The sequence below is a fragment of the Pungitius pungitius genome, chromosome 10, assembly GCF_949316345.1.
Source record: "Pungitius pungitius chromosome 10, fPunPun2.1, whole genome shotgun sequence".
Lineage (NCBI taxonomy): Eukaryota > Metazoa > Chordata > Actinopteri > Perciformes > Gasterosteidae > Pungitius > Pungitius pungitius.
The window spans coordinates 5,407,912-5,535,456 of record NC_084909.1 but is presented as its reverse complement, the minus strand read 5'-3'; the positions used below and the strand labels follow the sequence as shown (position 1 = coordinate 5,535,456).

Sequence of the window (127,545 nt, the reverse complement as noted above, 5' to 3'; positions counted from 1 at the left end):
GTCTGCTGTCAATGGAACATCGACATCTACCTGACATTATTGGGACTGAACTTTAAGGTAAGAATACAGCTAACGGAAGCAATATAAAATGCGTTCGCCAGTTAGCCGGTTTACGTTGATGTATTAACTTAAAAGAACTTTAAATATCCGCTAATAATGTGTGGTCATGCTAGCATAGCTCGTGGCACAAGCTAAACGATAGCTGCAAGCTAACGTAACATGCGCAGCCTCAAAAAAAGTAGAGAGGGTTGGGGAGGGTTTCCCCAACCATTATAACAGCGGGCCTGTTATTATATATATATATATATATTTTTTTTTTCTCCAAGCAATTCCACTACAACACGCATATGTCCGTACGCAATCCGTCCCGCCTCCGGGTGACAGTCGTTAGCCGGTCCGCTAGGTTACTTGATTGTCCCAGGGTCATGTGACTGATTGTCTTAAGTGCCGTGTTTAACGCTTTCACTCACTTTTGATGATTTTTGATGATCTAACGGGGCTCTCAAAATAATTTCCCACAGATCTGACACAATCATGCAAAATAAAAATATATATGAGTGTGATATTGTGTTACACAATTCTGATTTCTAAATTGCTAACACATTTCCTTTATCTGACCAAATTTGGTTCCAAACATCTTAAGGAATATTATTTGAAAATGTTTTAGCTGTGCTGTTGGGGTTAACATGTTTTTTGCATAAGTGAAACATTTGCAAAATATTTCAAAAGCGTTTAAGTGTATAATGTGTTAAAATGTTATGTAAGTCGGTTTGGATAAAAGCGTTAGCTAAATGACATGTAATGTAATGTCCATTCCTGTCACACTGTTTAAACATGGTAATCATGCGTGTGAGCCTGTTGTCTTTATCCATATCCATATGTGTTATATTATGAGTATATTACCCAGTTCTCATATAGCTAAAGTCTCGGGATGAAAGTGTTCTGAATCTTTGTTTCGCAGCAGCATTTATTGGATTTTTGTGATTTCTTTGTAAGCGCATGATGTGCAGAGAATAAATTGTAACAATTTCATAACTTCATATCTTTTTAATAGCACCACAATGAAGCACAATTTAGTCATACAGTACCTAAAAATTAATAAATGCAAATATTGGGCAATGATGATTGTGATTATTTAATAACTATTAGCATTTTTCTACCTAAAAGTATAATAAAATGTGATAACTTGATTGCCATGATGTTTTACTTAAAAGTATCTTGCTTGATTTACTTAAAGAAAACGAGGCAACATTTTGCATAAAATGATTACGTAGAACAAGCAATGCTGTTTTTGTATGACTTACTCAATTCATTGTATATAATACCCTTATTTCTAAGTAAATCTAACCTACATTTTTAAGTTAAGTCAATTTATTTTTAAAGTGTACAAACGTTTTTACGACTTTTCAAGAAAAGTCTACGTAATTTTACAAGTTAATTCAACTTATATTCACTTGTAAATGTAAGTTGAATTAACTTTCAAAATTAAGTTGATTTTAATAAGTTAAGGTGACCTAACTGCATAAACGAAGAAGTAATTCCTACAAAAACCGGCATTGCTTGTTTTATGTAATAAATTTATGCAAAAAGTTGCCTCGATTTTTTGAAGTAGATCAGACAGATTATTTTTATCAGTGCATAACAAGTTTTAGGTATGGTATTTAAACTGGTAACATTATTTTGATAGTGACATAGTACAGTGTGGCAGATTCACAGCATCCACTCTTTGAGTGGGGCCGCTTTCTGAAACCAGAACCCATCACAACAAACTCCACAATAAACTAATTTGCCTCTCTCTTGTGTCCAGTTGAATGAGGCCCTGCTCACAAACGGAGCCATTGAACAAGCCTCCCCCAGCAGTCCACTCCTGACCACGCCGTACGTTTCCCTCGGCGTGAGGCGGCTGCCATATATGTGGCATGTAGTGCCCTGGGAACAGACCCTTCCTGTGGGAGCCCTTGGGAAGGGACCTGGTGATAAGATGACATGTAAACCAGCCCTGTGTGGACACGATAAGGATTCATCTGTAGCGGGGTCCAGAAAACAGACAGGGGAAGTGGTGATAAGAGGGCGGCTTTAGCGTTTGATCCGCATATTTGGTGGCGGCGAGGTTTGGAGTGGACTCCAAAGAGATTCTCATCACACTTCCCGTTATGTCATTTCTCGGGGGGGCATAGGTTGAGCTTCGGGAGCTCACATCAACTTCAGAATTGAAGGATGTCAGAGAAAAACACATTAATGTACTCTTCGTACTTTTTTGCTCATCTATTAGATGTGCTATAGTTCAAATTCCTCCAGGCAAGTGATGCTTGCTCTCTTAATCAGCTCAGCTTTTCAAGAAGCACTCTGCAGCCTGCTGACACGGGAGGCTGCTGTTGCATTGGACCCATATATAGGTTTCAGCGGATATATGTGGGCGGTCACTTTTGCTCTTGATTTATTTGGTCAATACTCTGGTGAGATTAGATTCTGAGGGGGAATGGATGAAAACAAAGGAGCTTCTTTTGGGGGTATTTAGATTATAGTGCTGATTCCTCTATGTGAGGTTAAGATGACCACAGTGTTGGTCTGCACTATAGTCTCATCAGGTGATCAAGTAGAGACTCTTGAGGAAATGTTTACATAATTAGAATCGAACACACTGCCTGCTGGCTACAACAGGTATGTGATATGAGACGTTTTATGATTTGTGATGTGCATTAAAAGGGAAGCACTGACTGTGTCGTTGAGAGGCTGTTAATGTTTGTTTGAGTCAATGAGAGACAGCTTCCCCCTCTGGTGATGAACCCACCGCTGGACAACGTGCCATTAGGTGGCGGTAGCACCGCTTTTATGTATCAGCTGAGTCTGATTTTACACTTCATATGACAGCTCTGAAAAATGTACTTGGGTTGTTGCCAGGAGCACATTTAGCTGCTCGGGTTGTATTGCTGAACACACATTAAATCTCCTCTTCCTGTAACAGTATTTCTAGAAAAGCATTACACACTACAGCCCCTGGTTTGCTGTGACATAATTTGATTTGACGAAATCTGAATTCATAATTTGCATCGTAGTAGATGAACGATAAACAGTAAGACTTTGACAAAGTCTCACAATTAGGTCAGAGAGCAGGACCCACCTTAAGGTAATTCTCAGGCAACTTAGTATTGTTGTTGAGCGGTATGCATGATATTCTGCAAAACTAAAATATTACAGTATTGCTACATGCTTTTTTGGGTGCCCTTGGCAATACGTGAGCAACACAATGTTATCCTAAACTAAAGCAACAAATTCCCCTTCTGAGAGCCTGATATTATCTTAACTTAATTTACTGGGGCATACTTATTCAATGATGCAAAACATAGAAATAAATCAGCCTGTGTCCCTATCTTGTTTATAGACACTCCATTTGATTAGATTTTACAGTAGAGAACCCTGTGAGAAGAGTGTTCAAAATGCACAAATGCAATCTAAAAATCCCTTCTGGTCATTGAACTGCTTTCATAAGGACATCTCTGCATAATGCTGAAGCTCTGCAAAAGGTAGTATGGTGGAGCATTGCGTTATTAGACTAACTTAGTTCATCCTTGATCAAATGCAGTGCCTCCTTTCTTTCCCTAGTCTGTGCTGGTGTGCTGTCACACAGAGATGTAGTGGTAGCAGCCTGCTGAACCTTTAATGATGCACATTTAACAGCAAATCCTAAGTCCTAGTGTAAAACCTAAAGAGAGCTAAACCGCACCTTTGGAAATGTAGCGTTTTCCATTGTGTTGATGACACCTTTTTCTCTTCCATTAGGACAAATCGGCTGGGATCTGACTTAAATTACAGCTGTGAGTTTGCAGATGGCCAGCATCGAGTCGGCTTGTCAATTGCATCTTTGTGCTGCGTGTCTTCCTTTCTTGATTTAAGGTCTCAGCACTCAGTTAAACACAGCGGAGATACAACATGTTTACTCGGTGAGTCATCGCAGACACCCAATCATCTTTAGGCGACTGTACAGTCGGAGGATGACTCCGAGAAAGGCTCACGTGTCTGCCTCCCCGCTGGAGATGCATGCCATGCATGCCATGCAGAAGTGAAAAACCACGCATTTGTCTTTGCAAATCTGAGACGTTAAGGCCAAACCAGATTTACAATCCCTTTAGTAGAGTGCAGCTACATCAAATGGCCGATTGCTATTATTCATTTGATTACCATCTTACATTTGATAGCACATCTTCTCCATACTGAAGGGGGGAAATGGGAGTAATGATGAGAGTAAAATGCAATCTGGATGTCAGACAAGCACAAGCAAACTGATCCTTCAAACATTACCGGCCACATGGTATTGATTTTTCATTCCTCTCAATATCTCCTTGCCGTTAATAGGATTTACACCAGACTATCAATATGTCAAGGAGGCCTCCCCTCCCCTTACAGGAATGCTGGGATCATCCAACCCACAAAGAGGGCACAATAATGCTTGCCCTCCATTTGCTCCACTTGGGACAATCTACCTGAGAGAGAGAAGACATGGAAATTGACAATTTAGGCAAACATAAAATTGCCTTGATCAGCAGTGTGGACCGAAAAACCGAGCAGGAGAGGTGAGTCAAGAGCTATTTCACTTCTTTATTGTCCTGCCAACTGGAAAATTGGCGAGGATTTGGGGATATTTAGTTGAAACGTGTTTGTCTCCCCAATGAAAATATCTGTATTATATTGATATATATATTATATGGCAGAACAACTCCAATGTCTAACTGCACCAGCTGGGGTTCTCAGACTGGGGCAATGGACACAATTAACTAATGTTCTGTGGAATAATTCGTGAATAGTTATCTGTCATCTGTATTAATAAATGACGGAAATATGAAATAATTTTCCATTCTACCGTGATCATATGAAAAAAAATCAATTATCATGGATACCGTCATGAGACTAGTAATTATTGTAATCCGTGGCATTAGAAATGATGCGTGTTCTCACAGATGTTGCCTGATGTGCCTGCAGCTTCTGATTCAGATGGCAACGTCGGCTCGATGACCTTAGCAGCTTTCCATGGGCACATTGATTTTTCTCCCACGTTACAGATAATTGCTGGATGCTGCGAAATCTATCCTCCCAGGCCAGCAGGGAGGAGCCTCTGCAGTGTGTTGAGAGCAGCTATCTGATTTGAGGAATTTGATATCCTGCAGTCTCATTGACTGGGATTGACTTCTGTGTACTTCCTGTCTACTGCGGGAGTGTTTTAGAGTTGTCTGCGTGCCTTTTGGGGTTTTCAGTGTTCTATTTTCCTGACGGTGGATTGTGATTAAGAATCTAAATGTACATGTTGTATACACCCACATATTTGATGAATGCTATTCTAAAAAATATATATATATTTTTTGCAGTTTCATGTTAATGTTTGATTTAAACACCAAGAACACATTTGCCACATTAATGACAATAATTGCTTTGTTTAACTCTGTTAACGGCATTCCAACTTGCTTGATTGATTATGATGAATCAACTATTAGGAATCTTTGTGATGGCAAAGTGGACATTTTTGGTTTGGATTCAAAGTTGTACCTAAATTATTTGAATCACATTATTGGAAAGAATGCAGTCGGTGGCTTTTAAAAATACATCTGTACCCTTTAGTGAGGGCCAAGAAGTAGCTCTTATTGCATTAATATGAACTTTCCTGTTCCGCATGGAGAAAATCTCATCATTTTATGCAAATGGATGCATCTTCTGTTTGTTATGCTCCATAAAGTAATGAAAATGTCTCTTCAAGCCTGTTATTATGTGAGGCACATATTTGCTTAGACGGACTGAAAATTAACTTGTATCTATGTGGTAGTATCAGCACCTTTAGCATTTGAATATTTCTTTCAGCTGTTGTTTAGTGGTTTTGGAACTTTTGGAACGTTTTCGAGACATATTTGACTAATTCATCAGAACTTGCAAAGCTGTGTTGCCGCCTTACAAGCCGCCGGGAGCAATTTGCAAAGAAATACGCAGAGTTGCATTGTTTCCAGGAAACAAAGGAGCCACCACCCACGCACAGCATGAGCAGCACATTGAATCAGATGAGCATACACGCTGCCTATCACCACCATCTTAAGTCATCACTGTGACCCCCCCCCGGTACAACATGCTAAATGTGTCTCCCAGGCCGAGGGACACCAGGCCGGGTTAATCCACTGCGAACACCCCCCTCTCCTCCCCCCCCCCCCCCCCTCCGTCTCTAAGTGGTGCGACCTGTGTGTCACGGAAAAAAAAGGCCTGTGATGCAGCGCGCTGTGTCCCAGGGGCGAGTGTTAGACCACATGATTAGATGGATTCACGTGCAGTGTGTTTCTTTTACAATGGGCTGCTTGTTGTCCGACCTCACACGGCGCCCCATCGGGGGCCATATTGGTCCTTGCGCGGCTGCTCTGCCTGCACGCGTTACTTTGAATAGCAAGCAATGTTGCGGTGGAATGTTGTGGCGTCTTTGCTGTTGAGCGAAGCGGAGCTTTCAGTTGTCGGGGGCATGGGATGGTGTTACGCAAGCGGTTGTATTTGCTTGCAGAGGCAAGAGACACGTGCCTTCGCTTCATAACTAATGGAAGACTGTGTATGCCATTCATGCATCAGAGAGTGCATGGTATAATCCACCGTGAACTATCATAATGTTAGACTGCCGTGGCTTTATGGGAGAATGCCTTCGAAAAACTAGAAAAGATTATAAAGATAGGAAATCTGTATACATTATAATACAATAACATGGCTAGTATTGACTAATAGTTTATAGTATGAATGATGAATATAATACCTGATGCTACTGTAACATTCAGGTTAAGTTTAATTTGGTGGTTTGTATAGGATTTAGGTCTGGCACTGTTAAGGGTGACAGTTGGCATATAGTAATACAGTTTGGATTACGGTTGAAGCTTAATTTTTCCAGCTCTTGGTGGATGATAAAAACACATGGCACTTCCAAGGGATCAGATTAATATTTCAGATACTGCAATTAGGTTGTGTTCTGAAATTCTGTAAATACCATCAAGATAAAACTCTGCTGTTTAGTTTCAACTGATGGAAACACTCAACATCAAACATATCTTTAACTCCTCTGACATAACCAGGAAATATGAAAACATCACAAGTGGATTTCTCCCAAACTAGACATTGTTTTTTTTTTTTTAGCGTCTTCCGTGAGAGCTTTGCTCACTGCGGCAGCCTCTACCAGCACAGCATCCCATTCGGGTCCAGCTGTTCGACATTGATCCTTCTGTGTTTTCTGATGCACTGGCCCGGAATGTGATGCAGTTTCATTACTGAGGCAGAGGCGACAACCTCGGTCTCCTCCCCCCGGGGCATCGGGCCACTCACTTGGACAGGGCCACTGTGTGTGATCATGACCGAATGACTCAGTCAGACAGGCTCAGTTGCCTATGGGAAGTCCGAATCCAGCGGGGAGAAACCTCCGAGTCAAGCGGAAGCACGGGACAGAGAGAACACAAACGAGTGCACTGCGTTTGAGACCTGTCACCGGCCATGGACCCAGACGACAATGAACTCGGCATCTTCACCGTCATTCAGTGAGTACTGTGCTTACTTCACAACTCAGTCAGAGCTCGTGACGTCTCCCAAGTTATTGCACGTGTTGTAAAGTGACAAAGCTTTTCGACTCATTTGCCATTTTAAAGAGATGATAATTGACTCAATTAAGACTTGTTTTTGACTGACAGTTGACTGACTATTCTTTACGGATCCTCCCATTGTCTACGCTCACAAACTAGCTTGGCTCTCTTAAATGGAGCAGGGCCGTTGATAGCCGTACGGGCACCTGTTACCATGCTGCTGTAGCAAGTACGGTTTGAATGTCTGCATTCCCATAGTGCACCAAATCCACGCTCCCATTACCATAAAATAATTAAATGATTAGCAAGTTGGAAGTGGGAAGAAGGAGAGTGTTCTTGAGCTCCAATAATTTTGTTAAGTTAATCAATCAGAAAAAGGGTTTTTGCTTTTTGCATGTTTAAGCGGAAAAATAATCATTCATCATTCTATCATGATTCTATCATTAGCTGATGCTAAATATTTGAGAGCGTCAGCCGTTTTAATGACATTGCAAATCAAATATTGGACCGTTTAGGAAAACTGGATGAAATCTTTCCTAATGGTTGACATTTTTGTGTGAAGGATTTATTGATCAATCGGCCCGGTAAATATATAATGAAAATAATATTTAGTCCACGGTGTACCTGGCCTCCTGCCCAGTGCATTCTGGTAGAAGCTTGAGCACGATGCAACCCAGAACAGCATAAGCGGATGTATAAAACGAATACAGGATGAATGTATCAATCGTGACCTGCCGATGACACACATTACATTGTTTGATACCAGGCAGCAACCATAGGGGTCGGATATCATGGCAGTATCCCCATAATATTTCTTTTATTCACTTACATTTATTTGCCATCCATTACTCTTTAAAAAACGTCATCAGTAGGTGCATTGATACAAATCAAATCCTTAATCTCTCCAATAGCACAGCGTTACTCAGCCAGGTATCACTCCACTTCGTTCAGATCTCCCCTCTAAAGGCTGTTTCATTCGCAGAATGAATCAACCGTGGCAGAGGCGTAATTAGTGTCGCACTAACATATCGGTGACGTTCAGCTGCTGAGGCGTCTCATCGTGGTTGACAAACGCGCACAATCAGATGAAATGAGGACGGCACAGTAGTGAGCGTGGATTCAGACGGCTGCTGCAGCCGCTCACACAACTCTTATGACGGAGGTCCAGGGGCCACTAATGCTAAGTTGGGATCAGAGAGCAGTAAAAGCCACAAAGACACATAATCTCTGACTGCGCCGATGTGCAGTGCCACTTTACATAGGAGGTGACCTCGGCCATTTTCCATCAACTGTCTTCGCGCTGTTGTTTTTGAGCAAAGACTGCATTTATGCCCTCGCTGTCCGGCAAAGTTGGCAATTTAAGTGGTTCTGCTCTGCTCGTATCTGCTTTTCAAGGCAAATTTGAGCACTGCTGGGCTTTAAATGGCAGAATATGCCAGAATGACTGAAATCTGCTGGGGATAGAGAGAGAGAGAGAGAGAGAGAGAGTGATAGAAAGAGGGAGATTGAGAGCAGGGCAGCTGGGTTTTATCGGTCAAAGCTTGAGCCATAGTCTCCTTAGATGGCGCTTCTCTCTGACCCTGAAATCCCCTGCCAGTCATGTCGGCCTGTGGGTGTGGGCCACAAGCCCAAATGGACAAATACAACTGTCCAGAACACGCTGAGTCTGCGGACGCTCCGTCACGGGACGCCACGGCTGCTTTGGAAGCAAGTTGTCGGACACGTTCCTTCCTCTTAGCCTGTTCCCCTCAAAGCAACGTATCATCAGCCAAATCGCTTCAGAATGGGATTAACGTAATGATTCTCTCTGTCTTCTAACAATTCAATGACCCTCCCTTGGCAAGTCAAAACTTAAAACCCGTGGCAGACAATCGTGAGCTCCACATTTTTTTCCCCCCCATCCTGTGGCATCTTTTCTGTTGCAGAAAACAAATCTGAGCCTGAGAGGAAGTGACAACATTCTTTATTGCATGCATCACTCTCAGCAAAGGCACGTTGACTCACCCTGCAGAGCCTCACAAGTTGTGGCATTTTAATATGGGATTGTTGCAATTTGACTGTGGAAACAGTAACAAATCGTAGCTTAAAATTCCTCAACTAGTATTTGTATTCCACGTGTGCTTGTGTTTATTTATCCCTTACCGCCTGACATTTCTATTGATTAGAGTGTTTATTATCCTGTCAAGGCACCAGCACACGGAATATAAATGGGTGGGGGGGGGTGGGGGATATCACCTTTTACCTGGTTTAAGTTGTATTACTTTGACTGAACAAGTAATACTGTTTGCACGTTTTATTGATGTTTTTAGCTCTATTTGTGGATGACAGTACACGGCTTTATTCAACTAGCTGTGTGTTTCATGTTGCCACATCACACAGCAGGATTACAGAATGGCTGCTCTGTATGAAGTTGTTGTTATCAAAGCCGTCTAATCCACCTGAAGAAGTATCCAGCCTCCTTGGATCAGAGACGGGGCTAATCGTCTCATGGAGGTGCTTCGCATGTGGCGTTTGATTTATGACGGGGGATTCTTCCTCCGTTGAGATAAGATACACAAGGTGATTCTTCATCCGGAGATGGCTTTGGAATTGGAAGTTACGCTTTGCGCAATTATGTCCTCACGGTCATTTATCAGCATGCCATCATCCCACACGTGAAACAGGAACTCTGAAACACATTGAAATTGTCCCACCATCTTGAACTAATTGGAGAAACCCAAGAACATTCATGGGGATGCATTTCGATCTTTAAAAAAATAAGGATATCCCAGATGAGATCAGATACTTGATGCATCCATTAACTTGCAGCGGACTACTCGAAGCCCCCCCCCCACCGTCTCCCCTCAGTACCTTGACTAATCACACCGACCCTGTTTTGCGGTATGGAACTGCAATCGACACATAGCCATCTAACGATCCTGATCTGCTCCTGGCGCTGTGGCGTCAGCTCTGTGTTTGTTTGTGTCGGGCGAACCGCTGAAATGTTTCGGGGGGGGCCTCTAATGGACGCCCTCATCGAGGGAAAGCATTTAGCAGCTGAACTGGTTTTGAAAAAGGTCAAAACCCAATGCACTGTACAGTACGGGCATCCTAATGTGCAGCTGTGAGGCAGAGACCTCAGCTGGGGAGGTGGGACGGGGGGGGGGGGGGGACACATTAAGGTCCTCACGACTCTCCAGCTGCTCTCGCTGCCCCTCACGTGCATCACGTCTCTCCCCTGCTTTCTGCAAACACACAGCGGTGTCGGGAAATGATGAGTCTCGCCTCTGGGGAATTCTTGGATGCTGGCGGCGTCCTTTGGTAGTAATTCTTGTGGCCCCTTGCTACCACACACACACACACACACACTCTCAAAACCCCTCTCGCATTCCTCTCTATTCCCCTCTCATCTCTTGCTACCACCCCCCCCCGCCCCCCTCCTCACTCCCTCTGCTCCTGGCTCTTTCTGCATCTCTCCAAAGCTGTTGTTACTGCGCGGCTCCCGCACATCATTCCACCGCGATGGAAATTAAATGAAGGTGGCTTAACGCAGCTAACAGAGGCATGCTTTGAAGGATGCAACCGGGGGGAAGCTGCTCTGCCAGATCCTTTTCCATGGGCTGTGGATTTGCGCTGCTGAGGCGAGGACACAGCAATCACTCAGCCACGCAGAAGCCCAGACAACAGGACTAATCTCTCCACCTGACTTGTGGAAGCTCCACTTTTTTTTTTTTCTTGCTGAATTATTTATTCCTTGCCGCTAAAGACGGTGTGGTACGATGGAGCCGGAGTGAAGAAGCGGGTACATGTTGTAGCTTTGATTGCAGTCTGCAGCACGCATGGATGTGTTCAGCTTTGTGAAGATGCCAAAGCTGTCAGGGTGAGTCTGATGGATGCACCAATGTATTTGCCCATCTGTGTATATATGTGCCTGTTGGTTCCCTGGTTGGTGGCCATTTGCGTCTTGATAGGAATCACGTGTGGGGTGATTAAAAATGATGAGAAATTGATTGCTTAAGAGTACAAGTTGTGCAGTTATGCATGATGTGTAATGAATGAGCAAGTGAGGTGGGTGGGAGTGGAGGTGGATGCAGAAGCAGATGCGGTTTATGCATCCAAACTGTCTGTTTATAACTTCATGAATGAATCCTACCGCAGACAGTAGTCATGGTTATCTTGGATCATGTGGTGTCATGAAACCTCACATGTCGTAAAAACAAAACCAAGATGAACTGCAGTTGTTTTCAGATTTTAAAGCACCTCAGGCAAAGGGCCTTTGGTGATGATTACAAATTCATATTAATCATTTTGATCATATGTTGTTGGTGTAATGACAACACATCTTTATAATCAAGCCTGATCTTTCTTTGGTCATTAAAATGGTTCAATATTCATGTTCATTTAGTATGGACGGTCAAGTTCACATTTCTATGGCAAAAACAGGAGGATGAAGATTTTGGAGTAGAGGTTTTGAGAAATTATAATTTGATAATGGAAAAGAATTAAAAAACATTGAGATACAACCACTTTGAGTGTAAGAAAGAACTGTAATTGTGGTTTGTGTTTCTTTTTTTCTCTTTACAAGAAGCATATGCAAGTTTTTGGTATGCACTGTGTATGTTAAATTGACATTAAGGAATGAATTCATTGCCAGGGCAGACACCTCACCGTATGCACCCATGGGTCTGCTGGATTGAGTTGATCTGCCCCAGTGGACAGTAATCCTCCGAGGGGGATTTGGCTCCATCAGAAACGGTACAGACGACTGGTGGTGGGAACAGCTGATCATAAACAGAAATAATTAAAGCAGATACTGTGTGTCACAAGAACACACTTGAGTGCATTTCATTCCAATTATGAGTCATCAACAGACGGCATTGGCATTTATTTCATTAGCTTTCTTGATTCAATAGAAAGACCGAAAAACAATTTTTGCCATTTATAGGAGAATCAAAGCATAATATTCCATGTCAGTGTAATTGTAGGTTGTATGAAATGAATATGTTTATTTATTGCATTCTTTTTTAACATCCCTGCAATAAGCGAGGCGTGGACAAATTGTTTTCATGGGATAATAGGACTGTTGTTTCCCTATTATTATCCCTCCACGGCAGCGTTTATGACGCGGCTCCCAGTGGACCACCGTCACTGACTCCTGTCACTGTTAATAATGCCCCAAATGCTGTCCCTGATTATGAGCTACCACCGCTACACTGGTGGGGCTTTTTTTTTTTTCTCATGTTGCTTCCTCCCTCTGAGCTGCCAACAAGAATTCAAGTCAGCCGAATGCTGTTTGGCTAAAGCTACAGAGAGAGCCGCTATGTACGGCGAGATGCACACGAGAGGGAACGTTTTACGCTCGCTGTTTCCTCCTCTTGCCTCGCAACGCCCCCCCCCCCCCCCCAGACGTGTCTGCTGTCAGAAACAAGAGCACACTCTCGCTTTCATTTCCTTCATTGTTTGTGGTTTTTTAAATCTAGCAACAAAAAAATGTCACGTTTGACTTTTCTTTGTGTTGAAAGATAACGATGCCCCCCCCCCCCCTCCCATCTCTCTGTCTTTGTGTATAAAAGAGAGTTTGAGTTATTGGACCAAAGTTAAAGCAGCTCCCTTTTGATCTTTCTGTGTAAAACATAGCTGGAAGTGCTGTTACACTTTAAATACTTCCTGCTGTTGGAGATTATGAGCAAGAAGATTACTCAATATGGTAAAAAGTGTCAATGACGACCCGAGCACAGTGATTGCCTGACTCAATCGGGCTGCTAAACTGTGTGTATGTGTATCTTATAACTTAAAAGCTTTTGTTGTCGTGCAAGAAGCATTATGGAAATGCTGTGTTTATTAAATGTGTTTGTGGAAACATTTTTTTCTGGATGTCTTTGGCGAGATTTTGTCAGATTTTGCCGTTAAAGGCAATTTAGTTGAACTGCGTGACTTCCTTCCCGGCTGTGTTTTTCTTAAAAAATCTATTATGCCCGCCTTTGTTCGACATGTTTTCACTGCAAACTTTTTGCACAGGAAACCACTGGTCTGGACACAGATTGATTAGCCTAAATGTTCATCAGAGTACACAAAGACCGAAACATCTGACATTCTTAGCTGCTCAAATCAACTCTCAGTGAAGAATAGTTCAGAAATGGCTCAGGGTCTGAAATGGAAGCCAGCGGGCCGGCGCACGAGGTCTATTTTGTCCTGTCCTTTAGAGCTTTTAGCATAAAAGCAGCGAGTAACACAATGAAGTGAAGGGAGAATCCGAGTCTAGTTCAGTGCCCACAGGGTAAATTCCTCACTGTATTCTGTTGATGTTTTACACGGAGTACGGAGGAGCAGAGGAGGCCTGGGGAACGTGCAGAGAGATGAAATAATAACGAAAACACAGATGTCTTCCGAGTTGATACGTGTGGTCTAATAAGAAATGTATTGCGTGTAGGTACATGCGATCTCACACACAGTCACTCCTGCCATAGCTGCTGCTGCAGCAGGCTTCACGGCGCGTCGCTGCTCTACAGGTAAACCAGGTTAAAAGGGAGGTTGACTCACACGTAGTAAAGTAGCAGGAGGATCATAGCGGGTCGCCTGCTTCCTATTTACAGTTTCATTCCCACCCTGTGGAGATTAACTAAACAAAACCCTTTCTGTATCAAAGCACCAGAGTTACAGTGCAGTTGCCCATGGCAACAATATCAGGGCTTCCAAAGACCAACACGGGTATTTAATTTTCATTCAAAATAACGGGGATAATAGACACTATTGTTCTCAAGTGAGTGTTACTACTAGTTCTAATGACTCACGCTGGTTTGGTAGGGAAACGGCTTTATTGCATATCAGAAATAACAATAAAACACAGTGTTTCATTCTCTGAATCGACAAAAGATAATGTGAACAACCACCTGTGACATAAGTCACACAATGGGCAAGAACAGTAGTATGAAACAGTAATTTAGTGTCACAACATGGTCAGCGATATTTTTCACTAACAGCTAAGCTTAATATACAAAGCAGCAGAGCCATTGGTAATAAAGTAGGAACAACGTAACGTATTACTGACTTCACATAATGACATGCAGTGGAATCAAGACATTCACAAATATCACAAAATGATTCTTTCTTTAAATTGTGTGTTTATCTGTGTTTGCAGCTTTGCTGAATGTGAACACAAAATCCTTATTGCATCCAACCAGAGGAGACAGGATCCTTATATTCAATCTCACTCATGCCAAACCTGACAACAACATTTGAAGTTTGATTAAAGATGAATTAATATGGCTCTCTGAACCCGTCCGAGGTGTTTCTCCGCCCCTCGCCCAGTGCATTGTGGGAAGGACGTGCCGAGCACTTTGGTACTTTGGGTAAAAATGTATTGCTACCACCTACAAGAGTTAATGAAGAGATCTCTTCACAAAGAATAACTTGCTCTGGTTTAATTCTCAATATGCTCTAAAGGAGATCCGCCCTGTGGCCCCAGAGCGCAGTTATGCAGCCAGCCCTCACGGAGGTTGTCAATTTAAATAATTTAGCCTTGTGTCTGCGCTGCAATGGGCTCTTCTTAGCTGCGGCTTGTCCATAATGCATGGTTACTCCCTACTTTGACAAGATTTCAGCCTTCATAACACACAAGAAGGCTTTCGCTATAAGTACCGTGAATTCAAAGAAATGAAAGTGAACTACTGTGATTGACCAAGGATCACATTGTTCATGCAATCTTTATGAAGGACTGAAAAGGGATATTTTCCCCATATCACTAGACAACAACTTAAATCTTTCTCATTACTGATTGAGTTTGATGACAGAAACTACCACTGTGACGCGGGACATGTCTTTGAATAGAATTGTGTGTAGTCTCCCAGCAACCTTGATGTTAGTTGCTGTGGTAAATGTGGCTTCTTCTTTCCTATGGCTCCACAGGACCTGTTTGTCGTTTTTTACTTTTAACGACTGTTTGATTCAGATTTAAGAAATGTGTCGTTTTAGTGCAATCACTGCCGACAGAAATTCATTTTGATTCTAACGTCCGGGTGTTATCGTGCTCCCTCTGACTCTTGGGTAACTGTTCATGAATTGTGTAGCACGGCTTGCCCACTTGGCGCTCGATTACCTAGTGCGATACGTCTGTGCAGGCATCATTTATTAATACAAGCCGAGGATCAGTTTCACCGTCCACCAGTGCGAACCTTTTCAGCTCCTCTGTTAGTTGGAGCACTGCGACTCAATAGCACAATGCACCTCCCGCCTGCAGACAAAAGAAATCAAAGATCAACGAATCTATGGCTGTGCCGTTAATACAGGCGCGCTGTTGCTGAGTGACGGAAAATGGATTTTGTGGAAATCTTCGGCTCAGAAAAGATATTTTGAAGACACTGCATCTGCAACTGTGAGTACAACATGCATAATTACCCTGCAGACCTGTGGAGGAATGCCATGCCCAGAGGAGTAACTCTCCACAAATAATCTCATTATAGAATAATATTCCTCTGCTAGAGTTCTTTGACCTTTCATGCATGAAGCTCCGAACGGTAATGTGTAAATCTGCAAAAGCTAACACTGTATATCTCAGTAGGGTGAAATGGAGGATCCAATCGGACTCATCAATGAGGTGAACAAAAATGTCAGCCAGCATCCAGCTGTGTCCACACACATCTTTAGAGCTGCAGGAAATGTGTTCTAAATATACACCAGCGGGGCCCTGCTCCCAACTAATGTACTGTAGGTCAAATAAATCCATATCCATGTGGAAACACTAATATCCACCAAACACACGCCCTGCGTTGGGGGAGAAGTAAAGAGGGCGTCCTGTGTTCAGAGCCCAGTTCACAGACGAAAGACACCGCTCTCAGGAGCAACACACGCTCTTTTATGAATTCATTATGATTGAATGCACCCAGTAGCACATAGGTGGGCTTTGTTGAACCCACAGAGCATAATTCAGCATCATTCTGTAACCAAATCCCTCCCTCTCGCACTGAGGAGCTTTAGAATAGTTTGTAACCTTTCTCTCAGCTCACACATTGTGTTGATGAGTTGGCAATATTTTATTAATACCTCGCAGGGTGGGACCGTGGGCCCGTGCGGAGAGCTTGGTTTGTGTGCCCCCGTCCACGCCAACACGCGGCGTCACGCAGAGACCGGCACCCTGCACGGAATTTATTATCATCCGTACAGTAACTGGGGAAATGTTTGGAGGGAGAGAAAGACGAGCCGTGAATAATGAATGCGAAGAGCCCTGTTACACGGCAGGCGAGCCTTTGAAGTGACATAACTTACCGCTTCCATCGGCAGTGTGCAGACAGAAAGACGGACACGAAGGGGAGGGGGGGGGCAAGGGGGGGGACAAAAAGACACAGAAAACATTTAATCCATCACATCTTCCAAATGCCTTCCACCTGCTGGTAGCACAAGGACGAATTGTGTCAAGAAGCTTGGCCTTTGCATGTAGCGCAGTGCATATTTATTGTTTTGTTAAGGATTGATAAAGCTTTGATTAACTTCACCAAGTTGTCTTGGCATTGAGACGTTTTAAATGACTACTTCATGAGAAAATTCCTCGGGGGGCGTCTTTTTATAAATAACACATCTAGAAATAAAACCATTTTCATGCCCCTCGAAGCACAAGATTGAGGCATGACAACTCCGCCTGTGTGTCGAGCTTACGTAATTAATTGGACTTGTATTCACTGAGTGAACCGGAGTTATGGAACATTGTTTATCGCGCTGGAATCAGACGCTCTCTTGTCATTTGGGTTGGTTCGCTTCATTTCTGCCCACGGCTCAATTATCTCTATTAGGATTTAAATAACTCTAGGACAAAATATTAAGTGAGAGTGAAATTAACTGATTCATTATATAAGGTCTCAGCCTGATACTCCAGGTGTTACGCATGCTTTTTTTTAAATGAAACCGCACACGGCCATTTTGAGCTGATTAATGATTCATTTCTCACCCCTTTCTTGCCTCTGCAGCCACAGGACCAAATCCTCTGGCTGGCCGCCCCCTTCAGGGACCTGGAGTGCATCGCAGGGACCCCCCAATGGATGGGACATGGGCACCAACAGAGAGGGGCGTGACTGCTACATCAAGTAAGTGCCCTGTGTTTAAAGACACAGAGGGGGAGCTTTCTCCTGTCCCAGATGTTTCAGACGCTTTGCCAACCTGTGATTATTCCAGCCACGTCACTGCCTCCACACGGTCTCCATCTGTGCGCTCAGAATACCGAGCCTCGGTTCCCTGCACTGCTGCGCGCACACACTCTGCTCCTGCCTGCTCTCGCTCGCTCTCACACACCCACAACACTCCTCGTGCAGTCTACACAAACGCAGGAGAGGGCTTTTGAGAGTGTGTGCACGCCGCCGACCGAGGAGCAGGTTCACCTGTGCAGGAGCCTGTTTTGAAGTGAGAGTCGGCACGTTCCCCCCAGAGGATGCCGGGTTATAGTTGATCCTTTTGTAATTGGCGCTTCTGGATTTCTGTACAGGCAGGTAAAAAGACACTCTGTGCATGTCGTATGTATTGTTGTGTGTATTCTAATGTGAGTGTTGTTTCTGCTAATTGTATCTGTTGATTCATGGGTTTTCCTGTTGTTTTTGTATCTGTACTATGCATTTATACCAGAAGAACAAATATTGCTGCATTCATGAACCCCTGTGCATACTAGTTTCTGACCAATATGTCCGATACGTTCTTTTTTATTATTCTTTCATTCATTATAACAAAACAAGATGGAAGGTACTTTGCAAGATGCATCTTGCTAATATAAAAAAAAAATCAATGTACCAGCAGGGAATACGGAATTAGAGGTGAGGTACTTGTCACACATGGGTTAGAGCACGAGAAGCGTGATGTCAGAGCAGTTATATAAGAAGCAAGAAGCGGTGAAAGGGCTGCATGCACAGAGTGTGTCTGGATGAGACAGATCATGGAGGCAGCTTGGGCTTCATAGCTTTCTAAATTTAAGGAAGACTCATGAATAATCAAGTGTTTCTGTGGCAATCTGACTTTGTCGAGGCTCCAGGGTGCTGATACTAAATTGTTGTGCTTCTCAGAACACATGTCTACTCGGCGTGACAGGAGCACATGAATAAAGCAGTTGCTATTTAATATTTACACAGGGACACAAGGCTTTTAACAAAGATGTGTTTTAGTTTGGAGACGTTGAGATATTGTTCAGCAGTGGAGATAAATATTGTAAAGTTGACATATTTAAAAGGGCATTCTTTGACACGAGAGACAGTGAGATGGCCGCTTGGCAATTTCTTTTTGTACACAAAGATGTCAAAAGGAAATGAACAGTGGTTCCATTGGTTCTTGAATTGATTTCACTAAGCCACATTTACTAGGAAAGAACATCTATATTTAATAGGTTTAGAAAATTCACAGCAGCAGCCGGTCCCCTAGAAGTAGGAGTGACACAGCAAAAAAAAAAAGAAAAAGCCAATACAAACTAGCTGTGATTACATTATTAAAAAAATGAAAAGAAAAAAGTTTTGAGATGTGTCTTTCAGAAGTAGGGAAACGGAATATTTCTTTAAGTAATGAGCGCCCTCCACTTTTTCCAAAACGCGCTTTCAGGGAACGTTTTGTTAATCGTGCGGCTCACAGTGCGGCTCGTGATTGCCGAATAGATTGTTGTGCAGACACGCTAGCAGCTAATGAGCATGATTAGGGAACATTTAATGCATGGCTGTCGGCGCGATGGGAATTGTGCCATGTTTAGCAGGTGGCCGTGTACGGGAGGGGGCAGAACTCTTCCTGAATGCACAGGTCCATACGGCATGTGCACAATCTGCTGCGTTTCCCCTTTCGAGAGATGAATCCGACGCTTAAATCCAAACAGCGTCTTAGAAGGACCTCCAGAGAGGTGAAGTGACAGTGTGAGTACTTTTAATACTGAAATCAATGTCTGTTGTTTTAATGTTAGGGTGACAAAGATCAGGACAAAATGTAGTTCTGGAATTAACTATAATTTTGACACATATATATATAATTCTATTCTATTTAATTATATAGTTGACTGATACCTTTTTAAAAACTGTTTTCTGAAGATTTGGCCACAGCATTAATGCCTCTGGATATAATAATAATATGCAGACGATATTACAAAAAAACAACACACACATATATCCTGTATACAGGAATTTGTTAAACTTGTGCTCAGCTTTTATATATTTATTGAGTCTGTGCAGCATTTCCCTCCCACATTTTTTTAAAGTCCTATACAAGACTATCAGTATACACTTTTATCTAAATATGGACATGCCTAATACATGACACGCCAGTTTAGTAAGGTTTAGCTACCAACGCTCTTTGGTTCTGGTTCTGCATTAAAATAAGATCTTTGATGGCAGTCATGTTGTTTGAAGGGGCGGTCTTGTCGTGACCCCAAAAGACCCCAAAAAACATGAACGTATTAAGTGTCTTTTCCTGTCCTTCAAGCACCAGGCCATTAACAAAGGAGAATTCAGCCAGACAGCCAATCACAAATACACTCGTAGAAATACATGGATGATTGGTGTCAAACAGGGTAACATTTCATGGCGCAGTACTACAACAGTACTACGTCCCAATTGTGTGTATAGTGCATGCATCGGTGCATACTTTGCAAGGGCAGCTACAGTGAGTAACGTGAAAAGAAGAATATGCGATGTGGAAGGCAGCCTGTGTTTTCTCCGAGATGACCTCAGGGACAACCGACTCAGCTCATTATTTTCAATTAGCTCCACCTTTTTAGTCTCTTTACTGCAGGCTCTGCACATGCTGCTTTCAGTCCCTGTGCCTGCCCACACTACTGTGAAATTACAGGCTTTTGTGTGATTTTGACCAATTGTTAGATACGTTTTTAAATGGATGACCCACGTTGTTGCTAAATGACTCCATTTCATGCCTTTTTTCAGAGCCTGGTTTTTACCACACTTTTACTACAATTTCATTGGAATATATCAAAATGCATATGCATATGGTGTGAGAATGAGTCAAAGGTTTAATGACATTGAAGATTTAATGACAAAAGCGCCTCACAATCTTGCTATAAATTGTATAAATTTTGCCTTTGGCGTTTTGTTTGCTATTTTTAAAGCTTTCCTTGAAGAGCTTCATGATGGAAGTAATCACAATGACTATGTGCAGAATTACTGAATTATAAATATACATAAATATGTCACACAATAAACATATACTTATATTACAGAATATTTTTGAAGTTTTTTATTTGTATTTATTCTAATCAAAGACGCTGAAGTAAATTCTGTCAAAACAGCATGATGTCTAATATTGTTATGTAGACAACATTTTTTCTTTTAATTATGCCCTAATCCAGATATTTTTTCAAACTAAACATGAAAGACTTTTTGATGTTTGCTTTTTAATTTAAAGAATAGAATGGTATCTTAATTATTACTACACTAATACCCCCTGCCAAATACTCAATAGATATTATAATAACTTGTGTTTATTGTAATTTAAACTGAATCAGAATCACATTCCAGGAAAGATTACCATCATCCGTGTGTCCGTGTTACTGCTAAACAAGCTTTTGTATGAGGATTCTTTTGTTACTTTTTAATTAATACACAACTTTAGTCTTGTTAAGTTATAATTTTCTCCCACTTATTCTTCCATCTTTTGACAAAAACCCTTCATAGCAAAACAAAGGAGTGGTAAGAGAGAAACATTGTGCTTGTTAAGGGAAGCGGTCAGATGAATGTAAAATGTCTACTTTATAAAAACGGTGGAACAGTAGCAGTTCCTTAAATGAGAGAGAATGCCAACATATCAATATGTATCTTCAAAGACGTTGTATTACCTTCAATCGATCATTGCAGCCTTTCTTGTTCAGTTTGAATAGAAACTAGACGTTTTTACTGGAACAAATTATTTCTTCCATTTAAAGTGTCCTTGTGCCGTTTGAAATAAATTGCATTGTAAGATTTAGATGATTCACTTCACGGCTGCTCCCTGCTGTACGTGCTGTCGACCTCCTCATCACCCGCCAAACAATAAAGGATTAGACTATTAGAGTCTATTCTTACAGACTCGTGGTAATATTTCTATATACATATATAAGTAAAAGTGAATGTGAGAGCATCACACAGATTGGTTTTCACTCAGTTCTGGATTGATATGACCACAAAAAAAAGTTGCCACTGTTCATTATTAATTTAGAAGCTGTATTTGTTTTTTTTGAGAGAATTGATGAGTCATCTTCCAAAATATCACTTGACTATCACTTAGCTTTGACCATCTTGTGGAACACGTTTTTTTTTTTTGTAGTATTACCGAGATTGCGATTGACAGATCTCTCCGTGTCTTTGTGCAGTAGAAGATTAATTGTTGGTATTTAGGGGTGAATAGTACATGTGTCAAGAATAACTGTGAATTACACACTGTCTGCCCACAGCTTTAATTAACCAACATTGTTGGCACCAAACGCAGCGGCTGCTGCCTTTGCAGCCAGAGAAAGTGGAGAAACGCTGTAAAAACTGTGAGAGCACAATAGTGCCGGCTTTGACTTTTTAGGTCAAGAGCAGAACTGCATCGGCGTTGGAAGGAGAGAGAAAAAAGGAATTGGTCTTAGTAATCGAGGGAGCGGATCTCAAAACTGCACATTGTACCTGTCCTGCATCATCAGCGTGGCAAAGCAGAAGCCGATTCTATGACACACGACTATGAATATACCCGAGAAAATGGCAATTGCTCTTTTGTAAAGCACACAGGGGATATCTGCTATGTGAGAATACATTGGGTCCTGATTACCATCGCCCACATGTTCTATTTTTGCAGCATTGCACTAGTTTCTTATTTCAAAACAACATCTTGTCTTTGGACATCTTGGGGATCGAGGTAAACAAACCTCATGTACAGCCAGTGGTTACATCGTTTTAACAGAAATTGACACGCAGAGCTGCTTTCTATTGGTTTCTAACTTACTTCATGAATCATTTGCGCCATACAATGTCAAACAATTGTCTTGAATACCCATCGCAACCAGCAGGGACGAATGAAAAACACGCATTTCATTTGTCTCACAGCAGCGTCTCGCAGAGCAGCTCCCTGGATGAGGTCCGTCTGGACGGGGACAGGTTTGTGCCGCCAGCGCCCAGGAAGGTGGAGATGAGACGAGACCCAGTGCTTGGCTTTGGATTTGTGGCCGGCAGTGAGAAACCTGTGGTGGTCCGCTCAGTCACACCAGGTAAAGTGCCCCCCCCATGGAAACTTTAAACATTCACTCATCCCCTTCCATGGCCCGGATGCAGATGAAATCCTCCTCAGACAACAACCATTTCGGGCCCCTAATTTACGCGCTCCACTGACTTTTAACGAGGATCGATGAGTAAGCATTCATTAGAGACTTGAGCCGGGAAACCAAGTAGACCAAGAAAGATGGCATGACTGTGCACAGCTTGCTCCACTTAACCCCCCCGTTTGATTTGTGTGGACAGGGGGTCCTTCAGAAGGCAGGCTGATCCCAGGAGACGAGATCATGATGATTAACGATGAGCCAGTCAGTTCAGCGCCCAGGGAGAGGGTCATTGACCTTGTCAGGTATGACAACACACTCAGGTGAGATGTCAATCGCCAGCTGTTAAACCTGTTGTTGATAATTGTCCACTGCCTTTTAAATTGTATTCATCAACCAAACGAAGTATTCCAACAGGACAGATAAAGTGCGTTGTCGTAGCGACTTGTTGTATGCTGGTGTTGATGTCTTTTTTTTGTAGGAGTGCAATAAAATGAGTAACACTAATACAGCGGAGGATTTGGTGTGGCCACTGCTCCACAGCTCCTTTGGTCTTGAACCTCTGCAGTGAAACTGCACTTTGGAGGCAATGCAAAGGAGGAGATCACTCGGACACAATGCTCCTCCTGCTGCCGTCCACCATGATGTCCTAAGCGTAACAATTACAAGAAGAAAACTGAGAGATTTACCGATTTCCCTTAACCCCCATGTTTGTGTTGTTTCTGGGTTGTTTTTTTTTGGCAGGAGCTGCAAGGAGTCCATATTGTTGAGCGTTGTTCAGCCATACCCAGTGAGTTCTCAATTATCTTTGAGTGACACCGAGTACATTCCGACTGGCCATTTGTGTCTTTGTAACTGACTATTTTGTTGACTCCGTGAAAGCCAGTCGTTAATCATGCCATATGCTTTGGTTGGCGCCGTCTCAGTAGTGCCTCACTAAAGCCCGTGCTCACTCAAAGGGTCCCGTGGCCGCAGTCATTTCAAGTCTTCCCGTGTCGTAGCGTCAGATCCCCGCAAGACCTCGGATGAGCCGAACGCATCAACATTTACCAGAGTCACGCGGCACCAGATGCTTTTGAACATGCAACGCCGGCAGCATTTATTCAGCCCTTTTTTTTTTTCACAGTTCACAAAATAAGTCAGTAGAAATGTGAATTAATGCTTGTATTTCCTTCAAAAATAGGTTTTGATCATTCTCTGCCCACCATGAGAATAATTTTTGTGTTTTTAAATACATCCGTTCATTGTGCATTTCAATGAATCACTTTTTTTTTTTTTGTGCTTTCATAGTGTTCAGAGGCGCATCATAATGAGCCATATGGTTCAGTTTTAGAAAGGATTTAATTTGCAGAAAAAGATGGGGTGTAGAATTCCCAAGCGCCTCTTATAATCCAGCCTGTAATTGCTTCCGTTGACGAGGCGTTTCTTTGGAGCCTCAATGACACAGCGGCAGAGAGGGCATCCCCCTCTTTCGCCCTTACTCACAGCTCATGCATCAGCACTGAGTGGAGGAAGGGGAAGATGGGATATTTCAACAAGGGAACATGTCCTTGAATTGTGTGGAGTTGAGAAAATACATGACTCATCTATAAAAGACATTGTTGTCGATTAAAGATGTTTTTCTTCTGTTTCTGTTTTCCCCCCCCCCCTCCAAAAGTCCCCCAAATCGGCATTCATCAGCGCAGCCAAAAAGGCCAAGTTAAAGACTAATCCTGTTAAAGTACGCTTCGCTGAGGAGGTTATCATCAACGGCCAGGTCCCCGTAAGTCACATTGTGCATTTGTTCGTCCAAAACACAGCAAAGTTTGATCGGCAGCAGACTTGAACTCTGAAATTGTGTCTAGAGCAGAGTGACAATATCAGATATCACTGATGGTCACGTGGAGATATGCGTAAGCGAGAAATTATTTCTTTTCATCGCTGGAATGAGCAAGTGGGTCTGATTGACAGAGAAAAGGGGGGGGCACACTCCCAGCTTCCCTGATTGGTCCGATTTGACACAATGGGAAGAGCAACCACTTAGTAGGAAGACTATCAGGCAGTCAAATCCTCTGGGCAGAGAGCACAGCCTCGTACGTAATACCAGAAAGTGGATGTTTTAAAAAAAAATATTCTGGATTGTGAAAATCAGCTTTCTTTCTGAAAGCTGGATTAGGAAATCAACACCACTCTCCTGTTGCCACACTAGCAGTCTCCCCATCTCCTGGTTTTAGCTTCATTATAACAATAGAGATATGAGTTTGTATCAACCCTATTATTTAAGCAAGAATCCAAAATGTGGACTCCTTTCATTTGACTTCATATGTAGCTCTTGAATATGCTGTTGTTTTGTCTCTCATGCATTTGAAAGTGAGGATAGGCCGTTTCATTTTGTTGAAATAGGGCGAAAGTGCCTAGTAACCTTTCTACATCTGACAATGTAAGTGGTCTGAGAGAACTTCTGCACCGTGCCTGTGTTTTCAGGCTGAAGAAATTCTACCATGCGCCTGGGTGCTTATAAAAGGTCTTTTAAGAAAATGATTAAACAGCAAGAAATCCTGCAGAAAAGTTACTATTCCTGCATTGGCAACACTTTTCTACACTGCAAAGCAATTCAAAAATGGAAGATGGATCAATATCGGCAAGGCGTTTCAGAGATGGAGGGAAGATTTTTCCAATACTTCAGCCTTCTGCTAACCGTAGCCGGATGCGGCTCATGCAGCTCACGACTATGTTTAGCAGAAAGCAAACTATTAACAATTTCTCTCCATCTCTCAACTGGCAACGTGTTCTCTGCTTTTTAGTGACGCTTTGCAGCTGATCTTCACACCATGATTTTTTTAAAAGGTTTGAGAACAGGATGGTTATTCTCACAGAATCGTCGTCTTTGATATGGACGACTAGTACTCGCTCAGACTACTGAGAGGGATGAGGGCTGTGCTTTTAGCCCTTCTTTACTCTCTGCTAATCACAATATGCCTGAAAGGTTGTATTTTTGTTCTAACCCCAGCTTTAACCACAGTATATAAATATCAAATGATTCTTATCCTCAGGAAACGATGAAGGACAACTCCCTTCTCTTCATGCCAAATGTTCTGAAGGTGTACCTGGAGAACGGGCAGACTAAATCATTTAAATTTGACAGCAGCACATCCATTAAGGTAAGTGTTGAGGTGAACCTCCCGTAACTATGAAATGAAGTTGCGTAATCTAAAGTGATATTCGGTTTAAATGTTGAATGTTATTCACAGTTTGACGTTATAAAGTGCAAACCTTGACCACTGCCTTCAGAACCTCTTACTTGCACAGAAACACGATTTGACTAAAACACATTTTAACTTGAACTGACAGCTGAGTGCAAAAAGAGAACCTGGTCAACGATTCACATTTACATTCCCGGTATTTTTTTTTTACACTGCGGTGGAAATTCTGTGGGTATATTTTCTTGATGTTTCTGCGCGTGTTCAGCCGAGAAAATGATTCACGGTTTTGACTTCAAGCTGAGCACAAGCAGGCTGCTTCCTTTGCATGGTTCTCATATTATATTAACTACGATTTTGTCTTGGCCAAAGGATGTCATCTTGACCCTGCAAGAGAAGCTATCCATTAAGAGTATCGAGCACTTCTCTCTGATGCTGGAACAAAGAGCTGAGGGGTCTGCCAGCAAACCTATGCTCCTGCATGAGCAGGAGATGCTTACTCAGGTGAGTCAGCTCTCCTCTGCTACTAAACAAGAGGGATGCAGTTCAATTATAGACTCGACAAAACAGGGGGAGGATACCAACCTTGTCCTCGGTATAAACACTGTAGAACAAAAGGGGTCTGCAGGGACTTTTACACGAAAATGTTAAATAGTTCAACATTGTGGGAAATTTGCTTATTCAGTTTATTGCGTTAACACATCACTTACGATTGTTTTTACATGAAAACACTTTTTATTAAAGAGATAAAACACGTTGACTGAGATGTGCTGTTAGGGGGGATTTCTTCGCCTTTTGCACAGAGCAAGGCTGGCCGTTCCCTGCTCTCCGGCTACATATTTATTGGACAGATTTGGGAGCGGCGTAGATCTTCTCATATAATTCTCTGCAAGAAAGCGATGAGCTCATTTCCCAAAATGACCATCTTTTTGTTGAATCACTTTAATGTATTAATCCTGACCACATGGTGTTAGAGAGGCCTAATACCATGTATTGTTCCCCGTTTGCAGATACAAAAGCGTTTTGCTAACGGGTCCCTTTGTATCTTGTGACTTGTGCTCTAGGTGACGCAGAGGCCAGGGTCGCAAAAGATGAAGTGCTTTTTTCGCCTCACTTTCGTCCCGAAGGAGCCCTTGGACCTCCTGAGGAGAGACGCAGTAGCATTTGAGTACCTCTACGTTCAGGTGAACATCACCAGCCGACAACAGTCAAACAAACACACAGTGCGCCTTATGTTATGAGTTTTAAGAGAATCACAGTATGCAAATCTGAAACCACCTCAGCACTCCAACCTTTGTTTTAGCCTGTAATCTTGGAAAGCACACGTTGCTGTTTGAGTGCTGTTGTCTTAATTGTAACCTGCCTCTGTGCTCTCCGGCTCCTCCAGAGCTGTAATGATGTGGTATTGGAGAGATTTGGGTCAGAGCTGAAATACGACACGGCCCTTCATCTCGCTGCCCTGCAAATGTATATTCTAACCATCAACACCAAGCAGTCCCAGAAGGTTTCCTTAAAGTATATTGAGTGAGTAGATTGCATTTCACACTGCATCCATGCATGTATAACTACACAGTCATTTCTCTTGTTTTGTTACTCAGTCCATAATGTTCTCATACATCAAAGCAATAAGGATCTCTCCAGTGTTATGCAACAGCCAGAAGACGCACCCCTGCTCAGTTAATCAATGTACCACCTCGGAGTGAAGTCAATCCATCAGTGGTCAAGAGTAATGACTTGACTGTTTATTGTAGTGACTGAGTGACCTCCTCTGATCCTAATGCATCGTGGGTTCTGCAGGAAGGAGTGGGGTCTGGCGCTGTTCCTGCCTCCAGCGGTGCTGTCCAGCATGAAAGAGAAGAACATTAAAAAAGCCCTCACTCACATCCTCAAAACCAACCAGAACCTGGTGCCGCCTGGTAAAAAGGTGCAGTGTATTACCTTATTATCTCTTCCTCTCTATGTATCGTAATTCTCTTCATCTTTCTCTTCCACAATCTGAAAATACTGTTTACTGCCATCTAGTGGAGTGGTCAAAGTAACGGTGCCGGTTGGTGGCTTAATGTTAACACATAATGTTGCACCTTTTTTTTCAATGTTGCATTCTGCTGTCAACTCATTTAAATAAGTTCATCTGGTATTTCATCCTATGTGTCATGTTTCCTCCCCCATCCCAGCTGACAGCCTTGCAGGCCAAGGTCCATTATCTGAAGTATCTCAGCGATTTGAGGCTGTATGGAGGACGGGTTTTCAAATCCACGCTAATTGTGAGTGAAACCATCTTCTCACATCATGCGCTGACAGCGCGTGACACACAACAAGAAAGTGATACATACGTCGCTTTACTTCACAGCAAGGCGAGAAGCACACAGAAGTGACGCTGCTGGTGGGACCCAAGTATGGCATCAGTCATGTGATCAACACCAAAACAAACCTGGTGGCTCTCCTGGCTGACTTCAGTCACGTCAACCGCATTGAGATGTATACAGAAGATGACAACAGGGTTAGAGTGGAGCTTCATGTTCTGGACGTAAAGGTTAGCGAACCCTCTTCTTTCACACTCTTTAGCGGCCAATACAACTTCATTCTTCCCCAATATCCTGTTTATTTTGCCCTCATTGACTTCTGCTCGTCTGCCTCGTTCACAGCCCATCACTCTCTTAATGGAGTCTGTGGATGCAATGAATCTTGCCTGTTTGACTGCCGGCTACTACAAACTCCTGGTGGACTCTCGGCGCTCCATCTTCAATGTGGCCAAAAACACAGACCCAAGTACGGCCGAAATGATCACGGGATGACTCATCAGGTTTTGTGTGTTTAAATAGACCTGCTAAATGTTTTCGGTTCCTCTTTGCAGGCCATGCAGCCAGAGTAAAGCAGCCCTACCAGGCCATCGAGTGTACATACAGCACACCCCATAAAGGACTGCAGGACAGAAACAACCAGAGGTGCAGCCAAGATTATTCGGACCAGGAGTACCTTGAGCACGGGAAATTTGAAGGCCAGCCAGTTTACATCACAGAGATCCACCAGGCCCAGCACTCAATTCACATGGCAGAGAGAGCGGAGTGCTGCAGGATCCCTTGCACCCAAACTTACCTCAATGTCCCGAGGCCCAAACCCCAAGACTCTTCCAGGGGTGCAAAGGTCTCCTTCATATTTGGAGATCCACCCTTTGACAGCGTGAACCCCCAAAATCTGGGCTATCAGAGACTGATGGATGAGAGCCCGGAGATTTTAGACAGTCACAGTCACATGTACAGGCGTCTCGAGGAGGACTACAAGATGATGGATGCCATAGAAGACGGGGACGGTTATCAGTACGCCACCAAAATCTTTGGTCCTACTGAATGCATCGAGGAGCCGCTGCTGCACGACATCTGCTACGCGGAGACAACGGACGAAGCCGAGGACGAGGATGACATCAGCTGCGAGGAGGACATGATGATGAGTGACATTGACAAGCCCACGTTGCTCTCGCTCTCGGGGTCCAGCGATGACATCATCGACTTGACTTCCCTCCCTCCCCCACCGGAGGGGAACGACGAGGAGGACAACGACGTGCTGCTGCACTCGCTTAACTTGGCCATCGCTGCTCCTCCTCCCGGCTTCAGGGACAGCTCTGACGAGGAGGAGCAGCAGCAGCAGCAGGGGGCCGGGAATCGGGCACAGGGGGCCTGCAGTGACATCCCAGTGTCTCTCATAGATTCGGTACCCAACCTCGGGGCGGAGGACCACGAGGAGCCTCTGAACGAGGCAGTGGTGTCGACCTTGCAGGCGCTCGAGGCCCTCGCTGCATCCGAGGAACAGAGTCCGGCACAGTCAGAGAGGAGCACAGGTTCTCCTTACTCTATTGTAACGTTCATCCATTAACACCAAACCTGTTGCAGCCATTCGCTTTTAATTTGTTGTTGGTTTTTTTTTTCAATAAAGCCCATTTTGTTCTATGTTTTCATTTGTGTGAGTATTTCTTCATTCATTTCATCATACAGATGGTTGTGTTCACTACAGTGTCATTCATTTGGTAAGATTTGTTGTTGTTGTTTTATTGATCATTTCATGTTTTCGCGATTTGATTGTTAATCATATGATTATGATTCATGTTAATTACATTATTCTTATTTATATTTATTTAAGTCATCATTCACCTATTTCCCCCTTCATGCTGAATCACATCTCACTACAGCTCCAGTTCACTCATTCCTCAATCTGTGCTGTGGGCCTTGTGTCGTTTGAATTCTTTAATGAAGTATTTTGTCTTTCTGTGCTACACAGGCGTAGAAATATCTCGTGCATTTAGTCCCGATTCCTCCGATTCTGGCAATGAGACAAACTCCTCCGAGATGACAGAGAGCTCCGAGCTGGCCACTGCTCAAAGACACTCCGAAAACCACCTGAGGATGCACGTGGCTATGGCAGAAGGATACCACGCCGCCAGCGAGACACGGGCCGCAGCAGCACCCGGCGAAGCTGTGCAGCGCAACCCCCAGGAGCAGCAAGGCGGCGAGGCAAAATCTTCCTCCGTCGCCTCCTCCCACATTTTGCACTCGGATGGCGGCGAAATGGAGCCAGAGACGATGGAAATAAAGTCAGTCAGCGAATTCTTTACCAAGATGCACCTCGGCTCAGTAATGAGCAGGCAGAGAGGGAAACCGAGGGAGGCAGGTGTCCGGATCCAAGGGGACACCTGTGAGTCCTCCAACAGGTCGGAGGCGGCTTCTCGCGACGAGTCCCCTCATCTTGTCGGGAAGTACAACGCTTTCACCGTGAGAGATTCCTACTACATGAATCAACTCGACCTCGGGCGGACTCACTTCAAAGACGGACATCAAAAATGGCAGCAGGGAGCGCCCGGGAACAAGATGGCGGAGAGTCTCTCTCCGGAACGCGCCGGCGACTCGCCGGCGGCGAAGGCCGAGGGACGCGACTCGAGCGAAAGAAGCCTGCAGTCCAACGGCCGCCTGCGCTCGCCGTGCAGAGGGCCCGCGCTCGCCGAAGGAGAGGCCGCCCCGCAGGCCTGCGGCGAGCAGCAGCAGCAGCAGCAGCAGCCCGCCGAGGCCCCGGCGCCGGAGCACGACGCCGCACAGCCGCGAGAGCACAAAGTGAGCAAGCGCATGTCGTCGATACAGAGCGACGGCGCTCACCCTCTCCACGGCTCGCAATGCTCCTCCATAGACGCCGGTTGCAGCACGGGCGGCAGCAGCTGCGTGACTCCCACGGATTCTCCTCTTTGTGCCACGGACAATGTGCACGCGCTTTCCGAGGCTTCGCTCAAGGGGCTGAGTTTTGCGACGGGCAAGGACAAAGCCTTCGGGCCCCCCGGTGAGGCGAGGGCCGCCCACTCCGTGGACCCCAGCGTGCTGAGGAAGATCCACGCAGCGACCGGTGCCGAGCCGGGGTTCGGGGGCACGCGGGACGGCAGCCATCGGATGCCCAAGATTAAAGAAACCACAGGTAAAACCAAACAGGAGGTTGCGACCTCTTGTCCGTCTTATTATGTGTATTTCTGAAAATATCAATTTGGTTCAATCCTTTGGTTACCATTGCTTAAAAAAATGATTTGTGGAGCTTTCTTTAGGAAACTCAATGTGCAAACAAAACTTATATTCAATTCAATATAATATAATACAAATGCATATTACCTTGAATTCAATATTCAAGGTAATATGCAAATCATCATGTTTGTATACATAGTGCATGCAAAGTATATTTGTTACTATTGATGTTACATGTGAAATGCTTAACAGTTCTCTCTGTTTTCCTACTACCCCTAGTGTAGCTTGCACACAGCTGAAGAAGGTTGGGAAAGAGTCATCTTTAGCTCTCTGTACGGAGACCAGTATCACCACCACAACCACTTCACTGTCATCATTAAGAAGTAGCACGGAGCCCAGTGGGCTAACACTGGCCAGCCCAGAGCCCGTCCCACACGCCCAGGCTTTCCCCTCAAGCGGATCGTCACGTGACCCTAAAACAAGCAGCCTCGGGAAGTCACGCAGGGATTTGATGCCCGGGACCAGTTGGAGCGCCATAATGCCGGGCTCAAGGAGCTTAGAAGCGCTGCTAGAAAAGACCACAGCCACACTTACAGGAAGAAGTGGTGGTCAGAATTTCCAGTCTCAAGATCCCCCAAACGCACTGGGGAACTTCTCGGCCGAAACCTTGCCTAAGAGTTTCTCCCAAGGTTCAGTCGCCTCCAATTTGTCCAGTAAAAGGCCGCTCCCGCCCTCCCTGCTGCCAGAGTCAACAGCCGCCAGGCTGGATGCACACAGGCCAACGTGGAGGCGCCGCGTGCCCTTCAGTCACTGCTTCGTGCGCAGAAAGAAAAACACTGATTGTGACGATGCCGACGGAAAGACGCCCTCACGTGCTCTGTTCCCCGTCGGCTCGGCTCCCGTCAACCGCAAGCGGGGCGCAGTCGCCAGGTCGGGGCAGAGCAGCGCGCTTTCGGCGGCGCGCGACACGAGCCTCGCCGCGAGGCTGGCGCGCGTGGATTCCATGAAGGGGAAGACCTACAGCCTGCAGGCGGGGTTCGCACTCGCACGAAAGGACGCCTCGGAGATGGTCGGCGTGCTGCGCTCCGGCCTCGGCCGCCCCGCCGACCGGGCCGAGGCCGACGCGGGGGCCTTCTCCCGGCTGCTGGCGGCGCAGGCGGCGGCGCTGAGCCGCGCGTGCGCCCAGATGGCCGGCGAGTACGGCAGCCCGGAGGAGCTCCTGCTCACGCTGACGCACAGCTTCCACACGCTGTGCTGCCTGGCGCAGGCCTGCATGTCCCTGGCGGAGGGCCTGCGCCCCGAGGGCAAGCGGCGCCGCGTGGTGGCCAGAGTGGAGGAGGTCGCCGTGAAGTACGTGCGCCTGCTGAGAGCCGCCGAGGCGGCTTCGGGAGGTTCCCCCCGTGACCAAAGTGTGAAGGAACTGACACGTGACTCGTCCGCCATGTCCGCCGTTCTAGACGCACTGACTCACTCACTGACAACACTGCTCGACAAATGAACTGTTTACTCCTGATTATTGATTTTAAAGCCATACATAAGGGACATGGGTTTAACAACCAATGTGAACTGCTGTGAAAAAATTACTTTGTGAATATAATATTTTGTTATGGAAAGTAAAAAATGAAAGAGTCAATAGTTTTAAATATATAATAATAAGGCCTCCAGGAAGAAGCATACGACCCGGCTCTCTATATGTTATCTTATATGATATAAAAGGGATGATGTTTTATGATTTGTATGTTAAATTAGGGGTTTAACGTTAACAGATTAATACAACCTTATTGCTACTTGGTTTATACATTCTAAGAATATATATGTTGGAGAAATACATACTCTATCCAGCTATTGACAAATCATTGCACAGGACAAGACGTGTTCAATCTAAGACCCTTTTTTTTGTTGCAAGATTCACCTCAATTTAATCATTACTTTTCACACGAGCACTGAGTCCTTCCTGGGTTTTTGTCAACATCATTAAAAAAATCAAAACTCTTTAAAAGTCTTCTCAAATTATTTGTGTCTGTTTGTGTGTACAAACATGATAATGGTTGTGTTTACCTCTCATACAGTGCCGTATCTTTACATTTCTAGCTTATACCATTTTGCTTCTAAAATTTCTATTATTCATACAGAGTGTTTTTTAACTACGTTTCATAATGAATGATTTTACCATATACTCGAGCCTGAGTGGTGGTAATGCTTTTTGCATTAATGATGATGATCACATGTGTCTCATCCATTTAGTTCACACCATGCTAGCAGCTGTGTGAGGCTGTACTTATAGCTAAATGCTAGCAAAGCATGGTATGTTCAGCGTGTTCTCCATCTTTCTCCAGCGAGTTAGCACGCTAGCGTTTGCTAGTGACCATAAAACATTATCAGCACAGATGGCGATGTTATTAGCAGTTATTTAAAAATGAACCAACGCATTGTTCCAATACAAATGTAAGCAGATGCTACAAAATGAAAAGCTTGATCATCATCAAATCATTATGATTCATCCCCAAATGTCTCCTATTTGCTATCTGCTTAGCATGGCCACAAAGTCCTTGGTAAAGGAAAAAGCTGCTGAGCCTAAACCAGAACTTGGGTTTCACTTTCTCCTTCAGGCAAACCTGAAATGAAACAGCTCTTCCACCGCTGAATAACCCACAATCCACCTTACAGAACAAAGAGCAAGAGACCATCATCCTCTATAAAGGGAAGCTTTTCACAGGAACCTCTCCATGGAGCTTGTCTACACCATTATGTAATAAACAAGATCAGTCAACCGTTATCGAACACACATTATGAAAGATGGAAGATTTGGATGCGTGTGATTAGTGAAAAAAGGGGAAGTGATGCTGCCTAATTATACACACGATGGGCTAACCCGGCCACCTGTTACTTTCATCTCATCACCAGAGCTGATCATCACTGTTGAGCTTCTTTCACTACGCCATCATACCCTCGCAGGAGGACCTCTCTTGAAGCTCCCAGGAACGATGTTCTTCCAGCTTGTGAGTATCATCCATCCTTGTTTATATATATATATATATAGAATTTACAGTTATAAGTCGGGGAGGTGGCTGGTTGTCTTTGACATCGGAAGGTCGGTAAATTTAATAGAACGGTGGAAAATAAGAAGCAAGCGTGTACCTGTTACTATTTGTGTTACCAAGTGGCGTATTTATAATCAGCTCACTCTGTTGTTTCTAGCGTGCGTCGTATGTGCACTGTGTGTGTGTGTGTGTGTGTGTGTGTGTGTGTGTGTGTGTGTGTGTGTGTGTGTGTGTGCGTGTGTGTGTGTGTGTTTTTTCTTAGTCACGGTATCATCAGTGAACCACCTGTGTTTCTATACAGATGTGTGTGCCACTGCTGGGCTTGTGGTGTTGCCTCTCGACAACAACGGCGATTGTGTCTTACCCCAAAACGCTGCCGTGTGATGTCGTCGAGGACCACAACGGCAGCATGGTGACGGTGGACTGCACCGAGCGGAGCCTCAAGGAAATCCCCCGAGGCATCCCCAGGGACACGACCAATCTGACGCTCACCATCAATCACATTCCCAAATTAAACTCCTCCTCCTTCGTTGGTCTGGAGAACCTGGAGGAAATCGACATGAGGTGCAACTGCGTGCCGGTCAAAATCGGGCCCAAAGACCGCATGTGCACCGCCAGCGTGATTATAGAGGAAAACACCTTTACCAGCCTGAAGAAGCTGCGAGCGCTTTATCTCGACGGCAATCAGCTCTACGCCGTACCTAAGGGCCTCCCTCAAAACCTCATCCTGCTCAGTTTGGAAGTGAATCACATTTACAACATTTCTAAGGCAAACCTCTCCGAGATCAGAAATATTCAGATGCTGTACCTGAGTCAAAACTGTTATTTCCGTAACCCATGCAATGCATCATATGCTATAGAGGATGGTGCGTTTTTGCAGCTAAACAATTTAACATTGCTGTGTCTTAAGTCAAATAACTTATCCTTCATCCCGCATCAACTGCCAAAAAGTCTGAAGGAGTTGTACCTCTACAACAACAACATCCAGGTCGTCGCCGACGACGACTTCAAGAACCTCACTAACCTCCAGATCCTGGATATCAGCGGAAACTGTCCGCGATGCTACAACGCTCCCTTCCCGTGCATCCCGTGCCCCAATAACTCCCCTCTGAATATCAGCAGGACGGCGTTTAAAGCGCTGACCAAGCTAACGACGCTGCGCCTGCACAGCAACTCGCTGACGTGCGTGCAGTCCGAGTGGTTCGCCAGCACGCCGGAGCTGAGGGAGCTGGATCTCTCCTCCAACTTTCTAGCCAGAGCGATAGCGTTCACGGACTTCCCTCGGTACCTTGTGAAACTGGAGGAGCTGGACCTCTCGTTTAACTATGAGCTTCAGCGGTACCCCGAAACGCTGAGGCTGAGCTGCAGCTTCTCCTCCCTGGAATCCCTGCGAATTCTCCGACTGAAGGGCTTCGTGTTTCAGCAGCTGCAGCCGGAGAGCATCGCGCCTTTGAAACACCTCCCCAGCTTGGAGGTGGTCGACCTCGGCACAAACTTCATCAAGATGACAAATCTGAGTATTCTGATGGAACTGAAGAGCTTTAAAATAATTAGTCTGTCTGACAACAAGATTTCCTCCCCCTCCGACGGCCTGGATGGTGTGGGTTTTTCGGGTGGAGAGCCCCTGCACTGGTCGCCCATGTCGGCCGCGGCTCAGTACAAAAGTAAGGAAGTGAGAGAGATGCACTACTTCAGGTACGACGAATATGCCCGCAGCTGCAAATACAAAGATAAAGAACTTGGAAAAATCACATCCTTTGTCAACAAGAATTGCAGTCAGTTCGGCAAAACCCTGGATGTGAGCAGAAACAACATATTCTTCCTGCACTCCAGGTTTTTAAATTTCGGAGAGCTGCGATGCCTCAATCTGTCGGGCAATGCAATGAGCCAAAGTCTGAATGGCTCGGAGTTTACATACCTGACTAATTTACAATACCTAGACTTCTCCTATAATCGCTTGGATCTGCTCTACCCCACTGCCTTTCAAGAGCTGAAAAATCTGGTCATCTTGGATATAAGTTTCAACAACCATTACTTTGAGTCGGAGGGCCTGACTCATATGCTCAATTTTAGTAGGAATTTGAAAAAACTCAAGGTGTTGCTCATGAACAACAACAAGATCTCCACTTCCACCAACACAGAGCTGGAGAGTCAATCTCTGGAGATTTTGGAGTTCAGAGGAAACCGGCTGGATATGTTGTGGAGGGACGGGGACACCAGATACGTCAACTATTTCAAGAACTTACTTAACCTCACTGTCCTCGACATCTCTCAAAACAACCTCAATTTCATTCCACCCGAGGTGTTCAGCGGTCTGCCAGACAAACTATCCGAGCTCTACCTCAAAAACAACAAACTGAAAGACGAATCTTTTAATTGGGAGAAACTGCAGCTCCTGCAGTCTTTGGAGGTCTTAGATCTCAGTGGAAACAGTTTGACTAGTGTCCCCCCCATGCTGTCAATCTGTTCCAAATCTCTAAAGAAGCTGCTTTTGCATAAAAACCAAATCCTAAAACTCACGCCGGATTTCCTCAAGGATGCCCACAAGTTAAAATACCTGGATCTCAGTTACAACCACATACAGCACATTGAGAAGTCCAGCTTTCCAGATGACGTCGTGGAAAAGATGCAAAAGCTGCTTCTGCACAACAACAGGTTCCTGTGCACTTGCAACGCCACGTGGTTCATCACGTGGCTCAACAGGACCACGGTGACCATCCCCAGACTGGCCACGGACGTTACATGCGCCAGCCCGGGGGCGCAGAGGGGTCAACCCGTGATCTCAGTGGACCTGCTGGCCTGCCAGCACAGCTACCTGTCAATCATCCTCTACACCCTGACGACCTCCCTGGTCCTCAGCTTCCTCACGCTGTCAATCTCCAGCCACCTCTTCCTGTGGGACGTCTGGTACATCTACCACTTCTGCAGGGCAAAGTTCAAAGGCTACCGGCGCCTGTGCTCCCAGGGCTCCGCCTACGACGCCTTTGTGATGTACGACAAGGAGGACCCGGCGGTGACGGAGTGGGTGATGAAGGAGATGTGCGCTCATCTGGAGGAGAGCGGGGACCGCTGCCTGACGCTGTGTCTGGAGGAGCGGGACTGGACGCCGGGCTGCCCGCTGATCGACAACCTCTCCCAGAGCATCCACAGCAGCAAGAGGACCGTGTTCATCCTCACCGGCAGCTACCTCAAAAGCGGCAACTTCAAGACGGCCTTCTACATGGCCAACCAGAGGCTGATGGACGAAAAGAACGACGTCATCGTGCTGATCTTCTTGGAGAAGGTGGCTTGCGATTCAAAGTACCTGAGATTGAGGAAGAGACTGTTCAAGCGGTCGGTGCTGGAGTGGCCGACGAACCCTCAGGCCCAGCTGTACTTCTGGTTCAGCCTGAGGAGTGTTTTGGCAACCGAAAGTCACAAGCAATACAACAATCTATTTAAAGAGACGCTGTAAAGAGAAAAAGCAATTCACCGAAATACTTGGTTCCTCCTTTAATTCGGGATCGTTGTGATAAATCGTGCGTACTGGAAATGAACAAGCCAACCTCTGTCCCCCATCGCACCACTTTGAGTCATTTATATACAGGCGCTTTATTCTCGGTCCAATTTTGTCAACTGATTTGTTTTCTAATGATTCCACACCATTTCTTTTTTATTATTATACCTTGTATTTTGGAAATGATAACTTAAAAGACAGGTGTACCGTAACATATGTCCAATCATAGAGACTCTAGGCCATCTGCACAGAGAATAATAACTTTCAATTTGAGATGACAACCAAAGTGCAAACATATGAAAAGGGGAACGGGAAGAGATTCACTTCTTCAATTCAGTTTTCTTCTTCGTCCCCAGAAGCACCGGCCAGTTTGTTGCCCTTGACTTCAGCAACAAGGTTTATTTGTATTTTAAATGCTTCACATTTCCTAGAACCCAGTCTGGGGAGGATCTCTTTACCGGTAACTTCATGATACACAGGGCGGACATTTTTTTAACAGCTCATTTGCAATTTTACATGAAAGATTGCACAAGTGCCAAGGTCGCTTTTTTTTTTAGGAACATCTGAACAGCACATGAACAATGGTGAGTTTTATTGACACGTTTCTCTGATTTGTAATTCATTTGTAATGTTTGCTCATTTAATAGCATATATCTACTGAAAGCATACTAAATGTTCTACTCAGACTTCCTTCTTTATCAGGGTGTGTTAGAAGATTTTCTGGTTACCCTAATGTGCGTTTTAATGGGATGTGTAATTTAATTCGTAGAGATTTTGTGTTTTTGTCTTTACTTTATGGCACTAGATAATACTGTGTATGCTTTGTCACTTTGAAAACTGTTCAATGGCATTTTTTCTAATGGTGTGTTACATTAAAGTTTACTCACTACTTTGTGGAAAACAAACTATCCGATTATCTCTATCTCTAATCTATATCCCTATTGCTATGACAGTAACAGTGAAGGAGTGGACTTGTGACTATAAACTCAATTTCCATTTTATTTATATATCCTTGACTGCAAAGATCACAGCCTCAGTAAACAGGCACACGATGTATATCTGGTATCGTCTCCCACTGTGAAACACTCTCAGCGATCTGCAGCAGCTGGTGGGGAGTAAAATGAAAACCAAGTTAGGGAAGTGAGAATTCGTAGCTTTTGGAAGAGGGAACGAGTTACTTAGTTACATTGTCTGGTTTGAAGCGGGTTGACGGACTTTAAATTGCCAAGATGAGTTATTTCAGTTGAGACATATTTAAGATGGAAGGATGGACGGGTATTTGACCGACACAGAGCTGCCACCTGCTGGTTACTCACTGCTTTCAGGGCGGGTTGACAGTTTGTTAAGTCCGTCCTAAAACATTAGTCAGGTGTCCCTACGAACATTGAAGCAGGTTTTGCTTGCTGTAATGATACCTTCTAACTATTACCATAACACAAAACGCATGATGTAGTGTATGATATACATGTTTACGAGATACTGGATTTCACTGTTTTTGTTGTTCACCTACAGGCCGTCACACGATGGACGCACTTGCTGCTGTTGTGTCTGTGTACCCACCGTGAGATCCGACCGGCTGCCTGTAAACCCGTGTGGATGAGAGCACAGTTCCCTTGTGATGTCAGAGCCTACAATAACTCAAAGGTCCTATTTGACTGTGAGGAGCGCCGCCTGCATATGGTACCTTATGGGATAACCGCTAACGCAACCGAGCTTAACTTGTCAGAGAACCACATAGGGACTATTTGGGCTGATTCGTTTTCCCGCCTGTCGAATCTGACTCGACTCAATCTCAGCTGGGCGAATAAGAAGGAAAACAAAACAGTGGTGATTGCTGCGAATGCTTTCAAAAATCTGACAAAACTCCAATGCCTGATACTGACGGGCATCGGTCAGACAGAGATTCCTGAAAATCTCCCTCTCAGCCTGAAAATCCTAAACCTGAACATGAACAAGATTACTTGGTTGGAAAACGGGAGCTTTAATGGCTTAACAAATGTGACTAAATTGATGTTATCCAAAAACTGCTTCAGCGGGAACCCTTGTGGGAAATCTGTCCGGATCGGGGAAGACAGTTTTGCGGTTATGAGCAAACTGCAGCATCTGGACTTGTCTTTCAACAACTTAACAAAAGTTCCCGTTGGATTACCCAAATCGTTAATCAGGTTAGAGCTGGGTAGAAACCAAATCCAGGCCATATCTAAAGACGATTTCCTGTCGCTACCAAATTTAAATGTTCTGAGAATACAAGGGAACTGTCCAAGATGTCAAAATGCTCTATTTCCTTGTGTTCCTTGCCACAACGGTTCTCTCAGTATCCATCTTAATGCATTTAAGAATCTCAAAAAGCTTAAAATGCTGAACCTGGGAGGAAACTCACTGGAGCACCTGAATCCCTCTTGGTTTGAGAGTCTGAGCGAGCTTAAAAAGTTGTTCCTGTCCTTCAACTTCTTGTTAAAAACGATAACTGACGAGGCAACATTTCTAAGACATCTTCCCAAATTAGAATTAGTTGATATTTCTTTCAACTTTGCATTACAGTTTTACCCTCGGACAATAAACCTCTCAAAAGAGTTTTCAAAACTCTCAAATCTCAGAACTTTGCATTTGGAGGGTTTGGTCTTCCAGAACATTGAGCCGGACACGCTCAGGCCCCTGTATGGGCTCTACAACCTGTCTGCCCTGAACCTGGGGACTAACTTCATTATCCACTCGGATTCCAATATATTCAAACAATTTCGCCACCTGAAAATGATATATCTCGCAGAAAACCGGCTATATCCAATCCCAGTGAAGAACTCCCCACATGTGACTAACGGATACCATCGGGGGTCGGACCTCTCCATTTCACTGCCCGCGAATCCCCAAAAGATCGATTCGAACGATTTTGAACTATCGCACAGCCTTATCAAAGACGAGTGCTTTGACTCCGGACGAGTGCTGATCCTCAGCTCAAATAATCTGTTCTTCATTACTCGCGAGCAATTTCAGGGCTACGGGGACATCGCGTGCCTCAACCTCTCCAGTAACGGATTCTCAGCAGCACTAAACGGGACAGAGTTCTCCTCTCTGCCAAATCTGACATACCTAGACCTTTCATTCAATAAGATTGATCTGGCCTATGACAACGCCTTCAAAGAACTAAGGGAACTACAAGTGCTGGACCTCAGTCACAATGACCACTACTTTAAGAAATTTGGGATAACGCTTAATTTAAATTTCATTAAAAATCTGCCTGTTCTCAGGGTGCTGAATATGAGCCACAATTCCATTTCCAGGTTGACGACCAAAAGGTTGTACAGCAAATCACTAACAGAACTTCAGTTTACACATAATTTACTCGGGACTCTTTGGAAAAAAGAATATGGCACCTATGAAATGCTTTTTACTAATCTTATTAATTTGACAATTTTAGATATATCCCACAACAGCATAAAAAATATTCCATACAGTGTTTATGAATATTTGCCTCCTAACCTCACCATGTTACACGTAAATCACAATTTGCTCACTGATTTTAGATGGGACAAACTGGTGTGTTTCCATCAGCTTCAGATTTTAGACCTGAGCTTCAATAACATACCTAACGTGACAAGTATAAACCTAAATGTCTCTCTGACTTACCTTGACTTGAGTCATAATAAAATTTTCCACTTGGACAACGGCTTTCTGAAGGGTGCCAGAAGCCTCTCGACTTTGATCCTTAGCAACAACAAACTAACTATAATCAATGAATCCACCTTCCAGTCCGGACCTGAATCTCAGATTCAGACCTTGTTCTTGCAGGGAAACCCGTTCCAGTGTACCTGCGATTCATTAGATTTCATTGTGTGGATTGAAAACAGTGACGTAAAGATCCCCAGACTGACCTCCATGGTAACATGCGAAACACCAGCCAACATGAAGGGTTCTGCTCTGATCTTCTTTGGCATTGATCAGTGTGTGAATGACAGTGAGGCGTTCATGATGTACATCCTCACAAATTCCTTCATTGTTGTCTTCATGTGTGTGGCAACACTTGCTCACTTATTTTACTGGGATGCTTCCTACGTGCTTCACTACATGAAAGCCAAGCTGACAGGATACAGACCCTTGAACTCGGCAGACAGTGTTTACGGTGTCTTTGTGACGTACGACACCAGAGATCCACATGTCTCTGAGTGGGTGATGACGAATCTGCGAGTGAAGCTGGAGGAGGAAGGAGATATGCATCTTCCTCTGTGTCTGGAGGAGAGGGATTGGCCCCCTGGAGCCCCACTGGTGGAGAACCTCTCTCAGAGCATCCGGCACAGCAGCAAGACCCTGTTCGTCTTGACCGAGGCCTACATTAAGACCGGGCGGTTCAAGCTGGCGATGTTTCTGGCCCACCAACGACTGCTCGATGAAAACAGGGACGTGATCGTGCTGCTGATGCTGGAACCCGTCCTGCAGCACTCTCACTTCCTGCGCCTCAGGAAGAGGATGTGTAGGAAAAGTGTCCTGCAGTGGCCGAGGACACCTGCCGCGGAGCCCTGGTTTTGGACCACTTTGAGGAACGTGGTCAGAGTGGACAACCAGGCGATATGCAACAAGACTTATAAAAAGTACTTCACCATCAAATGAACCAATGACCCCTGATAGGTTCAGGTCTGACTTTGAAATGCTGAAAACAGGATTTTGACCATGTGTAAAATGATTGTTTTATGTCTCTCACTCTGATGTGGTCCTTTGACAACTTGTATCCCTTGGTCTTGGGCTTTTTGCTGAAGATAAACAAAGACATTGATCATGCTTTTGTTAATAGTTGTTAGTTGTAATCAATGTATTGTGTGGAATAGACTTATGTGAAATAAATTGATTTTCTTAAAATCAACGCTCTTTTTGCATTTAAGCCTAGAAAAAATTTGAAAGGTCACAGGTTCAGTCAACACAAGTTCGTTGAAAGAATAAAGTGTGCTGCGTTATCTTTTATTTGAAGTTACAGGCCTGTTTCCAGTCTGTCAAGCCTCCATTATGAGAGTCCAAAGAGAATCCTCATCAATCTCCACTTCCCTGTTATCCTTTGTCTCACCGCAAGGTGTCGCCCTCAGACACGCGTCTAACAGGACTCTTTGTGCAGATTAAAACCAAACAATACAATGTATTATTTCGCTCTGGCCACCCTGCTGCCTACATTTCTATTGGTTGTGTGACACAAAAAAATGAGGGGGGGGGGGGTAAAGGGACTCACTATGTTGACGTCACTCGATTTATATGCCGAGTGCCGTGGCTGCAGTTGGTTTCCCTCACATACATTTAAAAGCAGTCCTAAGAAATACGACTACGACAATATCGGCGTTGGACGATTACAGAAACGTTCAATCAAATCAGTGTTTACACCAAAGCAGGCGTTTGGCGACATCGAGGCGTGACGTCAGGCGGCTATTTGCATACGGCGCAGTATTTATGCTGCGACGCACGCGCCACTCATCACTCCGCTCCTGTGCCCACGAGACGCGCAACGCTTCGTCACTACGGCTCAAACCCAGGTGAGTGTGCTTCCGGCGTCGTGACTTTTGCTTTTATTCAACCTTCACCTTCGGTTGCTTGGTTTTCTCGCGCGCTCCTCGCTCCCTGCACCCCGCGGAGGATAAAAATGGCCCGACTTCATTGCAAAATGTCCCGAGCGCTGCAGAGGGGCACGGCGCGTATTTTTTTTTGGGGGGGGGGTTACCAAACAAAACCGTCTCACGCTTGGGCGTCTTGTCTCCGACTCGTTCAGTAGGACAACAGTTTCTGAGTCGGGTTTTTGTTCAGGAGAGGGGGGGGGGGGGGGTCGTCGTCTGGTGAAAGCAGTCTGGATCGCATTGAAGGGCGGTGTCCTCCTCATCTTCACACGTTCACTGTCTGGCAAAAGCATTCAAACACATATACACACACACACACACACGCGAGGCGTGTTTTTCCACATTCAACGTGAATTTTGACAAATCTGCAGGTAGATGGACTATTTGTATTTATGTTTTTTCCTCCTGAAATCTTACTTCTGATGTGACTAGCTGCCCGTGTGTTCTGATTTGATGTCTTATTTGATTTTTTTATTTTTATTTCCCTTGTCTCGTTTTAGAACCTCTGCAGAAATGGCTGACAAACCAGACGTCTCGGAAGTCGCCAACTTCGACAAGACCAAGCTGAAGAAGACCGAAACCCAGGAGAAGAACACCCTCCCCACGAAAGAAAGTAGGTGCCGCGCACGCTGTAACCCCCCCCCCCCTTTGAGCCGGAGAACGTCCTCTGCCGTGTCTGACAGACCCTTCCTTTTCTCTTCCAGCCATCGACCAGGAGAAGACTTCATAATGAAGTGCTGTGCGTCGTACGTTCCACAAGCCTTACTACTATTCTGTTCCAATGTGTATTCCAACTGCGGTACTTAAAAAACGTGTCTGCTAAGCCACCAAGCCGCTCTGCTCATGACCCCCCCCCCCCCCCCCCTGCTCAGTGAGGGAGTGTGGCTTGTCTGCATCTGTTGCTGTGGATGCATCTGGAACACCTGCGGTGGGGGGGGGGGGGGGGGCGGCCGGACGACCTGTACTTCCCCATCATTTGTAAACCGTCTGGCGACTTGCGCATGCGCTCGTGGCAAGCAGTGTCTTTTGTAAGAATCTGGAATGCACAAGCTTGTAAAAAATACGCTAAATAAAAATGTATACTGACTTTGTGTCCTTGTGGTTTAACAGTAACGTTTTTTCATAAATCCACCCTGGGGTCTCGGACCCACTTGGGAGTAAAGGTTTGGCTGTGGATTGAACTACTTTGCCAGCGTTTAATCTCACTTTGAGATGTCACTAAGTGATGGAACTACACAACCCAAAGCATGCTTTGCTCTCAATGCCCATGTGAGCTTTCTTGTGTTCTGGAGCCATCCCAATGCTGCTTGTAACCTGGCTGTGATGTCCAGACATGTCTATGGCTAAAGAGAACAGTCTTTGCACATTTTCTAATGGACCATACGAATGCTTGCACAACTTATCATTTGATAAGAACAAATTGGCCCACACTGTACTGCATGCATAATTGAGTTCTTTGTTTAAACGAATGACCTCATTGAATCGCCAAAAGAAACCAAATCAGTTTAGAGAACCTGTTCTACGGCACACTATTTAATGTCGGATGGGAAATTAAAGAACTGTCATGACAATAACTGCACAGCTGTGACAACAATAGGCTCTGCTGAGGGATTGGAACAAGTTCACCCCCCCCCCCCCCCCCCCCCCTCTCATTTGCAATCTTGCCACGCAACAGCTCCTCAGTGTCCTATAACAATGTGTTCTTTGGGGAAAAACACTAACCAATATTGCACATTACGACACTCCCTTCTCCTGTTACTCTCCCTACACTTTAACTGATAAGTGTGTGTGTGTGTGTGTGTGTGTGTGTGTGTGTGTGTGTGTGTGTGTGTGTGTGTGTGTGTGTGTGGGCTGCAGTCAATTCTCTCCTGGCGTCCGTCCTACATGAATGCTGCATCATGCTCATGGACACTCTTTTGTGTGGGACTGCCCCAAGACCCGGTAACGGTCTGTGGAAAGGGATGCAAATGACACCACGGGCCGATTGTGGTGAACTTGGCTCGAGGCACCAAGAGGCCATCTGCCGGCGATGTGACGGGCCGCCATCTGGACCGCAACCTACCGAACCACACAGACGCCTCTTAGGCTGCGTATGACCATACGTAATGTGCTTTCAGAATTAAAAAAAAACCACACTGGGTATCTGTATCCCGGCAACCATGCGATTAACCCTAACTGGCTCAGAATTAAAGCTTGAGTATAAAACCAGTCAGGAACTGTAAGGAGACAATGATTACCCCTCCAGCACCTGTCAGTCACTTCTCTCTCGCATGCTCACTCATAACTCCTTCGCTGTCAGTTGTTGACACTGACAGTGATGGAATCAGCTGCTCCGATCAGCTGGTCTCGTCTATCCAATAGCACAGCGACACAATTACATAGTCTTCACACTCACGTCTGTTTTTAAAAATAAATGTCCCTTCCGCTTCCCTTTTTCCACGTGGTAAAGAATACAAAACAGCAAACAATGCCCTACACTCGATTACAGTAAATAGTCGGGATGCTGCGCCACATGAGATCCTAATGGCTATGAAAAATAGCATACGGAAGGTTTAACGGTAAACCACTCGTCGGCAGCTACGGACGGATTGTGGCCATGTTTGAGTTGAGGCGGGTTGCACAGGATGTGAATAATGTTGCAGTGAAGCAATGAGTCACGCTGTGAGAAGAAAAAGGAGTGATCCGTCCCTCAAGGGTGTCAGTGTCTACGTTTTAAAACAAACACAACAAAACCTCAAGCACAAAATAATAAACTCCTCTTCTTAATGTCAGCAAATCAAGTCATTTCTTTTTCTTTAGCAGGAAATTCTTCGGGGGGGGGGGGGGCAAAAACAATGGCTGTTTCCACATGTTGTCCTCACATGCAGGAAGGCGAGACAGGATCTCACAGCTGCTGTGGCAGCAGCACGGTCAAACTCATCTCTGCCGCTTCCTCGTGTTCAGACTGGAACCCCAATGCCTCGTCCACATTTCTTGTGCGCTGTTTCCATGGTAGCAGACTGGCGATTCTAGCACCCTCCCCCCTCCCTCCACCCAACAATTACCTGTGATCAGTGAGACTGCAGAGTTGTTCACAGTGCCGGATCGATTCAATGCAGACGGCAATTTCTTGACCTGGATCACTAAATTAGTGCTAGTGGTGGTCTCACTAAAAGTAGCCATTAGCGTCCCCCCCCCTTTGATACCTTTACCATAATGATTCTGTTCCAACGGTGCTGATGGTTTAATGTGGGCGTGCCATCATTTATAATGGCATGTTGTTATTCCACTATGAGAGTGAAGGATCGGGAGATAACCCATAAAAAAAGAGCTGCTGGGTGAAGTAGAACAAGCGAAACTCAACCAACCAGTGAACTGTTTCCTGCTGGTTTGGTTCACAATGTGCTGGTCAACAGGATGCTTGTCACTTGAAAGCAGGTTGGAGAAATGTTTAACATTTATTTTGTTTTTCTTATCCAAACAGGTTTCTCCTGGTCAGCCAGCCAGAAGGGAACCGTTATTTAAACCACCTGTTTGAAAGCCCAAAGCACTTTGTGTTCTTTTTGTAAAGAATCTCTTTAAATCACTTCACAAAGATTTCATTTATTTTTGATTATAAGGACATTTTCATTTGTTGGGTGGAAAATAAGTGACTCAAATGTTTATATAAGTCTATTTATAATAAATCCTATTGCTACTAATGTGTCTGGTTCTGATTTGTCATTGACATAGAATAACATTACAGAATAATGACAAATATTTATAGATAGATCAGGAAGAGGAACAATATGGAACCTTATCATCAGCAAACTACTACCGTCGCTTATACTGCAGATGGGTTTCCTATGAGGAAGGTTCACTCAATTTTAACTACTACTAACCGAAGGTATAATAAAAAGATGAAGCTTGGACTAAAGTGTTCATTCATCTGTAAAGGGAGTTTCAGCGTCTTTATGCCCTTGATTCAGGGTGAAGCACGAAAGGGACAATTCATCTTTGTTCTTCATTATCATAGCCACGGTGGGAAAAAGCAGTGCTGCTATTGTTGCGATAGGTAGACACAAAAGCTGAGGGTGTGAGCCGGCCAATCCCGTGACACACCATTAGGGTTGCTATGTGTGACAAAGAAGCTCTCAGAAAACGTGCTTGAGATCCGTGGCAGACGGGAGATTGCTCATACATCGTGCTAACACACCGGACACTATGCAGGGACACGGGTTTTCATTGGCATCTCGAGTAAAAGGCCGGATCAACAAAGCATATGCAGGGAGACAAGGAGTTGCCAGAACCTTTTGTGATCTCGGAGGGCTGTTAACCTTTAGTTATTGTAGCGAACACCACTTCCTGAAAGAGAATGCACCTTACAATCAGTCTTAAGAAATACACAGCAACGGTGGCAGCCAAAAGGGGTTATTGTGTGTAAACGAATGATAATTAACCAAAGCTGCCGTTCATGAAGTGGATTCCTAAAGAAAAGTGACTTAAAAAAAACGAATCAAATAGCAAATAAAGTAAACACCAGGTAGCTTTCAGCTTCTGCACGATGAGTATGTCTTCTTTTAGTATTGAATTAAAGGTCATTAACAAAAAAACATGACGACATATGCAAAACACAAACTCCACTGAGGAACATGCATCAGGCTCATCATCATATGGAACCCATACGACCTCATTGGCTTGCTGCAATACACTTAGAGCTTTCTGAATGTTGAGGTAGATGTGTGCTCAGCGGAGAGTGACTCAATGTGACATGTGCACCAAGAGCAAGAGCACTTAGCCCTAAAAACCAAGCCCAGGCAAGCAGTTTTTAACAACATATGTAATGCTGGAGGAGCCATCACACGATATATTCATCTGGAAATTGACTGGATTCCATTTTTTTTTATTTTTAGCTGAACGAATAATGATGAATCTCTTCTAAACAAGGGAAATTCCGTGGATTTAAAAGTGAAATTGGAAAATCCAAAACATGGAGGTGTTCATGCATAACTCTTTGACTCAAGGTGTGTCCTTTTGGCGCAGAAGGTGAGTAAGTAGTTCTTTCATTGGCCATCTGAGCCAAACAGCTTGGTGTAAATGAATAAACACAACCTCTACAGATACACGGTTTTGTGACAACATGGTGATGGTGACTTCGCACCACAAACCAGGGCCTTCTCTATTATACTGAAGGTGTTTATTCTTCTTTGTTTACCACTGTAGGTCATACTATGACTTTGTCTGAAACAAGTAACAAAGAGAGAGACAGGAAGGAACAAAAGAAAGACCACAGCTAAATAAAACATCACACCAGTTTTGTTTTTGTCAACCGTTGTCATAGGAATTGCATCAAAGATGTCACATGGTTAATAGGACATGACATCATTCCCACATAACTGCATTGTGATTGGACACAGAGAACCAAACGCTGCGCTCCACTTAAGTCATTTAGACTGTTTTGCATCATGTCGGAGCAGGAGGAGTCAACTCCTCTTCCTCCCACTTACGCCGCGGTGTCTCCAACTCACAGTATGGATTTCCCGGGGCACTTACCGCACTGTTTGCACATGATTAGCTTTTAGAAGAAACACAACAACTTTTTAAGCACTTGTGATGGATGGTTCCTATTTTCAGTCATGCAATTCAACTTTAGACGGGAAAACAAATCAGCATTTTTATTTTTACACCAAATTCTTCACATCTCACCTTAAACTAATTTGTCACTGTATGTGTTTGTTTGTGAGTTTGTCTGAAGTCGGTCCCGAAGGTGAGCAACAGGATGCGGTTAAAGAGCCGCAGCGTTGTACTGTCGACGCAAACTCTCAATCAACTCAACTGGGCGAGGAACCCGTTCATCATTTCAAGCACAAGTTAGCTGATGATTTATATATCGTACGCAACACAACACACTCTTGTATACAAAGTAAATTGTCATCAGGGCAATGTTGTGTGCGCCAAGACTTCACGCTGCTCGGGAGGAACTCATTGTGTAAATTGCTCAGAACTGCAGGATTCATGATGGTAAACTGTTCTCTGTTATCTGAACTAGATGCAAATGCATTGAACTTTCCTCTGAAAGCTTCAGTCTTTGTAAAGCTTTGCTGCTACGTTCACACTACGAGTGGCTCGGCAGCTTGTTGAGAACTGTCTGAGGAATGTGCTCGGATATCAGTCCATCCGAAACCCCTGATCAGCATGTCCTGACTGAATGTAGCACAGTATTGGCACAACTCAGGGATTTTACTGGTTCATCTTTTGCGTGGGCTTGACTCTGTGTTTACACTTGTGTCAATTCCATAAAAGCACACAAACCACGTTTGCATTAGTTTGCGAAACTTGTTGTGAAACCAGGCATCTAAACGTATGGCATTCAGATTGGGTGTGATAATGATTGGATCTCCTTGTAATTAGGCCTAATGTGGACAAAACCTTTGAGAGGTGTGTGTGTGTGTGTGTGTGTGTGTGTGTGTGTGTGCATGCTTGGTTAAACTGTAACTTCCGACTTCTGTGTGACATTTTCTCTCTTCCTTTTGTGGCAGACTTCTTTTTACTTCCAAAATATTGATGCCTACAGAGGAATCTAGATTTAACATACAAGCCTTCATACATGTCTGCAGAGGTCTGCCTTTTAATCAACATCGTTATCAGGGAATATGTCATACTGTACCTGAATAAAGTATATATTTACACCAAACATACCTACAGTGCACTCAGTAACACAGTAAAATACTGTGTATGTAATACAGTTAATTACTGAAGCTGAAAAGGGTTTTTTATCCGTGCATGTTGTTTCCCTTCAGCAATAAATACAAAGCTCATTCCTGCCAGAAACAGGAAATGAAACCTGCTTGTTTTCGTCATGCTGAAACACCACACCAGTATGTAATAACAGCACAGTCCTTTTGACATGTACCATCAGGAGCGTACAATCTCCACATTAGTGGAGCCACATTAAAACTCTCATGAACACACATGGTCCGAGTTAAAGTGATACCGCAGCATGTCTTATGCGCTTTGATTGCTGCACTAAGGTGAGATAAGTTCTCCTCTTGGGGCAAATAGTTGCGTAATTATACCAAGCATAAAACCTCCCCTGTTAAAAAAGAACAAAGGGCACTTTTAAACTCTGACCTAGGGTTCCTGCCACTTTAAAAGGTCAAATGTCAGACTGAGGCCCCGCGGACATCAAAGAACAATGCAACGTTTAGCTTAAGTACAACGTGTATTAAAAGTAGTTTTAAGTTAAACTGAGAAAAACATACACAGGCTGCCAGAATGCCGTAACTGCTTGAGTGATTTGCAGCTCTGAGTACAAAACTAGAGAGAAGCAAACATGATTGGCAAAGCAGGATGGAGCAAACGGCAAAAGGGAGAGAAAAGACAGCCTTGTAAAGGTGGATCATTTTTGTAGCTTCAACAGCATCATCAGGAAGTTAATAAAAGGAGACTGCGTGAAGGGGATGTGGATTTCGATACAAGAAGTGCACAGAGGAAGTCCACCGTGAGCCAACCACAGATTTGAAGAAATGGAAGTGAAAGAACGCACGTCAACATCTGTAGACGTACACTCACCGGCCACTTTATTAGGTACCCCATGCTAGTAACGGGTTGGACCCCCTTTTGCCTTCAGAACTGCCTCAATTCTTCGTGGCATAGATTCAACAAGGTGCTGGAAGCATTCCTCAGGGAGTTTGGTCCATATTGACATGATGGCATCACACAGTTGCCGCAGATTTGTCGGCTGCACATCCATGATGCGAATCTCCCGTTCCACCACATCCCAAAGATGCTCTATTGGATTGAGATCTGGTGATTGTGGAGGCCATTTGAGTACAGCGAACTCATTGTCATGTTCAAGAAACCAGTCTGAGATGATTCCAGCTTTGTGACATGGCGCATTATCCTGCTGAAAGTAGCCTTTAGAAGTTGGGTACATTGTGGTCATAAAGGGATGGACATGGTCAGCAACAATACTCAGGTAGGCTGTGGCGTTGCAACGATGCTCTGGTACCAGGTGGCCCAAAGAGTGCCAAGAAAATATTCCCCACACCATGACACCACCACCACCAGCCTGAACCGTTGATACAAGGCAGGATGGATCCATGCTTTCATGTTGTAGACGCCAAATTCTGACCCTACCATCCGAATGTCGCAGCAGAAATCGAGACTCATCAGACCAGGCAACGTTTTTCCAATCTTCTATTGTCCAATTTCGATGAGCTTGTGCAAATTGTAGCCTCAGTTTCCTGTTGTTAGCTGAAAGGAGTGGCACCCGGTGTGGTCTTCTGCTGCTGTAGCCCATCTGCCTCAAAGTTCCACGTACTGTGCGTTCAGAGATGCTCTTATGCCCACCTTGGTTGTGACGGGTGGTTATTTGAGTCACTGTTGCCCTTCTATCAGCTCGAACCAGTCTGGCCATTCTCCTCTGACCTCTGGCATCAACAAGGCATTTCCGCCCACAGAACTGCCGCTCACTGGATGTTTTTTCTTTTTCGGACCATTCTCTGTAAACCCTAGAGATGGTTGTGCGTGAAAATCCCAGTAGATTAGCAGTTTCTGAAATACTCAGACCAGCCCTTCTGGCACCAACAATCATGCCACGTTCAAAGTCACTCAAATCACCTTTCTTCCCCATACTGATGCTCGGTTTGAACTGCAGGAGATTGTCTTGACAATGTCTACATGCCTAAATGCACTGAGTTGCCGCCATGTGATTGGCTGCTTAGAAATTAAGTGTTAACGAGCAGTTGGACCGGTGTACCTAATAAAGTGGCCGGTGAGTGTATAGTTTCATCATATAATGCTCTTTAAGTGGTCTGTGAAGTCTAGTATCTTCTTCTACGATCTTCTTAAACATCATGTTAAGTCCTCAATTGGATTGGTTAAAAGGCTGCAACCCTGCAGCAGACAAAGGGCGCTCCTGTCCTGTGACGCTGTGCCTCAGCTCACAGCAAAGCAACGTCACTGCTTTAAGGCTTCACCATCGGCGCTGCGGCAGAGTGGTCACTGCATACAGCAAGGGCTCTGTCTGAGACTGTGACCGATTAAAGGGGCCACTGTAATGTCTCTGACCAGGCGAGCCCATTAATAAATAATGGCGAGCTCCCCATCAAGCCTCTTGAGATGTCTGGTTCTTCCCCATCAAGCCACCCTCCCAGCATGGTACAGCCTGCTGCATTATTAATGAGACGAGAGGGGGGGGGGGGGGGTGTTGTCCAGCTGGGGCCTGAGCCTGCGTTTGGCTAAACCCGTTACACCCATCACCATGAGGGACTAAAGTGTTTGTGTGATCTGGCAGACGGCCTGAATCCCCCAAGGTACGTCTCACTGGTTTTACTGGGTTCCCACCTCACTTAGCAGCCGCCTGTCATTGCGCAATCTGTGGACAGCAGATGTTCTAGAAAGACCACCTGATTTAAAAGGATACTACTTTCCAGGACCCTGGGTGTCTTCGGGTCACGCAATTTTGGACACTTTTCTGGTATAAAAAGTGATGTTGGTTCATTTCTGCAGCTACAGTGTGGCCCTCAAACACATGATTTCTTGTTATTCCTTTCCTCTTTTATATATACAGAAGCACGTGCAATTGGTTGTTTTCCTCACAAACTTTCAAATGCAACGCTAGAGAGATGAACGGGCACAAGAGCTGTACACACCCAGCCGATCACTGATCGAAAGGGGAAGTCACACATCCCTCCCTACACCGTAGCAGAGATCCTCCTGCAGTTACACACGTTTGACCAGGTTATAGAAAGATTACACCTAAATGTGACATCTGGGGATAGGGCCGTTAACTAGATTGAATGAGGTGTACCTTGGTGTGAGGTAGCCCATTGTCACAGCAGTCGGTCTTTTCTACGGTGCATTCATTGCTCATGTCGTCTCCCACTCAGGGCAGGATGTGGTTGTATACACACACAGGTTTAAAAAAAAAAAAAAAAAAAACTTCAACAGCCAAGTCTCTCCTTTTATAGTAAAAGCCTGGCTCATTGTGCAAGAGGCCAATGCGAAGGATGCTCAGTGGACACGTATGTGTGGGCAACTCATTTCCTTTAAATAGCAAAGGTTTACTGGAGTCCGCAAATCCCAGTTACAGCTGCATTATCAAATTAGAACTCTATCGACTCTGCAGGCTTGCAGCCGGGTTAAGTGTGTGGAGAGGGTTGGCCTGATGAAAGTGGAGAGGCGCACTTCCTTGAAAGTTAGCTGTGACTCAACAAAGTGCTGCACCTTTTGAAGCCATTTGTAAATCACAAGGAGACAGCGAGATAAAGTTTAGATGTTACACGTACCTTAAGAAAACACAACCGACCCTTTAATGATCGGATCACTATGTTGTAAGCCACAGGAAGAGGCAAAGTAGACTGATGACCCTTCGACCCTCATTAACGGGCAGCTTCCTGTTCTCAGGTTGATAAAGCATACTGCAGTCAATGAATGAATATAATAGACGCAAAGCACAATTACAGTGCACTGTAAAATTACAGTTTAGGCACATTGAAAGAAGTGAATTGTCCCTCTGAAATCTGCAATCCAGGTGAGAGGATAGTTTGATTTAACAAAAGTAAACTGTATAATTTGTGTGCAACACTTAACCTTTCGTCTACCGGTAGTTCCTGTGTCAGCAAGAGCTGGACCATGTCTCCCCCTCCAGGATGAACCGTGAAATTATTAAAACAAAGACTGGGGGAAATGGATTTACATTGGGGGCAAAGCAGACTGATTTTGTTCTACAAAAAATGTTAATAAAACTGCACATATATGCGTCTTTAAATTCACATTTATTAAGATTACATCTAATGTGTCAGTAATGGCTTTTGTTTAACCAACCGACAGCACAAAGTGCTTCATACTAAAAGAAACAATTTGATTTTTCAGTCACTAAAGACGTATTTGCATACTTCAGGTACTTACTTACAATTACAAAAAAAGTTGGACCCGGGGCGTTGTCCCGGACACAAGATGGTGCTGTCGTCGTGAGCTTATTGCTCACACAGCTGACACAATGAGACCCGTCAACTAAAATGAACTTAGACGATTGTACGGACTACATTTGATGCCAGAACACAGTTGTTTAACATAACGCAGTGTTAATTAAACACATACGTTTCTGTTAAGGCAATAAAACAGAGTAGAGCCTGAGTCCACAACTCTACATCACCCATTGTTTTGTCGTCTATCTAATTCCATCATTTTATCTGTAAACATGACAGAGTATCGATAATCTAACAGAGTTCATTGGTGAGGAAAATTTGCTTCAGAAATACAATAATAAGAAAAAGGCTTGCTATGTCCAGAGAAACCAACTTTGTGACAAGCCTCAACAAAGTAGTATAGCTATTCCAAGGAATGTTAAACTACCCGTCTACGTTACTTTACCATGGTTTTTTTCATGAAGATTTGCTCCACTATTAGCAAATATAAGTAAGTTCTGCCAATGCCACAGTTCAGTGATGCATATTTGCGGCAACCACTGGCCGCTGACCAGCAACCACACTTCCTTCTGGCTTTGCATTTAAGAATCGCTGCAAGATCAGTTCATCTTTTTCTGTTATGTAGTGAGTTCAGAGTCACGTCTATGCGACTCCAGTTTGTTCTAGAACACATAATTGGACCCATAACAGATTCAAATGGGTTTTTATTTCAAATAAAGTAAACTGACACAAAAACTCTTCCTTTCCATTTTTTAAAGATAGTGAGGATCAGGACCAGATGTGGGAGCAGAGTGAGAACTCACTAAGCATTTCTAGAGCTGAACATGGAATAAGCATGTGTGGTAGAGCAACACTGCTACCTGTGAGTAAGACATCAAAGAGCACTGCAGCTGCTAATGACAGGCCTACGCATGCCTGAGTTCCAAAATTAGCCGGTACAGCTAATTATCCAAAAAAGTACAGATTTATTTATTATTTTTATCTGAGAACCCCCTCCTACTCTCTCCCAATGAGATCAATTGGTTGCCCTGCTTTTGACATGCATCAATCAGTAGGATTTATTCCATTGGTGATCAACAGGAACATTTGTAAGTGGTCCTGTATAGGGTTTCAGTGAAGAGAGGAGCACCCCTAAACATAATCCCCCCCCCCCCCCTCCCTTAAAAACCCACCCCTACCCCCTCAAAGTCCCAACCTAACGCTCGCAGTCCCGTGTCAACCCACCTCTGGAATTTCCAAGAGGAAGGGACATTGGGACACAGAGTGCTTCACCACTGAAAAGAGTGCAAAAGAGAGCCCCCCCCACCCCCCCACACACACACACCCTGCCCCCCTGGAGGAGAACTCAGCTTTGTGCTCTGGAAATACATGAAAACTGGCGAGCCCCGTGCAGAGGACCAAAGACCCCGTTCCTGCCAAAGCCTTTAAATGAGCGTCAGCCCCCGGGAGGACTAGTCGGGACTCACAGGAACCAAAGTCAGCCCCGTGGGAAGCAGAGCTCTCTCCGACATGCAGCTGCACACCTTGGTCGCCTCTCTTTTTTTCTTTGTCCACATCTCCTCCGGTCGTGGGGGAGCCCACAGGTAAGTCGCTGATCAGGACCACGAGTGAGGGCGTTTTGATGTGTGTTGTGTGCTATGTTTTCTACCGGGGGGGGGGAGACCACAAACAGGTGTGAACTTACACGTACTCAGTGGAGATTTATAAAGACCCTTCCAAGATAATGTCAGATAATAGTTCTATGCATTATATAGTGAGTATCTGCATTGGCACCAGTAACAAACCTAAAGGGCCACACACTCATTTGGCTCACCTACTGTTGCCAAAAAGGGAATTACTCCCATTTTAACCTAGCAGTTTCTCCACGCGTTTTTACCTCGAGTGCAGCTTAATGTGTAAAACAAGCACCCCTATCTGACCGAATTATTCTCCCCAAACCTTTACTGGGAAAGCTGTGGCATTGATGGTACGGCAGCTGGTATGACCGCGTGTCGGCTAAATGTGGCACAGCAACTCTTGAGTGAGTGAGGAGCACCTGTCGCTCTAAGGAGCCGCTCGAGGGGCTATTCTGGTTGATTTCTATAAAGTCTCAGATTCTCTCCGTCCAACTGGAGCCGAGGCTGCTTATAGGATGCTATCTGCGGGACACCTCAACATCTGGGATATTAGACCATGGCCCCGCGCTTAAAAGTTGAATAATATATTTGGATGCGTAACTTTGACATGAACTTAGTTACATACGAAGTCAAAGTCAAATGGTATCTTAACTTAATCAACCTGTTAAAAATAGACGTGCAATGTAATCTATATGTACTGTAGGTTATTTTGAATGCAATGCTGACCGCAACTGAGAATAAATTAACCATGTATGTCATTTGACTCCAGGAAATTGAGTCAGGTGAAGATCAAGGTACAGTGGAAAAAAGAGGACACATGCACATATAAAGTTTCATCATTGTGCAGCGCAGGAAGTGTCTGATTAGTGTTTTTATTTTCTCCATCTGCAGCCAACATCCTGTCAGCTGTCTATTACTTACAGGGGGAGCTAAAAAAAAAAGCCCTTGAGGGGAAATAGTATTTATGATGGGGGGGGGTTTGTCACACAACTGCCGATTTTTGTAATAATATGTCCTTAATGTTTCATCGTTGTCCGCTTGAAGGTAACGATTTGCCTTCTGATGTTCCTCGTATTAACTAGGTGGGGCTACAGATTGAGCTGAGACAGTGTCCTTCTGACATACCTTCTGTTGCTGTCTTTCTCTATTAAGACCCTACCGACAAGTCCTCACTGGAAACCAACCAGGTGTTTGTCGCTATGGCAGGAGGCTGGAGTGTTGCTACGGCTGGAAGAAAAACAGTAAAGGACAGTGTGAAGGTAAAAGCATATATATACACACACATAATTAATCTAATTTACTGCCTTAATGTCTGTAACCTAACAATTTTTTTTTTCTTTTGTGAAAAGTCATTTTCCAAACCCAGGACATGTGAAAGCCATGACACTCTGGATTGAAAAAAAAACCCTTCCTGCATAATAGAAATGTGTGGTTTCACTCTAATCTGTCATGCTCAAACCACTGAAATTTCTGGTGTTTTTTTTCTCCTCATGTTAAATGTTTTTCCAGCCCAGTGTGACCACGGCTGCAAGCACGGAGAGTGCGTTGGCCCCAACAAATGCAAGTGTTTCCCAGGGCACACTGGCAAGACGTGCAATCAAGGTTCGTAGTTGGGCTCTGGACAAACATGGTTACAGGATAATGACATTTTAAGTTGATAAGCTTAAAATGTCTTAGCTACTAGCTAATTCCGGTTTTGTTTTACATGTTTAACTTTTTGTTGAAACACAAAAGAACAATGTTCTGCATTTTTAGAAAGGGTTGCGCGTATAAAAACGAGGGCGACTCTTTATTTCCAGATCTGAACGAGTGCGGCCTGAAACCTCGTCCTTGTGAGCATCGCTGCATGAACACCTACGGAAGCTACAAATGCTACTGCCTCAATGGTTACACCGTAATGCCTGACGGATCGTGTGCAAGTGAGTCCCGTTGTGTCCCAAAATCCACGCACAAGGGTTTCCCTGGTTGGAATATAACAGAAAAACGTTTGCTTTTTGTGCGCATGAAGGTTCCAGGACCTGCTCTGCTGCTCACTGCCAGTACGGCTGTGAGGAAGTTAAGGAGGAGACTCGCTGCCTCTGCCCGTCTGCAGGGCTGCAGCTGGGACAAGATCAGAGGACATGTATAGGTGGGCTGCCACACACACACACACACATTATATTCAATTAAATGGATGTTGCTGGTGTCAAGCAATTAAAGACAAGAAAAATGTAAGAAGAATGAAATCATTTGATGGAGCAATAGATGTGATACAGAGCTAGGAAAGATATAAATATAAATACAAAAACGTATATTTCCACCCACAGATATGCTTGATCTGTTCAAAGAGCCAGTCTGGCATACTCATCACACAGTGGAAGTTATTTAATAGTACTGAAGCATCGACAAAACCTTTGGCAATGGGTCGTGTTAGAAAGCTTAATTAATGAATGTGAGGCTACAATCGTTGCATCCACAACAAGATATATGGCTCGCTTACCACACTCAGTGCAATCACTGCTTCCAACCTGGCTAATTAGCAGTGATGCCGGCAGGAAGCCAGCGAGGTGTTCATGACCCCCCCCCCCCCTCCCATGATGTTGTAATGGACAAAGTAATTGATGAGGACTCCATGTGAACCGGAGGAATCTCAGCACACCCACGCTACGAAGAAATAGTCGGCAGTAAGTGTCGAGGGTCACGGAGCAGTGGAAATAAGTCATTCATAAATCTTTCGTTTCTCCCGTCTTGTGTTTCCCTTCAGATATTGATGAGTGCGTAACGGGGAATAACCTCTGCCCGTACAACAGACAATGTGTGAACACCTTTGGAAGCTACTTCTGCAAATGCCGGAGTGGCTACGACTTGAAATACGTTGAGGGCAAATACGACTGTGTGGGTAAGGAATACGAGCCGAGAAAGAAAACATTCAAGATTGAGATTCTGCCGCTAAAACGGTACAAATATCCTTCTTCCAATTGCAGACCTTGACGAGTGTGCGGCCGGCACCCACAAGTGCAGCCACCATGCCGCCTGTACCAACACTCGAGGATCCTTCAAGTGCAGCTGCAAGTCTGGCTTCAGGGGCAACGGCTTTGAATGCTCCGGTGAGATCAGCAAGAACAGCAACACCGAATAATGAATTAACCAGTTACAGGGATGACTTTTGATACGTGATAAAACTTGTTTACCGACGGCATTCAGATTTTCAGCAACCCGCGTCCCAAGCCTTTTACCAGGTGACGGCTCGGAGGTTTTCACGGCTCCAATATTTTATTGACTCAGAAAACAGGCCACGGCGAGTTTCCTGTTTTTACTCCATACCTCTTTGCAGATGTTAGCAAGGGAGAGCCGCAGATTGAATACACACCTGTCTAAACAGTGTACGGTAGCCAGCCAGCTGAAAAAGAAAACCAGGCACAGATAATAACAGGTGAAGCCCTGTGATGCCAAATTACAGAGGCACAGCGGTTTTAGCATAAGTGAGAGATTCCTTTATGTTCCCTAGTCAAGCCGTTTTATCAGAGGTCGTGGGACGGAGACAAAGGCAGCGCAGATGATTTCCTCAATGGTGAGATTGTGTGAAATCCGAGACTGCTTCCACTGTGCACCCCCCCCGCCCTGCAACCCCATTCATTCCCTCCCTCAAACTCTCCACCATGCTCATGCCCGATAATGTCGCACGTCCTATGCGCACACAGCTTGACATGCGACCCGGGAATCCTCGGCATGTCTCCTAAAACACAGAAGCGTGTGACAAAATGCTCGTGAACTTGAAAAAGTAATTAACCGTGTGTGCCATGAATGTTTGGCTGTAATACAGGAGCAGCAGCTGCAGAATGCATGACAACAAAACGCATCCGAAGCCCGCCAACAAACTCCAAATGTCTCATTTGAACTCCTCTTCCTTCCTGCAGCCATCGAGGACTCCCAAGTGAAGCCCGGCATTCTGGGAGGTACTTTGGGCAACGATGACATCAAAAATATAATCCCCGAACCGGTTGCAACGCCGCCTCCTAACATCCATCAGCAGCCTTTTGACTATGATGGAGAGGTCTACATTGGCCCCGGGACGGACCAGGGACAGGTGGATGAAATTCCCGAGGAGGATCAAGAAGAGGAGAAGGAAGAAGAGGAAAACAACCAGCTTAACCCCAGGGGAGACGTTTTCAGTAAGTGCCCTTTTGTTAGGCAGTGATTCTGGGTGGTCCACAATGTTTTAACCGAACACAGACTTAACAAACTCAGTTTCCACACAGACTTTGCTCCCGTGTGCACACTGCATCTGAAAACAATTATTGATTTTTCAGTAGGCAGCTGCAAAGAGTATTAAATTGCAGGTCAGGCCTCAGACCTTGACCAGAGGAGAAGGAGCCTGTTGCTTCATGTTCCCAGGAGGGAAGACTTCTTGGAGGGTTTGATGTGATCAATGGAGGGACCCTCTAGTGAGCAACATGCTAAGACGCATTGAATCTCAATTAGTCAAAAGGTGTCCCATTTAATTACAAAGAACCACAGGTATTGTTACTGTCATGCTGCCATGTCCTTCGGCAGAGTAAGACACAGGGTGAACAACGTCACGAGACATGGGGCCTCCTAGCACGTCACTCACGCCCGATTTAAGTGTAAATTTGACACTTTTATCATTTAAAAAGAGGCGAGTGGGCTGCACCTCAATGAGAAACTCTGTGCATGAGGTTACCTTTCACGACGTAGCTGGATCTGCATGGAAACCCCCGAGCCTCTGTGAGGACTCCAGGAAGCAAGAGGAGACAGGCCCCGAGACATCCATCACCTCCAGGGAGGAATGTGACTCTGTCGGCATGAGAGAGCCCAGGGGTTCAACCCATCCTGCCTCCCATCTCTCTGCTAGGGAGGGTGAGGAAGGGAGGGGAGGTTACTTAGCCTCCAAGCCTTTTATTATGTTTTCCCCAAAACAGCTGTTGTGCAAACAGACTTGACTCCGTGTCGGAAAGTCTGTCATCAGCACTCCAGACCTCTTAACGCGAGCCCACTCTAGCCGAGCAGGTTCAATAACCCCAGCTGTCACTCGTCTGGCTCTCCGAGACGCCTCGCCATGGGGGAGGTTGGCTGCAGGAGCTTTGAAATACTTGAAGATTCACCTCAAGACATGACTGACAGTCGGGCAGGTCTACACCTGTTGGCTGGAAGGAACTTTCTTTCTTTTGTTTCACTGTGGAAATTCTCTATGCGGCATCAGTTTTTTTAAATCAAATATTTTAAGAGGAATTTAAAGACAAAAAGTTCTTTGTCATTTCTGTGAGGCAAAATAGAAGGGGCATATTTTTTTATAATTAAGATACAGTGTGTCTGCTTTTATTTTACTGATTCAGTGCAGTGAAAAAAATGCTAGCTTGCGTTTTTTCCGACCTTAATACAAGTTGGGTTTATTGGAGGACTGTTTGAATTGCATCGTTTGAGATAGGCTTAAGTGTAACCTAATAAACTGGAAAATGGTTATATATCCAACGGTGTATGACAAGAACATGTTTCTCTTTCAACTATTAACAGTAACAGAGGAGTTTGAATCTGTGTTTGGCCCTGGCACAGAAGTCAAAGAAATCCAAATAACACCCGTTCAGGAAGGTAATCTAATATCTGTTGTTACATCTTTTTTCGCGACTCTTTATGAGACTTTTTTTTTAACCCAATCTGCTCCTTCGGTTTTACTCTCCAGAGTTCATCATCGATTGCAACTTTGATCAGGGAGCATGCGAGTGGGTCCAAGACAAGGCTGATGACATGGACTGGAGCGTGTCCTATCATAACGGTAACAAACGTATTGATACCCATATATGTCCCATATACTTGCTATTCGGGAATGTAGATGCATTCACTTGTGCTACAAACTCTTCCAGGTGCCGAATACTACATGGCCATGAGTGGGCTCCTCGGGGAGCCAGAGGATGTAGCCAAGCTCAAGTTGCTTCTCAGTGACAAGGCCCAGCAGGGCAGCTTCTGCCTCACCTTTGACTACCGTGTGGTGGGCCGTAACGTGGGGACCCTCAGGGTGCTGCTGGGTAACAGCGCTTACCCCGTATGGGAGCGGAGCCAGAGCAGAGACCAAGGCTGGCAGACGGAGCTCCTCACTGTGGCCTGGAAAGAGGAAGCGCCACAGTCGGTGAGTTACTTTATCGTTTTGCAACACTTATTTTTGTTGAGCCAGTGCTGTAAATGGTAACAAGAACAAACCAGACAAGGGAGATTGAACCGATTGAATATTGCGTCAGATGTCTGTGCAGTACTTTTGTGACCGGATGTGTTGGGTTTTTCTCTAAAACGGTATATTCATGTGGAACACATTAGCCTATGTTTGAAAGACAACCCACATGCTGTTGAATACTTTCTCCAATCTACAAACTGAAAATGCCAAAGTACCTTTGAATGTCTTTCAGATCGTCTTTGAAGCTCAGCACGGGAAAGAGGTCGGAGGAGAGATTGGACTGGACAATGTTGTGCTGACCTCAGGGCCCTGTCAAGATGATCTCAGCCCATTTGTTTAAGAAATCTCATCCTCGGATTTACAAATTTAAAAATTCCTGTTTCGTCTTGGTCTGGAGTTAAAAACTGTCTTGCAAGACATTCACATATGTACTATTGGGGCATGCAAGTTTACTTAATCGCCATGCTGCCACATTGGTACTTTGGCTTCCTTTCTATTGGGATTTTCAAAAAGGCATGACCGAGATCTCAGGAATAGGTGGAAATGCTCACATTGTCTGTTACTTAGATGCAACAGTATTGTGCTTAGTCCTTTGTTGTGTATGTGTTTTAACAGGAAATAATCTGACATGTGATGTGAATTCTTAGGTGAATCAAATCTAAAATGCAATGCTAAATGAATAACCTTATGAAGTCTGGTTAGTTTAAATGATAAAAAGTATCAGTATGTAACTGCTGTACATTTTGCTTTCTTATTATATTGTACTATAACAATAAATCGTTTTTTTCTAATTCTGTCTTCCATTTCTTATTCCTTGATTGCCTTAGTTGTAAATTTATACAAAAAAATGTAACATTAACAAGACTTTTCTGATAATGGCAGTGAATGAATCCTAAACTAGTGCTACGGTGTGAAATAAAGAAAACTGCATGTTACCTCGGGGCTACTTACATCTATTGCTTCTTTCATAAGGTCGAGTGAAACTGCAAATCGTACGATGTCAAAATGTCGCTCTCTAACGGTCTATCAGGGCTAATGACATTCAAAATTAAATTAAAGACGACCTATCATTTTTTTAAAGACAAAAAGACACTCCGTGGCGGTTTAAAATGAATTTGCACTACAACTTACATGTTGATAGTCTTTTAAAAGTCGGTCTATAGAACCCTGCGGATACTATTGTACGTATGAACTGCACGCACAGTCCATGGTCGCGAGGGCTTCTGACGTTTCCTCTCCTGGGTTACTTCCGTCTAACTAGATCACATGACCCGAGGCGCCCATGTATCGCTTGTTTGTTAGCAGCTAGCTGCATTAGCATCGAGCCTTTTGGGGGGGGGGGGTTCACCAGGAAACGGTGTGAGCTGACGTTATCTGTCAAACACAGGCTTTAATATTATTTCACGTGTTTCGTGTTCCTACTAATTGACTTATTGGCTGTCTGGCCAGAACTGTAAGGTACGTTACTATCAATCGGGCATACAGCTAAGCTAGCGGGTGTAATTAGTGTTAACGTTATATATTTCGAGAACCTAACCCCAGCCGAGCTCCCTTGTTTTCCCTTATTCACATTAGCTTAGCTTAGCTAACACGTAACGTTAGCCAGCTGATGCAACCGCAATTCAGACTTTTCTCTCCTTTCGTGCTAGCATCTGTTGGTATATTAGTGTGCGCGTTTATGTAACCTGCTAAATATGTTTATATGGTACGATTGCTAATAGACGTTTGAAAGCCGATTGTGTTTTGTTGGGCCCGACTGTTAATCAGGAAACTACTGTTTTACAGCTGGTTAAACGTCAACGTCACCCTACGTCACGCGGCTGTGCCTATCAACACTAAACATAAGAGCATGTGACCAAGGACCAGGGTCTTCAGCACATGATCTGGACGAGTGAAAGAGGACAAAATCTATCAGGGGTGAGATAAAAAGGCTTAACATTTTTACCCCAAATTAAGTGTCTGGAGTGAAGTGGTTATTACACCCAATGTTTTTTTTTTAGAATTATATTGTATATATATATCATCTCCCCATTAGGTAAATATCTTAAAGTGGTCGATCGGGATTGAATAGCTATGACGACAAAGACATCCCTACTAAAAGTCATCCTGCTGGGAGACGGCGGCGTGGGAAAGAGCTCCATCATGAATCGTTATGTTACCAACAAGTTTGATGCACACCTTTTCCACACCATTGGCGTGGAGTTCCTCAACAAGGAACTGGAGGTCGATGGCCACCAGGTGACCCTACAGATCTGGGACACTGCTGGCCAAGAGCGCTTCCGCAGCTTGAGGACTCCTTTCTATCGTGGCTCTGACTGCTGCCTGCTCACATTCAGCGTAGATGACAGCCAGAGTTTTCTCAATCTAGGCAACTGGAGGAAGGAGTTCATCTACTACGCAGATGTCAAGGAGCCGGAGAAGTTTCCATTCGTGGTCTTGGGCAACAAACTGGATGTGACTGAGAGGCAGGTGTCATCTGAGGAGGCTAAGCAATGGTGCCAGGAGAATGGGGATTTCCCCTATTATGAGACCAGTGCCAAGGATGCTACCAACGTGGCGGTGGCGTTTGAGGAGGCAGTGCGTAGAGTGTTGGCATTGGATGAACGAACGGACCATCTCATCCCCACAGACACAGTCAAGCTCCACAGAAAGCCACGCTCTGCTGCCACTTGTTGTTCATAACATCCAGGAGCAATAATTAACATTAAATTGCTGTTCTGCCAGTTATGTGATGAGGCTGTAGGTTAACAATGCTGTAGTGACCATTTATTTAAACAAATTATACCACTGGCTTTATGATTTGTTGTACTGGTGAAGCTTGATTGTGCTAATAGTTGGACTTCTGTTCGAGGAGCGGAAACACCAAATGCATCTCTAATTAAAAATAATTCCGTAATCACTAAAGCGTTCACGTAGCTCTGCCAAATTCAAAGGTCGGGCTTTGAAGGAATCGCAGAAAAAAGAGCTACATTTTGTGTTGTCAAGTTTACCATTGGGGAACTAAAAGTATATCATAATGGACCAGTGGAAACCGCTTTGAAAAGTCTAACTTTCCTCTCCATTCTGTTTATTGAAGGCAAATTATGTGACATAAAATTGTGTACTACCTTGGGAGTAAGATACATTTCTGAGAATTGTGAAGTAGCTAAGTCACTACTCTGTATAACTAACAAATGGAGTCTTATTGTGATTAATGCACCTTCTGCTTAGTGACTAGATTGTGGCTGTGGGACAAGATTCCCTAAAATAGATAAATGTTGCTGCAAAGTTAACATGCATGGCCTAGGGTGTGATTAGGTTTCTGGAAAACGTTGAATTTTTATAAACCATTTATACCTTGATCAAGAATGCCTTGAGGAAAGTGAAATGAAAGCAATGTCATGATAGAGTAAACTGTTTTTTTTCATGGTTGGGTTTATTGTTTTAAATGATTTTCTCTTGAAAGCACTCTTAACATTTTTTAACAAGTCTTTACCACAGCTTAATATTTAAAAACAAACGATTCATTTACCTCAACTATTTGTCATTCATATCTGATTCACAAAGTTGTACTACTGGTATGCCAAATGATAAATAAACCCCAAGAAAAATGTCTCTTAAAGCATGTTTTGTAGCCTGCTAACTGACCAGTCCATTTGTTGTTAAGTTTGGACTGAACAGGAAGTTACCATTCTGCTGTGTTGTGCTTACCACGGCAATGATAGGATAGCTAAACCGTTCGATAATACAAAGCACATAACTATGTCAAAGACAGGATTGTGTCTATTTATCAAAATTTACATTTGGTCATTGTTGGTCAAGTTTAATTTAAATAATGAAACACCTTCATACTTTGAGCCCATACTGAAAAACAATACCATTATTGTTAATTAAGTTTTTTTAGAAAACAGTTGAATACTTTTTACATTTATGAAAGGAGAAAAGAAAGATACAACATAAAATATTTGTTAGGTATGTACACAGCAAACAGACAAGCACATGCACTAAATCCTTTTCATGTGAAGTGATTAATTCAGGAGATGTTTCTTTCCAAGAAACTGTACCTTCCTCTCAAAAGCTGTAGAGCGGATTGGGGCATTGATTTCATAGAATGGATTCATTGCAAACTGGAAGACAAAATAAAGAGATTAATTTGAACAATCAAATATATAAAACATACCAAAGGTTACATAATGCTAAATGACTGTAATGATATGTAAAACAACTCACCTTGATGTATAGATCATAGACATCGTTAAAAAAGTTTTTGATTCCATCTTCTTGTCGCACATCATGCAGCATGATGAATCTTATATGTAGGGCAAATAATTAAAGAAAATAAAGCAATGCAAAAAAGCAATTAAACAAATGTGACATATTATATATATATATATATATATTATATTATATGTCACATTTTACTGCAAACTAACATTTTAGATAATGACAGTGGCGCTTCTTTTGTTTTCACAATAAATCCGTTATCAATTGGTCTGAGTTTTGTCTCTTCAATCAGTAAACTACAACACAGCAATATATGATCATTTTTGGATCGTGATTCCCGCCATTTATAAATCATTTTGTATAGTTGTTTATGTGGGAATAAAAAGGTGAGAGTTTAATGCTGAAGAAAGGATATGTCCTGCAGTGACGAATGCAGAAACAAACCACTCGTTGAACTTGTCCACAGTTTTCAAGTACATGTTGTTGGACAGCCACATGTTTTCATCCACCAAATCCAGGGCAGCGTGTGCAATGAACTGGTTTAAGTGACGGTGGTCATCCTGTGGTCAATAACACGGAACTTATCAAACAAAATAACACATTAACAGACACACTAATTTAACTGCTAACGTCACATTATACACTATGTTTGGCCACACGCAATATATTGTACCCTGACAGTAATCTGTAGTATATGGCTTGGCTAAAAAAAAACATTTGCTTACTACTGTTATGCACAGGTAACGTAATGGATACTTCTGTTATTAATAAAGTTTTACCTTTGATTCAGGCTTCCCAGCAGGCAAGAACTCCATCTCAAACACAGGATTGTCCTGATGGCCAACCATGACAAAATAAAAACTCCCAGACATCGTTTTTCCTTCGTCTGAGCAAAGTCAATCTGTCCTAAAACAATTCAAACCAAACAAAACAGGTTAAACACTGTAAACTTTCCAATTATTAGCCTCACTATCACTCAACTCACTGTGATCCTTTCAGCTAGCAAGCTAACGTAAGCTGCAGTGCTACACAGACGTATGACAGCGTTTAAGTCTTCAAGGGATTCTTGTTAGACTAAATCAAAACGCGTCTTGAAAGTGAATAAGAACATCACTTACACACATAAAGGAAAGCTAATGCCGTTGATACAATCGATTTTTGTTTACCTGTTTATTTGCTTCCTGGAGAGAAGCGATCACCGACGCATAAAGATGACGACATGGTCAAGCAGCCCAATATATTTACCAGTTATCTGATGTAAAACGGTTAGGCAATAGCTGCTTTAAGCTTAGCTTTATACATATAACGTGGACTATTGAATTTAATTATTAAAACATTATTTAAAAAATAAATAAATAAAATAGCTGATTTTCTTGCTACGTCATAACTATGTGCCCGGAGCCGACATTTCCGTTGACGGATTTAAATGTTTCTCTAAAGGGACGCCGAAACGGTTTCTGGTTGTCAGGCAGGTGACTAACGTTACAGAAAATATTCTTTTTTCCAGAACCTCGGTTGCACCATGTGATAACGATACGCAGTGATAACAGTCAGACAATGGGTATTACACTTTTTTTTGGAAAAAGTGTTGAAAGCTAAGCTTGTTGTTAAAGAGCGCGCTATGGCAGCTTAACCCTGCTGTCTAACGTTAGAGTCTCTGTTCTTCTCTCAGGACCTACAAAACAACCCTTGATCGGTATGACTTCGGCCAAAGAAGACACGTTATCCCCAGATGAGTTGAGGAAAAGACTCTATCAGACTTTTAAAAGTAAAGGAGTGCTTGATACACTGAAAGTAAGTCGTGCTAACACAGTCTGGTGGCTCTTGTAGTCTATGAGGTTTAGTCTTCATTCCCCTTCTGCTGTCTCTTTTTACTCATCTGGTCTCATTCAGACTCAGCTGAGAAATCAGCTCATCCAGGAGTTGAAACACCCGCCTTTGACTGGAGGACAGCCGGTTCCCAGACCGGTACAAGTGAAATCCGAACCCCGCCTGGTGTCGGCCTGTAACAGCATCGTGGCTGATCATCTCCGCAGCTCCGGGTACGAGTACACCCTCTCCGTATTCTACCCCGAGTGTGGCCTGGGCAAAGACAAGGTAGGCACGAGCCTCGGTCTAACTATTCACTCCAGGTGAGTGTGTGAAGATCCGCATTGCAGGTGACTATTTTGGTCTCTAATCTATGTTGACAGGTTGTCATGACTGGGGACCTTCTTCAGCTCCTTAGAATTAATCCTGAATCAGCACTTTACAGATCCCTGGTAATGATTAACATTACAAACATGCATGTAGAATATAACAAATATAAATAGTAATGACATGTTGTTTGTAATAATATTTTTATGATTTCTTATTGTTTCAGTCTGCGAACAAAGACCACAGCGATACAGGTATGTGCAGCATAGAGTTCCCTTTGAAGGAAACTGCTCTTGCCCCCCATAGTCTTGTCCTTGACGTTTTCTTCTTCTTCTTCTTTTCTTCTCTCAGGGTTCCTGATCAGCCTCCTAACCCAGCTGACGCACTTTTATTCTCACAGCCTGTGCCATGATGCTGATACTCAGACCACCAGCGGAGCGAGTTGTGGGGAGTCTCTTGGTATGATGCCACGACGCCGTGCATGGTGCTCCACAACCATTCCTCTCAACGCAAATTTGTTAATGGTTTTCTTTTGTCTTCCACACACAGTTGAGAAGATGAAAGTAATTGATAAGGAATACGAGAGCTTCAATTACAGTGGGGACAAATGGTTTTCCTTTCAATCAAAACTGGATGCCTACAGAAAAGAAATTGAGGCGCAGATGCAAGAAGAAATGAACACAAAGGTTTGCATTTTACATTTGTCAGAATGAAGTACAGCTGCTGATGTAGAAAACTTGCACTACTTCACATTCACTCAGTTTCATACGGAAATGGATATTCGTTTGGAAGCAGCATTTTTCGAAAATAGCTTTATACTCCTATCTGCAACCAAGAATTTTTTACCATTTAAATTCTTTATATTTTATGAGACTCTGATGTGTGGTCATGTTGTCTTCCTGCCGGCCTCAACATTGTGTTTTGTTTCCTAAGATGCAACACTTTAAAGATGTTGAAATTGCAACAGTGAGGATGGAAGAAAAACAACAATTTCATAAAGAGTTTGACAAGCTGAAGCAAGACTTGGAGAGGACATACGAGATGAAGGCAAAGGCGCTGATGGAGCGAGAGAAAAACGCCATTGATCGATTACAAAAACAACAAGAGGTAGATTCATGATAATTCCATGCTGTATTTTGTTGTTTTCTCTCAAGATAAACCAGAGCAAATCTTGATTTCTTTTAAGTTAATTTAGTAAAGGCTCTCCACGTCACAACATCTGTTGGCATCCTTTCAAAGTGTTCATTTCTAAAATAGTGTAATGATTTTATTCGTCTCTTCTTTAGATTGAAGAAAAAAATGTGTATATGCAGAGACAATCGGTCCTGAAAGAAATTGATACCGTGCGAAACCGAGAGAATGAGCTTCGGATCAGAGTGGAGGCGTTTGAAAAGTAAGTGCTTTTTTTTACCATTCCTGTGAGTAAGGTGATGCCTTTTCCTTTGTTGTGACCACTTGTACACAGATAATGGAAATGTGTTTGTATGACGATAGGACATGTCAAATTCACGAGGAGAAGGTCAAGACCACTGAGGAGCTGCTGAGGAGCAGAGAACTAGCAGTGAAGACCATGGAGGAAACGCACGACCAAAGGCTGAGGAATGAACTTTCCAGGTATTTTTAATGTCGTACTGGGTTCACTCCCATTCTCACCAACAATCCCACCCATTCAGCTGGTAACACATACGGAGTCTCATTTTGTATATTCTCTCTGGAAGTTCACTTTATATCTCAAGGTGTTTGGTGTATTTTCATTTTATGACCAGAGGATGTCACTGTTTTGAAGGTTTAAAGGAACAACAGCATCCTACAACATGCAGTCATCATCTTATTCATCTACAGCAAAAATAGTTTTGGTCCATCTGTGACTCTCAGAGGACATTGCTTTCTTTTTGAATCGATCAAAATTGGGTAGATTCTTTATTTAGAACCCAAAGTCTTAAAAAAGTCAATTTGTAATTTGCTGTGTTAATATTCTTATCAATTCCTATCAAACCGCCGGTTGGCCGTCTATCAGCTGCTTTGACTACGGAGAGACTTGAAATAGAGGATCTGTCTACATGGAAGCTGCCTTGGTTTATTCATCGGTAGTAGGAAAAGACAGCAGGGTTTTCCAAGGTTGTTTGTGTTGATTTATCTTAACAAAGCACTTCATTATCCATATTTAAATTTCTTCATAAAATTAGGTATCAGCTGGAGTTGAAGGATGAATTTCTCAAGAGAACAGAGAAACTAACCGAGAACGAGAACATAATCAAAGGTGAGAATTTCGATCACTGCAAGTTTATCATTGGACACGTTCCGGTTTGATTCCCTCTATTCATTTGTCTTCTCAGTGGAAAGCGTTCGTATCCAGAAGGAGTCGGCTATAATTGATGGCAAATTAGAGGAGCACTGCAGAGCATCTTCAGAGCTGAGACGGCTACAGGTAAGGGGACGCAACGCGGTGAACAACTAAACACTACATGACAGAAAACTCCCATTTAGACGAAACCTTTCACTCCTTCCGTGGGAAGTGACCCGTGTCCCCTCCTTGTTGTCTTGTCCAGGTTGAACTGGACACGGCACAGCAGCAGATTTCTCTGCTGGCGCAACAGAATGGGCTTTTAAGGGAAAGGCTAGAGACCATGAGCGACTACCCCAGCTTGAAAGGGGAGAAAGCCGAGCTGCAGGGGCAGCAGCGGCTGCTGAAGAAACAGCTGGAGGAGGCCCAAGAGGAGAACCGGCTTCTCCATGCAGGTGAGGATCAAAGGTTTTCAGTTTTTTGCAGTAATACACAACTGATTCCCGGGTGACTCGTAAATCTAATGTCCGAGAGTTAGGCCATTTGTTTTTATTTTTCATGCTCGTTGTGAGTTGTGGGAGGTGCCGTGTACTGTGAAGCATTCAAGCCTTTTACACTGCTTCTGGCTCCGCTCAGTCTTTCTTTAATTTAGTCCTGCTGGTGGGGCCTCTGTGCTGTGTTTGTAGCTGACTGGACAATGCTGGAAAAGAAAAAAAGTGGGGGAATTGAGGTGTGATGGGGAGCCGGGACAGAACGTCTGAGAACCAAACACTTACCTCTCTCTGAGGGATGCAGTTTGAGGACCGGGGGAAGGGGAGCAGTGGGCCTCTTGTCTCATTACTAACACAAGACAGGAACATGGTAAATAGCCCCATGTGCTGTCCTCTCATTCAGGTCAGATCAAAAAACTTTGATCTAAAGCACTTAAACATTACAACATTACATAGCTCTCCGGCTGGAATTGGACTGGGCATTTTCGAAATCGTTTTTTTTTTTTTAAACTTCGAATAACCTCTCTCTCAGATTCCGGCAGGCCGTCCAAGCAGCAGTTGGCCTTGCAGATGGAGCTTCGCAGGCTGCAGAGCGCTCGCAGCCTGGACGAGGAAGAGTTTGACAACCAGAAACAGGTGCTTCAGGCACAGCTCCAGAGCGAGGTCAGTCACATAGTTTCCCACACTCAGAGAGGCTGCAATGTGAAAAGCTTTTTTTTAAACTTATTTTTTTTTAGGCTCACCTTGGGGAACTTCTCTTCTGTAATTTGTTTGTTTTTTTTTTCTCCCGGATATGCACAGTTCCTTATACGGTGTGCGAAGAATAACTCCTCGCCCAATGTACTGTTGTTTAGGTGGAGCGCGGGGCTCAGCTCAAGGCTCAGTTGATGGACTGTGAGGAGAGGTCACGGTGGATGACTAACCACATTGAGGAAATGAAGATGCAGCTTCGCCAAACTCAACAAGGTACGCGTTTTACTGGACATGCAGCATGCAGTCACAAATGTGACCGTTAGTGATGGCTTTATTTATTTTTTGGTAATGCTTACATTATATATACCTCACACATTATCTCCTTTAAATTTCTGTAATACTTTTTTTGTGTTTGGAAATACATCGAAGGAAGCAATTCATGTAAAAGTAGCAACCCTTTTCTTCAGATTTGTACTCTTTTAGGGTTGCTTCTGAGTTTGAGTGTTCAACTCAAACTCTTCATTTCTTCTTCTTCTTCTTCTTCTTCTTTCCTTTTATTTTGTGTAATCATGTGATGATGGCATGGTAGCTCTTGAAAATGAGGTGCTGCGCAACCCCAAGCCATCCCTGGTTGATCGCTCGATCCTGGATCTCAGCACTGACAAGCTCCTGCCCCCTGACATCTACGTGGACCGAGCTCTGCTGAGGGCCACGGTGGGCTATGACGAGGCCCGCGAGGCAGGGGGTCCCTCGCGAGGGCGCAAGTCGCCCTGGCGAGACTCCCCAGACTCCGAACTGGATCTGGTGGCAGAAGCAAAGGCTCGTATCCAGGAGCTGCAGGAGGAGGCGGAGACTTTGGAGGAGGCCTACAGGAACTACCATCAGAGGGCAGTGCGCTCCACCACCTCACCCGTGCTCGCCCCGGGACGTCTTTCCCCACAGCGAGCGCGTCCTTCCCACCGGCCCGGGTCTCCTCTGAGAAAGCAAGCCGCTCACCATCCAAACAGACCGGCGGCCTCACAGAGGCCGCTGTCTCCACGTACTTGCGACACAAGGACCACACCACACGTCCAACCGAGAGTGACCTTCTTGCAAGACGCCGACCAACCCCAGTCCGCGTCATTGTCTGACCACAGTCATCATTCATTCACTGAAACTCTGAGAGATGGACGACACCAGGCCGCAAACAGCCCTCCCCCCCCCAGACGCCTGTCCTCTACACCGCACCCGTCCTCCAGGAATACGCTTCAAAGAGAGCTTGCAGAAGGTACCTTTTTAGCTAAAGACGCATCAGCCGCTTTTGACTGTCAGGAAATAAAGAGGAGAGAAATAGTTTATCGGCAGCGTCCATACGCCGCGTTTTTGACAGTGCTTCTAATCTTTATCCCATGAGGGGTTTTTGCCTGACGTACAGTCTTTGAATTGGACAGAAGCAGTCGGGTCGCCGATGGCGCTTCCAGAGTTGTCGTTTGACAGGCGGGCCCCCCCCCGCAGCGATTTGGTCACCGCAGGTGACTTTTCCCCTGAGCTCAGTCCACCTTGCAGTCCTCCGCTCAAGAGCACGGCGCGGGACCAGTCCAGGTACCATCTGGCCTCAACTTTCTCCCACTTTTTACATACAGTCCGTGAATACTAATACCATCATTTTGACCCCTGTTGCTGTCAGTCCACCAAAGTTCCAGCCTGTGTTCTCCAGCTCCGACTCTTCCCCGCAGCCTGAGAAGATAAGCCTAGATGATCTCACAGAAGTTACGTCAGGTACGCTGAACTTATGTATTCCTTTTATTATTGTTGCCACTGCATAACATACTGTAAACGGATGTCAGGAGGTGTGCTTATTTGGCTGATTGCGTTTGGGTGTAATTACTCTAATCCATCTGGAATGTTTAATGTTTAAAAGCGCAGAGATTTTCTGTTGTGCCAAAAGGTTCCACCGTTTCCCGGGTGGAACAGCCATACATCATTGTTCATTTATTTTTCTTGAATTTCATTATCAATAATATGAATAAAATCCCAGTGACAAAGTGGAGCACATCCGCTGTGGCGGTTTAGGATTCGGGAATGGCTGCTTTTAATGAGTGTGCGGCTGGCCTCCAAAGTGCCTTTTCAGTTTCCTCGCACAATGGTGAAGATGAAGGGCGTCTGATTATGTATTCTGTGCCGGTCCTCTGGCCCTTTTGCATTATGGTGGAGCATAAAAGATCTCTTTGTGCATGTCTCCCTCCAGAGCCCGGCCACATTCCAGAGCTTCTCCTGGACACTGCCATCCCTCTCTGTGTGGAGGCCCCTGGCAGCCCCACTGTCCCCCGCCCACAGGACCTCCCAGAAGACCCAATGGAATTGCAAGGCCAGGCGGGTGAGTCCCCCAACCCCATTTTTTCATTGACCCATAAACTTGGTTGACCCCAATCGTGTAACTGTATGAATATCTCACGCCACTCCTGGGTTCTTTATCCCCGGTTACGATGACAGACAAGTGTTTTCCTCTAATGTCAATACGTATGTCTTAAAGAAGTCCCGCAAGCCTCCGGTGAAGATGCTATGGAAGAAGAAGAAGAAGAAGAGGAGGAGGAGGAGAGGTGGGAAAGGGAGAGAAGGGAAAGACTAGAAGAAAGGCAAAGGAAGCAAGAGGAAGCCAAAGAGCGGGAGCTGCAAGAACTTGAGAGACTGGAGAAAGAGACGGTAATGATGATGCTACAATGAGTTCACTTAGAGCTTCATGAAGAAAATAAGGTAGGTAAAATGAATGTTGACAGTGTTTATGTCTATCCAGCTTTTGCAAGAGATGGAGCAACCGGAACTGAAAAAAGAAGAGGAAGGAGAAACTGAAATTAAGAAAAGCGATGAAGAGCAGACACAAGGGGCAGACGATGACGGGGAGGAGCCTAAGGGGGGAAATCCGTTGGAGAAATACATGGCGCTGGTCCTGGAAGCCAGAGAGAAGCAGCACGCTCAGGTGGGTTTCACAAACTCTTGCAAAACTTTGCTTTTCTGACTTGACGTGTAGCAGCTCTGTGTTAAACCGTGTGTGTGTGTGTGTGTGTGTGTGTGTGTGTTTCAGAGCCCTGGAAGAGAAGAAGCAGGACGTGTGAGCCCAGAGGCTGAGAGTTTGTCAGAGGAGAAAGATAACAGGTAACTGAAAACAAGTTACTACATTTATGGCTTTGTTTATCAAATACATAAACCGCAGTTTTCAAATTTAAAAGCTAATCCGTTACTTGGAAAGTAGTCTCTCATCTCGTTTTTGTTCTGGAATTCTGTTATCTCGTTAATTGAAAAAATAGTATTTTTTTTTTTCCTCTTTCTGTCCCTCAAGGCTTCCAGTGATTAACTTTATATTGTGTTCCCAGCGTTGCAGCATTTTCACACAAGGATGAAGATAATGATGATTTCTGGTGAGCTGCTTGTTCCACAGCGCTATTACACAACTCTCTGCAGGCTCGTACGGTTTTTAACAAGCAACTGTTTAGTTTAGGATTTTGCTTTTTGGTATGTGTATTTGTTACAACTTGTACAAGTCTATGTGTTTGAATAAATCATATTGGATTTTTTAATCTTCTCTTTTGGGATTGAATGTACACCATAAAACAAGATATGTATATCACGCAAAAGAAAAAAACAACACCACAGTATTTTTTATTTGTATTTTTTTTTATTTTCATAAAAACAGTCGACAGGCCAGTTGAGTAATGTTGTAAAGGGGTTTCCAGTCAGACAGCCTGCTGGATTGTTGTCCTCTTGGTGATTGATAGGAAGCCTTTTATTCTTTTGGTTAATTCAACAGGAAACACAGAGATGAGATGGGATGCACGTTGGCCCCATGTTGTACATCTGACATCTATCTCCTTCACCTCTGTGCACCTGTGGCTTTTTGTCCTGCAGAGAACTATGCAGGTTTTGTCAAATGACATCAGTAAAACTCTGGGTCACAATGACAATTATACTTTGGCTAAATTTACCATTTAGATTGCCCTACAATTTTATAAATGACTGGTGCTGCAACTCATTTTTATTTGAAAGTTGAATAAAAAGTTGAGCATCAGTAAGTCACAAAGAAGCCCTTGATATTCATAGAAAATACAGTTATGCTATGAGGCAAAGCACAATATAAGACCCATACACCTGTGACTTGAAGAATAAAAAGACTAATCATACATAAAACGGATTAATTTGACTGCATTTAGAATAAAAAGGAAACAGGCAAACACTGCCTACTACTGATGTCAGTATACATGACTGCACATCATGTGTCACTGCAGAAACAGCTGTCTTCATGCAACAAGTAAACTTATCCTGGTAACTCAACTAATTGAAATAGAGGATTACATGCGTAATTATGTCAACATTATGACAATTTCACATCAAAAACAGGTGCAATCATGGAAAATGAAGAACAGGAATGATCTAATTTTATCTTTCAAAATAACAAAAATACCTAGAATCCTGACTTGTAACAAGTTAACTTTTTTCACACCTTAAGTTCTGTAGGAGTTTCAATAATATCAATGACATAGTTACACTTGCTTTATAAGTAAGTCAATGTGTATCATATAGTACAGTATATGGTGATATATTACAATAGATAATGAGCTAAAAAGCTGCCTTGGTTTTTTTTTTTTTTCATTTGCCTGAATGAACATATGTCAATCGCATTTCCTAATTAATCTGATTATTGTCTACAGTTACATTTAGCAAGGATAGCATTATTCGTAAGGGTTAGATGTAAGATACTGTGATGTTGAGGAGCTCCCGGTGTGTTTGATGTTAAAACCATAGTTTTAGGGGTGTTTGTTCCAGTTGAATTGTTCCATAAGCTCTAGTGAAAACCTGAGGTAGTGTTCATGGAGGCCATGAATAGTGTGAGTGACTTTGAATTAGCTACAGTGGAAATTAGAATGTGGAGCCAATAAATCAACACAAATATTACCACTAGGTTTAAGATTGAATTGAATGAGTGAATTAAAGCAAGTCTTTTGTCAGTACTTTTTTTTTTTTTTTTTTTTTACAATTTGACGGTTCTTTTACATAACACACCGACTCTGAATGTAAGGCCTTTCATGTTGTGTATGATTAAACTGCATTTTTTTTAAAGAGCAAAGAAAAAGGTTACATTCCCTTGTTGAAAACCACAGCTGAAAAAAAAGCCAAGCAAGAGGGGAAAACAACAATAAGAATAGTGCAATGTTTCAAGCTTTGATCGAAAAAAAAAGGGGGCAAGAGAAAAATCAAACACTACATGAATGTAAGAATTCAAGAGAAAACAAAAGCATGAACAAAAATGTAAGTAGTGGTTCGGAAAACACTTGTTGGTGAGTTAGTGCAGAAAGCAGCAGTGATGCGTTAGTTTGTTAGGAGCCTGGTTAGTACCACACAGGGCCAGGGCAGAGTATTTAAGCTGAGCGCTGTCTTGGTCCAAAGTGGTTGGTTGCAGTGTCAGTGTGTCTTTTAATGTGTGTGTGTGTGTGTTTGTATGGGAGTGTGTGTCCTTATGTGTAGGAATTGAGGCATTCCTTTGAGCGTGACGTGATGTCCTGCAGCTCCCGCTCTTCCTTCATTTTGATGTCTTGGTAGGCATGCATTTGACTGGCATCCTTAAGGTAGGCCCAGTTTGCTGAGAGAATCATGAGGAAGTGGATCTGGAAGAGAAGGGTGAGGTGGGTGGCCGGTGAGCATGTCAAAGATGCAAAGCAAGCTACAGTAGTCGGACCTACGGTGCGTACATCACCCGCGTACACAAACATAAAGTTAGGCCCTTTTATAAGACTTCACAAGAAAGGCCGACAAACGACTCGTTGTAACGTTGCTGTTACAGCCGTCACTATTACTGGAGTTACGTTACTGTCTCGCTATGCACAATACTACAGAAGGGACCCGCTTGAGGCATTAGGGTCAGTAAAGAGAAAGAGAGCCACAGGTCATGCGTGTGAGTTGCATGAAAGCAGCAAAAAGCTCGAGGTTAGTGCAAAGCGTGAGATTCAGTGAATCTGGCTCTGATGCAGCTGAATATGACTGCATCTCGCTGTAGGATTTATAAGAAATAGACCAAGTGGGAATGCTTTTGTAAACAAAGATTGTTTATTTTTTATAGAAAGTAAAAGCTACAGTCTTCCAAAAAACTGAGAAAATTAAATATATGAAATATGGAGTATAAGTCGCTAAAAACAGATCAAAGTATCTGAAAAACGTAAGCATGCAGGCTCAGTGTTAAGATAACGAACAGCTCTTAAATGGCACTTGGTGAAAGAATAAAAGGAAAATGTAGGAAACCAAACGACAACTTCATAGCTGAGGCTCTTCCAGCATCAGCCCTCAAGGAAAACATTTATTCATCTCTAAAATAGGATCATTTCTTATTTATTTATAAAATACATGAAATTAAAATGAGGCTTAGGGCCTCATGCAGAGGTTTACCCCTGGTACTGGCCTAACCCTCCATAGTGTGCTGTGCTAGGTGTGTGTTACTTTGAAATCTACAATAAACGCAACTGATCACCATCATATTCATCAGCAGAATTAAGTTGATGAGAGGGTTTTAGTTCAGTTTAAGACAAAAGAAATAATACTGAATATTGTTTCTGAGCAACACTTCGTGGTTTCATGAGTCAGTGCCATCATTTTAAGGCTAAGGATAGAAACCAAGGTAATGTAAGGACAGGACACGTTGCCTCGGTAACTGGTCCTTTTTCAGATGTCGCTAGAATTCATTCTGACCAAACCTGATAATCTGGAATTCAAAAACAGAGCATGAGAGCCCATTGGATGTTTGTCATCAGACTTGGGCCTGGTTTCTCGTGTTCATCATGGATCATATCTCAGGTTGTGTCTCACAGCCTGTTCAAAACCGCCACATAGAGTTCCAGAGGTGCCTCAACATTTTGTGACACTAGATACTGTAAGGTCAAAATCAGCTTCAAGCATAAGAAATAAGAAGAAAAAAGAACCGATCTGGATTTCTAGCCGTGCACATTTCTGTAAAATCTGATGGTAACAAAATCCTATACGTGAGTGCCAAAGAAAGCAGAACAAACCAGCCAACAACCCCCCCCCCCCCCCAAATCTGGAAAACAATGCCAGTCGTCCTCAGACAATCAAAATCCCTGGGCAGCAAATACTGAAGGAAGCCTACACTGAGCTATTTACACGTCATGTGATTACTAATGGAGACATGTTGGTTTTTCCTATTTCCAGGTTGTTGTTTTTTTTTTAGTTCAACTTTTGTCAGTGGTAACTGCCTCTATGGAGTACGGCCTCAAATGCTGTACTGCGCTCGTAAAAACAGTTTAAAACTTAGTGCAGCAGTCTTCTCGACTTTTAAACTTCAACACAGCAAAGTTATAAGTGGTAGCCATCATGTAGATCAGCTGGTGGAAGAGAACAGAAAAGGTTGTAAGAGAACATGCCGGTGACCATTTTGTTACTATTCCTTCAAGTCAGTGAAATTACCAATTATCCTCCAGTATAGGTTTACAAAAAACATATTTGAGTTTTAAACTGTTGTTTGTGATTTTTTTTTCTTCTTAAAAGAAGCCCAAACTGTGCTCTCTTCCATCCGTCTGGTTATAAACACCAAGGGCCACGTGCTTCTAAGCAGACGGGGGACCAGCCAATGGAAATCGGAGCTGAGGAAAAGTGTAATCCTCCTCGGCACGGGAATGAAGAAGAGGAACACTTCACCCTCGAGCTGCCGATACAAACCGTGCACAAAGATGGACTGAAAGGGGAGGACGAGGAGGCCGGGAAAGGGAAGCTTACCAGAGCGATCACGGTGGCTCCCGCCCCGGCGCACGCTACGATGTACAAGTGATAAGACAGGTAGAACTGCAAAAAGAAATGAAATAGCGATCATTCTCCCCAATCAAAAAGCACCCTTCTCCTCATATGTACTGCTGAGGTATCCGTGTCCATTTGTACGAATGTGTTGTTAAACAACCTCTTACCTCGTTGGTGTTACAGATGTCACCTAGCGTGGATCCACAGGCTTTGCCAGGCGTGGCGTTCCATGGGATGATTCCTGTAGCAGTGACATTTTTGATTCTCAATCAATTTGATACATCAGAACCCTTCTCTAATTCTAATGGAGATCCAGTCAGGGAGGATGTACTGAAAGATGAAGTCAAGATGCATCGCAGGAAGTGTAGGATCTAGTGTTTCAGAGGCGGACATGATGCGGACAGGTGTGATTTTACCTCTTTTCAGCTTGAGCAATTATTTAAATAAAAACAATGGGGGGCTGGGGAGGATACTCTTTGAATTAACCTGTCACACCTGGATGACATGCAACAGGGAGGGAGGGGGGGGGGGGCTCAGCTGTTTTTAGCGATCTACTAGTATTGGCTTTTCGTTCAAGCGACCTCACTGTTAAAAGGTAGTGCTCCCCCCCCCCACTTACCATACTGACGCACATCCACGCAGATGGAGTCGATGTTGGTGAGGTTGGCCGTGAGAGACCTCATGGTGGCACAGGAAGACCACATGTTGTAGAAGAGGAAGACCGGCACGGCGGAGAAGCCGAACACGCCGAGCCAGGCCACGCCCAGAATGTACGTGAGGAACACGAACTGAGGGCGTACACACACATGACACAATGTTATGCCCGGCTCTTTCCTTTCTGCTGAAAAATTGTTTAACTAAAACGAACACCGGCGTGAAACCTCGAGTGCACTTAAGTGTGTGTTTTTCGAGTGGGGCCGAAACCCGACATACCATTCCGCTGATGCAGCGTCCGCAGATGGTGGTCTTGAACTCGCTGTGCAGCTCTTTGACTGCACTGGTGGTGTAGAAGCCCTCTGCCAGCAGGATGATCCCGTACAGGAAGAAGAACGAAGCGATGCCATAGATGACGTACTGCATCAGCTGTATTCTGTTAAAGAGCAACGTCACACGTAAATGATGTCTGCGAAGCTGCAATAAGTCCAAAACAAAGGGAGTCAAAATAGACTCGCTACAAATGTCGCGCGCGGTTTCTGACGTCATGGAGAACCACGGAAATATCAGTTTAAAATCATTTTATAACAGGCATGCGGTCTTTAAAACACGAGTAACACGGGGCAGCTTACTAATCCTAAACAGAGGCTCATGATTAAGACGGGGATCCGGCGTCCCTCTGGGTCGAAGGGAGCGGCTGAAGCCCAAATGTGCCGTAAACAGCTGATACCTGTCTCTGCAAATGATCTGCCAGGAGATAGACTGCCCCCGGAGACATCTTAAATTAAACAGTGTACGCCAAATCTACGGCAAAGTAAAACACATGTGTAGTCCTCTACCCCGTAACTCCTTTTTTTTATTGTCCCGACTGATGGATCCACTTAAATATAAAAAAAGAGCCATATTAGGACTCTTCTCCTGGATGAGGTGACCGTGGGAGACGTGGTCTAAAGCTAAAAATAGCCTCCATAAAGTCAACCTCATCAAAAAAGAGAGCTCCATCTTGCTTTTGAACATCTCCTTGTTGTGGCTCTCTTGAGTGAATTGTATGAGGGGGGGCGAGGTCACTCACACGTCAGTCAGCAGGGCGTGATCACTGGTGACCGTGGAGAAGTGGGTCTCCAGGATGGCCATGGTGCCGCTGAGAGCCACGTGGCCGCAGCCACAGAACAGGGCGACGCCGGAGAAGCAGAGGATCGTCGCCACCAGCGACGCGTACGGCACGCCGCCCAAACATTTGATGCAGCACTCGAAGCAACCTGTGCAAAGGAGACGGACAAACTGGGTCAGTGACGGAGGACACCGGGTTGTTTTACTTTAAAAGGCGATAGAAAAACATCAGTCTCCAGTTTGTGATAAACAAAAGCAGGAAGGTATCTCAGGGGGGCTCGGGGGGGGGGACGAAGTAGGGGATGAATATTCGCACGAGTCGTTCCCGAGTAACACGGACCCCAAAGAACATTTCCTTCTCACGTGGGGACTCAATAAAAAACAGCAACGGAGGATTTAAACTCTCAGGAACAAAGGAAGTGAGGAATAAAGAGCAGGAAATATCAGAAAACCTCCTCGCTGTTTCCTTTCGGGACGACAGCTCCGTAAACGACCCGTCTGCATTGCCTGGGCCGTTTCATCACACAATTCATCGCCACACTCGCAGGGCACTAATGGCCATCCGGCAGGTCAGAGCGGTGGATGTCCGCCAAGCTGTAATGGAAATCAATGGCGACTCGCAACGAGGGAATGAGGTGACCCAGATGGATCCGCCTCATCCAGTGTGCATGCGGATGCATGCAAACAAACCGCAGTGTGCTTCCAATCAGGTCCACATGCGTCCGACAGGATGTTGTTGAGTCATGGGACGTTGTTTATGCTCCAACGTCACGCGAAAGTTTTAAAGCTGCTTTAATTTATATTTTGAATTAACGATGCATAATAAATATGCTGAAATAACTGTCTTTGTGACAGAGATGACTCAAAGTGAAGAAGAGCCAGACGGAGACTGAGCACGTGACAAAGTGCATGCGAACACATCTCCAAATGAATAATAATGTTACTCCGTATTTACTGGATATATAAACAGGCAATTGTTTAATGACAATTTTGACATTTCAGCAAACTGTTCTGCTGCCGTATCGCCTCAACTCTCAGGTTCACAATGACGATCTAGACAGAGTAGATGAATAATAATAAGATATCCCGTTTTGATTTGTTTCTCTATCTCTGCTAGGAAAACGCTGGGCTGGATTATTCCAACACTTTTCCTGAGGAAAAACAGACCAAGATCTTGACTCGCTTGCTTTATCCTTGAGACGAGGGGGTCCTGAAAGTTCATCTGTGTTTTGCGCCCTTAACAAAAGGAAATTAAACCAGATATACTGCTGCTGGGTCAACACTTGTGCAGTCAGACGCTTTGCCGGAACTGTTTGTGTAGCACAGGGAGATAAAACATTTTTGTCCCATGGTGGCTGAATAGGAGTTGCCATGGCAGCATGTTAACCATTGAGTGAGCCCACAGCGGAGTTGCTAACTTCTACCGCAGCCCACATTTCTCTGATGAACATGTGGAGGGACGGGAGGGAGGGAGGGGGGGGGGTTGGTGTCAGAGCGCAGAGCTCCACAGGATATTGAGCCCAGCTGCAAAGCAAATACACGGCCATTTAAAGGAAAGAATAGCGCTAGTAGTGGATCTCCCTGTCAGGTTGTCCTGGTCCAGGAGCTGACTGAATATTTGCATTAAGGTCTGTTCACCCTACGAAGGAATAGAAATGTCTGCACGTTTTTCAACGTTCAAATACCCTACTACTCAATCTCTTGTATTTATTGTGCAGAGAGCGACAGGGAGAGTCAAAGTCCCACCGGTTTAATGTCTTTGAATTTGATTGTAATCAATTGGGACACGTCATGGATGAAAATCTGACCAGCCAACTCATTATGTGTCAGTCCTTGATATGAGTCCCAGTTAATCCTTTGTGTATAAGTTGATGGTGCTGGACGCCATGATATCCGTCAGTCAGCAGCAGCGGGTGAAAAGGAGAAGAAAAGGAGAAGGACCAGGATGTCTGCAGCTGTAAGAAGCAAAGCGTATGTGAGGAGCTTTACGATGTCACGTTGACCGCTGCACCACCCTCCCCAAGGTCCTACCGACATGTTTGCATCTGTCATCCTCGTCTAACTTGGAGCTCTTAGGAAGAGAGGACATACTTTACGTCTGAAAGCCACCATGCCGATCTATAGGCCATCTGTTTGGTTAGCGTCCATCACTGCCGACAGAGATCATTGACACATTAGACCTCTCGGATAAACCACGTGTCACTTCCTGGTTGCTGACCTTAAAAAACACAATGCACCCGAGGTGGCATTTCGACTCACTGACGAGGTTCAAGTAGCAGCAGCGTCACACACTCTGTTCCCAAAGGGCCTCTGTGAAAGCTTTAGTCTTGTTGTTAGACATCAGCGGAGACAGAAGCTCCATCAAAGCCCAAATACACTTTTAAGCAGTACGTTGGGGACGGCGGTCTGAACCAGAGTGGAATCGTTTGCTCTCTAAGTGATGAATTCACAACGAGGTGAATATCGGTGGAAGATGTCGGGTCTGTGAGATATTACGCTTTCCTTCCCACTAAATCTGCCGTCTTTATAAAAGTCCTCGTGTTTCAGAATCCGCTCTTGACAGCAGCTTTGTGCACTTTCCTTCTTCTTTTGATGGAGGTGTAGCTGAGGTAAAAGAAATAAATCAGCATTTTGGGAAAATTTACAATGTTTGCTTAATTTTTATATGAGGAGCTTGATACTACCCTCATCCGAGATAAAGTATATTCAAATAAAAAATTATACATCTCAATTGAGATTTTTTAGATCATTTAGATAAATCCAGTTCAAAATTGACGATGGCTTATGCAATTATACTGATGGGTAGCACACAATTTCACAAGCAAAGTTGTGATGTCTATTTAGAGCAGAGCAGCATCAGTGAATCTACCACACGGAAAGGTACAGATCAGAGTGCGCTGCGTGGGATTTTATAGTGTGCAGGATATCAGGGGCAGACTTCAGCTCAAATCACCCTCCTCCACAGGGGACAATAACAGTAGGAGCTGGTGACTCTGAATGGACCCCGCTGGCACACACACACACACACACACACAAATGAAAATCACGTTGGGCCTTTTCCTTGTGATGACTTTCACGTGCCCTGACTAATGCTGCTGGTTAGACTTACCACATGAAGGATCTGCGTTCCCCATCTCATCTCTGCAGAACCCCAATGAGAGCAGCACAGTCAGCGACTGTTTGTAATGACAGTGCCAGGCCGTAAAAGCAGAGGCTACGTTTGCCACATCAGGGTCACGAGGAGGGAGAGAAAACATACGCTTATGTGTGTGTGTGTGTGTGTGTGTGTGTGTGTGCGCATTTATGACACTGAGACAGAGAAAATTAGAAAGAGTCCCAAGAAAGCCGGATACAAAGAGCTAGTGTGTGCAGCTCTGGAGTGTCCATCACACTGGACTCTCAGGGGGCCTTTCAGAATCCCAGTGAACCGCGGGGCCCCCGCTCTTCCGGGCCTGCGGGACGAGCCCACCGCTGAGCTCCATCCTGTGTGCCCCTCCAGCACTTCACACTGCCACTGCGGCCACTTCACACTCCAGGAGGATCCTGTTTGTCCGAGCGCCTCATATCGACCAATGAGTGTGTGTGTGTAAGGTGGCTTTGGTAAGGCTGACCCGCGGGCCCAAAAACACACGCACACACACACACACACACACACACACCGGCCAGGCAAACCCAGGAAAACGGGGACGGGTTGCAGGCAAAGAGGAGAGAACATTACATAAGGATAACACACATTATGACATAATACATATTTATCTTTTTAGTATATTGAGCTTAGTTGGTTCCTTTTTCCTTAATGATACTGTTTTTTAACTACCACATACTTATGTACAGGAAACCTGGGGCCCGGTACTACTGCGTTGATTAGTCAATTCTTTGGTTTTAATTGAATGGCCTTAATATGAAGACCAGGAATTGGAAGGAAGGGAGGAAGGAACAGGAGGAAAAGTTGTTATCTGGGTTTTTCCTGCAAATATGAAGAAGTGGCCATGTGTGCATGCGTGTGTGCGCTCTTGATGGGCACCGGGGGAACAGGGGCCCCAACGAGCTGCTCTCCCCGTGTTTCTCCAAACAGGTTAAGGCATCCATAACTTCTAATTACAGTCTGCTTGAGCCCAGACTCGTCACACTAACCCCCCCCCCCCCCCCCCCCCGCAGCTGGCTCCGCTTCTTCACCCTCATCACCTCCCTCCATCATCCCACGGACATCCTGTGAACCCAGCGCGTTGCATCACACAGCGGAAATCTTCCAACAGCTGGGAGCCTCAACGGAAAGTGGAAAACTGCCCTAGAAATACAGGCGGACATTTTGAAAAAACAAAAAGTCCATACCACAACATACCCACACAAGCAACCCGTCGCGCAGATTCACGTAGAAAGCATTTAATAAGAATATGTTTATCTTATGAGAGTAACTCCCACTCACACAAATGAGCAAACACAGACGCACAATCCGAGGTGATCCGTCTCATCCCTGAGCCCCGAAAACACCAACAACACGGAGCCAATACACTTTGAATCCTGCATCCAGCCTTTTGCTCGCAGATGTTTCTGTTTACAGCCGGTTCCTATGTATTGTTATTTGTTGCTTCGCCAGGGCGGGCTGCCAAAACACCATTTATGAGAAACTTTCTCATTTTCCGCACCCTCCACTTTGAGCAGAGACTTAGAAGTGCCATAACGGCTATAATGGCCATTCTCAAGGGGACGGGGCAAATCTGACCGTGCCAGTGCGTCTAAAAGTGTTATGACGAGGGAAACAAATAGCTGCTGACTGAGTGTGAAATGTGTGGATGTACCCGACAACAACACGAGGCAGGGACAGGGGTGATGGCTCATTAAGGAGTTCATTTGTGAACCTGAACCGTGTGAAATTCAAGCGAGTGACGGTGTCAGGTCAGGTCAACTCTTTTTTTTTAATAGGCCAATATCACATACAGTGTCTGGAAGGGCTTCACAGGCCCACAGCTTCAGCTTCAGGAACCTTCTTTGAACCTCTCCTTTGAGGAAGGACACAGTGATCACAATGTTTCATATCCATTGCTCACCCGCCATTTTTTGGGACTCGCTAGTGACATGTTGAGAAAATAGAAGAGATCGGGGGAAAACTGAATTTTTGACAGTGAACAATTGTTGATGAATTTAAAAAAATCAGTCAAACAATATAATTTGCTGCTTTTTTTCCCTTTCACTTGAGTACTAAGTAGTTTGGACAAAACTGACTTGGACTATGGGCAGCTGTTGTAGGACGTCGACTCTGTTATCTGACATATTGACAGATTAGATTTTCTTATCTTATCTAAAAATGTACAGAAATATATTAGTAAATATATAGGATAAAGGGCAATATACAAATCAATGATTCCAGAAAGAGGTGGAGCGATTTAATGACTTTCTCTCTTCTCGGTGCACACTCTCCTTATGGCTGTCCATTTGTGAGACTGGTAATGACTGGTCAATTTATATTTGTCCTTGCCAGCCTCTGATCCACCTCATTAATCATCCACCCCCCCCCCCCCCCCCCCGCCCCCCCCAACCCCAGAGAGAACAAGTCAAACAAACCCCGAGGTTTGATTGATCTGCTGTTGATTCTGCAACAGGCTCATTGTCCTTGTGACACCAGCATGATGGTGACCAGCGGCCATCAAAGAATACCTCCTGCTGCCGGAGGGAGGTCTGATTGAAAATATCCCACATACTTAAATTAACTAGATCGTAAACCAAGCACAAGTGAACTACTGCAACATAAGAGGTTACACATTTACAGGCGTGACAGAGGCGATGCACAATCAGAAACTGGAATGTCACTGATCATGTGCGATGATGATCAAGGAGGAGCAAAGTACTCTATAATCTATAATCTACTATTGTGTTGAGTGAATCAGAGCAGGCTGGAGGAGGTTAAAGCCCAAGTAAACGCATAGTGAAAAGAACTGAACGGTGTCTTTGTGAGCGTTCATTGGTGCCTCTTGTGTCCAGCCTCTGGTCTCGGTTTTCCTCTGATGGAGTTTCCATGGTTGTTTTTCTCCCATTCAACAAAAATGCTGCCTTTCAGCAATTTCTCTACTCATTACTCCCTCCTCGCTCGCTCGCTCACCGCTTGCTCTCCTTCCTGCACAATTCTGTTTTCTCTCTCTCTCTCTCTCTCTCTCTGCACCATGTTCGCTCTTTTCATCTCGCCCTGCCTCACAGTGGCACCGTTCAGCTCAGGACCCACAACTGTTATCATAAGAGATTTAGTAAATCCCATTTTTGTTCCGTTGTGTTCGTTACCAATGAATTTGTCCCCCGAATGACAAACGAATCCTTGTTGATGCCCTTTAGCACACTCCCTCCCCTCAAGTTTGCCCGTCTGAGAAGCTGGAGTACAACTCTGAATAGCAATGGGTGAGTACGCCCCCCCCCCCTCTTTGGAGTGGGTGAAACCACTACTGTGTTGCACAAGCTGGGACAGAGATGCACACCATCACCTCTCTCTATTTCACATCTGACCACAGTTCATGGAAGGAGGGAGGGGGGGGGGGGGTGTGCGTTGGTGCTGTGGTGTGGCGGCGGGGGGACGGGGGGGGGGTGTAGCCCTTCATCATTTGATTGGCACCACATGCCCTCTGTTCCTGCTGCATACATTAGCAACCTCTGACCGCTGTCTTCCCCTCCATCTGGTGGCTTCTAACTCGCACATAAAGGGGCACAGGAAAGAAAGGGCAGTCCTGGATGGAAACGGAGGGAAAAGGAAGAATGCCGATGAAAGGAGGGAGAAAATGCTCAGAGGATGATATAATGAGAAACAACTTGTTAAAAAAAAAAAAAAAAAAACGATTGAGAGATGACCGGCGAAAACAGACAGGAAAGGAGATCTTGGCTGTGTTTGTTTGGCAACAGCAGGCCAAGGAGGCCCAGAGGCATGCTAATGAGGGGAAGGCCTTTCAGCAGCGGGGGTGTGGGGGGGGGGGGGTTGGAGCCCCCGCTGGAGAGGGGTCTTCTCACGGATACTGGACCTCTGAGAGGAGGAGGAGGAGGGGGGGGGGGGGGGGGGGGGGGGGGGGGGGATCAGCGGGGTAGGGGAGCCTCAGGGGTCAGGGAAGTGAACTTAGCGGGGATCCCACAACAACAAATGGCGCACTAAGCTTTTTCACCGGCAGCCTTGTAAAACTCCAGGAGGACTGACATCCCTGTGATGTGGGGAAGGGAGCCTTCGGCCCATTGATGTCGATGGGGCTTTGAATTCTACAGCTGATTGTAATTGTGTTACACACTTAACAACAGATCCATGTTACTGAGTAAAACAAGCCTTTTCCAAATATGAATGGACAAAAAAAGCACACACATGCAAAATTAAATTCAAAACATGCCTGGTCAAATAGCCTCTCAGACTGCAATGTATTAAATAGACATATGCTTTTTATTAGAAATAAAGGCCAATGTACCCTGCAATTTAAAATGTGCTTACGCTAGAAACGAGTTAGTTAACAAAGAGTTCTTTGACAGAAGAAAAGTCAAAAACCAACAGGTGAAACACCGTCGTGAAACACGCATTATCCGAAATTCAGCATGAGTACCATATTTGTTCTCTCGCTCTAAAAAAACAAAGTAATACATCAACAAAACATTCATTTCACCCCTGTTTCAATCTGAGATACTTGTGTCAAGAGAGGCTAATCGTAGCAAATAGTTAACCTACTTCCTGGAATCAAATGGACAATATGACGTCTACTTTGTGTTCAATAAAACTCATTTAGAGTTCTGGCTCATACAGCATTCACTCTGCTCTGAACTCCATCTACTCTCGAGACAAAGTTCAGATGCGTATTTTGTTTTTTGATCCGAGAAACTGAATAACACAGTACATGTACTGCCCTCAAGTCAAAACAATGAGCTAAAAAAAACAAGCTTAAACGTCACAAATGAATGAAGCCAGAAAGGTATTGTCAAGACACCAAAAGGGCAGCGGACTGATTGGAGCTTTACCAAAAACACTGTGACAGACTGTGCGCCTGTGGGAATCATCATGTGAACATAAAGAGGGCTGCGTGCTCCGCTCCGGTGTCGGGACAGCGCCACTCCCCTGCTCGAGGACACAATCCGAATGACGGTGAAGCTCATAGAAAGGGAGCAGGCTTCATTGTGGGGTTCGACCATTCACGCTGCGAGACCGGGGGCCCCGAAGGCTCCTCAGTGTTCAGTCACCCGTGAGGACCTGCGCCCTGCGTAGCTCACAGCGAGGGCCGAGTTCTCAGGGATGCAGGCAAGTGCCCAGGCCCCCCCCTGCCACCCCCCCCCCCCCCCACCCCCGAGACTGGCAAAACGGCCCTGAGAAAGCGGGTCTCTTCCCACCAGGCCAGAGCCGAGGAGCCCAAATCAAACCATGTGAGTGCATGGCTGATTGTGAAGGCCAAAGCCTTAATGAAAGTCAGAAAGAAAACAAAAACAAGAGAGAAAACTGGCAAAAAATACCTCCCATGGAAAAAGCTGTAACATTTATTGTAGCGATTGTTGGTACGTTACCGCATTGGAAAAAGAGATTCTTGTAAACCCTGTTTTGGCAAATTGTTACAGTTAGTGAAATCCATTCCAATGTACTGTGGTGGTGTTACTGTCCTAGATTTTAATGCAGGCCATTTTCAGAGGTCAATCTGCCTTTGTTTGTCTGCCTTCGTTCATGCTGAATCTATTGATTGGTTTACAAAAGCGGCCCGCTGCCAGACCATTAAACACATACATGCACTTGGTTGGTGACCCATTTTCCCCTGGGAAAATAAAAATAAAAAGGGCCCTAGAAATTCTGTTTCGGATTTTGCAACTCAGGTATGAAATGTGATTATTTGTAACAGTCAATACATCAAAAATGCATCCCTCAAAATGACCCTTTAAGACATAAAGGTTATAAGTTGTCTTTAACCTTTCTAATGGAAAGGAATGAATGCAAACTGTCCTCCTCCATTATAGCAGAAATAAAAATGTGGGATTGTGAGACGGCAAACCACAGGGTCTGACTTATAATAGTCCTTTCGGTTCCCTTTGGCCCGGGCAACTAAGGACTATTATGTGTATAGCAAGAACAAAAACTCTCCACATTTATGGTGGAGAAGTGAAGGTTAGAGGGTGTTTGAATCGTTATGAGATCTCTACTTAAATAAAGGCTTGTAAAAAGTACAAAGGTTTATGCAATTTGTTTAATGCAGAGGTGAGGAGTAAGTTACACGGTAAGGGCCAGGTGCGTAACACCCCATGATTTGTTTTGCATTTCAAATAATTGTCTTCAGCACCAACTAATGCTGACACTTGAAACTTGAGGCAACGTTCCCCCGAAAAAGACTTCAGGTTAAAAAGTTGTGGAGTTCTACATCGGAAAGGCAGCAATCCAGCTGTGCTATTCAATTTCAGCCTCTTGTCATTCATACATTTGATTTTCTTCCCTTGTAAAATGTCCAGTTAGAATTTACCTCCCCTGTGTAATTCATATTATTCGACCAAACAATACCCACACCACAGTGTCGGACTCATGACTCCTCTAATTGCATGTTTGTGACACTATATCGTGTACGGCTTGGAAATGGACCAAAATACTCATTTAAGGTTGCCGGGCAGCCATTTTTTCCTTCTAAAAATGACTTCACAACTCAGAGTCTGGCACCTCTACAGCCAATGTGGTTTAGGCCTAAGTGTGTTGCATGGAAATTGAGAGACACAGATGCTTCCTATTACCCGGCCCACGTAGCTTGCAGTAGTTTGGAAACTGCCGGTGAGGCTTGGACGGAAAGAGAGCCGATGCGATGTCAGAACCTTCAGACTAAGAATTTTATAATTTCATCTGGCCTTAAAATCAATGCCAGGAAACAAAAACCTGGAAGGGAGCGAAAGAGAGAGTGAGAGAGAGAGAGAGAGAGATATGTCATTTATAGGGGTTGCACCCTGGCACCTCCCGTAGGGGCCCGTGAACGTCTGCCATTTTGGAGACACGTAAAAGGTCTTCGCATATGTGTATTTTTTCTTTCAGCGTGCAGTAAATATTTCAATGATGCATCCGGTCTTTTTTTTTTTGCCATCTTACATTTTGAAGCCACTGAATTTAGCCAAAAGATACTGCAAGCAAACAGCTCTCCATTACCCAGCTCTTGTCTTTTCAATCTATATTGTAATAATACTTTGTCGGTGGTGGAGGGTAGTACCCAGAAAAATATAGAGTTTAAAGAACTCTTTTGTTTCCCTTCAACAGCCTCTGCAGAGTAAAAAACCGAAAGAGACTATTCAAAGATTCACTGAAAACACCTGCAGATCCCCAAAACAAAAGCAATGAGCTGAGAGATGTTTTATCAAAGCACAACTGCAAAGTCAGGTGTTAATGTCCCGTACCGATCCACACCTTCCACAACAGTTATTTGCATGTGGAATACCTTCAATCTCTTCTCCACACACATAACCTGCAAACTGCAACCCTCCAAAGCCTTTTTAAATGTTAAACTGTAAAAGACCACTAAACTGAACACTTATAATACATGATTTAGAGCAGCGACTTTGACTCTTGAGTTTTAGTCAAATGTATTTGTACATATGACTTACAAAAAAAATCCAGAATGTGTTGCCATGAGATGTAGAAATTGTGTGAAAGCCAAATATTCCTACTGGTGTCATTCCTCCTCTGATGAGAATCTCCACACCTCAAATATTCTCACACTACAGAGACTGAGATGGCAAATAACGGGCTGGATTCTTTCATTTTCCCACGTGTTGCAAAGAGCAAAAGCATGTGAACGCACACACACACACACACACACACAATAGACACGTAGTGAAAACACAGAGACATGGAGGACATTAGACGAGGCCGTCGAGCTAATCTCGTCTACCCCAGCTGCTGGGATCTCTTTCTCTGCGTGTCTCCCGCCAATCTCATTGTCCTCTGGCCTCACGCTGCCAACCTCTCACCCTTGACCCGAGACTTTACCCTTTTCAATCCCTCCTCTTCTCTCCCCCCGCAGCCCACATTAGAAGGAGTAGAAACCCCCTCCTTTTATCTCTAGCCACTTGGACTCCACCGGGTCAGGATTCATCGCCAGCGCTATGACAACAGAGCAGATGACACGGAGATCGCTTTAATGACATTGTTCCACGAGGCTCTCCCCTCTCGTCTCTGGATCCTGGAAGGACGGGGGGGGTGGGGGGGGGGGGGGAGTCGGGCCGTAACCTGAACCTGACACTTCCACCCCCGCGGGGATGTGTCTGTCTCCAGTTTTCATGATGGAAACGGTTTAGACGCGGACTAAGTGCATAACAATAAGTGGCCGGTGCGGCTTTTCAAAAGAAAAAAAGATGGGAGTTAATCTGCCTCGTGGTTGGTACACTCTCCCTTGGCTGAACTCTACAAGACTGGCTCAATCTGTGACTTTATTGCTTTAAGTGCTGATAGGCACTTATCCAACAGAGCAGCTTTTGAACCCCTTGGTCCATCATTCTGGACACTTTAAACTATCTAATGTGCAATGTAAAACCGATCCATGGCACCATCAGATGTGATACAGCCGGCACATCGTTATCAGTGTCAAAACATCACGTTCACGAACTAAACACTGTTTACTTGGGTTTGGTTTTAATTGCAGAAGGAAACTGGATGAGTCGCTACCTCAAATGCAAATTACTTTAGATCTCAATAAATACAGAGAATTATGTTCATATATTGTCTTGGAAAATGTAGAAATCTAAATCTGCCTAGCAACAACAAACTTAACAACTCTGCACCCAGAAGGTTCTGTCCAAAACAAAGGAACCCATACACATAGAAGCTTTAATATGCCATTCTCCCCCCTCTCTCTCTCTCTCTCTCTCTCTCTCTCACTCTCTCTCTCTCTCTCACTCTCTCTCTCTCTCACACACACATACAACCACACGTAAACACACACACTCACAAACTATGTGCTCCGTTGCAAAAAGCTTTCTCTGTACATTCCAGATGCTCGGTTCCTTCACAACAATATTTTCCCATTTTCCTCCGTGGACACTGTTATTGCAGTGCTTTTTTTTTCTCCATCGAGTGGAGGTCAAAAGCTAAGATGACTTATGAGACTTCCTGGTGGTGTAAATGTAACGTTCGAACTGCTAACTGATCTATCCGCTGGTCTTGGTGTGGTTCACAGGTCAAGCTGTTTTTCAGACAGAAACATCTGGGATTTCCTCTCCCCCGAAGCGGCTGTTAGCTACGTTTCTCATTTCCTTTGAAGTGAACCTACAGGCTGCACAATTAATTGAAGGAGTCACAATATGGCGAGGTGCAATATTGAAAGCAAAAGGTATGTGTAGCTACCATAAAAAATCAAATATTGTCGTGCTTCAGAGATTTGCGAGTCTAAAAATCATGTTTTATGGAAAACACATTTGACCCCCACGAAATCACAATCTAAATATAATTCCAAAAACACTGTCATTATCAACGCCTTAAATGTTGTATCAGTATGTGATGAAAAGCCTGTGCGTGTGAAGGGTAGAAGCAAGGTACTAAATTAGACGGTTGATTACAATATACTTTGTTCTACAAAACGGGGTTTTTTTGGTAAAAATCTAAAACTCATCATCTTAAATCCCAAAATAGTCTGCCAGGGAAAAAACGCTCCCCAAACATTATCCCCGAGCTATAGGGTTTCCCTGCAGCTGCTGCTTTCTGAAAGCTCAGCGACTGCACATTTTCTCTTTGGCAGAAGTGCCTCCTGCTGCATATCACGACATTCTACGAAGGATCGTGAGCAGATAGTGAAGACTCTGACTTGGTAACCTTTTCCCTGGAAAATTGAGCGTGTGCGTCAAGTGGCCTCAAACTTTGGATTCATTGTGTCACAAGCAACACCACATCACGACAACATGAGCGTGGAGGAGACATGTGTATTTCCTTCCACGAGTTTGATCAGCAACAACCTCTGAACGAAAAAAAAAAAAGTCTTCAAAAAAGGTTCATTTTGATGACGGTATCCTCAAAAAGGACATCTTTGGATGTCTTGATTTCACAAATAATAGCAATATAGGAGCAAAGGAAGACTACGTGGGGGGGCTACACAGGTATTCATTTAAACTCACTCGTTCATTAATTCACCACCAGCATAGCATTTGGTTGCATCTGAAGGGCTCTTCACACGGTGAAAAACTCTCACTGGTGCACTGGGGTACCCCCAGATGCTTTTGTCTTACGGTTGTTTAGCAGCTGCGAAAAAGAAGAAAAAAAAAGCGGCGAGGACAAAGACCTTTCTGTGGAGGGTTGAATACACTCGGCGGGGCACACATCCAACGGCTCGACCCTACAGGCTGCAACGGTTGAAAAGCAGACCAATGCAGTCCGCTCTCACTCCTCACAGATGATCTTGTAGGGGAATTAACCGGAGGCCCGACTACTTCTTCTCGTTTTCCCCTAACTGCTCTCACATCTGCACTGTAGTCACGTCTAAGTGCCAAATGGGCATGTAGCGAAGAAGCTTTAGTACCATTGAAATAATACCAACGTAATAATACCAACATTGATGAACATTAGCGTAAAAAATAGGAAGAATGAATACATGATAAACACACACATAGACACACCTCTTCAACATGATTGACTGACGAGTGTGGATCAATGTTCAAATTACGTATTTGACAAAACAGAGATTCTGAGAGATTCAGAAGCCTGGATTTGGGTTCATTACTTGGAACTAAGGTTTTTAACTTGGAACAAGAGGAAAGCCGTGATTAAATTGGGTCGAGCACCGCTTCCATCTGAAGGAAGTTGAGAGGAGATATTTTATTGGCCCTTTAAAGCCCTCCGCATACCAAGGACTGACAACACAGTGACTACATTAGATCCTATTTGCGGATAGGTCCAACAAACAAAGACTGGAAGAGGAAAATAGGCCATTCTGTCAATACATTATTGATTATTAATCAATGTCCCCTGCTGATGGAATGTGGAGAGAGTGAATACCGGCGTTCCTTTTTGCTGCTGTAGCACAGTTTAACTATTATTTCACCTTAGACCTTCTGGAACAATTATCTGACTCAACAAAAAACGGAAACATTGCAGCTCTACCATCAAATATCTCCTCTGCACTATATGTACATGCACTGATACCTCTGCCGTCTTGGAGATGCAATAAAGGCCAGATTGTATCTTTGTCATATTATAGTACACCACACCAAAGCATGTGGCGTTTTGCATACATGGACTATTTTCAGAGATGTAAATGCCATCCTGTTTTTACCATGTGGCAATTTGACTGCGACATCCGTCTAACAAGGACAAACATGCGCGCGCACACACACACACACACACACACACAGAGTCACCCACGCAACCACTTTCATCTCTTCTGTTCGACCGTGAATAGGCTTTCAGTAGAAGTGACAGCCAAGGCCCATGCTTCAACAAGCTTCATTCACACTCAGGATCTTCTATTCCTATCATTTCATGTCACAATACTCAATGGCCCTCTTTGTAGTCGGAGGAGTTATCACGCTCAACAAGTGATCAGGACTCCTCTGGCAGACCTGCCGGCCTGGAGAGAAACAAACAGATGATAAAAGCAGAGGAAAGCAGTGATAAGAGAGAGAAGGAGACCCGGACAGAGAGGAGGAAATAAAGTGTAGCACTGGATGAATGAGGTCTTGATTGAACTGACTGGTTCTCTATTTCTTTCTTTTTTTTGAGCTGCTCATTTGCAAAAAGTTTTGTAGGGGCCTCATCTGCTGTATAATTACCAAATAGACTCGGTATGGTGTCTTATGCCAAATGGAAAGAAGCCCAGAAATCACGTAACTCTGACAGAGACTACCTCATTATGGAGGGTATTCACTGTCATGAATGATTTTAAACCCATGACTAAATGCAATTTAGGAATTATTGACGGTGACATAAAAATAAGGGGGGGGGGGGGATCGGACGTTTTAAAAAGAAAATGTTTAGCGCCTCCTTTAATTGGACTGAAATCAGATAAATCCATGACGGGCATATCTTTGGAGTTAGGAACAGAGCGCTTTGAATGAAACAAACAAAAACAGGAATGTTCCATTTCGCCCTCGGGAGCCTTCGACCGTCTCCGCAGTGACTCATCCTCACAGCCCCTGTAGCCCCCCCCCCCACCCCCCCCCCCATGGATGTATCTCTTGCAAACAGAAGCATGTGGCCTGCGACATGCCTCCCAGGAGCATTTCGCCACGATTCAATTAAAAGCAGGGGGAATATATATATATGTGTGTGACTCTCTGTTATCGCTCCGCCGTCAGGTGACTGGTTGTTGATCCCGCGATCAAAAAAAAAAAAAAAAAGCCCGCCTCCGCCGGCTCAGCGTTAGCAGTCATGTGTCTTTCCTCGGCTGGGCCTCGGGATGCAGGGTCGCAGCACGTGGGACAAAGATCACTGGTGGTGATGAGCGAGCTAAATAATCGGACACTTTCCAGACATCCCAGCTCGGATGGAGGAGGGAGACACATGTGAAAAGCATTACGAGGGAAACCGTTCGACCCACAAAGGGTGTAGATCATCGAAAGGACAGAATCAATCCAAAACAAGTGTTCACCGTGAAAGGAGTCTAACATTAGACATCGGGTACAGTTAGCAGAGGGATGTTTCATTTAGGACACAAAACTCTCTTTTTCTGGGAAATACGGAAAACACTTGGATCTGGTTTGCATCCAACCCCCACGACCTTTTCCACAAGGCCACCCCCCCTGAATTCAAAACACTAGATGGGGTTTGTGAGTTTCCACAAGTAAAAGACAACTTTCCATCTTCTGCTCCTTTGGTTTTGTTTTTTGTTTTTTTGCAATCACAATCTGGCTCAAGGAAGAACAGACATACTTTTCGTAGCCGTGTCCATCATTTGCTGTATTTGATTAGTTGAGTCTTCTGTTGTAAGACAGCTTTAAATGTCAAGCGTGCGATCAACTTATAATTCTAAAGGACGATGATTAAAAAGATGCCAAGTACTCCACACTGATTTCCATTGTGAAAAAAAATAAAATACATAGACTTTGCTTGTGTTTGAAAGATGTCTTCTTTAGTTCAGAGACGACAACCTTTAGAAAACTGTTAGGCTTTCTGTGTGGTGCCGTGTCATGCTTTACTTGGTCAAATGAGTATGACTATCACATCCATTTTCGTTCCTCAGGCTTTCTCCGCAGACGTTTGGTTCAACAACAAAACCGAAGCCACGACTCTTTCCAGCGTGTTTTGGTTATCGAGTATCTCCTGGTAACCACCAAACACTCACTCTTCGGTGAGTCATTGTCACAGGGCAAAAACGCCGAGAACTTAAATAAAGATATTTGTGGAAAATGACTTGCCGTCTCCCTCTTAGTCGAGCACAGTGGAGTGAGGCCAAGTCCTCCTCCCACGTGCCTCACACAGAGGACAGAGGAGAACTTCTCTTGCAAACATGTGGCCGATTCCGCGAGGTGAAGGTTACTGTCAAATTCAAATCAGACACAGGGTCCGTAACTTCTGAAGGACATCTTCACCGCTGCTTGTTTGGGGCTGAACGGATCTCACGGACACGGCCGATCCATTTTCTCATCTTCAACGCTATTTCACCCGAAACGGGTTCAAATCACAGCGCAGCAGAATGGTCTCACTTGCTCTTGACTCAACAAAAGGGAAACACTACGGCAAAAAGCAATTTTCACAGCCTTTTCCTGAAAGGGTCACTTGAAAATGTTTGGGTTCAAATATGGGAGTTTTAACAAGTGGACACGCAGGGTTTACATCCTGCGGCGGACAGGGGAAGAGGGTCTCCGGGGATGAAGTCGTTCACACGGCATCTGCTCTGGAACTCGCAAACGCCGTGAACTCCTCTCTCTGCATCAAGAGCCACTGAAGTCGCACAAAGGAGCAGAATCCAAATTAGAGGCACAAAGGCGCCTCTGTGAGAGCTTCAGAGCGAATTAATGAGCATCGATACGCGTTGGAACGCGGCGTTCTTCGCTGGCCTCAGGAACGACACAGGCCAATAAATGCTTCCCAAAATCCCCCCCCCACCCAAAAAAAAAAAAAATCTCAAATGGTCAAATTAAAATGATTGTATCCTTTCTGTTGTTTTTACTGTGAACCATGATGGGTGTTTTTCATGTCAACCATCCCATCTGCTCCATAGTTTATCACTCTTTCACAGTTAAAGTTAGAAGAGTCAGAAGAGAAGTTAAACATCCACAGCGTGAGCGCCTGAGTCCTTCCATGTAACCCCCCCACATGTAGCCCCCCCCAAGCCCACAGATGGTTAACACTGTTTTTAAAGATGAGACGGTCTCAGCCATGGAGCATCTGACTAATACAATGTGTTGCCAGTTAGTGTCCCCCCCCCACCCCCCTTTAACGTTTAGTCATTCGTCACTGTGCAGTTGAATTTTGGTTTTAGATACCTACATTTAATGAATGCATTAAATCACAGTCCTCATCAGACGGAGCGACTGCTTGGCCAATAACGAGCACAGAGCCGTTTGCATCCGTGGCTCAGCACACGGGGCCCAGGTGAAAGCAACAGTAAGAGAGACAGCAGAAGGAGGCACGTTGATCTGGATTTAATCTCCCTAATCGCTTTCCTCGGGTTGCTTGGGCAGCCTGTTCTAACGTGAACAGAAAGAAGCCTTAAAACCTTAAAACCCAAACGATCGGCGTGCGCGACATTAAACAAAGTGTGAAACAATGCTGCTGTTGTGTTGGGAAGAAGAAGAAAAAAAAGGAGAAAAAAAAGAAAACCAGCGAGAGTCATATCCGTCTATGAGCTACTGGAAGCATTGTTAGGTTGAAATAAAAAAAAAAAACAATACAAAAACGTACCCATGGTTGTTTAAGTTTCCCAAAGTGTCCGAAGTGAAGCGATCCGATGGAAGATGAGCGCCGGCTCCACTGGTGTCGCGTCCTGGGATGCACACTGGCCGAGCGCACCACGCCGCGCGACGCTTTGGAGACAGCCAGGGTGACGTCACTCCGGACGGGGATTAATGATGGGAGGACGCCCCCCCCCCCTCCCCCCTCCCCTCCTTCGACCACCAAGCCCCCTCATCCTTTTTTTTTTTCTCTCCCACCGACTCGTCACCAGCCTCTTGTATTCCCCGATCGGATAAAGATGATTGCTCCCTACTATGAACGCCGTTGTTCTTTAGGAATAGCAAGACAATGTGGAGGGGTTATACACGTCATTTGTGTCAAAGTGACGACAGTCCGACCAGGGTGTTACTTATTATACTGGAATGATTCTAATCATCACACCTCAGTCCGAGTTGAGTAGTGGTTTGGCAGAACAATAGATGGCCGAGAATGTTAAACAACACAATGCTATTTCAAGATCTAACAAACATCTGGAATAAAAAAAAACACATCCAATGTCTGATAAAATATTTGAACTTGTTTTCTAATGGAAACTAGTCTCCACAAGATAAACATCAAATATGAGAAATATAAGAGATACAGATATTGAGACTGTTCTGAACCCCCCCAAGTAATCGTATTTGTGAATGAGGTTGCCTGATTTTTAAGATATTTCTCATCTCGGACATGGACTGGGATGAATTGCAACAAAGAGGAGGCCTTTACAGAAGCAATGCAAGTCTCCATTAATCCAGTGTGATAGTATCCGGTATCCTAGGAGCCCCCCCCCCCCCCCCCCCCCCCCAATCCAATTCCATCTTTTCACTGGCGGCCAAGTGGCACTGAGTCGTTTCATGGCCAAACAGGGCATCTGCCCAACATGGCATACACAAAAGCCCCCTAAAGGCAAATATTTAACTGGTCAACAAACGTTACAAAGCCAATACCAGTATTTTACCACCTAATATGTTTTTTATTCTTAAGCTACCATGTACTTTTATTTAATCTTCTGGCTTTAACCAGTTTGGGTTTATAATAGCATAAACACTAGTTGTTGTTTTTAATTGTAAATCTGCTTGTGCAGATTTTCAATCCCCACACACACACACTCTCCAAACATATTGCGACCGGAAACCTTGACAACCTGGCGCCAAGAGATCTTGGTCATTTTTATCTCTTTTGCTTGCAAGTGTCTGTGCATGCAGTATGTCTGTGTGCACGAGCTGCATGTCAGTGGGAGAGAATGGAGACCTGCATGGGAACATTCCAGCCCGGCAGCTGGCACACAGCCGCCATGCAACTGTTATTCGCCTGGACCCGAGCAAAGCAAAACGCATCAGACGCTGGAGCCTCAACTTATGCATCAATATGCTCCGCACACGACATTTCCAGTTAGTGAGGAGTGCCGCAGAAAACCTTCAGTGTTGTTTGGGACGTGGGCAATTTTATTAGTTGTGATGCAGGCTTGACTCATAAGAGAAAAGTGTAAATACAACAACGTCACAACTATAGCTATAGTTTTTGTGTTTCTCACCAAAAAAAAACGATATGCCTTCAGAACGGAAGTAGCCACCTCACAAGCTGTTTTCCAACCAAATAAAAGGTCGATCACCATCAGACAATAGCTGCTGGTTTCCCAGGTGTGATTTTTAACCCTCATGCTCACGTTTCTTTTGCTTGCTGTTTACCTGCATTCAACCAAAGCCCATTCTCAAACCTGCTTGGTCAATTCAACACAGTTTACTAACGGGAAAACACTTACAGATTCTACATGTGATGAAATTATCTGTTTATTTAATTTCATATTTTAAAAAACAATGCAAATGTCCATTAAAGCACAGGATACCCAGCATGGATTAAGACTTTCCACAGAAGCTGTTTGGGGCGGTCAGCACGAGGATTTATTAAATGTTTGATTGGTGCACACTTACACCTGAAATATCTCACATGGGCAGAGAATGTGATGCAGTAATACTGTGGCGCTGACAACACAGCACGTCTTGAAGCTGTTTAGTTTTTTTTTCTTATTCATGTTATGTTTCTAATTACGATAAAGCAATTGAGTCTAAATGCAAAATTTTCTTGGAAAATAAAGATAAGCTGTTGAAGCTTCCATGGCCTCCATGGTCACAAACCAGTGAGAAACAGTTGGATACGGTGAATGGGCTCAAAGTGAGAGTCGCTTCGTGAGACCTTGGTGTCAGATGTCACATCACTTGGTTGGACAATTCGGGCTCGCAAAGCGCTCTTGAATGTGTCAATCTTTTAATTCTGCATTGCATCACATGAATGACAAACAAATGCTCTCATATCCGTGATGAGAGCGTGCAAAAGTGTTTCAAAATCACACAAAGCAATACATGATATCTTTTCTCCGGAAAATATGCAGAATTTGTGTTGGAGATAATTCACTCGATTGCTTCAGATTCTCGAGATAACTTTCTAGGGTAAACAGATGTTACAACATGTGTCATCAAACACCCGTGGAGCTTGATAAAAAGGTGCAAACAAGTCAAACGTTTTGTGGTTCAATCTGTGTTTTACTGTTTTACCTTAACATCCCTTTTTGTTCGTAGTATTCATCTTTACTTATTGTGCCTTCGTTCTTTGCCTCAGAGATATTAGTCTTTTTGTTTAGTTATTGCTGAAGGCCAGCTGTGGCTGATCAATATATTTTCCGTGAAACAATCAATTCAGTGTCAAAACGGTGCATCTCCCCCATTGCTGAAATTCAAAACTTCACCCAACCTTCTCAAAACAGAGTGAATCATTTCCAAAAGGCACATTGTTCAATTGAACATAAGCACAACTCGACAGAAAACGAGTGAGAGTGTAAATAACCACGGCACATATGGTAAATTAAATGCAATCCCTTTGAACCTTTGAATAAAACCGCTGCTTTGGCCTTTGACCTTGTGGTGACGTAAAAACCACTAAAGTGTTGTTGAGTGTGGATCTAACGTCTAGTTTAGCTGTAAATAATGTTGCACTGGCATCTCCTCGGGGAAAATGATGAAGAAATACATTGTTTATCCACAAAAGGACTATCAAAATAGTTCAATAACGTCAACCTCCTTGTAAAACTAAAATTGCAAACAAATGCCACTTAGGGACAAAGTATTCTTAAATCTTATCCACTGTTTTTATTTCATGTGTTAATCTCCAGCCTGATTACGTCAACTTTCATTGGATCCATTAAGTCTCCGATTAAAGCGTGCTCTCGATCGAGTTTTAACAAAAATAAATGTCGCGTCTCGGGGGGCTTTTTAAAGGCCCGTCGGTCTCTCCGCTGGAGGTTCTGCAAACACGACGCATCCCCAGCGCCAATGAGGTGGTGGTGACTGACTCCAGCGGGTCAAGGGGAGTGATGACCGTCCTTGCAGCGCCGAGCTCATGTAATTTATCGCCCCCCCGAGGCAGGAAGTTACATACAGACGAGTTACCCCCTCAAGCCCGTGTGCAAGAAAAGAGTAAAAGAGAATAAACGGACGTGCTGGCGTTACTGTCGGATCCCCGCTGATAGCCGGGTTCTGGTGTAACAGTCACTTGGTTTCTCTGGCGTTGTTGAGAGTGAAACGAGTTGGGAGCAGCCAGAAGTTGGTAATAGGGAGAAAAAAAACCCACCGATGCACACCCGTGTGACTCTGCCTCGAGACGATCGGGTCACCGCAACCCAGATTCTCTGCAGCACACAGGACACTTGGTGACAATACCGTCGGTTGTGTGTTGAATGTTGTGTGAAAGTGAAAGTGAACACCAGATCAGGTTGACTGCACACTGGTTCAGTCAAAAATATTCTGTTACATTTAAATGGCCACTGAGTTCCTTTAATTGGCTCGATTTGTACTGTTTATTGCTGTTTTACTTGTTGACTCAAGTGTTGGTCATTTAACAGTGTCATTTGTTGTCAAATGCTACTATTCTAATCATGTCCTTATTCTAGTTTATGTACCTACTATTGTTGTTTTACTTTCTATGCTTTTCTTAACTCATTTCTGTCTTACTGCTGGACATATCTTTATCACACCGAAAAATATTCTTCGACCACTCCCATCGTTTTCTGTGTGGCAGCAGTGGCCATGAAAAGGAAAAACATGAGTCAGTTCATTCTAGCAAATCAAAGTTGTGTTTTAGTCATTCAAGTTTAAATCAATGCCCTCATTTACCGGTATAATAAATGTCGTATGTGAAGTAATTTCTCTTCTAAAATAACCACTTTTCTGTACTGTTGGACTAACTGCACGTGTGGCATTAGATTTAACACTGTGCTGCCATCCAGTGGATGATGTATGGTGGCCCAAGTACATATCAAAACCACTTTTTACCTTATATTTTTCAGTCTTTTTTCCATTACATTTCATGACATTTTTGCCATGACGTAATATAACTTAACATATTTTTCAACCCGATATTTTTTTTATCTTTTCTTTCCAAGATGTATTTTGACCAAACATATTTAGACTTTTGAGCTTCAGCACAAGTACTCTGCTGCTATCCAGTGGATTATTGTAAGGTGGCCTCAAGGTGCACAGCACAAATCAATAAAAAAAACAATTTTCAGAATCGCTTCTGCCGGTTGTGTTCTTTAAAACAGACCTTTGGCAAAACAAACTTGTGTATTAATCTGACTATCCTGATTTGAGTTATTTCTTTCACATAAAGGATAGTTTGCAAAACATGTACAGACGCTCAATTCCAGATACCAAGGGAAGATTTCTGGGTTCTTCTAGGTCATCTGAACACAAAAACACGCAAAAAAGTTGTTTTCTTTAAGTATTTTTGCTTCCTTCTTTGAAGTTTTCAGTATTTAAATGTAGGTGCCATTACACGATAGTCCTTGAAGAGGAGGCATCACAAGCTGATGATCAGTTAAGATGTGGTGCTTTTCTGCTGGAAGTGCAACAGGATTTCAGAGCTTTTGTCACCAAGAATGTGCCCTTTCTTTCTAGCATGGCATCCCACTGCTGACCTTTTATTGGCGAGATTAAATAATACCCGAAATCTATAATCTATCGATCTCAACGACACAGTGTTCTCAACACAATGTGTTTTGTGGTGTCGTGTTGGCAAATCAAGGCCACCGTGTTATTTGTCATCACTCATCGCTTCAATTTAAGGCGCGCTAACGTTTCTTCGTGTTCATTCATCAGTGGGCCTTGATCGCAGTACGCGTCAGCAGATTAGCTATTTCAATCAACAAATGCACTTAACGTGATCCACAAGTGTTGAAAGTCACGTCAGCCCAAAAGGACTTACGTCATGTTCCTTTAAAGATTAAGAAATGATTGGCAGGAGTTTACCTGGGGGGGGGGGGGATGATCACCTCATTGGTCGACAGGCAAACGGTGCGATTTGAATGGTATCACCTCCGAGCAGCTGCTCTCCTGTTGACTCTTTTCGGTGTGGAATTAATGCAGTTTTACGTGTGGGCACTTAACATCACTGTCGTTTTTGAACATTAAAGAAAGATATCAATGTAATGAATCCAATGAATCTCTCTTTCTTTTTGGTGTTTTGTCTGTCATTGCCCTATGTAAAGCATTTTTGGAAATTTAGAAAAGCATTATATACAATTAAAGTGTTATAATTATTATTACAAGATGTCAACAACTGCATTGCAAAAAGGTGGCTCATTTATTGAAAAAAAGATTTTGCAAAAAGTCTTTGGAGGCTAGGGATGCACAGAAGTGCAACAGATTTACATAATGAACAACAGCAGAGATTTACTGACACATTCAATTCATACAACATAAAATATAATAATGAGCGTATTAAGGAGAACAATGTGAATTTAAAACAACTAATCATACCAGTGGTGGATAAAGTAGAATAGAAATGTTAATAGCATCAGTGATTGTAATAGAAATGTGACTGGTGACAGTAGCAGTGGGAGTCAGGCAGGACCACGGTGCAGATACAACCCGTCATTGGCAAACCTGTTAGGCCAGGAAAAAAAAAATGTTGTTTTTACCAGGCATTCCTTACGTGCTTTCTGTGTTGATGTCTCGTTGCTCTTCTTTATCGGGGGGGAACTGGGACTTTAAATTGTGAACATAATGCTAGAAGTCTATTGCTCACCTGGTAAAAGACTCATTATGATTTTCAGTTAATTGGCCTGTGGCTCGCAGCAGCTTGTGAACGCTGCGCTAATATTGTCTGACAAATTATTTTGATATGGACTGCAAAAAGGAGCAATTCGTCTACTTTGCTCCTCATGCATCAGTGTCTTTTGCAGCATACAATGGCTTTTTGGGTGTCAAATATTGTTTTATTTTCTACTCTTAGTGCCCACTGTGCAAAGACAGACAGACAGAGGCCATTTAGTGCTATCATTATCTGTTATATTAGCAAAAAAAGACCCATCACAGTGGCAGCGGAGAACATTGATCCACACCGTGAAGCAACAGAATTCTGTATTAAGTCAAATCTGTGATGGCACTAGTTTATTTTACCAGTGAGCATCTAATAGTCGTCGACGTGGTGTTTCAGCGTGGATCAGCATCCAGGTTCATGAAGCTGTAAACGTTGTCGTAGGGAGAAAAAAAACCCCCTCCCCCGTGCAGCACGTTGAGGACCATGTGATCAAGTTCTTTGTGTCCTCCCCAACAGCTGTTAATAGGCTCCTGGTCCAAACCCGCTCTCATACAACGTAACGGATCGACAGAAAATAATTGGGGGTACTTGTTGTGATAATAAGATAAGTGTTGAAAATGTATAAATAATACAAAAAAAATCCAGAAACTATAGTCATGTGATATTGCTTGCAGCGAACGTCAAACGTCCAAGTGAAATACCAAAAGTCCAACACATTTCGGATGTGCCTGCTGGAACCAGACAAAACATTCTCTATATGCGACATATAATAAATGCTAGAAATGCATTTCAAATCATTGTTTTATAGTTGTGACTTCTTAGATGACGTGTCCTTTCCGCGTCTTCTTTATCGTGCCGCTCCTAAGACCACTGACTGATCCTAAATCAAACCGCGCCCTGATTGTTTCTTTCCAGCTTCACGAGAGCATCTGCACCAGATCAATAAATCCATTTGCACGGTAAAATCTAATTGCAAATTGTTGCCCCATTTGTGGCTGCACTCAGACACACGAGCAGGTCTGCTGGCTGGCTGCGAGAGCCACGGCGTGCTTTTGGCCAAACCAGATAAGAGCAATTTGTTATCTGACTCATAATGAGAAATCAAACAGATTCCTCTGCTTGTGTGGAATATATCGGCCGTGTTTAATTGTGTTCACCAGCTGAAACCCTCTCAGCTTTTGAGGTTTCATTCGTCATCAGAGAAATACAGCCGCTCCAATCCGCTTATCAATGTGTGTCCTGGTGATGTTTCCATGGAAACTGTGTTTACTGCCCCACAGTGTTCTAAAAATGGTTCCAAAGTGATAACGGTGCCAGACTAGGGGGAAGCAGTGTAAAGATGTGACAGACATTGACAATGACTGGCATTGAAATAAGTCAAATTTGAATTTATTTGAGCCACTGCATATGTTTTTTATACAGTTTCAAAACACATTATAGAGATGTTTATTGAATGTATTGAGGGAAATGCTGAATTTTAAAAAACACTATTTTCCCCATATTTTCTCTGTATGTTTGTTTTTTTTCACTACCAACCCCTCTTCATAAGTTTTGTTGGCTGAATACGTTGAATTGTTGAGAGAACTGAAACTGACCTTGTGGCCTTCTGTTCTCTGTGGGAAGTGAAAATAATATTAGAATGATAGAATTGAATGGGTTAATGTCATGATACTTCCTTTTTCTTCTAGTAGTATGGGCTTTTGGTGGCATATTGACCAAATCTGAACTCCTTCCTTTAATGCCATGAGAATATATTTCTACTGCTGCGACAGCTCGCTCCTGCTTTCATCCTCCTGAATATTCTCCATCAGCGCTTTCACTTGAAAGTGAAGGACATCATTGAAAATTTCAAGTTCATTTGCTTTTTCAAAGAATCCACACATGAAAGTGTACTTTTGTATCCACAATTATCTATTAAAAATCTAATTCTATATACTTAATTATATGTGCAGCATAGCTTCTAGCTATATCAATTAGTTGCCGTGGCAACCAGCCAAGAAGAATAACTTTCCTTGATGAATGCAAACATCTTTGCGTTTATCAAGTTGAAAGTAGGATTGTTTTATCACTGGAGTAAAGTTTTGTGCCAGTTATTTTTGAAATCTTCTTTAATCCTTTCAATGTGAAGAAACTGACGGTTGTGAAAGAAATCAATGAAGGAAAAGGCTTCCATAGTTGTTATTAAATCTCTCATGAGTCCAGACCACTAACTGGTTAGACAGTGATTTCAGTTGACCTTTTACTTGATGTAAGTGGTTTTTCCAAGACACATAAGACCTAGAAGCTGTCGGGTGGCTTCTCTGGATGATCTGACAGCTACACGTCACATCCACTAACCAACTAGAACCAAAGAAACAGTATTCCCAAATTACATTTAGGAGAGATCTAAATGGGCTGTCTTGAGATTTTGGTATAGCATTAGAGGTCAAATATTGCCCTGCACTTGTTTGTAGCATGTGACTTGGTGTTTGTATTTTGAGACATCTAAAGACATGACAAACTTGTCAAAGTTGTCTTAATGAAATACATTTTATTCATGAAAGAAGATTTCAGTGTCAATGTAGTTGACAGCTGTGCATGTGTAAAATCTTCAATTGTTTCTGACACTTTATAGTCAGACAAACATGATGAGTAGGGGAAGATAGCTATGTGACAGGTGCCCATTGAGGAAGACGTTGATGCTTGATAATAGAAAACAGTGTGACTTCGGGCTTCCAGCAAGCCTTCTCCTCTTTACACGTACAAATACACATTGCTTTACATCCAAATAGTATTTACATTTAAATGAGTCATTGGGACAAAAATCCAAACAATGAGAGTTGTATCGTAAAGCATAATAGTCGATGGTACACTTTACTGCTCGCCTCTATAGAACTGGATTCATCTCGAGTGTGACAATGTGTCCACTTTAATGCGTTCTTCCATCTGACAGGCTGCACGCTAATCACATTTATGAAGCCATGTTTTCGCAAGCATGTCATGTATTGTGCTGAGCCTTTGACGTACAGAAGCACATGCCCCCCCCCCCCCCCCCCCTACTTGACAACAATTATGACTTGCCGTGTTTCTGACAGAGCTGGTGAGATGTTGCCACTAACCACATTTGACAAGATTTCCCTGCGGGACACAGTTTCACATTTGTCACATTGTTGTGAAATACCAACAAACATTGATATTCAACTCTCTAAGAGATTTCTTTCCCCATAAATGTTTGAAAGAGCCGCTGGTCTCTGTCCCCCTCATGTGCAATTGCTCCCACAACATACATCTAAGCACACAGAAAACTACAAAATAAAATAATCATAAACCAGTTTCACTTTGACAGCTGCAAAGCTCCAGCGGACGAAAAAAAAAACCCAGTTTGGAGCAAAAACTCTCAGTGAGACAAGCCTGCGAGCTAGAAATAGATAAATCGCGGGCCAGTGTCAACATGGAGCAGGCATCGGCCAGGGGAACGTATTTGTGTGTGCGCCCTGTGTTTAAGGTTCGGGTGACTGCACGGCAACTGCAACCCATGTCGAGCCTCGCTTGAATTGATAACATGCACATAAAAAGGCCAACGCGGTCTCAGGCTTTCCATAGGATGTCGACATTTTTATTCATCTGTTTGTACGTGAAGAGACGGGCGCGTGCCGGGGTCTAGACTGAGGATCAGCAGGGTTTTTCGGTGCTCAGTGATGGAGAAAGGCTCCGTGGCTGACAGGTTGCTCCCACCGATGAGCGGGAGCCGTGATTGACAGACGAGTCTTAGTGAGGACCTGGAGCCGCTCTCTTCGCTTGGCCCCTGAGGGATGAGGCATGAACTCAGGGGCAGCATCCCTGTGGGGCACTATGAGGATGTTTGTTTTTTTTCCCTCTATAGCTCTGAAAAAGAGTATTTTAAACATGCCTCTCTCTGCGTGCCTGTGTTGCAGCCAAGATTTGTGTGTAATCTAAACATGTTTATCATTCGCTTTTGTGACTCGAAATACCTCCACGGAGATTACAGCAAGTGCATTGGATTTTGTGGCACTAGAGAAATGGCAAATCCTTCCCGCCTCTAAAGAATCCTCTCGTTAAATCCTTCGCCTTCTTCTTCTTCCGGCATGTTGCATGGTTTTTTTTTTCAGAGTTGCCCCCGCCATGAAGTCGCTTCTCTATATCCCTGCGAAGGCCCTGGGATCAGCTTCATGAGTTGAATTATAGAGCGAAAAAGTCATTAAGTGGGATGAAGATACAAGGAATCGATGGAGCAATTGATACCGTGCAGCTCTCAATCGTTTACAGTACAGTGCACATGAGCATTGGGGTGTTAAAGCCTGTGGTTTTTGTTGTTGTTTTCAGGTGAGCTCTCTGGCCCTTCCACAGGTCGTCAGTTATAGAGGGGGATCAATGGCGTCGACACACACAGACCACACGGAGCCCCCAGTTGGTTAATGCTGGTTAAAGATTATACACATAAATAAAGATGGAAAAATGTCCGTCGTATCAGCAATATTGCAGTGTTTTTAAAATGACAGGTGTATCGTTTTAGGTTGCAATAAAATAACATTTTAAGCTGTAGATTGTGCTGCAAATCCTTTGAGACAACACGATAAACCAGATGATGCAAAACCCTTAACTCCCTGCAGAATAACGAGCACCAATCTTTGGTGTGTGTGTGTGTGTGTGTGTGTGTGTGTGGGCAGCTTCAAGACACTGTCTTGAGCCAGTAGTTTTAATGGCTGTGAGGAAACTGCCGGATAAATGAGACGGACAGAAAGTGTCGTCTAAAGAATTGTTCTGCTTTATTCTCTCCTTTCACATACACACCCAGCAAGGAACACTACATCTCTCTGCCCCCCCCCCTCCTCACCCCCGAGGACACGTGGATTTGACTCGTTCTCCTCTAATTACGTGACCCACCTGGCCCCAAGGTCGCCCCTTATGGAAGCTAATGGCCAACTGAAGCTCTGGTTGCTTGTCATTACCCTGACGAGCCAACTGCAGCTGTCTCAGAGATGGGAAATAAATGACAAGTACAACAAGAGGAGTGTTGGCCCTCAACTATCGTCGTGTCTGTGTTCATTAAAGGGACTCCACCAAACATCACATTTTGTGGACGCTATTTTGGCCTCAGATCAGGCACAATGCCATTGGAGTCACCCATGTGACTACATGCTGGTCATCATGATACTCGCTGTTTGTTTCTTTTTTGTCATTAAGAACAAAATATGTACACAAGCAGTAGATGTGCCTCTTGGTGAATAATTCATAAAAGGCATTCGGTATTTATAGAGTCACGCTGCTGCAAAAGACTTCCAATGACACACTCACTAGTGTAAATCCCCAGGCCAGAAGAAGCCATACATTCCCGAGCATGAGATCCAACATGACACTTTACATTTAGACTTCCGCAATAAAAAAGAGGAGGAGGACAAGATTGGAGTTTCACAATATTGCGGCCAGCGGCATGCCAGAACTTTGAGGCGTGTGATGAGTGTCATCTCACAATGTGGTTGCCTTGATGCAAATGAAATACCTTCTTTTTTTTTCTCCCCCTCACTAAGTGGAGCTGTTTCTTCCACGGGGTGTTAATGCGGAATGAGTCACTCGCATGATGGTCCAAGGAGCCTCACGGCCCACTCACATCCCCTCACTACCAGGTTTCCCATGCCATCCCTGCATCAATGCAGAAAAGTTTATGTAGACGTCAGATAGTGACATCTGCGTGGTAAACCTTGGTTCCTCCGCCCTTGGGCTTCATCCAGCCCGTAGTATCATCTCTGTCTGTTTTTCTGTCAGTCAGTCGTCTTCTGTCTTGCTCTGGGAAGCCAACCTTTCAGAATATCCAATGATGCCTCGGAAATCTGTTTCCAGGGCAACCAGGGTACCAAATACTCTCCCAGCGGCTTTTCGCCTGTGCGTCCTTTGTTTACACTTTCCATACCTCTGTGAAAACGTAGTCTTCTCTAAACTGACAAGGACAGGAACAACAACAAAAAAGACAAACATGAGTAAAAAGTTGCCACAGAGAATACCAAGTATATCAGAGTAACCAAGTCAATATACATTATTATGAATCTCTTATTGTCTTATTGGCATCCCTGATTTATTGTACAAGTCTAGGTATATAGTCATGTTTTTAGTGTAAAGATTGAGATTACACTTCCCACGAAATAATCCATGTAATTGCGTGTGCTTAATTACACCCACTGGGAAAGAGTCGATCCGTGATGCGCAGCCGCGCGCTCTGCCCGGAGAGCAAAGCCGTAGCACATAAAACCGACACCTTTCGTTATGTAACAGACACATAAGACAATGCTTGCACGCGTTTCTGATTATTACCTTCTTCATATGTTGGACTTATTGAAAACCAACTCACGTCCACCCCTTTTCAGCCCTGCGCTTGCGCGTAATGGAGCCGAGAGGTGTCCATGTGCCGAAATGAGGAAAAGGCGGTCCGCTCCCATTCCTCAACAGAGGACGGTCCTCCACCTGCGAAACATCTCACTTCACAAGTAGCAACCCGGGCCAGCGGGGCTTTCTCCTCAGCGGGGAGCTCTTAGATTCGGACCGACGCAAAAAGCTTCCAGGCGATGCGTTTTTGGAGTTTCATCCTCTCGGCGTCCGACGACCGGACTGATGTTTCTTCACAACTGCGCTTCCAGAAATCGGTTTTGGGGAGTCAGAGTTTCGTTAAACTAAACTATGAATTGTGGCTGCGTTGAGGAATGTCTCCGTTATTCTTCTTCGACACAAGAACCCCCAAACGCCATCGACTTGGTCCGGAAGAAAGCGGTACCCCTATTTGGATTATGTGTTTGACCAACGTAAACATATGGAAGAAATGAAAAAGTGAGCACATGGGAAACGCACCAGGAATGAATCGGTCCTTTATTAAGGTTTTCGCAGCTTTATTCATGTATTTCATGGAGAAAAACCACTTCAGGTATGACAACTAATGGACCGAATGTGTATTTTTTTTCTTATATTTGGATGATGAGATGATTCAATCTGATTAAATAGACAACAATAAAACGGACAGTGACATCAGTCTGCACAGAATAAGTTGATGATTGCATGGGAGCTACTCAAGTTGCTTTGCATTTTCAATTGTTTGAATTTCTTTTCTGTAATATTTGCTTCTAATGCATACGTAAAATGTATTTTTAGCCTGCAGTACATTGACATTGTTTAAATGTCAATGAATGCATAGTAGCCTTACCTATTCTCTATGGAGTCAAAAATCATATCATGTTTTGCATAAAATGACTGCACGCTTTGCACGATCTTGATGGGTCAAAAATCTCTTTCTCGTTAAAAAAAAAAGTAAATGCCCATGATGTCAAAATCACGCAAGATTTACCTGATACGTGTGTTCTCTTAAACCCATTTTCTAGCTTCCCTGTGCTTGCCCATCACTCCCCGGCAGCTGTGAGGCGACAGATACGGTTTAACTCCTGCTTCTCTCTCTCTCTCTCGCGCTGGTTATGTGTGTGTTCCAGGGTTGTGGATGCCAAGGAGCACGGTTCCAGACCATCCTCCAACATGTCTCCATCCGACTTTTTAGACTCACTGATGGGTCGCACGTCTGGGTATGATGCACGAATAAGACCGAATTTTAAAGGTTGGTTCATCAATGTCTTAAAAATGTCTCAAAACCACAGAAACAGAGGATGTGCAATGAATGTTGAATGAATGAACAGTCCACCTCCCACTAAGCACACCAGACTTTGAGGGATCTGAAGATCCATTGACAGTTATCCGATGCTTACTATGCCGCCGGTCCTCTGATAAGTTTGATCAACAACTTCATTTGACGCTAAATTGCTGTTTCGGCCTGAAGTAAAGCATCAACTTCATTACAACACCACACATTTGGTTTCATTTGATAAAATCACGTCAGAGAGAATCCGTGTATCTCCACTAAGTCATCGTTTACAAACCCCCTCAAAAAAAAGTGACTTGAAAGAAAACGACCAGAGACACGGTTGCAGACGGGGAGGCCACCATGACAGGCCGAGTGATGACCGACGCCCCCCGGGCGGCAGGGCTGCAGGCGGCCGACTTCCTCTGTTGTTGATGCCACGAGGCTGTGGACAGACGCAGCATCTGTCACTGGAACGAAGCTGAGTGAGCTGGAGAGAGAGGGGGGGGGGGGGGCGGGGGGCGTCCCGCCGGGGGCTCAGGCCCCCGTCCTGGCTGGGTCAGGTGGACTGGGATTTGTTGGTTGGGGAGTTGATTGCAGGCAGCCAAGACAGCGTAGCGCGGGGGGGGGGGGCTTGATGAGCGCGATTCAGGAAGCACGTTGGCCCAGATATTTCTCTCTCCATCTGGGGAGGAAAAAGGAGGAAGATGTTGACAAGATTGCTGAAATGGACATAAGATGGGAGGAGGACAGCCTGTTTAACACCGGCTGGCATTTTCCCGGGGAGGAATGAAGTGAAAGCAACTATTTCTATCTAATGAGGGAGGATGAACACATGTAGATTAAAAAGCATTAAGTATGATTCGGATGCAAGTTGTTTTATTCTCTCTGTATTATAAAAATCGATCATTTCCTTGCTGAAATACAAAAGCTACGGCCTAAACCCACAGCAATGTGAACAGATGATTTTGGGGTGTAAACCTGCCAGTCACACTTTGAGGAGAGTGTTGAACTGTATTTCTGAAGGCTGACCTAGATACCCTCGCTGACTTTGTTGTGAGGACGTACTGCTCTATTTTTCTGCTATTGTTGTTAAATGTAGCTACCTGACGACAAACTGAGGCAAATATTAATATCGGGTCCCGTGCAATATTAATGAGGACAGCACGGGGGGGGCAGGAGAAGGGTTTATAACTCCACTTAGAGAGGGAAAAGAGATTTGCTGTTACTTTAAACCGGACAAGCCTGGCAAACAGAGGTCAGTTTAGAGGCCACAAGAAGGACTCTGGTAATTATAACATTTTTATCTTGCTCTGATTTGATTTTAAATAGGAGATTACTGTGCGGCTGCAGCCGAAGTAAATTCATGGATAACCTCTATATACTGTCTTGATGAATATATCACGATCAATCAATTAATCATTACAGTACAATTAGACATTTTTACTTTTTCGAAATATATCATAGAAGATTAGAAAAATATTTGGAATTTGAAAGCAGCGAGCAGAAATGTATTTATTAACTATTCAAATAGGTGCAGGTCAGGTTACTTGATCAAGTGTGTTGACCAGAAAAGATGAATAATCATGACGATTGCAACATATTGACACCGTCACCGACATCTATTTCTGATTATTATATTTAGTTTGATACAGCTGCATTCCAATAATATTCATCAACACCGGATTTCAGTCTGTCACTATTCACACCTGGAGATCCGATGGAAAAAAAAGCAAAACGGTGATTGTGGGTAATGCATGTTGACACAAACAGTGAAACAGCAGCTTGTGAACCAGGAGGCCCAAAATTGATGTTCCAAACATAGTTGTCCTCGATGATGTGGTTAAAGGCTTTTTTTTCCTTTCGTGTCATTGTCATTCCGTTTCACAGGTCCCCCCATAAATGTTACATGCAATATTTTCATCAACAGTTTCGGCTCTGTCGCAGAGACAACTATGGTGAGTTCCCCTGGACTTTTTGGCTGATTTCTGCACAATGTGTTATCTATCCCTCACCCTGCAGGTCCACCAGTTAATGTTACCTGCAACATATTTATCAACAGCTTTGGTTCTATAGCAGAGACTACAATGGTGAGTTGAGCATCGTGTACATTGTAAACTCCTGACCAGAGCTTTGCTACAAACGTCACCCAAATGGACCTCGTTTAAAACCTTTATCAGTGCTGGGATTCCCCTGCCAAAAAATAGTGTATTCCATTAGGGAACGAAGACAATATTGATGCAAAATAAATTTTCTGGCTTTTCAAACAAGTACTTGTTTCCCCTCCCGTGATTCACCGTATACAGTGCATGTGTAAGTCTATGTTCAATAAATAATACAATAAATCCCAACCACTCAAAGTGCAGCCAATGACGGTGGGTGGTTGTGGCTCATCGACTATCTGTGATGCGTGAAAGCATCCAGCTGCTTAGGTTGTGGAAATATAAAGACCTGCGAGGGCGAATCAAAACTCATCGCGATCAAAGGATTCACAATGAGTGATAATAACTACTTAGGATGTGAATGAGGGATTCTAATTTGCGTAGGAGCTGAAGCTCATAAGAGTGCCGGAGAATTACACAGCTTTAGACATGCAAACAAATATTTGGAGTCGCCAATATTGTGATGAAGTGTCAGACACTCATCATGGTGACATATCAATTACTCGGAGCAACTGAGCTTTGTAACTGATACTAACAGCACTGTTAGAGTTTTTAACACTTGCCACTTCTCTAATGGCTCCTACGTAATTATGGTTAATAAAAAGAGTTATTAAATGGTCCTTTTTTTGCAAATGCAACTTTCATCAATAGCAAACTATGAGAACTACAATTAAAGATAGCAGGTTTTGCTGGATGATATCAATCTTCTAAATCTTCTTCTGTTTCATTATCTATCATGTGTTATTCGATATTTTGTATCATCAAAACAGTTGTAATTTGGGGAATGTGACTGAGTATTATTGTATATTTTGTATTTTTGCATTACTATTATATATGCACTCAGTGCACTAAATGTTGAAGTTGGCTACAGAGGAGATCATAACTGCTTCATACACTTTGGCATAAAGAACCTATTAAAACACGTTATAATTTAAAGATTATCCCATATTTTCATCTATAAAGAAAAGCTATCAAACAAAGCTGTGAAGAAAAATATGGGGACGTAGAAATATGAATTATTCTTCAATGGAAATATTCAAGGGAAGTACAAGTCCAGCAGATAACCACCGTACTTGAGAGTAAATGCACTTATTTACATTATACAATTCTAGAAAATCCATGGTAACATTTAAGTTTTACATTTGATATAGATGCTAATTATCATTATAACTTTCTCTATTTTTGTACATTAGAATAGTCACACAAATGCACCGTTTCAACCTTTCTCATCGGAAAAAGGATACATGATATTTAAAGCTGATACCGATGGCTGCTTTCTCAGAACCCCAATCACTGGATTACAAAATATGCAAAGCTGCTTGTCATCTCTGCAGGATTACAGAGTGAATATCTTCCTGCGGCAGAAGTGGAATGACCCTCGGCTGGCGTATAGTAAATACCCAGATTCCTCCCTGGACCTGGACCCGTCCATGTTGGACTCCATATGGAAGCCCGACCTCTTCTTTGCCAACGAGAAAGGGGCCAACTTCCACGACGTAACCACGGACAACAAGCTGCTGCGGATCTTCAAGGATGGGACTGTCCTCTACAGCATCAGGTGAGGTGTTGCGTGGGTTTGTTACGAACGACAGCGCGAAAAGAAAAAAAAAGAGTCAGGAATGAAAGACGGAGCTTTACGCTAAATGAGAACCACTCAGTTTATTATGTAATTGGTCCATCGACATAAAATGAATCTGCATATTTTTCATAATCAGTTAATTGGCGGCAAAACAAATGAATAAAAAAGATAGTGAAACAAAAAAAGTACAAATTAAAATCTGAATATTTTTCTTTGTTGCTTCTTGATCACATAGTCACATGTTTTACAAAAATTCAAAAGGGATTTTTCCCTCCTGGTGGTATGAGGATCAAGGGATTATTTGAGAAAATAATCAACAGATTAGTTCATAATGAAAAGAATTGCCAGATAAGAAGCCTAGTTTAAACCATTTGGGATTGTAGGTCTGTAGCTGAGGTTAGAATGTGCTGTGAGAGAATAAAGCGGCTCTGAAGCATAGCTCACCCCGGGACACGCTCATCACTACTCTCCCTACATTTCCTCTCAAACATCAAAGAGCGCCAATCCAAACAATACCATTTTTGATTGAATTGATTGAATTGTATCTCATTACAAAAGAATTGAAGTACAGTATGTCCCCCCCCCCCGTATGTGTAAGCACATTTTGTATGAAATAATTGCAAAAAGGGCAGGTTAATCTCAGAGAAATAGCTGAGAATCCAAAGCAATATATAAATATAAAAATGGTAATCCTTCTTCATGTTGGGCTCCCTGCAACAAAGATTTCTGTACCAAATTTCAAAAACACCTTGGAAAACTCTCAAACATGCAGTTAGCGGTGGATGGGGCCCATCAACCCAAACATTTGAGCAAAAGTATTTCAAGTGCTACACTTTCTGGAGCAATGCAATATGAAGCAGACCCACTTTTCCGTCCGGAGAAGCTCAGGTGCGGAGACGGAGTGGGTCACAACGGGAGCGATGGAAGGCGGCTCGCCACTCGCTCCGTTTTCTCGAGAAAGAAAAAGAAAATGAGCACACTGTGAACCACGAGGCATCGCAGAGACAATGAGTTGCAGTAATGAAAGTGTGATAGGAACCTGCTGAAGGGAATCCGACATGATGAAAATAGGCACACGACTAAGCAAGTGTTTTTTTCAACTCATGTCCCAGTAGTTGGAAAATCAAAATGTATTTATTGGTGCGTTCTCTGCGTGTTGTTGTGGGCCTTTGCCTCTCCCATCGTAGGTTGACTCTCATCCTGTCTTGCCCGATGGACCTGAAGAACTTCCCCATGGACGTGCAAACTTGTACCATGCAGCTGGAAAGTTGTAAGCGTTTTCCTTTGTCTCAGTTTTTTTTCGTCCCTGCGCTTTTTTCCCTACACGCGGGTTTTCATTCGCCTTTTTTTCCCCCTCTGCGTCACCAGTCGGCTACACCATGAACGACTTGATCTTTGAGTGGCTGGAGAACGGCGCGGTGCAGGTGTCAGAGGGGCTCACGCTGCCTCAATTCATTATGAGGGAAGAGAAGGAGCTGGGATACTGCACCAAGCACTACAACACTGGTTCGGAGCGCACAAACGCCACCACGCGCCGCTCCCACGTCACGCGTCTCCCGCCCCGGGTTCACTGAAGCGATTTTTTGTCTTTCAGGTAAATTCACCTGCATAGAAGTCAAATTCCATCTGGAGAGACAGATGGGGTACTACCTCATCCAGATGTACATCCCCTCCCTCCTCATCGTCATCCTCTCGTGGGTGTCCTTTTGGATCAATATGGACGCGGCTCCAGCCAGAGTGGCGCTGGGCATCACCACCGTGCTGACCATGACCACCCAGAGCTCCGGCTCCAGAGCTTCTCTTCCAAAGGTGAACCTCACGCTGTCTCCAGCACGTTTGGATTTTGTGCTGAAATACAGTCTCTGGGTCTAAAATCTTAATACAACCTCTTATTTTTAAAATATATTAAGACACATTTGATTTCAGGGATGGTTGTCGAAGTTGTGAGGAAGTTGCCACCTGAAGAGTCTGTACATTGCCAACAGCACTGTCCGTGGGAGCGTATTTTCCATCAGGGCCACGTACATTTTGTGTAGAGGGTACTGCGGGCAATGAGAGATGGATCCCGATGATCGATCAGTCTCCGCGCAGCGGACGCCGCCTGAGCACCAAAGGCCTCGGCCCACGTCAGAGATTCTCACATAAAAGGCACCTGTGCGGATAAATATTTAAACAGAAGCCGGAGAGAGCTCAAACTCAAGAAAACAATGTCTTAAAATGCTGCTCTCAGAAAGTCGGAGTTGTTTTCTCCGTATGCTAATCAGCTGTCATGGTTGTAGGTGGTGCCATTGCTGAGCAGTGAAGAAAGTCAGCTCCGTCCTCCATTTCTCAAAAGAAACATGTCAAAAAATAGTGCCAGTGTTACAAACTCATTTAACAGTTTTCTTTTTTATTGGTAATGGAGGAAGCATCCGTTTCCTAATGTTTATGACTTTGCAATCACTGACATAACTGGCAGCTCCGATTCTCCGACTTGTTGGCAAACATTAATTACCGACATTTGCAAATACTGGTTAGCTGACATAATGAGCGAGATAAATGGATTGTACGTTCCCACAAAAACTGGGTAGACCTTACAAATCCACCAATGTTTCAGGTCAAAGCATGAATTCACACTATATTTGAACTGTTGGCTGACCTTGGAGGATCTGACAAAGGACATCTTTCTCTTTCTTTCTCTTTCAGGTCTCTTATGTGAAAGCCATTGATATCTGGATGGCTGTGTGTCTGCTCTTTGTATTTGCTGCATTGCTGGAATATGCTGGGGTTAATTTTGTCTCCAGGCAACAGAAAGAGTTCCTTCGCCTGAGGCGAAGACAAAAAAGGAATCAAGGGGTAAAGTGCTTTCAAAGACTCTATATGTGTTTTTACACATTAAGTAGCTGTAGCATCGCCCATTAGCTGGCAGCACAGACTGGGTCATTTTACCCAGAAGATGTCATGATGACTACCAGGCCAATATGCTCAAAGTGATTTATCTAAACAATTTGGCCCTCTCCACCATGAGGTCGACCTTTGTCCTTTTCATTATATCTGCTAATGTTAGCTTTGTCATTGTGAGTAGGTAGTGCTGTGGCTAACTTTAGCCTCACAGGGCTGCAGTGGAACATTGGTGCCAATGGATGGGAAATTAGTTCCTGATAGTATCCAGATAGGAATGCGTCAGTGTTTAAAAACACGAGTGAGTTGATCCTGTCCTTAAATGCATGTTTTTCCAGGACGACGGAATGCGCGACGGCCGCTTCAATTTCGCTGGCTACAAGGTGAGTAAATGTCTGCCAACAAAGGACGGCTCGGCTGTGAAAAACGCCGCTGCCACCGCGACCCCTCAACCGCCGGCCCCCGGGGACATCGACACCATACGGAAGAAGTTTGTGGACAGGGCCAAGAGGATAGACACCGTCTCCCGGGCCGCCTTTCCGTTGGCCTTCCTCATCTTCAATGTCTTCTACTGGGTCACCTACAAAATCATCCGGCATGAGGACATCCACATAAAGACTTAGCATTGGACAACATTTGATTCTTTTGTTTCTGTGGGCATTGAGAGGAGCCGTGAGGAGGGGGGGGGGGGGGGTGTGATGGTGGGGTTCTTTCAGGGACGATGTGCAGTGCTCATGCATCGTGCAGCAAGGCTCATGTTGTTGGATGTTGTGAACAGCTCTTGATTTTTTTGTTGTGGTGTTTTGTTGAACTGCCTCATAGTATTTCCTGAAGAGTCTTGGATTCTTAGTAAAACGCTGAACAGGATGGACCAAGTTTTTTCTGAATCATATTTTGCCAAGGCGTCGTTGCCAGGAACTAATAAACATTCCATGGATTTGTAACTGTAAGGTAGCATAATTAGACACAAACACCTTTTGTGATTGCAAAAACGTGTATTTCTTAAGGATGTTTAGGACTCTTTTGTATTGTATTGTTGTTATGGCACTTTCTCTGTTTATACTAAAGAAAGCAGCGCAATGTGCAGGGCAGGAAGCACGCACACACACACACACACACGTGGCTCAGACATTAGGCAGCACATATTTTCAGGCATGAGCATGAACAAAGGATATGAAAATCCAAAACCGGGAATTGGATACTGAATTTTTATCAGATACTTGAGGCCTTAGACATCAAAGATTTGGAGATGAAGTGCTGTGCTTCTCTATTTTCTTTAAGCATCTCCTCTCATTCAGTGGTCTAACGCAGTGTTTGATCTTTTCTAACTGTGGCCAGACGTTCACGGGTGGTTTGGTGTATTATAAATCAAATTCTGGGACAAGGAATGACACTTAAATTCAACGTAAGTTTATTGCAGTGTTAGAAAAGTCACAATGTTCCTTTTCCATTCAAAAGTCATTTATACAAACTGTTTCACAGGCTGGGTTCGGCCGAGTGTAGCCTACGAACTGTGAACACCACGTATTACCCAACAATTTATACTCCAGGTAAATACTCCAGGTATGTTAGGTACTGTTTTAGAGTTTCCACCTCTGTTTTCGTAGAACTAGTGTGATTAAATATATATATTGTAATGGAGGAAAGCTTATGTTAACTTAAGAAAAAAACGCTTTCTGTAGACTTCTTCACCCTCTGCTGTGGCCTGTTTCCCATCACAGGATGGATTCAGCCTAACATTCATAGTATCAATGCACTGATATACTGTGGTGAAGAACTCCTTTCTTGAATGCTATTTAACTGCTCCGCACGTCAATAAAACGGACTGCACCACGTTTCATTTCCTCTTCTCCGGTCATGCATAAGGTCGTATTCTTGGTTTTCTGTGGTCAGGCGGTTACACGTATGAATGTTCTCATTACATGCGAGAAATGAACGGATGGCAGCCTTTCAAGAAGAAAACTGACAAAATTTGCGTAGAAACACGCAAATGCCTTTAAGCGCCGTGCATGAAGATCAGATTAGAAAAAAACAACGAAAAAAAGTCTCCTTAAGTCAGGTTGATGACACGCGCCATGGATCGCCAGGCGGCCCGGGGCTCCCGTTAATGCTCGGTAACGGACTTCACACGGTAGCTCCAGAGGTTCATGTATCTGTTCAATACAAGGCTTTCATAGATGTGAGGGGACAATTGACATTTTACAATAAAGATGCTACAGAACTTGAGCTCAAACAGAAGCAATGAATTAGCCAAATATCTTATTCTTAAAGAGACAAGAGCGGCCACACACCGCCTCTCGATGTCCTGTGATTACGTTGTCGTTATGGTAATGCAGGTCATTTTCATACTGTGGGTTTTGCCAGGATCCATCAATCTTAAGTTAATTTAAAGATGAATAACACAGGTCCGTGCTAGTCCTTTGAAATGTTGCGTGAATCACCTACCGTTTTAAGGCACAACACATAGGGATTATAAACTAATCAATAATATCAATCCCAGCGTAGAAACGGCATCCGTTTCACAGACAGAGACACACATCTCTGCCCATCGTTGTTGCAGTTTGCATGAATGCTTTTGCATCGCTGCATATTCAATCAAGTTTAGAATAACGGCTTATGAAAGGAAAATAATTTGCAGCTCATGATTGTGTTTAAGAAGGCAAACAACTTCCCATCATTCATTAAGGTTTAGGGAGACTGCTTTGTGAGGTCTTGGGAGAGGAAAGAAATGAGCGTTGCCATAGCAACAGCAATTGAGAAGGCCTGTGTGAGGGGAAAGCTGTAAATGAATAGGGTTGAAGACACCGGGGCAGGATTTCGCCAAAAGGTTGCCAAAGAAATAGAATCAGCAGAAAATCTGTGATTCCTGTTCATTCTTCATGAAAGACCTTCAACAACAGAACAGGGACTGAAGGACAGCCCATGATTGTTTGATCTCCCCTCCCCTGCTCAAAGTAGCCTTGGCCAGAACCACAGCGAACCTTGTGTCTCCACGGGGCCGTTTAAATATACAAGCAAGGTCCGAAAAACACAATTTCTGTGAGACTACCCAAGCTGGAAACGGATCTTGAAGGAGTTTTCTGGAAGCAAGTGGTAATTGTTTCTGTAATTTCATGAAAAACTACCTTAATGAGAAACCGGGATTAGATGATCAATTGTGGCGTTCACTAGGAACGTTCTCTAGAATCTTGCTTAATAAAAGGGTGTTTTGATTAAATGTTAGTTAGAATTCAAAGAGTGTATGTACCTCAAGGAATACTGTTGCACTGAATATTTGGTGAGATGTCCTAATAAGTGAGCTCCTTAACTCTTTAGCCCCCAGGTGCGGACCCGGTGCGCTCCATGCACGCAGAATAACGTACCCACAGTACTTCCTGTGGACTGCGTTGCAGACGATCAATGGCTTCCCTCTTTGACCCGCTGAGTCCAGAGGACATCACACCGGCGACGCAAACGTGCCTCAACATGTCGTTAAAGGCATGAGCCGCAACGCATCGACTTGTCACATTAGATGAAACAATACATTTAAATGAATACAGTTCCAATGCTGTTAAATGTTTATATCAGTCATATTACAGACACAAACAAGGTGGGACATGAAATGGTAAATGCTGTAACCAAAAACCTGGGTCTTTAAAAAAATATAATTGGTGATCATTTCACTCAGAACCCTTTAACTATAAAATAGTTATATATATATAAATCATATTTAATGTCAGTTTTGAAGCTCAAATATGTACGAGTAGCTTTCCGTCAGTTCTGCTGCTGCTCGTGGTGGCAAAGGATGCCCAAAGTGACGGCTGACAACACACACATCGGAGGACGAGGGACTACATCAAATGTCAATTTGTCTGCATCAATAAGCCAGACGGGAGGTGGATTTTTGTTTTCTCCATGTCTGGGATGCTTTACATCAGCAATATAATCCATGTACCACGTTTTCATTTCCTATTAAAGTGAGGGCTCTACAGTGGAGAGTGGAAACCCTGCAGCTCTCTTCCGCCACTCAGAGTTAATACAAGTTAACAGACAGTAATGAGACTACAAGCCATACATTTTACTAGATAGCCGTCTTTTTTTTTTTACCCTTTAGCGGTGTTATCCACTGTACAGAATTCACAAAGCATCCTCTGCGTAAGAACTCACAGGGGGGGGGGGGGGGGGGGGGGAAACACCTCAAACGAGGTGTTTGGTAGACCCGTCTCCTGTACTCGCTAAACTTGGACACAGCAGTAAAACCTAGCTGAGCCCAAAGCGGGGGGGGGGGGGGTCCTTTGCCTCCATTAGAAAGGAGACAAAAAACACATTCCTCTCATCTTTCATTAACCCACTGCACAGTTACCGCCACAAAGTGCTCACTCACTCCGAAGGGCTGTCTTGGCCATGTTCCCTTTTGGGGGCGGCGAGTCCTGTGGAAGCTTTTACTTGCGGAAAAGAGGTGTAAAAGAGGGGAAGTTTCTCTCCTGAGACGGAGTCCTAAGTACTACACCGATAAGAGTAGCTTGCACATCCTTGTTCCTCAGCCCCTTCTGGGGAAGGGAAAGAAAGAAAAAAAAAACTCCAGCCACATCGCAAAGCTGCATGTAGCCAGAGAAGTTGGGGTCCTTTTAAGTAAGATTTCATGTTTATTTGGTCAAACTGCCTTTTAGAGCAGACGGCCTGTGCAGAGCCATAAGAAACAGACACCAGGACTTGACTCACGAGGGGAAGGTATTCTGCCTCTAAAAGCTGGCTGTCAATTACCGGCACTCAGCAGATTTACAACCTCCGTGTCACCAATCGCCCCGTTTGCCTGTATTCATGACACAAAGCGTCTCTCTTGCAGCGATGGAAGACATGGAAGAGCATTGTTGAACCCGCAGGGTCTTAAGGGACATGAACAGAGCAGTATCACATCAGTATCAGATGTTGGCTGGAGGTGGTGCAGTGTAAACGGGTGGAGGCTGTTACACAGGAGACACCAGACACATGCAGGCGAAGGGACAGCGCCAACCCCCCAGTCCAGGTAACATGACTAACTCGTTAGTCCTCACACAAAGCTGTTGGAGTGTTTAACAGGGCGGCCAAATCCACATGCAGCTGGACTTTGGACATGCTTTCGGTCAGCGTACGATACCTCGCCACATCCACCAGGGGGCTCAACCTCGTCTTACTCCTCTCCACGTCCCCCTGAAAGGCTTCCCTACGCCTCTGGAGCTCCTTCGCAGAACCTGGCTCGGGGGTCTCCTCGTGTCCAAAACTGGTCCTCTTTTTTTTCTCCTCCTCCTCATCCTCCTCCTTCTTCTCCTTCTCTTCTTCACAAAGTAGCAATGAAATGCAGTCTCTGAGGGACACCAACTCTTTCTCCAGAGCCAAAGACAATATTTTAGCTGCATCCTGTCCTTTTGTACCTTTGACAGACTGGATCCAGCAGCAGGGCGGGAGGTGGGCCAAGAGAGAGTGCAGGAACTGGAGCGCCTGCAACTGGCTGCCAAGGAACAACAAAGCCACAATCTGCATGTTATTATGACTAAATGAAAACATGATTTTGGAAGACTCATGTATTTTTGATCATTTGTTGTTAGTTTCAATTTGTCTATTTCGTAGAGGCAAAAATCTTTAATTTACGGCTTTACAAAATGTACACATGCACCATCCTCTTTCCCAAAAGCCTCACATCGGCATAAAAAAAATCCAATTTGGTCGTTTTAAGCGGTTTGCTTAATGCAAACAGTTACCTCGTTATCTTAAAGCTCATAGATACACAGTTTCACTATGAACTGAGGATATGATTGTGGTCAAAATTCTAGTCCATCCAAGGCATAAACAACACAGCGTTCTCAATATCTCAAAATCGAAATGATTTACCTGGAGTGGACAGACAGATCCCCCTGAAAAGGGCTTATCTGATGCCAGTGAAGCAGCATGAGAGCGGCTGGTCCTGAAGAATTTAACAATCGATACTGAGGGTTCACTTCTATCCTTCTACAACCCGCTATATTGTTAATCCAGCCATCTATATCGTCTAAACTGTGATCGGGAGAGTGTATGCGGAAGACCCAGTGATCCAGCAGTGCCATCAGGCTCAGCAAGTCCTCTTCTGTGTCATCTGAGCACAAAAAGAGGATAACAATAACGTATGCGTCAAAATGGACAGCACAAGTTGCAGGCATTTGTGATTTTACCTGTTTTGAGTTCGGGTTTTATCAAGAGTCGGGTTTGGAAATTGTGGTTGATGTCTAGAGCAACATCTCCGCAATGCACAACAACCGGCGTTGCGTTGCTCACAACGGCAAAGGCATCTCGTCCCTGGACGTAATGGAGCATGACGCGGCACTTTACACAGCGAGAGTTCAACAGAGGCGGCAGCCTGGTCACAGCAGTCACAGCCAGTCGGCATGCGTTGAGATCATTGGGTCTCCCAGCATGGTGCTGCTTGCTTCTTTTGGCTGCAGGCTCTAAGAATGTGTAGGCAGTGGAGGAGGAGGAGGAGGAGGAGGAGGAGGAGGAGGAGGAGCTGCTAGACGAAGAGCAGGTCGCAGGGAGACAGAACACTTGGCTCTGGGCCTGGATGACTGCAGGTGTTGAGCCCTGACCCGTCTCCGTCAGGATGGATAAGCTCACACTGGCCACTGGTCTGAGAACAAAATAACACATCACTAACCATCAGATATCACATTGACAGTAGGTAATCACACTGAAAATAAGATAACCCCTTCCCTAAAATCTGTGTCCTCAGCTGGACCAGAGCGCCCATCAGAACGGCAATATGTGGGCTCTCGAGGGAATCAGAAGATTGTTCTCAAAGGAAAAAAAACAACCCACGGGAAGAGGTGGGTGGAGAAATCTACAGCTTTTTGTTCCCACGCAAGGTGATTGCAGACATCCTGAACACCCGTGGCCATGGTGAACATCTAGCCAAGTTGAGGGCAATCAAAGAGTCCAAAAAGAAAAATCATTAGTCAGTATTGTTTACACAGATTAAGAGAAGTTGATGGGAATCATGTCATGTCCAGTGGGAGATATTTCAGAGGGCTCATGCCTCCATCCATAAAACCCCACACATTCTTCATCTTCACAAAATACATATATAATACATTTCACTCAATAAAAAGAATCGTCTTTACGTCGAGCTGTCAGTAGATAGTATCACTCCCACAACCAGTCGCTCGTCGGCGATGCGATGCCACAGCTTCTCAACTTGAGGTTTTGAAGACACGGCTGGCAAGTCTGGCATCTTTTCATCCTTTGACTGATCATCATCATCATCCTCCTCCTTCTCCTCCTCCTCCTCGCAGTCCCACAGAGCAATGAGGCCTTCCTGGACAGGAAGAACAGAGACTACAATCATCGACGACATGTGTGTGACAGCAACGGTGGTCTGAGTCAGACATTTCAATTTTCTCAGATACACATGTACCGGATATTTAAAATAATAAAAACTGATAGTTTGTCAAAACAGTTTGATCATTCTGATAAAATTTTAAAAAAAAGCTTTTATGAACGTTTTGTTCGGGGTCACGCATACACCATTTGTTGTGGGTGTCTGTTGCATCAGCAGGGAAGTGACAGCAATTACAACAAAAGTATTGAAAAGCATAAATAATGTAGAAGTAGAGGACAAGAAAGCAACAACAGCTTTTGTTTTGACTCTCTGATTTGACATTCCTCAACACCTTCGGCAAGAAAAGGATCCTCGACCGCATCGGCCCCCTGCGTGACGCTTTTTCAAATATGACAACTTATCCTAATGAGTTACGAGACTAAAAGGAAAATAACTGATTAAAACACAAAATGCAGAAAATACCGACATTTCATTATAATATAAATGTCTTCGG

At 44.0% G+C, this 127,545-nt stretch overlaps 11 protein-coding genes and 1 long non-coding RNA gene across 26 annotated transcripts in view; 8 read left to right on the top strand and 4 right to left on the bottom strand.

Moving 5' to 3' along the window:
• Positions 1-10,856: 10,856 nt before the first annotated feature.
• frmpd4 (FERM and PDZ domain containing 4) lies at positions 10,857-33,465 on the top strand. Of its 2 annotated transcripts, none has more exons than XM_037488887.2 (17): positions 10,857-11,439; positions 17,516-17,632; positions 22,577-22,737; positions 22,988-23,108; positions 23,530-23,575; positions 24,443-24,547; positions 25,818-25,925; positions 26,337-26,468; positions 27,029-27,148; positions 27,352-27,488; positions 27,762-27,888; positions 28,139-28,228; positions 28,315-28,497; positions 28,610-28,733; positions 28,819-29,799; positions 30,237-31,415; positions 31,741-33,465. In XM_037488887.2, the coding sequence occupies exons 1-17, from the start codon at positions 11,399-11,401 to the stop codon at positions 32,952-32,954; spliced, it is 4,986 nt and encodes a 1,661-aa protein (XP_037344784.2). In that variant the 5' UTR covers positions 10,857-11,398; the 3' UTR covers positions 32,955-33,465. The 2 variants fall into 2 exon arrangements, with proteins under 2 accessions (XP_037344784.2, XP_037344785.2); XM_037488888.2 differs by having other exon boundaries at positions 10,858-11,439; positions 22,988-23,090.
• Positions 33,466-34,239: 774 nt separating this feature from the next.
• Positions 34,240-38,021, top strand: tlr7 (toll-like receptor 7). The gene is made up of 2 exons (XM_037489444.2): positions 34,240-34,455; positions 34,799-38,021. Exons 1-2 carry the CDS (start codon positions 34,297-34,299, stop codon positions 37,949-37,951), a joined length of 3,312 nt encoding a protein of 1,103 aa, XP_037345341.2. The 5' UTR covers positions 34,240-34,296; the 3' UTR covers positions 37,952-38,021.
• Positions 38,022-38,160: 139 nt separating this feature from the next.
• LOC119229231 (toll-like receptor 8) lies at positions 38,161-43,102 on the top strand. Its single transcript, XM_037489446.2, has 2 exons — positions 38,161-38,577; positions 39,506-43,102. The coding sequence occupies exons 1-2, from the start codon at positions 38,575-38,577 to the stop codon at positions 42,593-42,595; spliced, it is 3,093 nt and encodes a 1,030-aa protein (XP_037345343.2). The 5' UTR covers positions 38,161-38,574; the 3' UTR covers positions 42,596-43,102.
• An 822-nt stretch (positions 43,103-43,924) lies between these two features.
• tmsb4x (thymosin beta 4 X-linked) lies at positions 43,925-44,664 on the top strand. The gene is made up of 3 exons (XM_037489626.2): positions 43,925-43,949; positions 44,079-44,191; positions 44,283-44,664. Exons 2-3 carry the CDS (start codon positions 44,092-44,094, stop codon positions 44,306-44,308), a joined length of 126 nt encoding a protein of 41 aa, XP_037345523.1. The 5' UTR covers positions 43,925-43,949; positions 44,079-44,091; the 3' UTR covers positions 44,309-44,664.
• Positions 44,665-55,792: 11,128 nt separating this feature from the next.
• Positions 55,793-63,040, top strand: egfl6 (EGF-like-domain, multiple 6). Of its 2 annotated transcripts, XM_037489069.2 has the most exons (13): positions 55,793-56,053; positions 57,239-57,345; positions 57,596-57,688; positions 57,886-58,005; positions 58,095-58,214; positions 58,830-58,964; positions 59,050-59,172; positions 59,574-59,636; positions 59,983-60,237; positions 61,598-61,672; positions 61,764-61,856; positions 61,945-62,207; positions 62,482-63,040. In XM_037489069.2, the coding sequence occupies exons 1-13, from the start codon at positions 55,980-55,982 to the stop codon at positions 62,587-62,589; spliced, it is 1,629 nt and encodes a 542-aa protein (XP_037344966.1). In that variant the 5' UTR covers positions 55,793-55,979; the 3' UTR covers positions 62,590-63,040. The 2 variants fall into 2 exon arrangements, with proteins under 2 accessions (XP_037344966.1, XP_037344967.1); XM_037489070.2 differs by lacking the exon at positions 59,574-59,636 and having other exon boundaries at positions 55,794-56,053.
• LOC119229004 (uncharacterized) lies at positions 55,993-63,478 on the bottom strand. 3 transcript variants are annotated; one of them, XR_009956984.1, is made up of 5 exons: positions 63,201-63,469; positions 62,465-62,558; positions 62,054-62,182; positions 57,212-57,313; positions 55,993-56,114 (listed from the first exon to the last, which is right to left on the bottom strand). It is a non-coding gene; the product is annotated as an uncharacterized LOC119229004 (long non-coding RNA). The 3 variants fall into 3 exon arrangements; XR_005121574.2 differs by lacking the exon at positions 55,993-56,114 and having other exon boundaries at positions 56,127-57,313; positions 63,201-63,281; positions 63,381-63,478; XR_009956983.1 differs by lacking the exon at positions 55,993-56,114 and having other exon boundaries at positions 56,127-57,313.
• An 88-nt stretch (positions 63,479-63,566) lies between these two features.
• Positions 63,567-65,843, top strand: rab9a (RAB9A, member RAS oncogene family). Of its 3 annotated transcripts, none has more exons than XM_037489073.2 (3): positions 63,567-63,707; positions 64,035-64,166; positions 64,285-65,843. In XM_037489073.2, exon 3 carries the CDS (start codon positions 64,323-64,325, stop codon positions 64,929-64,931), a length of 609 nt encoding a protein of 202 aa, XP_037344970.1. In that variant the 5' UTR covers positions 63,567-63,707; positions 64,035-64,166; positions 64,285-64,322; the 3' UTR covers positions 64,932-65,843. The 3 variants fall into 3 exon arrangements, 2 of the variants coding, with proteins under 2 accessions (XP_037344970.1, XP_037344971.1); XR_009956982.1 differs by having other exon boundaries at positions 63,570-63,707; positions 64,618-64,752; XM_037489074.2 differs by lacking the exon at positions 63,567-63,707 and adding an exon at positions 63,740-63,954.
• trappc2 (trafficking protein particle complex subunit 2) lies at positions 65,644-67,744 on the bottom strand. Of its 3 annotated transcripts, none has more exons than XM_062564934.1 (5): positions 67,619-67,744; positions 67,232-67,358; positions 66,870-67,012; positions 66,459-66,546; positions 65,644-66,355 (listed from the first exon to the last, which is right to left on the bottom strand). In XM_062564934.1, the coding sequence occupies exons 2-5, from the start codon at positions 67,322-67,324 to the stop codon at positions 66,257-66,259; spliced, it is 423 nt and encodes a 140-aa protein (XP_062420918.1). In that variant the 5' UTR covers positions 67,325-67,358; positions 67,619-67,744; the 3' UTR covers positions 65,644-66,256. The 3 variants fall into 3 exon arrangements, with proteins under 3 accessions (XP_062420918.1, XP_062420919.1, XP_062420920.1); XM_062564935.1 differs by having other exon boundaries at positions 67,571-67,633; XM_062564936.1 differs by lacking the exon at positions 67,619-67,744 and adding an exon at positions 67,438-67,526.
• A 97-nt stretch (positions 67,745-67,841) lies between these two features.
• ofd1 (OFD1 centriole and centriolar satellite protein) lies at positions 67,842-75,610 on the top strand. 5 transcript variants are annotated; one of them, XM_062564929.1, is made up of 23 exons: positions 67,842-67,920; positions 68,125-68,246; positions 68,346-68,549; positions 68,645-68,713; positions 68,815-68,842; positions 68,940-69,047; positions 69,138-69,274; positions 69,522-69,695; positions 69,875-69,981; positions 70,083-70,202; positions 70,775-70,848; positions 70,925-71,016; positions 71,138-71,327; positions 71,896-72,026; positions 72,218-72,329; positions 72,646-73,323; positions 73,490-73,637; positions 73,723-73,814; positions 74,284-74,412; positions 74,569-74,738; positions 74,830-75,012; positions 75,118-75,188; positions 75,407-75,610. In XM_062564929.1, exons 1-23 carry the CDS (start codon positions 67,842-67,844, stop codon positions 75,453-75,455), a joined length of 3,267 nt encoding a protein of 1,088 aa, XP_062420913.1. In that variant the 3' UTR covers positions 75,456-75,610. The 5 variants fall into 5 exon arrangements, with proteins under 5 accessions (XP_062420913.1, XP_062420914.1, XP_037344965.2 ...); XM_062564930.1 differs by having other exon boundaries at positions 73,487-73,637; positions 74,572-74,738; XM_037489068.2 differs by having other exon boundaries at positions 73,487-73,637.
• A 970-nt stretch (positions 75,611-76,580) lies between these two features.
• gpm6bb (glycoprotein M6Bb) lies at positions 76,581-99,532 on the bottom strand. Of its 2 annotated transcripts, none has more exons than XM_037489071.2 (7): positions 99,376-99,532; positions 81,553-81,739; positions 80,760-80,916; positions 80,446-80,614; positions 79,994-80,067; positions 79,809-79,874; positions 76,581-77,692 (listed from the first exon to the last, which is right to left on the bottom strand). In XM_037489071.2, the coding sequence occupies exons 1-7, from the start codon at positions 99,377-99,379 to the stop codon at positions 77,543-77,545; spliced, it is 807 nt and encodes a 268-aa protein (XP_037344968.1). In that variant the 5' UTR covers positions 99,380-99,532; the 3' UTR covers positions 76,581-77,542. The 2 variants fall into 2 exon arrangements, with proteins under 2 accessions (XP_037344968.1, XP_037344969.1); XM_037489072.2 differs by lacking the exon at positions 76,581-77,692 and adding an exon at positions 78,110-79,417.
• A 12,195-nt stretch (positions 99,533-111,727) lies between these two features.
• glra2 (glycine receptor, alpha 2) lies at positions 111,728-120,413 on the top strand. Of its 2 annotated transcripts, none has more exons than XM_037488809.2 (9): positions 111,728-112,408; positions 112,965-113,086; positions 115,130-115,197; positions 116,604-116,827; positions 118,036-118,118; positions 118,217-118,354; positions 118,443-118,657; positions 119,534-119,683; positions 120,067-120,413. In XM_037488809.2, the coding sequence occupies exons 1-9, from the start codon at positions 112,323-112,325 to the stop codon at positions 120,349-120,351; spliced, it is 1,371 nt and encodes a 456-aa protein (XP_037344706.2). In that variant the 5' UTR covers positions 111,728-112,322; the 3' UTR covers positions 120,352-120,413. The 2 variants fall into 2 exon arrangements, with proteins under 2 accessions (XP_037344706.2, XP_037344707.2); XM_037488810.2 differs by lacking the exon at positions 115,130-115,197 and adding an exon at positions 114,998-115,065.
• Positions 120,414-123,991: 3,578 nt separating this feature from the next.
• Positions 123,992-127,545, bottom strand: part of fancb (FA complementation group B) — a 5,634-nt gene continuing 2,080 nt past the window's right edge. The window contains exons 5-8 of the mRNA XM_037488547.2: positions 126,835-127,028; positions 125,893-126,344; positions 125,576-125,816; positions 123,992-125,195 (exon numbers count right to left, since the gene is read on the bottom strand). Coding sequence (XP_037344444.2) covers positions 124,751-125,195; positions 125,576-125,816; positions 125,893-126,344; positions 126,835-127,028 — 1,332 coding nt within the window. The 3' untranslated portion in view covers positions 123,992-124,750. The remainder of the gene's footprint in view (positions 125,196-125,575; positions 125,817-125,892; positions 126,345-126,834; positions 127,029-127,545) is intronic.

Excerpts from the sequence above, each read along its gene's own strand:
- frmpd4 (XM_037488887.2), top strand. The coding sequence starts at position 11,399 with ATGGATGTGTTCAGCTTTGTGAAGATGCCAAAGCTGTCAGG. Across the intron at positions 27,149-27,351 it reads TTGAGTACCTCTACGTTCAG|AGCTGTAATGATGTGGTATT; the intron begins GTGAACATCACC and ends CGGCTCCTCCAG. Across the intron at positions 29,800-30,236 it reads ACAGTCAGAGAGGAGCACAG|GCGTAGAAATATCTCGTGCA; the intron begins GTTCTCCTTACT and ends TGTGCTACACAG.
- tlr7 (XM_037489444.2), top strand. The coding sequence starts at position 34,297 with ATGCTGCCTAATTATACACACGATGGGCTAACCCGGCCACCTGTTACT. Across the intron at positions 34,456-34,798 it reads GAACGATGTTCTTCCAGCTT|ATGTGTGTGCCACTGCTGGG; the intron begins GTGAGTATCATC and ends GTTTCTATACAG.
- tmsb4x (XM_037489626.2), top strand. The coding sequence starts at position 44,092 with ATGGCTGACAAACCAGACGTCTCGGAAGTCGCCAACTTCGACAAGACC. Across the intron at positions 44,192-44,282 it reads CACCCTCCCCACGAAAGAAA|CCATCGACCAGGAGAAGACT; the intron begins GTAGGTGCCGCG and ends TTTCTCTTCCAG.
- egfl6 (XM_037489069.2), top strand. The coding sequence starts at position 55,980 with ATGCAGCTGCACACCTTGGTCGCCTCTCTTTTTTTCTTTGTCCACATC. Across the intron at positions 58,215-58,829 it reads AGATCAGAGGACATGTATAG|ATATTGATGAGTGCGTAACG; the intron begins GTGGGCTGCCAC and ends GTTTCCCTTCAG. Across the intron at positions 59,173-59,573 it reads CAACGGCTTTGAATGCTCCG|TCAAGCCGTTTTATCAGAGG; the intron begins GTGAGATCAGCA and ends TATGTTCCCTAG.
- rab9a (XM_037489073.2), top strand. The coding sequence starts at position 64,323 with ATGACGACAAAGACATCCCTACTAAAAGTCATCCTGCTGGGAGACGGC.
- trappc2 (XM_062564934.1), bottom strand. The coding sequence starts at position 67,324 with ATGTCTGGGAGTTTTTATTTTGTCATGGTTGGCCATCAGGACAATCCT. Across the intron at positions 67,013-67,231 it reads CTGGGAAGCCTGAATCAAAG|GATGACCACCGTCACTTAAA; the intron begins GTAAAACTTTAT and ends TATTGACCACAG. Across the intron at positions 66,547-66,869 it reads TCTGCATTCGTCACTGCAGG|ACATATAAGATTCATCATGC; the intron begins ACATATCCTTTC and ends ATTATTTGCCCT.
- ofd1 (XM_037489068.2), top strand. The coding sequence starts at position 67,842 with ATGTGCCCGGAGCCGACATTTCCGTTGACGGATTTAAATGTTTCTCTA. Across the intron at positions 68,247-68,345 it reads GAGTGCTTGATACACTGAAA|ACTCAGCTGAGAAATCAGCT; the intron begins GTAAGTCGTGCT and ends GGTCTCATTCAG. Across the intron at positions 69,048-69,137 it reads GAGTTGTGGGGAGTCTCTTG|TTGAGAAGATGAAAGTAATT; the intron begins GTATGATGCCAC and ends TTCCACACACAG.
- gpm6bb (XM_037489071.2), bottom strand. Across the intron at positions 80,917-81,552 it reads CACGCCCTGCTGACTGACGT|AATACAGCTGATGCAGTACG; the intron begins GTGAGTGACCTC and ends GCTCTTTAACAG. Across the intron at positions 79,875-79,993 it reads ACATCTGTAACACCAACGAG|TTCTACCTGTCTTATCACTT; the intron begins GTAAGAGGTTGT and ends TTCTTTTTGCAG.
- glra2 (XM_037488809.2), top strand. The coding sequence starts at position 112,323 with ATGGGAAACGCACCAGGAATGAATCGGTCCTTTATTAAGGTTTTCGCA. Across the intron at positions 113,087-115,129 it reads AATAAGACCGAATTTTAAAG|GTCCACCAGTTAATGTTACC; the intron begins GTTGGTTCATCA and ends CTCACCCTGCAG. Across the intron at positions 116,828-118,035 it reads ACTGTCCTCTACAGCATCAG|GTTGACTCTCATCCTGTCTT; the intron begins GTGAGGTGTTGC and ends CTCCCATCGTAG.